This window comes from Mustelus asterias, chromosome 5, assembly GCF_964213995.1.
Source record: "Mustelus asterias chromosome 5, sMusAst1.hap1.1, whole genome shotgun sequence".
NCBI lineage: Eukaryota > Metazoa > Chordata > Chondrichthyes > Carcharhiniformes > Triakidae > Mustelus > Mustelus asterias.
Genome location: NC_135805.1, coordinates 62,720,863 through 62,865,041, shown reverse-complemented (window position 1 = coordinate 62,865,041; position 144,179 = coordinate 62,720,863). Strand labels below are relative to the sequence as shown.

Here is a 144,179-nt window from a genome sequence, read left to right as displayed (position 1 = left end):
AGGATCTAAGTGCTCATGCGGATACCCCATCTGGGTCAGTCGCTTTCTGTGGATTGACCTTCAAGAAAGCTGCTCTAACATCTGCAATGGTGACCTCGGAAACAGGTTATCCTGTGGCTTCTGGAATGGAGGACATGCTCTCGCTGACCTCTTGCTCAAAACAGGCATAGAATGCATTGAGCTCATCAGGGAGGAGTGCATTGGTGCTGGCGATTTTACATGCCTTCATCTTGAAGCCTGCCATGTCTTGCAGACCTTGCCATAGTTGGCGGGTGTCCATGTGGCTAGCCTGGGACTCTAACTTGGTCCGATATTGCCTTTTGGCATCTTTGATGGATCTCCTTAGATCCTATCTGGCTTTTTTGTATAGGTCAAGGTCGCCTGACTTGAACGCCTCAGACCTGGACTTCTTTGCAGTGGATAACGCTGTTCATCCATGGTTTCCAGTCGGGAAACATGCGGATTTGTTTCTTTGGCACACAGTCTTCTATACACTTACTAATTAAGATTATTTACTCCAGATGACCCAGGTGTCAGTTTGTCTGGATGTTAACCTGGCCCTTGTCAGCAGCTGCCTTCTACAAATAGCACCAACTCTTTCAGGAAAAATATTGTAACCTCATTGATCAGTAATAACTCTACCATGTCCTTTCATTGTCCCGTGCCAAGCCTAATGTTTACTGAGCCCCAACAATTATAGCCCTGTCTGTATAAGGCACTTGCTCTATTCACTTTGCTTCTCAAAAGTGCCATCACTGGGGTCAAATGCTGATCGTATGAATATCAATAGCTACATATGTATGCATCTTAGTTATATCCAATATTAATCCAATATGGCAGGCTTTACTGAAGTTGATTTGAAGTAAAATCAGATCATGCTGGAATTATACAATTTCAATTAGAACTCACAAAAGGATTTGTACCTTAATTTGTCTTCTCAAATGGGCAGGTTGCCAACAGCACTCTAAAGTTGCCTCCAGTAAAAGTACAAGGAGACAGGAACATTTCAGGGAGCCAGACTGATGCATTTTTTTTGCCATTTTCCCACCAACCACCCCCCCCCCCCCCCCCCCCCACCCCCCTCTCCAAACCCAACTCCATAATGCTGGAAAAATTCCTCTCCCCACATGATGGCGTCTTCATAAATCATTTCCAACTGAGGCTTATTTAGCTCTGCCTACATTTTTGATTAATGTGCTGCCAATATTATACTTATTAAAAAATAATAACTTTTGTCAATGAATTTTAGGGGAGATGTTCCAATTTAGTGCTCTTACCGTGTGCCTGGTGTATTGAAACAGAACATCTCTCCACATGTAGCTTTCTGCTTTGATCTGCTCTGCTCATTTCCAGCATTCCCATCACAAGATATTTCTGGTCAAACATACCGTAAACATTCTCAGGACCATCCTATTGTTGTCTTTCCTTGGTCAACCCAGATATAACCGTCTGACATAATTCGCCAAATGTTTCCCAACCCAATCCATCCCAAGTCATTCCTAAGCTGACCTACTCCAAGCCTCCTTGGCCCAACGCACCTGAACCATGAAGGAAAAACAGAAGATGTTGGAGACATTCAGCAGATCAGATAACATTGGAGAGAGAGGAAGGTGGACGATGGCTTTGGATCCATAGTCTTTTGTCAAACCAGAAGATGTCACAGATGAACAGTTGAATCCTTCTTCATCCAGTACAAAACATAATTGGCAATTAAATTGAGTTAAATCCACAGCACAAATTCGTAACAGGCATATAAGGGCTCATTTTATTGATGTGTACTACTGGTCAAGACAAGACTCTCCACACATTAATGTATTTGGCTTTTATAATGTTAAATTTAACTTCCACATTTGCTAGATTCAAAAAAATGGACTTTGTGAATGTAATACTAACCCTCCATAAACTATCTACTACAGAAATATCAAGCAGTTGGGCAGGTTGCACATGAGATGCATTCGGACCATAATAGGCATCAAATGGAAGGGACACAGTAACCAACATTTCAGTACATCAAAGAGCAGAAATTGAAACGCTCATCGAGAGAGCCCAGTTCAGATGGAGTGGACATGTGGTACATATCGCTACATTAAATCTCTAGGCTGTCATGTATTCACAACTTACACTTGGACACTACCTGTGAGGTCGGTCAAGATAAAGGTTCAAAGATTCCACGTGAATCTCAGGAAATGTGTCAACCAAAGACTTAGAGAAAACACACTAGAAAGAACTACCTGGGGAACAATCCCAAGTAGTGGCACTGATTCCTTCAAGCAGTATTCAAGCAGGATATACCCCAGAATATTGAGAGAGGCGAGGGAGGAAATTGCTGGGGCCTTGAGAGAAATCTTTGTATCCTCACTGGAAAGGTCCCAGAGGATTAGAGAATAGCCAGTGTTGTTCCTTTGTTTAAGAAGGGTAGCAAGAATAATCCAGGTAGTTACAGGCCAGTGAACCTGACGTCATTGGTTGGGAAATTATTGGAGAAGATTCTTCGAGACAAGATTTACTCCCACTTGGAAATAAGTGGACACATTAGCGAGAGGCAACATAGTTTTGTGAAGGGGGGGTTGTGCCTCACTAACTTGATTGAGTTTTTCGAGGAAGTGACGAAGATGATTGATGAGGGTAGGGCAGTGGATGTTGTTTACATGGACTTCAGTAAGGCCATTGACAAGGTCTCTCATGGCAGACTAGTGCAGAAGGTGAAGTCGCTTGGATTCAGAGGTGAGCTGGCAAGGTGGATACAAAACTGGCTCGATCATGGAAGTCATGATGTGGAGATACTCGATCATGGAAGACAGAGGGTAGCAGTGAAAGGGTGCGTTTCTGAATGGAGGGCTGTGACAAGTGGCATTCCTCAGGGATCAGTGCTGGGACCTTTGCTGTTTGTAATATATATGAATGATTTGGAGGAAAATGTAACTGGTTTGATTACGGATGACACAAAGGTTGGTGGATTTGCGGAAAGCGATGAGGACCATCAGAGGATACAGCAAGACATAGATCGGTTGGAGACTTAGGTGGAGAGATGGCAAATGGAGTTTAATCTGGAAAAATGTGAGGTAATGCATTTTGGAAGATCTAATACAGATAGGAAATATACAGTAAATGGCAGAACCCTTAAGAGTATTGATAGGCAGAGGGATCTGGGTGTACAGGTACACAGGTCATTGAAAGTGGCAATGCAGGTGGAGAAGATAGTCAAGAAGGCATAAGGCATGCTTGCCTTCATCGGCCAGGGCATTGAGTTTAAAAATTGGCAAGTCATATTGCAGCTTTATAGAACCTTAGTTAGGCCGCACTTGGAATATAGTGTTCAATTCTGGCCGCCACACTACCAGAAGGATGTGGAGGTTTTGGAGAGGGTACAGAAAAGATTTACCAGGATGTTGCCTGGTATGGAGGACATTAGCTTTGAGGAGAGGTTGGAGAAACTTGGTTTGTTCTCACTGGAATGACAGAGGTTGAGGGGTGACCTGAAAGAAGTCTACAAGATTATGAGGGGCATGGACAGAGTGGATAGTCAGAAGCTTTTTCCCAGGGTGGAAGAGTCAATTACTAGGGGGCATAAGTTTAAGGTGCAAGGGGCAAGGTTTGAAGGAGATATACGAGGCAAGTTTGTTATACAGAGGGTGGTGGGTGCCTGGAACTCGCTGCCGGGAGAGGCAATGGAAGCAGATACGATAGTGACATTTAAAGGGTGTCTTGACAAATACATGAATAGGATGGGAATAGAGGGATACGGTCCCCGGAAGGGTAGGGTGTTTTAGTTCAGTCGGGCAGCCTGGTCGGTGCAGGCTTGGAGGGCCGGAGGGCCTGTTCCTGTGCTGTAATTTTCTTTGTTCTTTGTTCAAAGGTTAGAAAGACCGGGCAATCCCAGTAAAATCAGACAATTCATCCTGGAAAGCCTTGCAGGTCTACATTTGGTCGCCACTGCCAATTAGAACATAGAACAGATGAGTCCACGCACACAAGAAACAGCCATCTTCAATAACGAAGGGAAACCAATGAGTGTTTGTCAAATGAATGTTTAATGTACATATGTGAATCTGATTTACACTCCAGGAGTTCAGCCATTAATTTGAAAATGTCTTGTTGGGACATAAGAGAAACCGGGAAAAAAATGTGTTTTAAAACATCAAAGGGCATCCAGCACTGATGGGGTGAAAATACAGCCGCTGTCTTTGAAGCCAGAGTGTTTTGTACAGCAGACATAATTTGTTAACAGATGGCTAGAGGTTTTAGGAGATGACACAATTTTTCCCTTTCATTTACTGTACCAGACTTCTTCTGAATTCAATCAGTGCCACTGAATTTTCCATTAAGGACATCTGCTGGGATCTAAGATTTTTCTGTCTTAATTTTAAAAATCCAAAGTCAAGGCAAGGAGAGGGAAAAGTACTTAGTACATTTTTGAAGATTGCATTGCTGATTCATCTAAGGCAGCCGATATGGCTCAGAAGTGACAGAATGGTTCTAAATTTGATGCCACAGAATTGTTCTTTAAAATTTATTTAAAAGTTTTGCTTTAGATTGGCTGTTATAATTTAGTAGTGCTCTTATTAGGCTGAATTTTACTGGCTGCTGGGTGGCAGGAAAGGAATGGGGGTGGGGTGGTTGGGGGGGGGGGGTGTGGGGAGACTACTAAAAGAGAGGGAATCTATCTTGGGATAGCTCCCCGAAGCATGGATATTAACCAGTGACAGCCTGGCTGCACGCACACTATAAGTAGGAAGCCAACCTATTTAAAAGCCAAATAAGGGCCTTTTTATGGGATAGCTGGCATTTTGTCAGGGCTGGAACAACTTCATGGAGGTAGCCTCCCTGTGGCAGCCCAGTGGGCCATTGGAGCCAGAGGCTCCATGGTCCAAAAGAGGGCCGTGGTGAGGGAAGGCCCCACCAGAAATTTCAATGGGCCACCTGTGAGGGTTTCTCTCTGTCCCACGGGCCCTATTGCCCTCAACTCCCTAAATTTTAATTTCAAGTACTTGTCCCAAGCCGCCGGCATCCTGAGGCATCATTGATGTCTTCTGTCTGCCTCAGCAGTGTTCACTTTTCCTCGTGGTGCTGCTGAGGCTTCAGGGATGCTGGGCCATGGCCAATTAGGAGGGCACTGTTCTGAGATTGGTCCTTCTACCTTGGACTCTCGGCATGATTCTTGATTAGTGGACAGACTGCAGACATAACATGGTATCTGCTTGACGCTTGTTTATGGTGTTCTAACCTCTCCTTGACAGCCTAACACAGGACTGAATAAAGTCAGTGATATATCATCGTCTACATCATGCATTAGCATATCCCATTTGTTAACCCTTTATATTACATCTCCTTCAAGTATATTATCCCATTTTCAACAACGATATGAAATTAAGCCTTTAACTATTTGCATTGCATTTCTGTAGCTCTGTTTCTACAACAACAGACAATACTTGACTCCAACTTCTATTCATTCCCCTTCCCAAGTCACAGTCCTTGGGGATTCAATCTCCCTCAGTATTCTTGGCCCTTGGAGGTGTCTTGGAGACCTGAAGGTTTTCTTCTGCATCTGGTAGGACATCATCATCTGCAAAATAGTAAAGCCCTTTAGCAGCATTGCTGGGAAGCAGGGTGCAGGTTACAGGATAACTGAACTGCAAGAACAATGAAGACATTTCAATGAAAGACTAATAGAAAAGACAGAAGAGCATCGACTTTGCAACCTCTGAAACCAGAAAACTTAGGACACACTGAGGAACTTTTTGCCCCCTCAAAGTACTGGGAAGACCTTCAGAAAAAGAATGATCTTCAACTCCAGGAAAGGCTGTTATGGTTGTAATATCCACTGCTTTATCGAAGACTGAAAAGGCATTGAATTCCAAAATTTCAATGAACTTAGATGATGAAAAAAAAAAAGAATTCCTGTAAAATTGTCAGTAAAGGTGGTAGCTATGATATGGAGATGCTGGCGTTGGACTGGGGTGGGCACAGTAAGAAAGAGAAATGTGGTTCTCTTACCATAGCCTACAGAAAGTAGACAGTCTTCCCAAAATATCACTGGGAAATTATCTCTTCCTTTACTGATAATAAGAAGTTTCACAACACCAGGTTAAGGTCCAACAGGTTTATTTGGTAGCACGAGCTTTCGGAGCGCTGCCCCTTCATCAGGTGAGTGGAGAGTTGTGTTCACAAACAGGGCATAGATAGACAAAGATTCAATTTCAAGATAATGGTTGGAATGCGAGTCTTTACAGGTAATCAAGTCTTTACAGGTACAGACAATGCGAGTGGAGAGAGGGATAATTACAGGTTAAAGAGGTGTGAACTGTCTCAAACCAGGGCAGTTAGTAGGATTTTGTAAGCCCAGGCCAAATGGTGGGGGTCACATGTAGTGCGACATGAACCCAAGATCCCGGTTGAGGCCATCCTCATGTGTGCGGAACTTGGCCATCAGCTTCTGCTCGGCAATTCTGTGTTGTCGTGTGTCTAAGAACGCTTACCTGAAGATCAGAGGCTGAATGCTCTTAATGCTGAGCAGAAACTGATAGCCAAGTTCTGCACACATGAGGACGGCCTCAACTGGAATCTTGGGTTCATGTCACACTATCCGTAACCTCCACCATTTGGCCTGGGCTTGCAAAATCCTACTAACCCGGGGCGGCACGGTGGCACAGTGGTTAGCACTGCTGCTTCACAGCACCAGGGACCAGGATTCAATTCCCGGCTTGGGTCACTGTCTGTGTGGAGTTTGCACATTCTCCCCATGTCTGCGTGGGTTTCCTCCAGGTGCTCCGGTTTCCTCCCACAGTCCAAAAGACATGTTGGTTAGGTGCATTGACCTGAACAGGCGACAGAATGTGGCGACTAGGGGAATTTCACAGTAACTTCATTGCAGTGTTAATGTAAGCCTTACTTGTGACTACTAAATAAACTTTAAAAAGACTTTAAACTGTCCTGGCTTGAGACAATTCACACCTCTTTAACTTATGATTATCCATCTCTCCATTCGCACTGTTTGTACCTGTTAAGACTTGATTACCTGTAAAGACTCACATTCCAACCATTATCTTGTAATTGAGTCTGCGTCTATATATGCCCTGTTTGTGAACACAACTCTCCACTCACCTGATGAAGAAGCAGTGCTCCGAAAGCTCATGCTACCAAATAAACCTGTTGGACCTTAACCTGGTGTTGTGAGATTCTTATTGTCAGTAAAGGAAGAGATAATTTCCCAATGATATTTTGGGAAGACTGTCTACTTTCTGTAGGCTATGGTAAGAGAACCACATTTCTCTCTGTATGAGGCTGCTCCACTATGGACAATCGGAAAAATTGCTGGGCGGCACGGTAGCACAGTGGTTAGCACCACTGCTTCACAGCTCCAGGGACCTGGGTTCGATTCCCGGCTTGGGTCACTGTCTGTGTGGAGTTTGCACATTCTCCTCGTGTCTGCGTGGGTTTCCTCCGGGTGCTCCGGTTTCCTCCCACAGTCCAAAGATGTGCGGGTCAGGTTGATTGGCCGTGCTAAAATTGCTCCTTAGTGTCCTGAGATGTGTAGGTTAGAGGGATTAATGGGTAAAATATGTAGGGATATGGGGGTAGGGCCTGGGTGGGATTGTGGTTGATGCAGACACAATGGGCCGAAGAGCCTCCTTCTGTACTGTAGGGTTTCTATGATTTCTATATGGAGACAAAACAGCCTCATCTTCTGTAATGTGATGGATTTCTTGTAGACAGGAACCAGGAGACAAGATTGCCACACGGGATTCTGTAGCTTCAGAAGCACTAAAGATTCTGTCACAACTTCTGTGCTGACATTCAGCTTTGGAGGGAGAATTTCATCTGGGACTGAAGTATGGGTATCGATTGACTTTCACCAACCAGCTCTTAAACAGTGTGATCCTCTACAGACACTGACGTGGACTCTGGCAAGGCATCCTCTCTGGAAGATTCTTCAGGGACAACAAGAGGTAAACTAAGTAAGTTCAGAGGAACAAAGATCTGAATGCTACTCAATCACTAGAAACACAGCCAACACCTGTAAAAAGGCAACAGAGACTTCACATGGTGTATCTACCGGGGCGTACAAGATTATGAGGGACATGGACAGAGTGGATAAACAGCAGCTGTTCACCTTGGTTTAAAGGTCAGTCACGAGGGGACATGGGTTCAAGGTGATGAGCAGGAGGTTTAGGGTGGCTACGAGGGAAAAACTTTTTTACCCAAAGGATGGTGGCGGTCTGGAATGTGGAGCCAGGGAGGGTGGTAGAGGAGGGTTGCCTCAAATGCTTTAAAATGTATCTGGATGAATACTTGGCACATCATAACATTTATGGCTATGGGCCAAGTGCTGGCAGATGGCATTAGGTGGGAGTTCAGGTGTTTCTAATGTGTTGGTGCAGACTCGATGGGCCGAAGGGGCTCTTCTGCGCTGTATGATTCTGATTCTATCAACTGGAAAGACACACATCCTCGACCTCTAACAGCTCACTCGGCACTGCAAGCCTTTCTTCCTCATCACTTTCTTCTAGGAAGAGCCAATTCAGGTCCAGCACGTATTCATAGGGATGGTCACCGTTTGCTGGAGAGCCTTCTGTACCCACCACCTCTGGCCTTACTTCATGAAGAACTGTGAGATGCATAACTTCCTCATCTGCCTTGGGATTAGTAGATAGCATCTCTGTGAAAAAAAAGAACTTGCTGCTGATAAACTTCCTCAGCTTCTGAAAGCTGAAGTTCCACTGGTTCCAACTGAAAGGTTGAAGATTGTTGCATGAAAGGTAGTCATTGGGGTTTTCTGGCCCGGGTGTAGCAGGTCCCGCCTTGGCGGCTGTGGCGAGACTGCCAAAGTTCCATTGACTTTGGCAGGACCGTAAGATCATACCGATGGGTGGAACTGAAAACTCCCGATCAGTGAATCATTCAAATGATGGGCATCATTTGTTTTTTTTCTAGGATTCCTAGAAGTATGCTAACATTGCCACTCTTTAATTGTAAGGAATATGGAGGGAATGAACAATCTGCCATTCCCTTGTCACTAAGAGAAGCAATAATCCTGTCTTTAGTAACAACGTTTATGCCAACTGGAACTTTTAATTTGATGTCTGATGGATGAAGGGTCATTGGCTGAAACCAGTCTAGATAATCTGCTAATGTTAACAGCAACTCCAGTATCAATTCTAAAGGTGGTATTGAAATCTTGAACTTGCCCTGTAATTGACCACTATACTGGACTGAGACTATCAACCTCCCCTGGAAAAACTCTCATTTTGTTTCTTTTCTTGACTTTCCTTTCCTTAGATGGATTTTTAAAAAAATTTGTGGCTGGCCAGCATTTAATGCCCATCTCTAGTCACCCTTGGCTTGCTGGGCCATTTCAGAGGGCAGTTAAGAATTAACCACATTGCTGTGGCTCTGGAGTCACATGTAGGCCAGACCAGGTAAGGACAGCAGATTTCCATCCCTAAAGGACATTAATGTTCAAGATGGGTTTTTCCAACAATCGACAATGGTTTCATGGTCATCAGTATATTCTTAATTCCAGATATTTTTATTGAATTCAAATTCCACAATTTGCCGTGGCAGGATTCAAACCCAGGTCCCCAGAACATTAGATGAGTTTCTGGATTAATAGTCTAGCGATAATACTACTTGGACATCATCTCACCCATAATGGAATGTGTTTCATAAATACTTCCTGGTCCTCTACTTCGAATAAAATTGTTAAGCTTGCAGAAAGGTATGGAAATGTCCAGTTTTGCTGCACTCCGAACATTTTGCACCCCCTACTGGGCAGTGCTGGTGTCTATGCTGGGTTTTTATGCCACAACGCAAGTGTAATAATCTTGCTGAGGCCAGTCTTCCGTCACCAACACCCTGTATTACAATGTGAATAAAGTACTGCTCCTGCGGCTACAGTGTACAGGTCCAGTCCTGGAGTCCTTCAGCTGCCAGCCTGAGTGAAGCCAGCTGGATTTACACCCCCCACTGTTCCCTCCCTATTGGGTGAGCCTCCACTTGCTTAATAGGAGAGCTTGTACTCTACAAGATCTATTAATAATCCCCTAAGGCCATCATAAGATCCCTCCCCCCTCAAGTCCATTTCTTCCCCAGCACTCCTGCCAAGGGAAGAGATTTTCTGTCGTTCAATGATCGGCCTGGGGTCGATTGGAGGCAGGACCAGATCAGGGAGTATGAAATGGATTGCCGACCTTTGCTTCCAAAGAGAACGCCGTAAAGCTACTGATGCCAGTTCTTCCTGAAGTCTTGCTTCAGTTGGAGCACCAGTCCCTTCCGCTTCCATCTTAGAATTTGTGTCCTCATTACCCAGAGGGCCAGGCATAGGGTCAACTTCTGGACATGGCTTGACGCTGGCAGTGGTCGGCTGCATAGCTGGTAATGGGGCCTGCACTGGCATGAGCTCCCTACTCCTGGGATGATCCAAGTGCTTCCTCACAGCTTTGCCCTGCACTTAGATCTTGTAAGACACGGGTCCTGTTTTTTTCCGTTATGATCCCAGGGACCCAACTGAGACTGACCCCAAGGTCCCTCAAGTGGACTGGGTCACCGATTTTGAATGTTCTTTCTGTCCTTGCAGAATCATTGTTCTTCTTCTGGTTTTCTTGTTGGGAATCCATCCTCCCCACTAGCTTTGGAAACAACAGGCTTAATCTTGTCCAAAGTCTCTGTTCCATTCACAGTTCTGCTGGAATGATTCCTGTTGCTGTGTGAGGGGTACTCCAATAGTCGAATAAAAATCACGCCAGTTTGGTCTCGATGGATGTTGCAGGTTGCGTCTTCATGCTGAGCTTAAAAGTCTGCACCATTCATTGAGCCAACGTATTTGATGATGGGTGATAGGGTGCTGTCCTAATGTGTTGATTCCATTGGAAAGCATGGAGCTCTGAAACTCAGTGCTAGTAAAGGCAGTGCCATTGTCAAAAACCAGGACTTCAGGTATTCCGTGTGTGCAGAAACTTTGTTGTAGTTTCTCAATGGTAGCATGGCAACTACTGGAACTCATGTGATGTATCTCCAACCATTTGGAAAGCGTGTCAACCATGATGAAGAACACGGAACCCATAAAAATCTGAGTGAAGTCCACATGCATTCACACCCAGGGCCACTCCCATGGAAGTAGGGAGATTGAGGAGGGGGAGTTTTTGATTCTCCTGGCATGACTCACACTGTCTGACCAAGTCGGTAATGTCTGCATCAAGACTGGGCCACCATATGTAGCTCCTGGCTAGCATTTTCATCTTTTGAAATCCCAGGGTGGCTATGTTGTAATTCCATAAGTATCGAACGTCACTCTGGGCTAGGGACAAGTGAAAGAGAACCCCAGTGGATAATGCCAGCCTCAACACTGAGCTCATCTTCCTTCAGCAAGCAGTATTTCATTTCAGCTGAGGACTGTCCTCTGAATTCCCCCATGAAATATTATGGGTGGGATCTTTCCACCGGCTGCACTGGCTGAGTAGCGAAGCGTTGCGGGAAATATGAGCGAGAGGCGAAAAATTGCTTCGCACCCGATTTCTTGCCTCTCATGATATTGCCAGCCCCGATCTGCCGCCATGATCAGCCTTGCGATCGGGGAGGTTGATTATGCCGGCAGTCTTAGAGTTAAGCAAACCCACAACCAAAAGGTTCAGACCTACACTCTGCAGTTCTGTGACATACAACTGCGAATAGTAGCGGGCAATTAAACCAGAGGAGAAGGCTCTACAAATATCCTCATCCTCAATGATGGGGAAGCCCAGTGCATCAATGCAAAAAATAAGGCTGAAATATTTGCAACCATCCTTAGTCAGAAGCGCTGAGTGAATAATCCATCTTACCCTGCTCCTACGCTTCACAACATCACAGATGGCTGTCTTCAGCCAACTCGATTCACTCCACTTGATATCAAGAAAAGATTGAAGGCATTGGATACTGCACAGGCTTCGGACACTGGCAAAATTCTGACAGTAGTACTGAAGACTTGTGCTTCAGAACCAGTCAAGCTGTTCCAATAGTTACATGACAGGCACCAACATTGCTCAGGTATGACTGGTCCACAAAAGTAGGAGAGATCCAATTTGGCCAATTACAGTCCCATCAGTCTACTCTCAATCATCAATAAAGTGAGGGGGTGTTGTTGATGGTGCTATCAAGCACTATCAGCAATAACTTGCTCATTGGCATTCAGTTTGGGTTCTTCCAGGGGCACTCGATTCTTGACCTCCTTACAACTTTCATCCAAACATGGATAAAATAATTCAAAACGTGAGGTGAGAGTGACTGCTCTTGACACCAAGGCCATCATTTGACCAAGTGTAACATCAAGGAGCCCTAGCAAAGTTGGGAATCATGGGGAAAACTGTCCACTGTCCATGGGGAAAAACGCCCACCATTTGAATGACTCACCAGCTCCACCCACCGGCGTAATCTTCCGGTCTCCACTGGTTGGAGTCATACCTAACACAAAGGAAGATAGGTATGGCTATTGGAGGCCTATTATCTCAGTCCCAGGACATAATTGCAGGAGTTCCTCAGGATAGTGTCCAGGTTCAATCATTTTCAGATGTTTCATCAATGAAAGACTGGGTGGAAGGACAGAGCTGGCATAGGATGTATGAGGGTGCATGAGGTGGCAAGGATGGGGCATGGTGAGTGTTTAGAAAGGGAAGGGGATGTGAGGGATGAGGACTGGAGGGGCTTTGCATTTTTTCTTAATTGAGACCCAGTCCCAAGGTGGGCCTTTTTAGCAGCCCACCTCCACAGCCAGCAAGCCTTGTGGCTGCCTCCATACTTCTTCCAGGGTCGGGCAGCCCAACTTCAACCTGCAACTGGTTCCATTTACGAGCACATTCTCCTGAGGCAGGCATGCTGACCCGGGAATTTTCCCCAACTTCCCTTACCTGTCTCAAGGATAAAATCCAGCCCATAAGTTGTTAGACTATTAAATAGTATATCTAACATGAGCAGAAAATTGGCAGAACTGTATAACTAAGATCAGTGCAACTGATGTCTGGTCCAAAGGAGACCTCCAGTAGAGCTGATTAAATTACATTTACAGAATCTAATTAACAGGAGTGAACACAAATTTGAACCGAATTACCATGGGGAGCCAGGTCTGCATTAATAAAGTCTATGATGGATTCCCCCATCTAACGCCACAAATAATATCCTGACCATAATAATAGACATATTAATAGCCAATTACTAAAAAAGTCTGCCACTGAGTGAAGTTTCTTGCCCGTGGCCATTGGATGCGATCTAGCTACGCTGGGGACCAAAGCATAAGCATAATCCTTTCCATTGCTAGAGTCTCCCTTAGGAGATGCAGCTATGTCAGTGGTGTTGGTGTTTACATTTTCTTCCATATGTTATGCACTGATGCATGGCCACCAATGCACCTTTTTATATTACATGTACCAGCTCCAAGGGGAAATCCAGCAAATGTTTGACAAGGCACCCGAGAAGACATCAGCCTGTCACGAAAGAGACAATGGAAATAACTGCACCATAGCTTCAGAATTAAAATATACAGCAGCATCATAACAGAAAATGTCAAAAGTAGATGCATTATTTATTGTGAACAATACTTTTTTTTTCTTGGAGGTTTTGATAGCTTCCCAAAACATTTTTGCATTTGGCGCTTATTTTGGTACATTTTTCCATTATTTTGGATTGCACTTTTATTTTGCATAATTGTAACTACACTGTGATGTGTATTTAATTTTATGATGTCTGTAAAACACATTGTGCAATGAACAAATGAAATACATGACCCTGATGGCAACGTGATTTTAACTAATGAAAAGCTGATCCATTCAGAACAGAATGGACTGCCAGCTCACCAGCCAAAAGGCAGCTGGTGAAACTCAGAGAGCTACTTACAGCAACTGGACTAAAAGATAGCAGAGCAGCCATTTACTGGAAACCACCCAGCAGACAACCACTATCAATAATCACCATCAAACAGTCACCAGTGGAGTCATAGAGATTTACAGCATGGAAACAGGCCCTTCGGCCCAACTTGTCCATGCCGCCCATTTTGTAAACCCCTAAACTAGTCCCAATTGCCCACATTTGGTCCATATCCTTCTATACCCATGTAACTGTCTAAACGTTTTTTAAAAGACAAAAATTGTACCCGCCTCTACTACTAACTCTGGCAGCTTATTCCAGACACTCACCACCCACTGTGTGAAAAAATTGCCCCTCTGGACCCTTTTGTATCTCTCCCCTCTTACCTTAAACCTATGCCCTCTAGTTTTAGACTCCCCTACCTTTGGGAAAAGATATTGACCATCTAGCTGATCTAGGCCCCTCATTATTTAATAGACCTCGAAAAGATCACCCCTAAGCCTCCTACGCTCTAAAGAAATAAGTCCCAATCTATCCAGCCTCTCCTTATAACTCAAACCATCAAGTCCCGGTAGCATCCTAGTAAATCTTTTCTGCACTCTTTCTAGTTTAATAATATCCTTTCTATAATAGGGTGACCAGAACTATACACAGTATTCCAAGTGTGGCCTTACCAATGTCTTGTACAGCTTCAACAAGACGTCCCAACTCCTGTGTTCAACGTTCTGACCAATGTTCTGACCAATTATGCTGAATGCCCTCTTCGCCATTCTATCCACCTGTGACTCCACTTTCAAGGAGCTATGAACATGTACCCCTAGATTGCTTTGCTCTATAACTCTCCCCAATACCCTACCATTAACTGAGTAAGTCCTGCCCTGGTTCGATCTACCAAATGCATCACCTCGCATTTATCTAAATTGAACTCCATCTGCCATTCATCAGCCCACTGGCCGAATTGTCAAGATCCTGTTGCAATCCTAGATAACCTTCTTCATTGTCAACTATGCCACCAATCTTGCTGTCATCTGCAAACTTACTAATCATGCCGACTAAATTCTCATCCAAATCATTAATATAAATGACAAATAACAGTGGACTCAGCACCGATCCCTGAGGCATACTGCTGGTCACAGGCTTCCAGTTTGAAAAACAACCTTTGATAACCACCCTCTGTCTTCTGTCATCAAGCCAATTTCTTATCCATTTGGCTACCTCACCCTGGATCCCGTGAGATTTAACCTTATGCAACAACCTACCATGTGGTACCTTGTTAAAGGCCTTGCTAAAGTCCATGTAGACAATATCAACTGCACTGCCCTCATCTACCTTCTTGGTTACCCCTTCAAAAAACTCAATCAAATTTGTGAGACATGATTTTCCACTCACAAAGTCATGCTGACTGTTCCTAATCAGCCCTTGCGTCTCTAAATGCTTGTAGATCTTGTCTCTCAAAATACCTTCTAACAACTTACCAACTACAGATGTGAAGCTCACCGGCCTGTAGTTCCCAGGCATTTCCCTGCAGCCCTTCTTAAACAAAGGCACAACATTTGCCACTCTCCAATCTTCAGGCACCTCACCTTTTTGATTTGATTCGATTTGATTTGATTTGATTTATTATTGTCACATGTATTAACATACAGTGAAAAGTGTTGTTTCTTGCGCGCTATACAGACAAAACATACCATTCATAGAGAAGGAAACAAGACAGTGCAGAATGTCGTGTTACAGTCTTAGCTAGGGTGTAGAGAAAGATAAACTTAATGCAAAGTAAGTCCATTCAAAAGTCTGACGGCAGCAGGGAAGAAGCTGTTCTTGAGTCAGTTGGTACATGACCTCAGACTTTTGTATCTTTTTCCCAACGGAAGAAGGTGGAAGAGAGAATGTCCGGGGTGCGTGGGGTCCTTAATTATGCTGGCTGTTTTGCCGAGGCAGCGGGAAGTGTAGACAGAGTCAATGGATGGGAGGCTGGTGATGGATTGAGCTACATTCACGATCTTTTGTAGTTCCTTGTGGGAACCATACCAAGCTGTGATACAACCAGAAAGAATGCTTTCTATGGTGCATCTGTAAAAGGTGATGAGAGTTGTAGCTGACATGCCAAATTCCTTTGTCTTCTGAGAAAGCAGAGGCGTTGGTGGGCTTTCTTAACTATAGTGTCAACATGGGGGGACCAGGACAGGTTGTTGGTGATCTGGGCACCTAAAAACTTGAAGCTCTCGACCCTTTCTACTTTGTTCCCGCTGATGTAGACCGATGTGAGGCACCTGTGACTATCGATGATTCAAATATCTCTGCTAGGGGACCCGTAATTTCCCCCCTAGCCTCCCACAATGTCCTGGGATACACTTCATCAGTTCCTAGGGATTTATCTACCTTGATGCGCCTTAAGACTTCCAGCACCTCCTTCTCTGTAATATGTACACTCCTCAAGATATCACTATTTATTTCCCCAAGTTCCCTAACATCCATGGCTTTTCTCAACAGTAAATACTGATGAGAAATATTCATTTAGGATCTCACCCATCCCTTGTGGATCCGCACATAGATGACCTTGTTGATCCTTAAGAGATCCTACTCTCTCCCTAATTACTCTTTTGTCCTTTATGTATTTGTAGAAGCCCTTTGGATTCTCCTTTGCCTTATCTGCCAAAACAATCTCTTGTCCCGTTTTTGCCCTCCTGATTTCTGTCTTAACTCTATTCCTACATGCTCTATACTCTTCAAGGGATCCACTTGATTCCAGCTGCCTATGCATATCATGTGACTTCTTCTTCTTCTTGACCAGGGCCTCAATATCCCGAGTCATCCAGGGTTCCCTACTTCTGCCAGCCTTTCCCTTCACTCTAAGAGGAATGTGTTTACCCTGAACCCTGGTTAACACACTTTTGAAAGCCTCCCACTTACCAGACATCCCTTTGCCTTCCCACAGACTCCACCAATTAACTTTTGAAAGTTCCTGCCTGATACCATCAAAATTGGCCTTGCCCCAATTTAGAATTTTAACTTTTGGGCCAGACCTATCATTTTCCATTGCTATCTTAAAACTAATGGAATTATGGTCACTGGTCCCAAAGTGATCCCTCACGAACACTTCTGTCACATGCCCTTCCTTATTTCCCAAGAGGAGGTCAAGTTTTGCCCCCTCTCTACTCGTGCCATCCACACACTGAATGAGAAATTCCTCCTGAATACACTCAACAAATTTCTCTCCATCCAATTCCCCACACTGTGGCTGTCCCAGTCAATGTTGGGAAAGTTAAAATCCCCTACTATTACCACCCTATTTTTCTTGGAGCTATCTGTAATCTCCTTACATATTTTCTCCTCAATTTCCCACCGACTATTTGGGGACCTATAGTTCAACCCCATCAAAGTGATTTCCCCCTTCTTATTTCTCAGTTCTACCCATATAGACTCAGTGGCCGAACCCTCGGATATATCCCCTCTCAGTACTGCCGTGATGTTTTCCTTAATCAAAAATGCAACTCCCCCTCCTCTCTTACCTCCTGTTCTATCTTTCCCATAGCATCTGTACCCTGGAACATTGAGCTGCCAGTCCTGTCCCTCCCTTAGCCATGTTTCAGTAATTGCTGTAATATGCCAGTCCCACGTACCCATCCATGCCCTGAGTTCATCTGCCTTGCCTGTCAGGCCTCTTGCATTGAAATAAATGCAGTTTAATCTGGACTTCCCTTGCTCTCTGCCTTTCTTTTGCCTGATCTGTCTAGTACTAGGATTACTGACACTGTCTTTATTATTTAATGTGCTCTCTTTCACTCTGTGCTTTCCTCAACCTTCTCTTCTGTCTCCCTACTGCTTTGGGTCCCACTCCACGGCCAAACTAGTTTAACCCTCCCGAGTGGCTCTCGCAAATCTCCCAGCCAAGATATTAGTCACCCTCCAGTTCAGGTGTAACCCGTCCCTCTTGAACAGATCAGCCCTTCCCCAGAAGAGATCCCAATGATCCAAAACTCTAATTCCCTGGTCCCTGCACCAGCTTTCAAGCCACGCATTCATCTGCCTAATCTTTGTGTCTGTGTGCATGTGTGTGCATGTGCGTGTAACTGTTGTGTAGGTCAAGGGAATGTGCAGGAAGAAGGATAGATGGGAACAAGGAGCCTGGAACTGCATTCTGCCCCTGAACTGTGAGGCAAATTCAAAAACACACTATTGAGAGTGAACTATTCCAAAATCAGCCTATCAGTATACAGGCAAAGTGAATATAGATTTCAATCTGTGTATATCTTCCAATACTCTCCGAAAAAAATGTGTACACCTCAACCTTCAGAAACCTCATAACCTCATAAAGAATCAGTAAGAATGTGGGAGCAACGGTATATTTGTCCCATCTGAATTCTCTTTTCTTTCTGAACACGTCAATGATACTGGGTGTCCAAACCCAAACTCTTGAACATTGTTTTATAATTTGTGTTCATGACATTGCCAATGCTGACCAGACCTATTAATTGCTTATCCCTAGTGGTTCTAAAAAGATATTGGTAGTCTGCTTTCTTATCTTCTTTATAGTGATGGTACTATGATGAAAATGCTAGGTAAGGATCTCCAGGGCATTGACCCTATGAAATATTGCAACATCAGTAAGATTAATCATAGTTAATCAAGTAATAAAAGGTTCTATGATGCAAAAATTGAATTCTAGATTGTTTATATCTCTGCATCTTCTCATTGATGATGAGCTGTTTTCGATTAAGAAGCTGGCAGTTCATTGAATCTATCTCTTCCTGTGTCCATTGATGCTTTCCACATCCTTGACCCTTGTGTTTCCGTTATTTTCTTCCATCCTTACTAAAACACTTGTCTATATTACAGGCCTTGGTTATGACAAAAGGTTCAGATCTAAATTGCCATAACCTGTCTTCTTTTTAAAGATGTTGATGGATTTGCTGTGTATTTCCCACATTTAATATTTTAGGTGCAGGATTCCTGTATTTGCAGCTTTTTCCTTTTCGTTTGGTGTGCCTTTAGGTCGATTTAGAAACTTTTACATGCCAATGAAATTATGATGCAAATCCCACTGAAGAAGGAATAAGTGACAGTTATGGAACATTGTTAAAACTGTTACATGACTGGAAAATGAAACTCGTCTATTTGATATTCAGTGTTTTGGTTCTGTATAAATCAGAAATAGGTCATAAAGTCATATTTTAGGAGACTTGGTGGTGACATTGTTCATTTCCCTAATCATGATGTATTCTTCCTCCTCTCCTCCCTCCCCTTTTGGAGAATTGTGCCCCTTCCCCCTTCTCTCCTCATGAATTTGCCCCCTCCTCTTCCAAACAGATTATCCTCTCTCCCTACCATGCAATTTCTTCCTTTCTGTCGACTCCTATTTCCATTTCTCTGCCCCAACTCAGGCCTGGAGGTTAATATACTGGATGGGCCCCGCTTTTCTTTGTCTCTGTGCTTCCAGTTCAATTGTCAACAAATTTTACTCCCAGCTTCTGCACTCTCGCAAGAGCTCTCATCGACAGCACACAGAAGCTGGACCATATTCATTGAAAGAAGCAGTGAGCAGCAGCATCAAATGAGTGTGCTGCACGGGACGGGGGAAGAGCAGCACTGGTGGGAACTGGGTTGTGTTGACCTATTTCAAGAAACACTGAAATGCTGACTCTGTCCCCAAACGATAATTATCAGCATATGTACTGGGAGGTCAGAAGTGTGCCTCCCAGCCTTTTAGAAGTTTCTGTAATTCTGCTGCTGTAGCCAAACGGAAGGGTTGGGGTTATTTTAAAAACAAGGTCCAATGTAGCAGTATAGGATCATAGAATCCCTACAATGCAGAAGGAGGCCATTCAGCCCATCAAGCCTGAATCGACAACAATCTCACCCAAACTCTACCTCCGTATGCCCACATATTTACCCTTCTAATCCTCCCTTACACTAAGAGGCAATTTAGCATGGGCAATCCACCTAACCCGCACATCTTTGGAGTTTGGGAGGAAACTGGAGCACCCAGAGGAAACCCACGCAGACACCAGGAGAAAGTGCAAACTCCACACAGACAGCGACCAAGACCGGAAATGAGCCCAGATTCCTGGCGCTGTGAGGCAGCAGTGCTCCGCTGTGAGGCAGCAGTGCTCCACTGTGCTATCGTGCCGCCCAGTCAGATAGATTTCAATAAGTCAAAATAAATTTTGACGGTGGCACAGTGGTTAGCACTGCTGCCTCGCCGCGCCAGGGACCCGGGTTCAATTCCCAGCTTGGGTCACTGGATGTGTGGAGTTTGCACGTTATCCTTGTGTCTGCATGGGTTTCCTCCGGGTGCTCCGGTTTCCTCCCACACTGCAAAGATGTGCAGGTTAGGTGGATTGGCCATGCTAAATTGTTCCTTAGTGTCAGGGGGACTAGTTAGGGTAAATGCATGGGGTTACGGGGATAAGGCCCGGATCGGTGCAGACTCGATGGACCAAATGGCCTCCTTCTGCACAGTAGGGATTCTATGATTCTACGATTCTATGAAATGTGTTGTTCCGACTGGCCCCCAGGTGAGGTTCCCCAAATTTGTTAACCCGGGCGAGATCCCTCAATTTGTTAGCATCTGGCTGGGATACTGCAAGTTGTTATGCCCCGGGTGAGGAGGGATCAGCTGGCTCCCTTTCTTTATTCAACCCCTCTGTTGGTCGCAGCAAGATTAATCTAAAAAGGATCCCTTTTCGCAGATACACTTCCCCAGTCCCAATATTTATGTCTTAAAGGAACCAATTTAACCAGGCTTTCTTGAATTAAAGATTGAGTGAGACCAGAAAATCCCGCCCGAGGACAACAGACTTTTCCACTGTCCACCCCGCACCCGCTCTGATTCCGTAGAGGGCGGGTTGGTAGAGTCCCGGCAAGTGTGTGCTTATTGACAACTAAAGGCAAACAAATGGTAAAGAATGTGCATATGCATTCATACAGATTATAAATGAGAATTGAGTTCAAATTAAGTAAGTTTAAATGATTATACAAAATAGTTCTTGAGTCACGAGTAGTAGATAATTAAGTGTTGCAGCCATTGTGAATGGAAATTCCAGTAATGCTGACTTCAGCAGGTGAATAGTAGGTTTCAAGATTCCAGTAGCACTGACTTCAACAGCTGAATAGTCCATTTTGAGATTCTAGTGGCACCGACTTCAGTGGGTGAATGATCAGTTTCAAGATTCCAGTTTTCTGCAAACTGGCGGAGAAGCTTTGCTGTTTCCATTTCAGCTATGGTCTTTGCTGACTAGATTTACATCAATGATCAGAGAGAGAGTTGGAGATATACCTGCAAAAGCTTTTGCAGGGGTGCTACTGCTGATGGCTGGCTCCTTCTTTGGTATCGCACACATTCTGATATCGCAGCACTCGTTCAACAAACACACATACTTGAGCAGCTTTCCAGTAGGCTTTTATCCCAGTCTTTGTATGATCCTGGAAGGCAGAATCCACATATCCATTTGGATGTTACTCACAGGATATTTCTTGAGGAGATGATTTCATTTTCCATAATGTCCCATTGTCTCCACTGGAGATTACAATTAGCTTCTGGATGCTTTTTGTCTGGAAACAGGGTGGGTCACATTGTCTCTCAGATTATCACCCACCAGAAATTCAGCCAATGTCAGATCTTACGTCCTCAGTTTTTGTTTCATTATTATGACAGTGGTAATAAAATAACAAATAGAGGAACATCAAATTAATACATTAAACAAGTATCAATCACTATAACTAACTGTGATTTCTAATATATGTTTTCTTTTGAACCTGTTAAAATGTTTTAAAATCATTGCAGTACACACTCATTTAAAAAATAAAGTACACATATATTTCCCAGAAATGTATATAATAAGCAGAACTTTCTACTTTGAGATGCACATGACTGATTGTTTCCATAATGGGGATGGTTATTATACTCTGATTGATTACAAACGCTGATTTTCATTTTCCCCTAATAGATTGGATTAGTAGACTGCTGTTTTACTTTCCTTGGTTAATTCAAACTAATGTTGAACCTTAACCATATGCTCGTGAACAAAATGAAAAAAAGAACAAAGGTATAAAACATAACCTGGTAGTGTGACCCAAACATGCTGCCCATTCACATCGCACATCAAAGTGAATCTTAAATGTAGAAATATCACTATAATAGTTTAAGTAGATCTCTTCACCATTTACCCTACTCACAAAGATGAAAATTGCACCCTCTGTTCAACCCTTGATAACTCCATCAGGGCAGTGACAAGAAGGTCCAATTAAGCCAGTTATTGTATTCACACCAAAGAACATTGTCCTTATTTGATTTGATTTTGATTTATTTTGATTTGATTTATTATTGTCACATGTATTGGGATACAGTGAAAAGTACTATTTTTTGTACGCTATACAGACAAAGCATACCATTCATAGAGAAGAAAGGAGAGGGTGCAGAATGTAATGTTACAGTCATAGCTATGGTGTAGAGAAAGATCAATTTAATATAAGGTAGGTCCATTCAAAAGCCTGATGGCAGCAGGGAAGAAGCTGTTCTTGAGTCGGTTGGTACGTGACCTCAGAGTTTTCTACCTTTTTCCCGATGGAAGAAGCAGTTGTAGGTAGTCTTGAAAAGCAAGCTTTCACATAAGGCAATAGACAGGCAAGCCCAGAAATGTGCTTTGAGTAGAATTGAATGTTTTTATGTTGAATGTATTTGAACAGCTTTTTTGTTACAAAGTTCTTTGGGTATTAAAAACTAAATTCAACAATAAAAATAAAACCCTGGGGTATTTGCAAGCCATCAGCTCAGCTTATGACTTTGTGCACAAACTTGAGGCAACAATGAACAAAGACTGAGCTGAGTGAATCATTTTGACAATTTCCAATCCCAACTGATTTTTCTCAGGAAATACTGACAAGCTGACAGTTAGTATATATGAGGATACTAGATTTATTGAGCTGTCCCCTAAGATTATCAGAGAAGACAATCGCATTTAAGACATTACATAACCCAATCACTGCAAAAGGTTGTACTCAGGATTGAAACTTGGGATTGCTACCATTTAAAATAAAACAGATCATTGTGTAAATATTATGCATCTTAGCTTGGAAAACAAAATATAATTGAAATACTTGGGGAAATAATGGCAGGCTGATTTAGCTCTGAATTAATGTGCATGAAACCATAAATTAGGACTAAATTATGAGTAACTTGGGCAAATGCAGATTAATTAAGGAAAGTCAGCACGGATCTGTTAAGGGCAATTCATGTTTAGCTAATTATTTGGCAGCGTTTGAAGAGGTAACAGAGAAGTTTGATGAGGACAATACTGTTGATGTGGTGTACATGGACTTCCAAAATGCATTTGATTCTCCGACTTGTGGGCAAGATTACAATTGCTCATGGAATAAAAGGACAGCAGCAGCATGGATACAAAATTTATTGAGTAACAGAAAATGGTGAGTAGTGGATAACAGGTTTTTTTTTGGACTGGAGAAAGGTTTATAGAGGGGAGTTCACCAAGAATCAATGTTAGAACCCTTGGTTTTCCTATTACATATTAATTACCTGGAACCCAGTGTACAGGGCACAATTTCAAAATTTGAGGATGATATAAAACTTGGAAACAGTATAGAATCTTTACAGTGCAGAAGGAGGCCATCCAGTTCATCGGGTCTGCACCGACTCTCTGGAAGAGCATCTGGATAATTTGAGTGGCATCACTGAAGCCATTGAGGATGACAGAGCCTGACCGATCTTTTCAAATTCAATCCCAATCTGTTGTGATGTACAATTTGCAGCTGTTGTAACCATATACCTTTTGTTTCCACCCCCCACCCCCAGAATCTCCTTTCCCACACCCCAACCCCAGCTTTGCATTGAAGCTGTAAAGTTGTTAGGTTACTGACAGAATGTTAAAATTTAACTCTCATTGAAGAAACTGACACCTTCTTTGTTGGGTAATATAGTGGGGAAACTTAGAAATAGCGCAGGGCCAAGGTAGTGGAATCTTGGAAAATTATGTCATGTTTTCAAAAAGCTTACCCGCAGCAAAAGTCTCAGAACCCCCAGAAAGAGTAGGTGAGGATGGGGTGCGGAGAGGGGGAGGGGGGGGGGGAGGTGAGAGGGGTGGTGCAGACATGGGGTAGGAGGTTCAGACATCAATGGGTGGTGGAAGGGGTTAGATTTGGAGGGGTGGCAGGTCTTGGATATCTGGCGGTGTGAGGGTTCTGTTGGGTCAGGGGTTTGGGGTTCGGGTCAGTTTGGCAAGGATATCAGGTTTTGCTGGGTTAAGGAAGGGGGGTCATTTTGGGTTGGGGGCATGGCGGGCGTGCAGCTGGGTCGTGGGGGGATGAAGGGCTACATAGCCAGGTTATATTTGCCACCCTCCAATCTGCGAGGACTGTTCCAGAATCTACAGAATTTTGGAAGATGACGACCGACGCATCCACTGTTTCCATGCCACCTTCTTTAGTACTAAATGGTGGAGTGTTAATGACAGTAGATACTCAGTGTGGTGAGTTGTCTCCAAGGCTGGGTCTCTGCTCCTCAGTCTCCTGTTGATGCTAAGACTCCCCCTCACCATGTCCCCCAGGCAGTGGCTCCTGTTAGAGTTGCGTGTGCCAAAGACTTTCGCTCCTTCACCTCCTACATCAAATGAGGATTCTGAGAAAAGTTCTCTGGACCACTGGATCCATTATCACTTTTGCCTCCTCTCTGAAAAGACATATTGAAGACCCAAATAGTCAAAGGAGGCTGAACAGGAAAGATGCGAACAAGAGACCTGAGGGAGGAGTTGGGCAGCTGAGCTTTGGCACCTAATATTGTATTATTCTTCATGCTGCCTTACCCCTTTAGGACACACATAGAGGTGAGCAGCATTCCATTACACTGATATGAGATCTGGAGCACTGTGGGGGTGAGAGCTTGTGAAATATATCATTGTACCAATGTGGCTCTGAACTCCACACATTGACTGGACATAACTATAAGCTTTTGGTTGCTTACTGCATTTTTGCCTTCCACAAGGAGCTTTGGAAACTTTGACGAGAGGCTATTCAGCTGTGCCTATCCCTTTTAAAGCGCAAAGTTAGAATTCTGGCTTGACCTTACTTCCTGGTAACGGAGTCTCTGTCCTGTGCAACTGACCTGGATCCTGTAGTTGTGGTGGTGGACATTCCACCCCCTCCCCCCCGCATCAAGCCCATCACATGTGGACCTATTCCTACTCCATCTGGAGGGTGCGTGCACCATACATTACAAGGATTCCACCCCCCTCCTCCCGTCAGCTTCACATTTCCCCCACTCCCCCATATGTGTTCCCTATCTACAGGCTGCAGATGCCCCGTGACCAACACCATTCCCTCTGCAACCCAGCACAGAGCCTGACACGCCCAGAGACATTGACTGTAGGACAGCCATGCACAACAAGTGTGGGAATTTCTGGCCGCGCTTGTCCCAAGGCCAAAACTTCCTGCCCGGGGGCAATGGACCTTTGCATGGTCCGCCCCCACCTACTATGACTCACATGGCAAGCGGGGTGGGTAAAGTCTGCTCCAAGCTGTGCATTTTTCCTTTGGAGCATACAGTTCTTGCCCCACCCTACAGCTGGGGTGCACCATGCTACAACGATTGCCCCTGTTGCATGCCCACTGCTCTTCCATACTGTCTCCTTTCTCTGACTTTAGACTGTGAGCCCCTGGATTGCCTATCACCCGTGACTCCTTTCCATGTCACGGCAAGAATGTCTGCATAGTCTGACTCCTGTCTGCCAGCCCCTGAACTTAAATGAGAGTCTTGACATAGTTCCCATTACAAAAAGGACTATTGGCAACAATAACATTCATAAAGCATTGTAGCCCTGACCTGTTAAGTGTTTGTGTGATCCGTACCTAACGTGCCACACTAACAGGCACCCACCTCTTAATCTGGAGACTGTGTGCCTCCCTTTCCAGTACACAATGTAATATCCCTTTGACCCCCTTTTTTGTGAGCTTTTCATGTAGCCTTGATGGGGTCCAGCTGCCTTCCTCTCGGTCTTCCCTCTGCCTTCCATTGTTCATCCTCTTCATCCACCTCCTTGTTCCTCTGCCTGCCTTCGTGAACCCTTGCCCTTCCCCCCTTGCGTAGTTGCGGTGATTGCATGAGTCCCACTGCACAGTACTGTCCAGATAGACACTGATGTGTGAACTTGGAGATGGGAGTGAGACCCCTGAACTCCCCAACCCCAGGTACATTATTGATCTGACTTGGTAGCAAAGGAAGGTACATGGGTCCAGCACCACAGTGCTGTCAATAAATACCAGTTAATCATGGGGAATTCAGCTCCAGCACAGAGGTGTACAACACAGCACTCTGGCAGGTAGACTTTGTATGTTGCACTCACCTTGAAGTCTCTTGCAAACTGAGAACCAACTTGTACATGCCTCTCTTTATTAATCAGGGTTTAGAACCATATAAAAGCAAATTACCGAAGATAGTGGAATCTGAAACAAAAACAGAAAATGCTGGAAAATCTTAACAACTCTGACAGCATCTGTAGAGAGAGAATAGAGCCAACGTTTCGAGTCAGGATGACCCTTCGTCAGAGCTTTTCTTTTGAGATTTTAAAAAAGTGGACAAATGAAATGAAAATTTAAAAATAAAAATAAATAAATAAGAGAAAATGAAATGAAGTGAAATAAATGGAAATAAATGGCGGAGAGAGTTCATGCTTAGAAGTTGTTGAACTCAATGTTCAGTCCAGAAAGCTGTAAAGTGCCTGATTGGAAGATGAGATGCTCTTCTTCCAGTTTGCGTTGGGCTTCAGTGGAACATTGCAACAGGCCAAAGACAGACATGTGGACAGGAGAGCAGGATGGTGTGTTGAAATGGCAGGCAACAGGAAGGTCTGGGTCCTGTTTGCGGTTGGACCGAAGGTTTTTTGCAAAGCAATCTCCCAGACTATGTTTAGTCTCTCCAATGTAGAGTAGACCACATTGGGAGCAGTGAATACAATAGACCAGATTAAAGGAGGCGCACCTGAAATGCTGCTTCACCTGAAAAGAGTGTTTGCACCCTGGGATGGTGAGCAGGATGGAATTCGAAGGGGCAGTTGTTGCACCTTCTGCAATTGCATGACAAGTGGATGAGGTGTTGGGGGTGATGAAGGAGTGGACCAGGGTATCCCGGAGGGAACGGGGAGTGAGAGCAGTGGCGCAGGAAATGGGTCGGACATGGTTAAGAGCCCTGTCAACCACAGTGGGTAGGAAACCACGATTAAGGAAGGACTGTGATGAAGGGTCATCCAGACTTGAAACGTTAGCTCTATTCTTTCTCCACAGATTTTAAACTGACTTCATTTTTCACTAGAATGATGCAAGATTGGGAGGCCTAACAGGATTGTGTTGTTTTGATGAACATTCATGAGATGCAAATGAATGCAAATGGTGGTCATGACCCCAACCAGTGGGAAGAACAAGCTGCCATGAACCCACCATTGGGAGAATTAATAGAACATAGAACATAGAAAGTCACAGCACAAACAGGCCCTTCGGCCCACAAGTTGCGCCGATCACATCCCCACCTCTAGGCCTATCTATAGCCCTCAATCCCATTAAATCCCATGTACTCATCCAGAAGTCTCTTAAAAGACCCCAACGAGTTTGCCTCCACCACCACCGACGTCAGCCGATTCCACTCACCCACCACCCTCTGAGTGAAAAACTTACCCCTGACATCCCCCCTGTACCTACCCCCCAGCACCTTAAACCTGTGTCCTCTCGTAGCAACCATTTCAGCCCTTGGAAATAGCCTCTGAGAGTCCACCCTATCCAGACCCCTCAACATCTTGTAAACCTCTATCAGGTCACCTCTCATCCTTCGTCTCTCCAGGGAGAAGAGACCAAGCTCCCTCAACCTATCCTCATAAGGCATGCCCCCCAATCCAGGCAACATCCTTGTAAATCTCCTCTGCACCCTTTCAATGGCTTCAACATCTTTCCTGTAATGAGGTGACCAGAACTGCGCGCAGTACTCCAAGTGGGGTCTAACCAGGGTCCTATAAAGCTGCAGCATTATCTCCCGACTCCTAAACTCAATCCCTCGATTAATGAAGGCTAGTACGCCATACGCCTTCTTGACCGCATCCTCCACCTGCGAGGCCGATTTAAGAGTCCTATGGACCCGGACCCCAAGGTCCTTCTGATCCTCTACACTGCTAAGAATGGTACCCTTCATTTTATACTGCTGCTCCATCCCATTGGATCTGCCAAAATGGATCACTACACACTTATCCGGGTTGAAGTCCATCTGCCACTTCTCCGCCCAGTCTTGCATTCTATCTATGTCTCGCTGCAACTTCTGACATCCCTCCAAACTATCCACAACACCACCTACCTTGGTGTCGTCAGCAAACTTACCAACCCATCCCTCCACTTCCTCATCCAGGTCATTTATGAAAATGACAAACAGCAAGGGTCCCAGAACAGATCCCTGGGGCACTCCACTGGTCACTGACCTCCATGCAGAGAAAGACCCCTCCACAGCCACTCTCTGCCTTCTGCAGGCAAGCCAGTTCTGGATCCACAATTGCAACATGTTTTTTCTCCAGCGAATTTCTGACTTTTTGTCTTCTACGAGAGTCTCTGCTCCTGTCCGCCCCCAAACTTGTCGAGGGTGGGATGAGAGAATTCTGCCTGTTATTTCTTCAGGAGCTATTGATCTTCTGCCATAGTTGTGGTAGAAAATTTGGGAGGATCTACAGAAATTCCAAGTGAATTGTACTCAGGAGTTTAATAAAAAGAAGAAACTGGAAATACTGGAAATCTGGAAAAGCACAGCACGTCAGTTAATCTTGGAATTGAGAAAAGTCTCCAAATGGAGCCTTTAGTTGTGTCATCCTTCTGAGGACTGTAGGCTAAGAGCCTATTTTAATAATGTTGAGAAAAATAAAAAGTGTTAAGGGACATTATTGAGCAAATATTACCCTGTAAACTAATCCAAAAAGCATAAAGGGAGATGGGCAGAGAGAGAGAATTAGCAGATATGCCAGCCATAAATTTTATTGCAAAGTACATTCACATAACATTTAAAGAAAGACACTCGGAAGGAAATTAACATACTCATATGTTACATTTTATGTTGCTTCCCCAAAGGGTACAACTGTTAAGAAGTGTACTAACTTGCTTCATTAATCAGTAAATAGCTCACACCCATTGTGTTGGGTAGCTCTACCCCAGCAGTTCACCATGGGATTCCTTCTGGTTGAATAATAACAACAGAAATGCTGGAAATACTCAGCAGGGCCAGCAGCATCTGTGAAAAGACTCATTTTAAGTTTATTTATTATTGGCACAAGTAGGCTTACATTAACACTGCAATGAAGTTACTGTGAAAATCCCCTAGTTGCCACACTCCGGCACATGTTCGGGTACACTGAGGGAGAATTTAGCATGGCCAATGCACCTAACCACCACATCTTTCGTACTCTGGGAGGAAACTGGAGCACCCGGAGGAAATCCACGCAGACACAGGGAGAACATGAAGACTCCACATAGACAGTGATCCAAGTCAGGAATTGAAGCCGGGTCCCTGGCGCTGTGAGGCAGCAGTTCTAACCACTGTGCCCCCGAGCATCTACCATTTCTGGTAGACCTTCCCTAAAGGTTGTGAACATGGGATAAGAACACAAGTCAGAGATATAGTCAGTCAGTTGGTCATTAAAATAGGAAGGTCTGAGACAGAAAAAGTGTGCAGTCAAATAGTTAGCAACTATTTTGACAAGTCAAGGAAGATGATGTGCAGCAGCAGAACATATTCCTGATACTTTTATTGTTGCAAAAAGCAAAACACTTTGCTTTAAGAATCTAACCATACAAAGTAATTCTATTTTCTGAATCCATATTTTGTGGAACAATTGTTTAAAAATACCACATATTACCCTGAGCTGCTTGTCTATAGCGACCCCCCGCCCCCTCTTTCTCACCACTTTTTGAAGCATCAACCGGCATGTGCGAGTAGACGAATACATTCTCATTGTTGTAATCCTGAGTAACTAGAATAACCCAAATACTTGATCAATGTTAATTCTGTGCTCATCCACAATCCCAGAAAGCAGTCTGCTATCTGTCACGTGTCCACCATGTGTTTTGTGAGAAAGTAGCAAGTATCCCATTTAGCATTTTTGGGTGAAGATAAAGTGTCAACCTATCTGCCTCAGCAGTCAACATATAATTGACTATTTCCCACTGCCTGGGCTCATATGGCCTCTAGATTTGCACAGTAGGATTGCCAAGAGACCAACAGAGGCCTTGTTACTCACATCATCACATTATCTTCAGAATCCTATTTGGCTGCAACTCCCCTGCACCTTAGCATTAAATATAAAACCCTTGGAGTCTGCATTGCCTTTGTCTTCCAGTCACTTATCTCCAAACTGAATAACCAATGCTTTATAAATAAATGCCCAGATACTTCATTAGTTTCTTAAAATCTGAGCTGAATTAACCTGTAAAAAGCTAGTGAGTGCTTTTCCACTGAGGTGCATTGTGCATTGGCTGGCCCATTTATTTTTCTATTCCTTGTGTCGGTTGGATAATAATTTAGATGCCCAGGTGATACTATCAACATAACCCTTCATTAAATATTCCATGTAATGGAAAATCTACGTACTAACCCAGTCAGTGGTGCAGACACATCAGCATGTTTCCGTGTCAGTCAACACCCCAGATAAATGAGGAGGTTTTGTGGCAGGAGGGGCAGGTGTAAAACCATCTGCCAAATTCCACCCCAAAAAAATGGTTGATATGAAGTGTGATCAACCAGCATGGTGGTGACCCTACGTAATGTGGACAAAGCTGAGAGGGAACGGAAAAGGCAATGCCATGTGTTATAGAACCCTTTATACTTTTATACTAATATATACAGCTCAAAGCTATTATCTTAGTTCTATTTATTGCAAACATTGACAAAATAGAGTACATAAAGCATAATAACAGAAGTATGATTGGCAAATACTTTATCATTTCGTGAAAAACACATGGAAATGCATCATTTCACCAGTGGCATGGATGGCATTGTGGAGGAAATGATCCAGTTTCTTTTCTTCTTATGAAGCTATGCCTCTCCAAACAAAGTAACGTCAAACGTTTTTTATTAAGTAATCCTGATTACCAAGGATTTTTGTTCTAGAACATAGAACATAGAAAAAAATATAGCACAAACAGGCCCTTCGGCCCACAAGTTGCGCCGGTCATGTCCCTACCTACCTAGGCTTATATATAGGCTTACCTATAACCCTCAATCCTATTAAGTCCCATGTACTCATCCAGAAGTCTCTTAAAAGACCCTATCGAGTTTGCCTCCACCACCACTGACGGCAGCCGATTCCACTCACCCACCACCCTCTGAGTGAAAAACTTACCCCTGACATCTCCTCTGTACCTACTCCCCAGCTCCTTAAACCTGTGTCCTCTCATAGCAGCCATTTCAGCCCTGGGAAAAAGCCTCCAATAATCCACCCGATCTATACCTCTCAACATCTTGTACACCTCTACCAGGTCACCTCTCATCCTTCGTCTCTCCAAGGAGAAAAGACCGAGCTCCCTCAGCCTATCCTCATAAGGCATGCCAACCAATCCAGGCAACATCCTTGTAAATCTTCTCTGCACCCTTTCAATCAATTCCACATCCCTCCTGTAATGAGGTGACCAGAACTGAGCACAGTACTCCAAGTGGGGTCTGACGAGGGTCTTATAAAGCTGCATCATTATCTCCCGACTCCTAAACTCAATCCCTCGATTGATGAAGGCCAGCACACCATACGCCTTCTTAACCACCTCCTCTACCTGCGAGGCCGATTTAAGAGTCCTATGGACCCGGACCCCAAGGTTCTGTTAACCTTTCAGGTGTCTCCAAGTACCTGTGGTATAGAATTAGTTAATAATAGAATATCTATTTAAAAAATAGCCATTTGAAAACTGTTCAGCAAATCATTTTTATTAAACTAAGAATTTTATTTACAACAAAGTATAGCACAAACTATCTTGGGCATATTCAGAAACGGCACACACAAAGCTAGATACTCTAGCATTACCTGCAAAGGTATAGTTATGTACAACATAGAGTGAGACAATGCTAAATGTGTTTAGTTAGCCCAGTACATCATGGAAATATGCTTCATAATAACAAATACCATAGGATAACGAATTGCCATTATGCAGTGCAGTTAGAGGGCATGTGCACTGGAATGCAAAAGCTCAATAAACAACAATGAACATGAGCACTGTGCATTAATTGTTGAATTTCTATAGAGCTATATAACATATTGCAGCATAGAGGATGTTCATTCATCTCATCTGTCTATGCCAGCACTTCGTTGGGGCAATCCAAAACTAACCTCACTGTCCTGCTCTGTGTTTACAACCCTGTCTTGCTGCACTTCAAGAAATGTTAACATATGTATATCAATTATTGTACAATTTGATGTTCATTATTGCTTTTATAACTTGGATGATCTCACACCCAGTTCTAAACAAAAATACGCTGTACATTTACAATGTCAAGATGTGATTTATTGTGCCTCATTACACAGATTTTCAACTGATCATGCTTCAGGGCATTTTCAGAGGCAGTACACAAGTTTAAAACACCTTTTCATGCAAAATTCATGCAAACTTTACGCCCACCTTAGTTTCTTTAGCATGAATTAATGCTTTAAATATGCAGCAGCAACTCACAGTGAAGCACTGAGAATTTGGCATTTGTGAGTTCCTGTAGTTATATTCAACTATTCAGTATTGAGTTCAATGTACAAGATGATGTTGTGTGAATCAATCTGGACATACATTATAAGGTGATATGCTGTTAACCAGCATGCTTCTTTCACAGTTGTGAGGAACATTTAACTTAATTAAGAGTGAGCCAATACTTGACTACAGAGGTACAGAGAAAGTGGTGGAATGGTCACAAGGCTGCCAGGTTAAAAATGCAGTTTCAGCACTTGCTTTACAGGGAAACCAGTGGGAAGCTTCAGCCATCTGTAGTGCAAGCCATAAATTTAGGTCTGCGCAGCCCATAATTTTCCAAAAATTCCTGTGGGTAGTGTGTAGCCAGATTTTTGCTGTGAGTAGGCAAGACCACCCATTGGCAACTCATATAACTCTCTGAAAATACAGATGTTACTTTACCAGTACATGCTGTTAACTTTAAGGACTGACTACTCCCAAAGGATCACCCAGTGGAAGCAACTGCTATTTACATTAATAGAAAACAAATACTGAACAATTACTTTATTTTTTAGCATAAATTGAGCACTTGCCTGTGATCTGCATTATTCTTCCTCAAACTCAATTCTCCTGCCCTCAATCTTTTCTTCATGTGTCAATATTCTCTCTCTCTCTCTCTATGCAGCATCCTTGTTGTCTAAGGGTTGCTATTCATGGCTTGTGCCACAATATCACAATGGGGTAAGGTAAGGAGGCAGCCCCCAAGAACCATCTCAGCCAGTATAGGGATTAAACCCATGCTCATAGAATCATAGAATCCCTACAGTGCAGAAGGAGGCCATTCGGCCCATCGAGTCTGCACCGACCACAATCCCACCCAGGCCCTACCCCCACATATTTTACCCGCTAATCCCTCTAACCTACGCATCTCAGGACTCTAAGGGGCAATTTTTAACCTGGCCAATCAACCTAACCCGCACATCTTTGGACTGTGGGAGGAAACCGGAGCACCCGGAGGAAACCCACGCAGACACGAGGAGAATGTGCAAACTCCACACAGACAGTGACCCGAGCCGGGAATCGAACCCAGGACCCTGGAGCTGTGAAGCAGCAGTGCTAACCACTGTGCTACCGTGCTGTTGACCTTATTCTGCACAACACTCTTGCCATTTGAGCTAATTGATCCCCATATTAATATTCAGTGTCTTAAAACCGAATGTAATCAAAACTGATCGGTTTACCTTGTATTCTCTTTTACAGCTAACAACCTTGCTTTCCTGCCAAAATAAAGTATTTGAAGGATGCTAAACTCTAAAGCTGGGAAATTATACAGATATACAATACCTATTTGTAACAGTTAGTGTCCTATAGGAGTACACTATACTGTACTTGCAGGAAAGACAATGGGAAAGGGGTTAGATGTAATAGATTCCAAATAAGCTGACTTCACCCGTCTGGCAAATATTTAGCATCTTAAAATGAATAGCTTCTGGCAGAAACGCTTTTCACCATTTCTCATGCCACCTTAGTCATATATTGAGAGTTCTGGACTTATCTTTGCTTTATTTTCCTCAAAAATACAATATGATCCCTGCAGATTTAATAATTTGTATTTTTGTTACCAACATCAGTTAATAAATTCATATATTTACAGTTGAAATAGAACATAGCTATTATCTCTCTTAAGGTCTTACTATCTTACATGTTCTAACTTTATAATTATATTATAAATCTTTTCACCTCAACATAGCAGGGAACATAAGATGTCTTATGTATGACATCAAAGTTGCTTAATATTGATGATGTAAACAAATAAGTAAACAAATGGTTATTTACTTAAGCAAAATAAACATAAAAAGACACAGTAGTCAAATGTGTTGATGATCACTTGATATGTAAATATATTTAAAAATTAATATACTTTGAGTGTAGATTTTTAAACTGTAAACTTATTCACATCATTTCATTTTTTATTTTATGTACATCTGAAATTTACAGTATGTGTCTAGCAGACTATTTGGAATGTAATGTATGTATTTGTATTAACTTGTATTAACATGTATTCAATACATATTGAGGTCTTTGTTGACTGAGGCTGCAACTGAGCCGGTCATCAATAATAATGCGAATAGTTCATTATGAATTTTGAATACTAGATTTAATTTACAAATTCAGAGATGTGTATGTTTCAATAACATAATCATATGTGGCTGAAGCCCTAAAATAAAATTGAAAATGTTTTGTTTTTCCTTCTCGTGTTCCTCTATGAAAATCTGTCTAGTTTTATTCCACTGAAGGCTGCAACAGTGTTGTTTCCTGAACAGTGGCAAGGTGTTTTATTTCTCAATCTTACACTGAGTTATGGAATGGAAGGTGCTATATGTGGCTGCATGCTTGCAAAGTGTTTGCTTTTACAAGCCTCAGTCCACTCTGCTGTTTACAGTGAGGCATTATGATCGAAAATATACTTTGTCCTGAATATAGCATCATCCTTGGAGCCAAAGCATTTTCAGCACTAAGGAGAGGCATGCTTTTGTGAAAATTCCATAATGCAGCATAATATCTAACAATGGAAAGTGAAAAACCAAGTGCAATGGTCATAGAGTGCAGTAGTGCACAACCTATACTTAATTATTAATAAATTATAAGTATTCAGCGTTATACATGGAATGAAAACTTAAAAAACAGATATGCTATATAATAACTGAGCAAAGGTGAACTATTTGCTTTTTGTCACCTTGATCATTTGACTTATGATAGCACAATGTATCAAAATGCTTTGGACTTCAAACACTATTTATGCCCCTTGGAGCACAAAGCAGATTTGCCCTCCGCAGTTTTAATAAACGCATTGAGTATCCGGAAATTGTTTGATTGGAAGGAAATAAATGCAATAAGTCCACCAGAGAAAAAAAAATGCAATCCCACAGAACTAAGTACATATATCTTAACTTTGCCAGATCATGCAACAATAATTGCAATTCAGTGCAAGCAGCAGACTCTTGGATGAAAACTAATTTTCTGATTTAAAACCAGGAGATTAAGAATACGATCTGGTTAGGGATGAATGACGTGCATGAATGTGATCCCGAGTTAGTTTTAGGTCAATCACTACTCATGCACATAAAAGCTTCAAACCGATGAAGGATATATTAATTCTACATTTTATTCACTGATCAGTTTTCAATATATATATTATATATATGTGTGTGTGTGTACAAAATATAGTTTTTTCCTGGTTTATATTGACAGAAAGGGCATTGTGCCCTGCTGATTCTGCTGGTGAAATTTAAAACATAGTCACACAGTGCTGCAAATCCTAGCGGCTGTAGAATTAAGATAGAAAAATCAAGAAGTCAGAAAAAGCAGAAAATGCGTTTATGATTTGACGCAAACATAAATCATGAGACGTCCCATGGATACTTAATCCACATTTTTGTGGTGGGGGGAGTAGGGTTTTGCATTAGTAGAGGGATGCATTTCTTGCTGTGTCAGCCACAAACAATTGCCAACTCCCTAGGGCATGGATTTGAGGGAACGTTGATTCTCAGAACAACCTAAATGGTTTTCTAAAATGGTTGTGGAATTGCACCACCACTTTGCCCACGTATGCACTGGCATTCATCCAAGGAAATAAAGCAGTACCAGTGAGACTGGACACCCCTGTCCTACTGTGATGCTTCCACTCCAATGGTTGCATTCTGTCAGGACATCAGTGGCCTCAACAGCAGGCCAGAAAGTCATGTGCAACCCTTGCTCGGCTGTCTTGGTGAGCCCCGAGAGGATTTTCTCTCCATCAGACAGCTCCTTCACTGCCATAAGGATTATTATTCCTTGAAGGGATGAAATTCCTCTCCAGGCCCTGTCTTTGGTTCCAGCTACTGGAAACAGTGGCCACTTCTGGGACTGCACCAAATCTGGAGATTCAGTGACAGATGCTCGGCTCGCACCAAGCTAGATATGGTCTGAGGTCACTGGGGCCAGTCAGGCAGATCCCAGTGAAGAGAAGCGTGAAGTGCTTGGTGAGAGGAGGGACAGGTGTTCTTGTGGGAATGGCCACTACCCAACTAAGAGGCTTCACCCTCACCTAGCTTGCAGGAAGACCGCGAGGGTTCCCCAGCCACATGGCGGAGGGTCTATTTTCCGTTACCAAAATGCAGGAACAGGCCCTAACTTGGCTACTTAAGTAGCATGAATGGCCACTGAGTGGGAGGGCCATCAATTACCTTGTTCGCCACTCACAAAGTACTATGGCAGTGGGAATGGGACCGGTATGCCAACCCACTCTCTCTCCCTTCTCTCGCCTCCTACTCCAGCAGGCTTCATAAAATCCAGTCCCATGTCTGCAAAGGTTTGAACCATTTTTGATATAGCCATGCTGCTGTTCTAGCCATCTATAAATGCCACATTGAGAGTGCCAGATGTGATTATCTCTTACGCATATTTCTCGTAAGCTAAACTTAAAGAAATATTTATATATGGCCTGTTTATTAGTTTTCCTGTTTCAAACTTCAATTTTTTGTTTGTAGTATTTGGTTTCTTGATATTTTTGGAACACTTTTTGATTTATGAAAAGAACAAGCTATCAAGATGCTGGAAATACACACCACTTCAATCGGTATTTGATAGAGAAAGACAGGCTTGTTTTTCAAAATTACAGAAAAGTAATCTGAACAATTTGGGATAACATGCAATTTCTCGGGATAAATTTCATGCATCACAAAGTGCAAATTAACGTGTCTACCACACAAACCTTAACCTACAGCTTAAATGTTGCCTAACAATAAATCACAGAACCAAGTGGGAAATTACCATTGACTAACGCTGTCAGGTCTCGGTGCATCTATTTTTGGAGGCATTGTGGTGGAACTCAACCTTGAGTGATCATGTAAAATGAGGTAATTGTGAGTCAGTAGCCCGCTTTACAACTCTCCCAATTTTTGTGTCAATTTAAATCTGAAGAGATGTAAAACAGACTGCTGACTCGCTATGACCCACCTTACACTATTATGCAAATTTAAGGTGCACCTTATTGGTTTCAGAACTCAATAGGTGGGAATGACAAACGCAAAGTAAGGAGCGCTGTGCATTTTCTAGGAGATTTGGATTTTATCAGTCTAAATTACTGCATCTTTAATTACAAGAAAATGAATAGTAATTTGGTGATACAGAAATTGAGCACTGCTGAAAAAAGAGACGTTGAAGCTTTTTGTCTTGCACTCATCTGGACACCACGAGGATATCAGTATAAGAGGAAAAAAAACAATTTATATCGCATGGGAAGAGAATATGGGTTGGTTGGCAAATGGATTCTGATTGGGGCGGCATGGTAGCACAGTGGTTAGCACTGCTGCTTCACAGCTCCAGGGACCCGGGCTCGATTCCCGGCTTGGGTCACTGTCTGTGTGGAGTTTGCACATTCTCCTCGTGTCTGCGTGGGTTTCCTCCGGGTGCTCCGGTTTCCTCCCACAGTCCAAAGATGTGCAGGTTAGGTTGATTGGCCATGCTAAAGAAATTGCCCTTAGTGTCCTGAGATGGTTAGAGGGATTAGTGGGTAAAATATGTAGGGATATGGGGGTAGGGCCTGGGTGGGATTGTGGTCGGTGCAGACTCGATGGGCCGAATGGCCTCTTTCTGTACTGTAGGGATTCTATGGTAGAGGTTGCCTTGGAGAATGCACCAGTTGATGGTGATTGACAGATAACTGCCAAGTATTGTTTGACATTTAAACCAGGCAGCTTGACCCTGATTGGACAAGATATTGTCTTGTGGAATGAATCAGCAAATGGCTGTAACTTATTTTGTTTAGCTGAAACAGGTACAATGTGTGTACTTGTTCTTTCTGTCTGCAAAGAACAAGGCCATTTGTATTAATATATGTAGCTTCCAGTAGATACAAATGTGTCACACTGCAAGCTCGACTGACAATCTTAAAATGGTTGTCAATGTAATTCTGAACATACTGAGGATTATTTAACAAATATTGTTCAACTGTGGAATCACATCTAATAATGTGCGTTTTCAGTTTTGCAAGTATTGGTTGGTTGGGTACAGTCTGTACCTTGCCCATTGTGAACAGTGACTGGGACAATTTATCTGATATGATCCAGCAGTCTTTGGGATGGATGACGTACATGCTTAATATCACAGTGGCACTGAAATTCACAAATGGACCTGAAAAGTGCCCAGTTTACCTCAGATTACCCTGGTAAGGCAAGGTACCTCATAAATTTGGGCAATAGGTGAATCTAGCTGTTTCACGCCATTACTATGTAGTAGCAACATGAGGGGCATTCATCACTAACAGGATGCTGCCATCAAGCCAATTAGATAAGTGACAGCCATTTGCTGATTCATTCCCCAGGGCAATGCCTTGACCAATCAAGGTCAAGCTGCCTGGTTTAGATTTCAAACAATGCTTGGCAGTTATCTACCAGTAACCATCAACTGGTGCACTCTCCATGGCAATGCCTCTGCCAGAATCCACTTACCAACCAATCAGCATTCTCATCTCATACAGTACAAATTGTTTTCCCTTTACATTGGCATTCTTGTGAGGTGTCCTGATGAGTGCATGATAAAAAAGCTTTGACACATTTCTTATTTCAGTAAAATGAAATAGAGAATTTCACAATTTTATTAGATTTTAATCTTAAAAGGCCAGTCCTTTCCACAGTTAAATTTTAACTATACCAGTAAGATACCAACCGGGGGGGGGGGGGGGGGGGGGGGAATCCTGTAACAACATGGATAAAATATGAAAAATATCAACAAGCAATTCTTCACTCTCCACACTTTGCAAACAAATATTTTAATTTCCAGCCTAACATTTTATTATCATTAGCAAAGCAGTGTATGTTAATCATGAGTTTACGCACGTTTAGAGGCTGAAAATAGTTTAAATAAATCGGCACTTACACTGCTCAGGAAGCCTCTTGGCTAATGAATGTCTGATGTAATGCCAGCAGCATGAGGTTAGAAAATTGACTCCTAACGTGTGACCATTAAGATGTACAAAATGCACAAGCATATGCAGTACAATGGTTAACAATCTGATAGAATGGTGCAGTGTACTATCACAAATAGCTTTATACTAACTATTTCAAAGTTCTGATTAAAAATACAAATGAAATCTGAAATAAAATGAGAAAATGTTGGTAATGCGCAGCAGGTCCATCCACATTTAGAAGGCCCTGGCGACAACATTAACCACTGCTTTCTCTTATTAATGGCTGAGTATTTCCAGCAATTTCTGCTTTTAGTTTTCAAAGTCCTGTTTTATTCCTATTGAGCTTACCACGCAATCGCGGATAAATTAATAATTTATTTTAGATTGCAATTTTAGTTGATCCTGTCAACCTTGACCTATTATAATGTTCACTACATTTACAAATAATGTTGAGGGTGGTGGTGTAGTGGTGTTGTCATTGTACTAGTAATCCAGAGACCCAGGATAATGCTCTGGGGACCTGGGTTCAAATCCCAACATGGCAGATGGTGAAATTTGAATTTAATAAAAATCTGGAATTAAAAATCGATTGATGACCAGGAAACCATTGCTGATTGTCATTAAAACCCAGCTGGTTCACTAATGTCCTTTAGGGGAGAAAATCTTATGTCCTTACCTGATCTGGGCTACATGTGACTTCAGACCCACAGCAATGTGATTGAGACCTAAATGCCCTCTGAAATGGCCCAGCAAGCCACTCAGTTCAAGGGCATATAGGGATGGGCAATAAATGCTGGCCCAGCCAGCGATGCCCACATCCTATGAATGAATTAAAAATAAACAAGTAGTTAAGAAATGAGCCCCGCAGGTATTAAAATATCTGTCTGGTAGTGTGCAATAAGATTTAATAATTGAATGAGGTAATCCAGTCTGCAGCAGGAAATTAATCGGACAGTAAACAGGGGAAAGTGATATTTTTGAAAAACTGCAAGAGAAAATTTTGATTTTGATTTGAACCAGCCAGTAATGAGTTATTATTCTGTTATGGTCAACGTATGTCAAATAGTAATTTTCCAAGCTAAATATTTGTTATATGTGGGCGTTTGCAAAACGTAGATTTGATTATATCACCTTGCTTCCTAAACTCAGCTGTTTACTGTTGTACATAAAATGGGGTGTACATCGTAAAAATGCAAGAAAATGGTTATTCACTGAAGTAGTAACCCTATCAACTGTTGATACTTTGATTTTTTTCTCCGAAACATTTTCCCTCCCCCTCTCTTGAACATATTGGCTGCATGATTTATGTCATAGGATGTCATAGAATTCCTACAATGCAGAAAGAGGCCATTCGGCCCATTGAGTCTGCACCAACAACAATCCCACCCAGGCCCTATCTCCGTAACCCCACATATTTACCCTGCTAATCCCCCTGATAGTAAGGGGCAATTTAGCATGGCTAATCAACCGAACCCGCACATCTTTGGACTGTGGGAGGAAACCGGAGAAATCCACACAACCAAGGTCGGAATTGAACCCAGGTCCCTGCGGCTGTGAGGTAGCAGTGCTAACCACTATGCCACCATGCCGCCCATGACCATTAGTTGTCATTAATATTTCTTCTAAATGACCATTGTTCATTATTGTCTTGATAGTATAGCTTTGCCCCATATTTATTTTTTGAAGGCCAAGGCACCCCAAATATTGGGCCTCAGCTCTCACTTCCTTGGATGTGGTGAGCCGTGCAGAGCCGCCAGTGAATTGTAACTGAAGATTGGACCAATGCAGGTGCTGCGGCCCTAGGTGAGCATACGGGCCTCCCTGTCGGTTAGTGCCATATTGTGCTGTGTGAGATCAACAAATAGTGAGCAAAGTGCTGGAGCATTAAAAAAAAGGGGTCTTGTAAGATGCGCAGTGCACCACTGCCTTATTGGGAGCTTAGTTGGGCCGGAAAGCTCCTGAAAAACATGTATGGCCAGATTTTGAGGATATAATTTCTGAACCATTAGCAGCGAACTCTGCTTCAAACTGATACACTCATGCTCTGACTCCTGCCTACAGATCTGGCTCCTGCCACTCTCCTCCTCTTTGACTCCTAGCTTTATTCAAAGCTCCCACTCTCTGGTATCAAAAGTAAATATTTTGACACCAGCTTTGGCTTTGACAGATTTGGATATCCTGAACTGCACAACAACACTACTCATTATATGCGAGCAGTATTACCATTAAGTAACATTCTAAGCAATCTGAGACCTTTAAATCTATATACTATAAGTGGTGATTCATTGAATCAGGGTATTTATTAAATGCAGTTGACTGTGTGTCAAATGTTCATCCCAGGCGGTATTTAATTAGGACAAGCTGTAGTTTTTGTTAATACCATTTCCAGAGACAGGTGTTCTTTTCAAAAAATTGTTTCCATCTCTGTCTTTGCAAGTACGTTAGGCGGCTTGTTTGTTCCTTTTCTTAAACTTATTAAGTATAAATCCCAAAGCAAACACCATAACTGATATTTTTGCATGCCACTCTTTTGAAAAAATCTCATGATATTTGCCTGGTAAGATATTAAACAAAATGGATATGGTCCAATTGACTTACTAACTTGCAGATACTGTTAATTATATACATAACATCCATCAATATCTGAATCAATCTGTCGAGTCCTTATTACACAGAACTTCGTCTTTTCATTAGTCCTCTGATGGCAGACAAGCTGTGTAGTCCCGTAGAGACAGAGCTAATTGTAGATCGGTGCAGGTTACACACGCACCCATTTGAAAAGTTTTCAGGAAGCCTATTTGGAGATGCATCACTCTGTTCAATGCAAGTGTTGGATGTCGATATATCTCTAGGGATGATCATAGGAATTGAATAATGCAACTTCTCGCGACTCTTGTACCAGAGACACGAACACATGGAGTGAAAATGAAGAACCTCCGCGTACATGTTCCGGAAGTTCCCAGAGGTCTCTGTTGTACGGATGGTACTTTGTCCGTTTCTTCTTAGCAAGGCTTTCTGCTCTGCATCACGTTTTTCATCCTCTGCGTTCATTGTCATGAACCTCAGAACGACCAGGTTGAGGAAAGCTCCAATTACCGTCAGGCCTGTCAAAATGTAGACAAAGCTAAATGCCACATAGTGAGGGTTCTTTTGAAGAGCATCGTGCTTCTGTAGAGCCACATAGTCCCCAAATCCGATGGTGGTGAGTGTGATGAAACAATAGTAATAAGCATGGAAAAAGGTCCAATCCTCATAATAGGAGAATGCAGCAGCACCGATACAAAGGGTGCTGATGCAAGAGAAAAAACCAATGATGACCATGTTTGCCATGGAGACCTCAGTTCGTTTCATCCTAAGGCACTTCTTGATCCTGTGTAAGAGATACTTGACAAATGTATTGATTCTTTCTCCCATGCTCTGAAACATGACCAAGGTGAGTGGAATTCCAAGCAGGGCATAAAACATACAGAAAATCTTCCCTCCATCGGTGCTGGGAGCAGCATGGCCATATCCTGCCAAAGAAAAATATACATTAATTTATTAACAAACAGGATCCAATAACAATAAATCTCAGTTTATTACATTAGTCAGGAAACTTTGCATTAAAGTATTCAATAAGCCTGCTGCAAAAAAAAGTAAGATGAAAGCAAATTACTGGGGATGCTGGGATATGAAACAAAAACAGAAAATGCTGGAAAAGCTCAGCAGGTCTGACAGCATCTGTGGAGAGAGAACAGAGCTAACATTCCGAGTCTGGATGACGTTTCATCAGAACTGAAGACGATTGGAAATAGGATGAGATTTATACTGTTGTGGTGTTCATGGTGGGGTCGAGGGAGGGGGAAGGGGGTGTGATTTGCAGATTAATGCTACAAATTTGCAAATTTTCAGCACTTCAATCACCAGCTGCCCACAGTGGTGTAGAATCCAGGATATGGCCAAGTACAAGTAAGAGGAAATCTGGACCAGGTGGATGCATTTGGATAGTGGCAGGGACACCTTTGAGAGAGGTAAGACGATAAAGATCGTTAAAAGTGAACATGGTTATGCACTTTTTATACACAAACACATTGGAACTGTTGAGTTGTTCAAGAGCTGTCCATAATTCAAACCTGTCAAAGCTATCCAGGAAATGTCAAACTTGTCAAGGAACTGTCCAAGGATACTAGGTGCCATAGAGGTTTACAGCATGGAAACAGGCCCTTCGGCCCAACTTGTCCATGCCGCCCTTTTTTTTAAAACCCCTAAGCTAATCCCAATTGCCCGCATTTGGCCCATATCCCTCTATACCCATCTTACCCATGTAACTGTCTAAACGCTTTTTAAAAGACAAAATTGTACCTGCCTCTACTACTACCTCTAGCAGCTTGTTCCAGACACTCGCCACCCTCTATGTGAAAAAATTGCCCCTCTGGACACTTTTGTATCTCTCCCCTCTCACCTTAAACCTATGTCCTCTAGTTTTAGACTCCCCTACCTTTGGGAAAAGATATCCCTCTAGTTTTAGACTCCCCAACCTTTGGGAAAAGATATTGACTATCTAGCTGATCTGTGCCCCTCATTATTTTATAGACCTCGAAAAGATCACCCCTCAGCCTCCTACGCACCAGAGAAAAAAGTCCCAGTCTATCCAGCCTCTCCTTATAACTCAATCCATCAAGTCTGGTAGCATCCTAGTAAATCTTTTCTGCACTCTTTCTAGTTTAATAATATCCTTTCTATAATAGGGTGACCAGAACTGTACACAGTATTCCAAGTGTGGCCTTACCAATGTCTTGTACAACTTCAACAAGACGTCCCAACTCCTGTATTCAATGTTCTGACTAATGAAACCAAACATGCTGAATGCCTTCTTCACCACTCTGTCCACCTGTGACTCCACTTTCTGGAGGGTTGGTATGGAGGGGGAAAGGGAAAAGGCTGGTGGGCTGGGTCATGGGTTGGCATGGGTTGCACTAAATTGGCACAAGCGGTATCGGGCAATGGGGGTGAGTAGAGGAGCACTAAGTTGCCATGGGTGTGTAGGGTAATGGTGTTGGCAAAAAGTTGCTATAAGGGGTATATAACAATGGAGTGAGTAGAGGGATAGTAATTTTGCATAAGGGAATGAGGCAATGGGGGTGGGTAGAGGAGCACCAATTTGACATGAGGGTATGGGACAATGGCTTTGGGTGGAGGGAACTCATTGGCCTAGGGGTTTGAGGGGCCAATGGGCAGGGGGGGGGGGGGGGGGGGAGGTGGGTGGGTGCATGGATTGACATAGATTGCAATGGATGGGGCCTGATCAGTGTGAGGGAAGGATGAAGTCTGTCCCAACTCCCATTTCAGCCTGCACCGCCTCCACTGCCCACCCACCTGCCACCCCATCACCCCTCCTGTCCAACTGAACATCCAATCTGCGGGCTGACATTTTTAAAAATCAGGTTCACCAATCCAAAAAATTCCTAACTTGGCAAACCTGACCCGGAGACAAAATTCTACATAAGAGAGGTCGAGGAAAGGAAGAGTCAGAGATTAATCATGGGAAGATGAGTTACGAAGGGTTAATGAAATTTATCAGTTCAGGGGAAGAGCAGGAAATGGCTCAGTCATAGATTAGTAGGTAAGCTAGATCAGCAGTGGCAGACATTTAAGGAGGTAATTCATGACTCCCAATAAAAATACATCCCAATGAGGAGGAAAGACTCTATGGGGAGGAAGAATAATGAATAATCAAGGAAGTTAAAGAGGGTATTAAAATGAAAGTGGAAACATATAAGCTGGCAAAGGTTAATGTTAGGCCAGAAGAGTGGGATATATTCAGAATGACGCAAAGATGGACTATAAATATAATCAGGAAGGAGAAAATAAACTGAGGGCAAACAAGTGAGAAACATAAAAATAGACAATAAGTTTTCTTTAAGTACATAAAAAGGAAGAAAGAAGCAAAAGAAAGTATTGGCCCTTTAGATAATGAAACTGGGGGAAGAAATGGCAGAGGAGTCGAATAGATATTTAGCATTGGCCTTTACTGTAGAAGGTACTATACATTTCCCAGAAATAGTAAAAATACCCGGGCCGGGGGCGGGGGGGGGGGTGCGTAGCTAGGAAGGGGAATTAGTTTTAGGAAACTAATGGGGTTAAAGGCTAACAAGTCCCCTAGATCTGATTTTCTTCACCTCAGAATCTACAGAGATTATAGATGCATTGGTAGTCATTTTCCAAAAATCCTTGGATTCTGGATCTGTGCCAAAGGATTGAAAAATTGTCAATGTGGTATCCTTGTTCAAAAAGGGAAGGAGGGCAAAATGTCAGGAAACCATAGGCCAGTTAGTAACTTCAGTGACTTCAATAACTTCTGTTACTGGAAAAATATTAGAATTGATTAGTAAGGAGAAAAATAAAAGTGCACTTAGAAGGTCATAATCTGATCGAGCACCGTTAGCATGGTTTCATGTCTGACAAACTTACTAGAGTTCTTTGAAGAGGCATCAGCCATAGTAAATAGAGGAGAACCCGTCGATGTTGTATATTTGGATTTTCAAAAGACATTTGATAAGGTGCTTCACAAAAGGCTTCAACACAAGATAGGAGCTTTTGGTGTTGGAGGTAATATTTTGAGATAGATGAACAGAAAGCAGTCAGTAGTGATTAGGGGGTCTTTTTCAGGTTGGAGGGCAGTAACCAGTGGAGTGCCACAGGGATCAGTGAAGGGACCACAGCTCTTCACAATATATATTAATGATTTGAAGGAAAGAACAGAGTGTGCACTGGCCAAATTTGTGGATGATACAAAGGTGGAGGGAAGGCAGTTTGCAAGGAGGATATAAATAGTTTACAGAGATATATTGACAAGATAAGTGAGTGGGCAGAAAATTGGCAAATGAAATTCTATGTGGGAAAAAGTAAGATTGTTAATTTTGGAAGAAAGAATGGGAAGGCGGATTATTATTTAAATTGAGAGAGACTAAAAGCTGTAGCACAAAGGGACTTCGGGGTCCTTATTCATGAAATCCAGAAAGCTAGCATAGGTGCAGAAGGTAACAGGGAAGGCAAATGGAATGTTGGTTTTTACTGCAAGGGGGCTGGGGTATAAAATTAAAGAGGTGTTGCTGCAACTGCAAAGATGCTAGTGAGGCCACATTTTGAATATTGTGTGCAGTTTTGGTCCTCCTTATTGAGGAAAGATATATTATCATTGGAGGCGACACAGAGGAGGTTTACTAGGATGATCCCAAGTATGAAGGGACTGCCATATGAAGAAAGATTAAACAAGTTAGGTCTGTATTCTTTGGAATTCAGAAGAAAGAGAGGTGATATGATTGAAACAAATAAGATTCTTAGGGGTCAGACAGGTAAATGTTGGGAGGATGTTTCCACTCTGTGGGAGAGTGTAGGACCAAAGGACATACTCGCAGAATAAGTGGGTGCTCATTTAAGGTGGATTTGAGGAAGAATGTCCTCTCCCACAGCGTGGTAAATCTTTGCAATTTTTTACCCAGGAATCTCTGGGGGCCGAGTCCTTGAACATTTTCAAGGCTGAAATTGACAGTTTTTTTAATCAATTGGGGAATTAAGAGTTATGGAGAGAAGGCAGGAAATTGGACCTAGTGAGCATTAGATCAGCCATGACCTTATTAAATGGTGGAGAAGGCTCAAAGGGCTGAATGGCCTGTTACTGTTCTTATTTGTTATGGAGTTACATTCTAACTGGTTGGGTCAGATCATGGAAGAAGCAGAGAGCTAAAGACCATCCTGGTGGGGGATGTGTAGAGAAATTGGATGTGTATCATGAAGAGGAGACATTAGGGAGAAGAAACTGGAAAGAGTTGGAGGATGACTGAGGTACCATGAAGGTAGGTGGCAAGAGACTGGATAAGGGGAGAAAAAGAGTTGAGATGAGAAGAAATCAGTTTTGTGGGGCAAGAACAGATTGAACCAATGGGTCTATCAGAGCAGCCCTGTTGTGGATTTTGGGAAGGGGATAGAGCAGGCAGTTGGGGTTTGGGGTCCATGAGTTTAGAAATTGTGGAGGGATAATATCCCAAGGAGAATAGATCACGTTTTCTATCAGATGCTGCCATATCTGTTGAGTATTTTCAAAGATTTCTGTTTACACGCTAGAATTTTCACTTGGATTATTTTATCAAATAATGAAAATTTAATTTTTTTTTTCTGGTTTACTTTATACTCTTTATTTCATGATTGCAGAAAATGCCACATCTAAAAACAAAAAGCAGTGTTTGAAACATATTACTGCAACAGGCTGAAGTTGCTGAACATATTTCCACTGGACAAAATATTGTAGAGTAATACAATGCAGGTCAATAATGTAAAGATGAAATAAATAAAGCTATTAAACTTATATAATGATCATAAGACTAACTTAGCTAATACTGGGAATTCTGCAATGAGTAACTCATGACTCCTGACTTCCTAAAGCCTATACACCATCTACAAGGCACAAGTCAGGAGTGTGATGGAAAATTCTATATTTTCCTGGATGAGTGCAGCTTCATCAACACTCAAAAAGCTTAATGCAATCCAGCACAAAGTGGTCCACTTGATTAAGATTGACAATCATCCACCACATTAAACATTCACTCTCTCCACCATTGGCACACAGTGGCAGCAGTGCATACGAGATTCATTGCATCAACTTATGAAGGCCCCTTTGACAGGATCTTCCTAACCTACGACCTCTACCATCTCGAAGGACAAGGCATCAGATGCTTGGGAACATCACCTTCTGCTTTTTCCCCTCCAAGCAACACACCATCTTGACTCGGAATTATATTGCTGTTCCTTCAATGTCGTTGGATCAAAAAGCTGGAACTCCCTTCCTAACAGCCTTGGCGGACCTACATCAGGTGGACTGCAGTGGTTCAAGAGGTAGTTGACCGCCACCTTCTCAAGGGCAATTAGGGATGAGGATGAAATGCTGCCTTGTCAGGGGTGTTGAATAAAAACAAAGATGCAAGTGCAAAACTCACAATTGAAAAGCGTTCATGATTATCAAACATTTTTGTTCCTCATGGTAGTGGCATCTGCAACAAATCCCAAAGAAGCTATTTTGGGGTAAATCAACAGTTTTGAAAAGACCTGGATCCACAGTTGCTGAGAATGGAGTTGTGGCCTACATTAATATTAGCAGTACTTGCTTTTTTCAGGTGAAATAGTGGAAGGTCCTTAAAGACTGATTCCATGATCCAGCACTTCCAACAATGAGCCTCACTCATAGGCAGTGCAACTCAGGAAATTACAGGCACACACTGACCATAAAAGTTTGCATCTAATAAAATCCATGAATGACAGGTTAGGGGCTGCAATATGTGATTTTCCCAAAATTCACTGTCAATAAATGCTGCTCTTCACCAGGAGTGTTGCATTATAGTCAACATTCTAGTGTTCTGTAAAGTAGAAGATCAATAAGTGTGTGAGTGTGTGAACAGATGTGTGGGCATGGTTGCAAATGCGTATGCATGTGTGTGCAGTAGTCATGAAAAACAGAGACAAGGGCATGTAATAGAATAGCTATGCATGGATTATATGGATTATGGTTGGAGCAAGTTTGAAGAACAGGATGTTCTGATCTTAGGTTTTTATAATGATCAATGCTGACAACACGCCTGTGGGTTACCTAATCACCTATGGTCAACTGCTTATCTGTTTGGATTTGGGGTTGTTTTGTTGTGGCTGTTATGGCGTTGTCAAGAGATTTCAGGCTTTGTTAGGAACAGGAGGTACTTATTGATAAGAGAACTTGGTACAGGAGGTTAATGCAGCACAAAGGCTACCCTGGCGCAGAGCCCAGTTCTACATGCTTACAACATGGTTCCAGAAGTAAAATGCCTGAGATAGGACACTCGAGTCCCTCGAGTCAGGTGACTCACCTGCCCTGCACTGTCTTAAAGGTCATGATGTGGAGATGCCGGCGTTGGACTGGGGTAAACACAGTAAGAAGTCTCACAACACCAGGTTAAAATCCAACAGGTTTATTTGGTATCAAAAGCCACTAGCTTTCGGAGCGCTGCTCCTTCGTCAGGTAAGTGGGAGTTCTGTTCACAAACAGGGCATATAAAGACACAAACTCAATTTACAAAATAATGGTTGGAATGCGAGTCTTTACAGGATACAAGTGTTTAAGGCTTGATTACCTGTAAAGACTCGCATTCCAACCATTTTTTGTAAATTGAGTTTGTGTTTTTATATGCCCTGTTTGTGAACAGAACTCCCACTTACCTGACGAAAGAGCAGCGCTCCGAAAGCTAGTGGCTTTTGCTACCAAATAAACCCGTTGGACTTTAACCTGTTGTTGTGAGACTTCTTACTGTCTTAAAGGGACAGACACCATCATACACAAAAGGGGTAAAGAAATAAGAAGTTTCCAAATTTCACTATTTAGTGGAAAAGTTCAGCATTCCATAAAACTAATCATCTGGGGGTTAACTAATGTCAGTTATTCAATATTTATTGAATGCTTCACTTTAAAATGTGTAACTGTAACTAGTGTACTGTCTGGCATAACTAAAAGCCATTGTAGTGAAACGTGCATACAGCAAATTCTGTGGCGAGATTCTGTGGCCTGCCAGCCGTGTGTTTCCCGTTAGCGGGAGGTGGGGAGTTGGTTGCTAGTGGTGGAATGCTCTGGTCCAATCGCTGTCAATGAGAATTCCTACTGACGTCACCCCATGCCGGTGGGAAAGCCGTGGGCGGGAAAGCTGCGGGCAGGGGTGCACTGCCCAGAGAACCAGAGAATCCCACTAACGTGAATAGCCGGAGAATTCTGGCCCTGATGTTTAGGCATCTAGAAAATATTCCAGATGTGTATTACAGCTGTAGAGTCACTGTTGATCTGAATCACACATCCCATCCCTCTCTGACAACAAAATGAAAGAGTTGGTACAGATTCAATTTCATCCCATTGAGAGGATGCACATGTGAGGGAAAAATGTATGTTAAAGATGCAGTGGCCCTGAACTTCCATAGACTGCAACCCCAGCACCTTACTCAGGATCATGTCCAACACTGAGCAGTAGGAGGACACCGCACTGGGTCAAAATCCTAGAGCTTCATTTCGAACAGCACTGCAGGTCTGCCCACACCAGAGAGCCTGCAGCAGTTCACGAAGGTGGTTCGCCACCACCTGCTCAAGATCAATTAGGGATGGGTAGTAAATGGTGGCCTTGCCAGTGACACCCATACCCTGAGAACGAATCAAAGAAAACATACAACCTCACCAGCAAGGGCAGTGGTCATACACATCATTCTGATCAGATAGCTGTTGCCCAAGCCCTAAGCAAGTATGTTTTCTTTGATTCGCTCTCAGGGTATGGGCGTCACCGGCAAGGCCAGCATTTACTACCCATCCCTAATTGATCTTGAGCAGGTGGTGGCGAACCACCTTCGTGAACTGCTGCAGGCTCTCTGGTGTGGGCAGACCTGCAGTGCTGTTCGAAATGAAGCTCTAGGATTTTGACCCAGTGACAGTGAAGGTACGTCAGGATGGTGGTGTGGTTTGGAAGGAAATTTGTAGGATGTGGTGTTTTCATGTGTCTGCTTCCCTCATCTTTCTATGTGGTAGAAGCTGCTGTTTTCAAAGGTGCTTTCAGAACATCTTGCTGCATTGCATCTTGTACATAGTACGCACTGCCGCCACTCTGTGCCAATAGTAAACAGAATTATTGGTTAAGGTGACGGATGGGGTTTTGACCAAATGGAAAGCACAGAAAATATTTGTAAAGGAATGTTTTCAAAGGCTGCTTATCAGATAAAGCATTAAATCAAAATCCCATCAGCTTATTCAGGTAGATATAAAAGATTGGATGGCAATATTCAAAGAGAATAAGGATTTCTGCCATGTCCCTGACTAACCTTCCTTTCTTAACCAATATTATCAAAGAAAGAATTTACATTCATCTCATATGCTGTTTCTATGGTGTTGCAGTGCGAAAACATGTTTGTCTACACAACAACCGTGACTGCATATCAAATATAATTCATTGGCCATGAAGCAATTTGGGGCAAGCTGATGGAAGTTGTGAAAAGTGTGATATAAATGCGAGTTTATTTGATCATTCTCTTACCCTTTGGACTACTATCAGGTGGAGTTTTCACTGTGACTATCCCTTGCATACAAATTCTCAAATGTAGCACAAACTTACATTCAATTGACCGGGATTACTGGAGGTTGCTGTCCATTCATGTAAATTGAGTCTGTGTCTTATAAGTTCTGTTTGTGAACAGAATTCCCACTCACCTGAAGAAGGGGCTCAGAGCCTCGAAAGCTTGTGTGGCTTTTGCTACCAAATAAACCTGTTGGACTTTAACCTGGTGTTGTTAAACTTCTTACTGTCCATGAAACCAACAGTTTGCCTGGAGCTATTCCAAAAGCTTCTGTGCTCTGAGTCAGGATCAAACTCCAGAGATGCCTGCCTGCGCTATAGTTATTTCTATCTATCATTGAGCCATCAGATGAAAATAATAACTTATTTGGTTATTCTTTGGGGGGAAAAAAATGAATAAATCAGAGAGTTCAAAAACTCAGCCATGGGCTGTGAAGTTTACTCCCCAAGCAGGAAGGAGCAGATACTCTAAAAATGGCATTTTTGAAGTATATACGGTTTCTTTTATCGCCATAGTACTTCACTTAGTATCCTGGTGTTTCCACAATTTGTGCAACTTATTTTATGAAGCAACAGAATTAATATCTAAATTATATTAATAATTGATAATGTTTTATTTCTCATGTGTAGATATGGCAATGCGCTGCTTAAGCGTCTCAAGAAATGAATGGTGGCTAAGAACTTACATAACCAACACAATAAATTAAATTTATGGGGCTATCTTGGATGGAACATGTTAATCAGTCATAGAGCAAAAATAAAATTCTCATTCCATGACTCAAAATGAAGATAAAAAGTGATTTATAAAATGTGCGTTGATTTGTTTCTGTACCGTGCCCAAACTTTTATATTTCTCATATACAATTAAACCTAGTTCTCAGAACATGGATAAATAGCTTCAGGATATAATATATTATGCAACTGTGTATATGGGTTTCTCTTGTACACTTAAATGATACAATCGCTATATTTTAAAGTTGCAATTTCAGGGAAACTGTTTTATGAAGGCGGCACTATTCAATAACACCAAAAAGGGATTCTGATGCACGATCAGCTCATGCCCATAGCTTCTGATGTAGGTAGCATGCAAAGTTCATACTGCCCATTCATTTAAATAACTGCAGTATAAAGCCAATGCTAAATGCAGTGTTAAGTGGCTGCAGCTCTGAGCAGGAGAACACAAAATCATGAGACACCTGAGCCTGCACTACTTAGAGCCAACCTGCCCCTCTTAAAGGGGGGATTGATTTTGGCTGTAAAAGTGCTGGTAGTCAAAGTGAGTTTGACTTAGGACAGGCACAAGAATGGCACAACATTCCAGCTAGGCCAGAATTTATTACCCATTCCTAGTTGCCCTTGAGATATGAAGATATGATCAAAGTAAATTTGGAATTATTAAATGCACTTCACGCTTAACTCAGACTAGCGACTAAAACTTGATCCAAACTCTGTTTCCAGCTCATGATGTTGGTTTTTGTTTCCACTATACACTGGATGGACAGAACATCCAATTTATCGGCACTGGAGGTCAGCTGAGGGATATTAGGAGAGATGTACTTTAAGCACAGGGAACAGGTCATCCAGACAGACAATGGGAAAGTCATGACAGTCAATGTCAGGAGTCGAGAGTCAAGGACCCAGGTGCAATAATGCAATAAATTCAATGGCCTCAAGACTGTTGAATGTTTCTTCAAATGTCATGTCCTACCAACTGCACCATTAGTCTCAGACACGGCTCAATGTAACACAACCCATCATCTACAAAAATGTCTATTGATCAGGCTTCACACATAAAATGCACAGCTTCACCTCACCTTTACGCACCTACTGCCCAAATTTGGCAGCTTATATACACTGCTACCTATTAAACTATGACAGGACTTATCACCCAAACATATTATACTACACTCACTGACATACTTCCCTCTCTCTTGCAAGACAAGATGGCTCATAAACGGAGGTAGCAGCACCTAAACAATGGGACCTGATACGCCTGCATGGAAGAGATGGTGCTTGCCATCAATGGAGCAACCGTGACTGAGGTCATGACCAGCAGCAGGCCTGAAATGGTAGATCATGGTTTACAAATACCCTGCTTGCTTTCTACCTCCCTCCCCTCACCACAAGCTTAACCTTGTGTCGTTTTCTTTTTAGACACTCAACAAATACAACCAGATCAGAGGTGGAAGAACAGAAAGACTGAAACAAAGAAGAAACACCATCATTCGCTCGCACTTTACAGCCACCAGTTCATATTCTTATGCGGTGCGCATTTTACAGGATAATTTAGATGCCTGATTTGCATGTGATGAGAGACCAGGCACGAGTTCCCCGCAGCTATAGCAGGGGACAGGGGCCAATTTGTCAGATGGCATGGTCACACACCTGTTGTGTTGCAGAGGACTCCCTGTGTCTCTGTCTTTCTCATCCTCTTCCCTTTCCTTATCTTTGTTTGTTTTTCCCTCTCTCCATCTCATACTCTTCTTTATCTCTCTTTGTCTATGCTTGTGACATCTTTTCACTACCTCTTTAATTTTTGCACCAAAATGACATAATAAAAAAAGTGCTAGGTATATATAGGAGCATTAATATCCATGACATCAGAAATCCAAAACTTTTATGTTTAACTTATCCAATTCATCCCCTAGTTTTAATCAATTGGTGGATAATGATGCATGTAACTTACATTTTTATAATCTTTTACTATTAAAATAGCTTGACAATGTAATTTTGATCTGAGGTTTCTCTTATATGTAGATTTTCTTCTATTTTCACTATGGAATTTTCAAAAATATTGGAGATAAAATAAATCTAATCATTATGTTGTGATCTCCAACACATGATTGACGAAGTATCTTCAATAGTTTTCTGGTGGTGAATGACTTACCTTGCCATGGAGCATCAAAAACAATGACAAGTCAAAATACCAATCAGAAGTTGGCTGAAATCATTTAAATCTGCTGTATCAGCAATCAAGAATGAGCTTTTTATACAGGCTAATGTATTCTAACAAAATTGCTGGTAATAGTAAAGATTGCACAATGGAGACAAATGAACAGCTCAAAATGTGGCCTTTCATATCAAGAAAAACTGCACATTCAAGCAGTTCTTAAACTTAAAGGGGTGATTCTGTAATTCAACGCTTGCGGCAGGAAGTACCGCTCACATGGGCACATCTTGGGACATCACAGCTGGTCTGCTGTGATTTTCCATTCATTAAAATTAATGAAGTGAAGATCACAGCCAGTGGCCTACCAATTCCTGAAAGTCACCTACTGCGTGGTGAGGACTCCTGCACTCTGAGACTCTGATCCTAGAATTAGCCCTTAAGTACTTTCTTTTGGATTAATTCAACACTGCCGATGGGTTGCCACTTATTTTTCACTGTGCTGTGAGCTTTTGATATGCCATTAATTAATAGATTTAATGTCAGAACAAAAATAATTTATTTTTAATGGTAACTGTTTCAAATAATAGGCAGGCACAAATTAAAAATTTAGGAATAAAGGAATAAAAGCAGATACTGAGATCGGCATGGTGGCACAGTAGTTAACACTGCTGCCTCATGGTGCCAGGGGCCTGGGTTCAATTCCAGCATTGGGTGACTCTCTGTGTGGAGTTTGCCAGTTCTCCCTGCATCTGCGTGGATTCCCTCCGGATGCTCCGGTTTCCTCCCACAGTCCAAAGATGTGCAGGTTAAGTGGATTGGTCATGCTCAGTTGCCCCTTAGTGTCCAAAGATGTGTAGATTAGGTGGATTAGCCATGGTAAATGCATGGGGTTACGGGGATAGGGTTGGGAGGGTGGGCATGGGTAAGATGCTCTTTTGGAGAGTCAGTGCAGACTTGATGGGCCAAATGGCCTCCTCCTGCGCTGTAGGAATTCTATTCTATGGTTTAGTTTTTACCAAAAGAAAAGGACTTCATCTATGTGAGTTGTGAAAACAGCTATCAAAGAAGTTAGAATAGTTAAAATTGGCTTCAGAAGACAATTAGATTTACAAGCATCTAATTTTCTGTTTTAAAAAACATTTGGACCTGCATTCCTTTATAGCTGGCTTAATCTGTGCTATACTCATGATTAGGACACACTTGGTGTTGCTATTGGGTGTAAAATGAAAATCATCTATTCCCCAATACTGACACCTCTCAGTGTAATAAATTTTTAAAATCCAAAAGTATCTTCAAATTTGAGAATGATGTAGAACCATATATTTCCTTACAATAGCAATTACAATCTTATGTTTCTTCGGGATGCATAAATACTACATTAGCCACTAATGTCTTCCAATTAATAGAATGTTGTCATGTAAGTGTACCACACGACATTTCTGAATTCAGCCTGTTTCTTTCATCACAGTGTGTGGCCAATTACAGTGATGTTTAATAATAAATTGTTAGGATAAAGGCTCATGGACATCCAGTCACTTGCTTTGCATAAATAAGTTTGATCATATAAAAACAAGCACATTAAAAAAACTCTTTTGTGAAGGTTCAAAGTATTTTAAAGTCGATTTTATTTTTAGTAGAACTTGGCTATGGTTCAATTTGGGCCATTAATATAAAAGTTTTTTTGTCCTTATGGTCCATAGGGAATGAGCCATAGTGAAGCCATACTTTAACTCCAGGTATGCCTGCAGGGCACAAAGTAATTGAAATCAAGTGATAAAACTCTATAAAACTTAAAGTAGCAGAATCTGTTCAATCGCTGCATCTTCTCCTTCTCAATCTCTTTATAGCTTTTGACATGTCTGACTGCCCTATCCTTGACTCATGCAATTCCATAGTGACTATGCCTTTGCTTGGTTGCACCCCAACCCCATCTAGTGCATCTGCAAAAATAGCCTCCTTCTTGCTCACATGCTGTTATATCTAGGGACCCTGAGCATCTAATCTTGATCCCCTCCCATTGCTCATTTTACGTGCTATTCATTGACGCTAGCCAAAGAAATAGGGTCAGGTTCCACATGTATACTGATGATACCCAGCGCTACCTCTCTTGATCCTGCAATTGCCTCTGTGCTGTTAAATTAGCCAATGAACTGAAATTTCCTTCAGTTAAACATTGGAAAGAACAATATAATTGCCCGATGCCTTCACCACAAACTCTGTCTCCTCACCACCAATTCCATCCTCTTTCCCTTCTACTGTTGCAAGTTAAACCAGACCATTCAGAACCTTGGCATCCTATTTGATCTTCAGGTGAATTTTGAACCCATGTCTGCTCCATCACAAGACCAAGAACCTTCATAACATAGTCTATTTCTGCCCCACCTCAGCTGCCAAAACCATCCTCATCTATGTCTTTGTCACTTCCAGCCTCAACTGTTACAATGATCTTCTGGCCCCCTACTCTTAACCTAGCAGAAACTTCAGTCCATCTGAAACTGATGCTGTAAACGACCCCATCCCAAATCCCACTCCACCATCACTCATTTGCTTGTTGAACTGCATTAGTTCTCTGTCACCCAATACCTTAAATTTTAACTTCTGGTCTTCATTTTTAAATGGGCAGCACAGTGGTTAGCACTGCTGCCTCACAGCGCCAGTGACCCGGGTTCGATTCCCAGCTTGGGTGACTGTCTGTGTGGAGTTTGCACATTCTCCCCGTGTCTGTGTGGGTTTCCTCCGGGTGCTCCGGTTTCCTCCCACAGTCCAAAGATGTGCGGGTTAGGTGGATTGGCCATGCTAAATTGTCCCTTTGTGTCAGGGGGACTAGCTAGGGTAAATGCATGGGGTTAAGGGGTAGGGCCTGGGTGGAATTGTGGTCGGTGCAGACTTGATGGGCTGACCCTGCACTGTAGGATTCTATGATCCTTTCATGACCTTGCCCTTCCTCAATGTAACCTTCTCCACCCTACAGATCTACAAGAATTCTGCAATCCTGGAACTGTGCTGCAGGTTCAGCCCTCATTCTCTACACGGCTTTGTCAAGGGCAGGTCGTGCCTTATGAGCCTGGTTGAGTTCTTTGAAAATGTGACCAAACACATTGACGAAGGAAGAGCGGTGGATGTGGTCTATATGGACTTCAGCAAGGCGTTCGATAAGGTCCCCCATGCAAGACTTCTTGAGAAAGTGAGAGGGCATGGGATCCAAGGGGCTGTTGCCTTGTGGATCCAGAACTGGCTTGCCTGCAGAAGGCAGAGAGTGGCTGTGGAGGGGTCTTTCTCTGCATGGAGGTCAGTGACCAGTGGAGTGCCCCAGGGATCTGTTCTGGGACCCTTGCTGTTTGTCATTTTCATAAATGACCTGGATGAGGAAGTGGAGGGATGGGTTGGTAAGTTTGCTGACGACACCAAGGTAGGTGGTGTTGTGGATAGTTTGGAGGGATGTCAGAAGTTGCAGCGAGACATAGATAGAATGCAAGACTGGGCGGAGAAGTGGCAGATGGACTTCAACCCGGATAAGTGTGTAGTGATCCATTTTGGCAGATCCAATGGGATGAAGCAGCAGTATAATATGAAGGGTACCATTCTTAGCAGTGTAGAGGATCAGAAGGACCTTGGGGTCCGGGTCCATAGGACTCTTAAATCGGCCTCGCAGGTGGAGGATGCGGTCAAGAAGGCGTACGGCGTACTAGCCTTCATTAATCGAGGGATTGAGTTTAGGAGTCGGGAGATAATGCTGCAGCTTTATAGGACCCTGGTTAGACCCCACTTGGAGTACTGCGCGCAGTTCTGGTCACCTCATTACAGGAAAGATGTTGAAGCCATTGAAAGGGTGCAGAGGAGATTTACAAGAATGTTGCCTGGATTGGGGGGCATGCCTTATGAGGATAGGTTGAGGGAGCTTGGTCTCTTCTCCCTGGAGAGACGAAGGATGAGAGGTGACCTGATAGAGGTTTACAAGATGTTGAGAGGTCTGGATAGGGTAGACTCTCAGAGGCTATTTCCAAGGGCTGAAATGGTTGCTACGAGAGGACACAGGTTTAAGGTGCTGGGGGGTAGGTACAGAGGAGATGTCAGGGGTAAGTTTTTCACTCAGAGGGTGGTGGGTGAGTGGAATCGGCTGACGTCGGTGGTGGTGGAGGCAAACTCGTTGGGGTCTTTTAAGAGACTTCTGGATGAGTACATGGGATTTAATGGGATTGAGGGCTATAGATAGGCCTAGAGGTAGGGATATGATCAGCGCAACTTGTGGGCCGAAGGGCCTGTTTGTGCTGTGGCTTTCTATGTTCTATGTTCTACATCCCACTACTGGCAGCCATGATTTCTATCTGCTAGGCTCCAAAACCTGGAATTTCCATAATAAATCTCTCTGCCTGCCTCTCCTCCTTTGAAAGTCCTTAAAACACCCCTCTTTGAAAACATCACCCCTCTTAATATCCCATTGATTCATTGTCAATCTCCCTACTGGCCATGCTTTTGTCAGGGGTGGGGTGGTGGTGGTGGTGGTGGGGTTAAGGGAAATAGGCCACTGACCCAAATAACACGCTGCCTATGCTATAAGATGGTTGTTGTCGGGAGTGGGCAAGCTGAAAAGGTGGGAACAGTTGGGCTGCTTCTTGTACTTTGGTACTAAGAAAGTACCCCCTCCCCTTCTTCCTACCTGCCTACCCTAACCACCTCACCCAACCCCTGCCTGCCTACCAAAACTGCCCAAATCCTCCAAACCCGAGACCCTGGACTCCGGAATCAATTGTCCTTCTTCGTGGGCCTGCTTGCAGACCTGGCGATGCGCACTAATGCATTCTTGACACTGCCAGGACTACTAGAGCTGACAGCCCACTGGTTTGCCTCCTTGCTTTACCCCAGAGAGTGGAAGATAATGGCAAACTAGGACTGAAAAAAACTGCCAGGAAAACAGCTCAGAATAAAGCATCAGCAGACAATGAGCCAACGATCTGCCTTTGGGCAGAGCATGAATGAATGAATGAAGGAATAACAGTTGTTTATTTTGGCTTGAGAATGTTACTGGCTTCTCTGTGAGTTGAAGTAAAGCATGTTCGTGATGAATACATATGCTGCCATTCCCCACTGAAGTGTTACATTATTCACAGACTAGACAGCTGACATTGAGTTATAAGACAGCAGTAATCCAGTCCGATCGCTCTGATGATGTCCTAAATAGACAGTTGCCGGATTTAGAAAATCCAAACAACACTAAGGAAGAAATTGATCCTAAGACTATTTGCAATTCATCTAATATATGAAGGATTTTCAAAATTATTGGGCATTTTTGATTTGCTGCACTTGGGACCATTATGCAGTGACCAAGAAAATCGTATTAGAGCTGATGGAGACATGAACTCAGCACTTTAAACAGTGTGTGCTTGATGTGACAGTATTTTGTCTTTCATATTACAGTAGTTTTTTTTGGTACAATATTATCCACAAAGTCATAAGGAGGCACAGGAAAGTGAGAAAGTCTGTTTGAGAATAATTCAAGCAGCAAATGGCTTCTGTGCAGTAGGCAAGCTTAGGTGTATAGCGCTCCCACTTCCTAAGGCGCCACCACATTTTGCGAAACCAATTTAGCAATAGGACTAAGAATAAGTAAAGATGAAACACAACGTGGAGGAGAAAAGATTAATCTAACTGAACTAGGACAGTTCATTTCAAAATAGAATCAGGGATAATCAAAATCAATGTGGCCGATTTTGCAGCCTGAATTGAGGATGAACTAAGTGCATTCTTTATTGGGGTCAAAACTCCTCAGCTCTACACCTCCAGTGCAATGAGCTGTATGACGCAACCTGACACTGACTGATGATGGGTGATCTATCGTTTTTTTTGAACAGCGAAGAGAATTCCTCTTTCCACAAGCATAAATGTTTCTGCTTTCTAGCCAACAACCTTGCATTGGCTGAATGCAAACATTTTAGGCATTATAACATTTCATTTATTAATCTGGATGGATGTTTTCCCCCATGGTAACAGAATAAAGTTATGCATTGGCAGATTAACCCCTCGAGCTCTCAAGTAGAAAACTACAATGGATTCTCATATATTGGTTACCACCACCTTCTCAAGGGTAATTAGAGTTGGGCAACAAATGCTGGCCTAAACATGAATGAATTAAAAATAAAAAAAAACAGGGGCCATGGCTTTCTGAACCACATGGATGTTATCGGCATAGAAAGAGATCCGACAGTTCAAGAACTTACAAATTTATGTGCAAACCTTGAGAAACAAGTGATTTCACACCATGGTGGGAATTTGGACTTAAGATTTTGCATTTCAAAGACCTGGGCCAGAATTGTATGCTCATCCGCAGCAGGTTATGAGGCAGCGGAGGGAGTGTGAAATTGCATGGGCGGGATTCCCTCCAGGTCCCTGCTCGCCCTGAGCTGGCAGTGATTTTACAATGATGTGGACAAGGCCTAGAACAGGAAGCCTATCCTTGCCCCAGTTGAGGTCCTTAAATGGCCAAATAATGGCCACTTAAGGGCCTTTCCCATCAAGCCTGGATTTGTAGGCTGGTGGGCAGATGACAGCTCAGGAAGAAAATGCATAAATAGAGATAGTTGTATCACAGGCAGGAAGGGGGAGAGGGTGGGGGGGGGGGGGGGGCACTCTGCGCCCTCATGGTTTCCCTGCCCTCCCAGCCCTGGGGCCTCTTCTACTTCCCCTCTCCAGTCCCCAGGACTTAGTACCAGGGAATATGATTGTCTGGCAGCTCTCAAATGTGGGACTTTCTCCCGAGTGAGGGACGATGTGTTTCAGGCTGACTCAGCCCCTACCATCCCAAAAATTCAGGCCTTAGACTTAATCTATTCAAGAGCATTTGTTATCTTTTGAGACAAAGTGTTTGAGAAGTGGAGATATGGAAGTTACCCGCAAACTAATTGCAAGCACTGCTGGTCTAATGTAAAACTAATATGATTGGGTAGGTTGGATAGAGTATGGGAAGGAACATGCTTGGATGAATCCTGCTGCAAGTTTCTGATTTTGAGTTTTAATCAGAAGACTTTTGGGGGAAATTACCCGGCTTCCCAGCCGTGTGTTCCTTGGCGGCAGGAGATGTTTGCTGGCGACAGGATTCCTAGTTTTGCCACTGTCATTGGAATTTCTCATTGCTATCACCCCATGCCATCGTGAAACCCATGGGAGAGAATCCCACTCTCGTGAACAGCTGGAGAACTCCCCCATAGATTCACTCTTAAGAACCAGCAAGCATCTCAAGGATTACAAAGGATGAATTGATGAGGAAATATAGTACAGGACATTGTATCTTCTACCCAAGGAGATCTATGCGACAATATGGAAAGACCAGAGAAACTGAGATTATTCTCCTTGGAGCAAAGAAAGTTAAGACCCATTGAGGCATTCTAAATCAAAGATGTTGATCAAGTAAACACGGACAAACTGTTTTTAGTGGCAGAAGGGTCAGTAAGCAGAGGATACAGATTTAAGATAAATGGCAAATGAACCAGAAATAACACAAGGAAAATAATGTTTCTGCTGTGAGCTGCTGCACTCCTGACCGCACTGCTTAGCAGGGTGATGGAAGCAGATTCAATAGCAAGGTTCAAAAGGCAACTGGATTAATTCATGTAGGGGACAATTTTCAGAGCTATGGATAAAGGGCAAGAGGGTGGGACTAATTGAATAGCTCTTTCAAAAAGCTGACATAGACATGATGGGCCAAAGAGCCTCCTCCAATGCTGTATGATTCCATGTTTTTCCTTTTGTTTATGCGATATAGCACCATGTTGGTTTCATTCAGGTGATTGGGTAGTTAGCAGATCAAGGCATGGAAACTTTTTCCCCCTGGCCTACTCTGAAATCATGGGCACATAAGGAAACTCTGTCCGAAAGAGGCAGCAAGCAATATTTTTAATTTCCCTTGGTTCCGCCAGAACCTTTGCTTCCACCAGGCCTCCTGTTTTGAGAAAGCAAGAATTATGCAAACGAAGACCATTATTGGTGGCAAGGTTTTATGGCCTCTATTTGTAATGAAATTATGGTATGAGATATACTGTAAGGATATCTTTGTAACATCGCCTCGCTTTGATTTTAATAATTTAAACAGGTTAACACTTTCACTAAAATTGCAACGGGTGGAATTTCAGCCTGCATATTAAGTGTTACAGTAATATTCTAAAGTGTACATTTAATGACTGGGTTCCAATTTCGATGTGATAAGGATCAGTACAAGTGCTAAAAATCCTTCACCACCTTGGCATTAATCTAGTGGGATGGATGGTGACATGCCTGTGGTAGAACCTGCTCATTTTCATTCAGTTGAAGTCAATGAGTGAAAATCAAGTAGGTTTTAGTGTCTGTGCCATCAGATTCTAAACCGGAAAGACAAAAGTTTACCCCTCAATGATTTATTTGTTTTTAGAAAGCAAGAATTATGCAAGTATTTTACTAAAATATTCTTTTTACAATCCAGGGTGCCACCAAAATATTACATAATACAATGTAGACTAAGATCTAATGAGCTCATCACATATGGTGTTTTTTTCATTTAATAGGATTTCATTCCATATTTCTGGCACATTGTGTTCTTAGTCTGAGCTCTCCATAGAAAATGATTAATCATGCATTGACTAATGATTTCTGTTGAACAACTACAGGTAAATACTAAATTATTTACACAATCCAAGGGTATTTTCTTCGTCAGAGCATGCCATTTCAACTAACTTATTTGTGGTCAAGAGCTTGGTCAACACCCAATATGTGGCTCTGGCATATTGCTCTTGCCTCTGAGTTGGAGGTTGTGGTTCACTGCCTGCTCCAGAGATTTAAGCTACAGAAGTATTAGCCCAGGACATATGGAATTAGATTCGCCATCAGAACAAACTCAACAACTGAGCTCTATGTTGGCATCAATTCATGTCTCATGACGCTCTGTCCACAAATTGCGAAGAACCAGCAGGCAATGGTCATGTGTGCCCTCAACCCCAACCCTTGATGCCAATGATGAGTCCAAAAAAGGCTTTAACTCCATCCTGGGCACCATATTCTCCAACATTCCGAAAGAAGGTATGATCATCCTCCTTGGGGGCTTCAATGTCAGGATTGGAAAGGACTCCCAACTCTTGAAAGGAACTATCGGAAAGGAATGATTTGGGAATTGCAACTCCAACGAGGTTCTCCTGCTCACCAAATGTGCAGAACACTTGCTTGTCATCATTAACACACTTTTGCACCAAAAAGGACAAGTTCAAGATTGCCTGGAGACTTCCACAATCAAAACGCTGGTGCATGATCAACGATATAATTGTCCAATGCTGAGACCAAAAGGATGCCCTCATCACCAAAGTGATGACCAGTGCAGACAACTGCTGGCCAGACCAGCAGCTGATTTGCTCCTCTATGTCCATTAAACTCTACCAGAAGCAATGGAAGATGAAGAAACAGTTCAGAAAAAAGATCAACATTGAGTGGCCAAGAGCCAAGCATGCAAACAACGGAGGGAGATCTGGAGGAGTACAAAGAAAGTAGGAAAGAACTCAAACAGGGAATTAGAAGGGCAAAAAGGGGTCACGAAATGTCGTTGGCAGACAGGATTAAGGAGAATCCCAAGGCATTTTATTCATACGTTAGGAACAAAAGGGTTGTCAGGGAAAAAATCGGACCTCTCAGGGACAAAAGTGGGGAATTATGCTTGGAGCCCAAAGAAGTAGGGGAGATCCTAAATGAATACTTTGCGTCGGTATTCACAAAGGAGAGGGATGTGTTGACTGGGAGTGTCTCGGAGGGGAGTGTTGAACCGTTGGAGAAAATCTCCATTACAAGGGAGGAAGTGTTAGGTTTGTTAGAGAATATAAAGACTGACAAATCCCCAGGGCCTGATGGAATCTATCCAAGGCTGCTCAGGGAGACGAGAGATGAAATCGCTGGGCCTCTGACGCAAATCTTTGTCTCGTCACTGGACGCAGGTGAGGTCCCAGAGGATTGGAGGATAGCTAATGTGGTCCCGTTATTTAGGAAGGGTAGGGAGGATAACCCGGGTAATTATAGGCCGGTGAGCTTGATGTCCGTGGTGGGGAAGTTGTTGGAGAGGATTCTTAGAGATAGGATGTATGCGTATTTAGAAAGGAATAAACTCATTAACGATAGTCAGCATGGTTTTGTGAGAGGGAGGTCATGCCTCACTAACCTGGTGGAGTTTTTTGAAGAAGTGACCAGAATGGTTGACGAGGGAAGGGCCATGGATGTCGTCTATATGGACTTTAGTAAAGCGTTTGACAAAGTCCCTCATGGTAGGCTGGTGAAAAAGGTTGGATCTCATGGGATAAAGGGGGAGGTAGCTAGATGGGTGGAGAACTGGCTTGGTCACAGAAGACAGAGAGTGGTAGTGGAAGGGTCTTTTTCCGGCTGGAGGTCTGTGACTAGTGGTGTTCCGCAGGGCTCTGTATTGGGACCTCTGCTGTTTGTGATTTATATAAACGATCTGGAAGAAGGTGTAACTGGGGTGATCGGTAAGTTTGCGGACGACACAAAACTGGCAGGACTTGCAGATAGTGAGGAGCATTGTCAGAAGCTACAGAAGGATATAGATAGGCTGGAAATTTGGGCAAAGAAATGGCAGATGGAGTTCAATCCTGATAAATGCGAAGTGATGCATTTTGGTAGAAATAATGTAGGGAGGAGCTACACGATAAATGGTAGAACCATAAAGAGTGTAGATACGCAGAGGGACCTGGGTGTGCAAGTCCACAGATCCTTGAAGGTGACATCACAGGTGGAGAAGGTGGTGAAGAAGGCATATGGCATGCTTGCCTTTATAGGGCGGGGCATAGAGTATAAAAGTTGGTGTCTGATGTTGCAGATGTATAGAACGTTGGTTCGGCCGCATTTGGAATACTGCGTCCAGTTCTGGTTGCCACACTACCAGAAGGACGTGGAGGCTTTGGAGAGAGTACAGAGGAGGTTTACCAGGATGTTGCCTGGTATGGAGGGGCTTAGTTATGAGGAGAGATTGGGTAAACTGGGGTTGTTCTCCCTGGAAAGACGGAGGATGAGGGGAGTCTTAATAGAGGTGTATAAAATTATGAAAGGCATAGATAGGGTGAACGGTGGGAAGCTTTTCCCCAGGTCGGTGGTGACGTTCACGAGAGGTCATAGGTTCAAGGTGAAGTGGGGGGAGGTTTAACACAGATATCAGAAGGACATATTTTACACAGAGGGTGGTGGGGGCCTGGAATGCGCTGCCAGGCAAGGTGGTGGAGGCGGACACACTGGGAACGTTTAAGACATATCTCGATAGCCATATGAACGGAGTGGGAATGGAGGGATACAAAAGAATGGTCTAGTTTGGACCAGGGAGCGGCGCGGGCTTGGAGGGCCGAAGGGCCTGTTCCTGTGCTGTGTTGTTCTTTGTTCTTTTGTTCTTTGTCTTCACCAAAATCTCCAAAGCCTTCATTGTAATGGAGTGGAGGAAAACTGGACAGAGCTGAAGATGGTAACCATCTGAAGCTGTGAAGAAACCATTGGCAACAAGACCAGGAAATACCAAGACTGGTTCAGTGAGAATTAACACACCATCCAAGATCTTCTCGACAAGAAGAGGAAAGCTCTCCATGTCTAGCGAAACAACATCTCCAGCAAACCAAAGAGGGCAACTCATCAAACAGGAAAGGCGACGAAGTTAAAAAGAACAAGGAAATCAAGAACCAATGGTGAACTGAGAAAATTAAGGAGCTGCAAATCCTCAATGACAAGCATAACATCAGGGGCTTCTTTCAACACCCTAGGCCTCAAATCGGTGCACAGTAAGGACAAACCCTTTTGAGAGAGAGAAAACTTCAGCCTTCGATGGAGAGAACATTTCAAAGGACTCCTAAACCATGATACAATCATAGATGAGGAAGTGTTTGAGGAAGTCCTCCAACTCCTCATCAAAGACGATCCTGGACTCCCGCCAAGCATGGATGAAGTCAAAACTGCCATTAAACATGTGAAGAGTGGAAAAACCACAGGATTGGACAGGATTCCAGTGGAGATTTTCAAACTTGGAGAAGAGATCACCTGGCATCTCCAGCAGCTGTTCCTGACAATCTGGGACAGAGAAGAAATCACTGCCAACAAGCCCCGGGTGTCATGCTTGTCATCGAGGATTTGCAGCTCCTTAGTTTTCTCAGTTCACCATTGGTTCTTGATTTCCTTGTTCTTTTTAACTCCTTCGCCTTTCTTGTTTGATGAGTTGTCCTCTTTGGTTTGCTGGAGATGTTGTTTCGCTAGACATGGAGAGCTTTCCTCTTCTTGTCGAGGAGACCTTGGATAGTGTGTTAATTCTCACCGAACCACTCTTGGTACTTCTTGGTCTTGTAGCCAATTGTTTCTTCCCGCATTGGAGATCTCTACTGCCTCCCAAAGATACAGAAGGCCAACACACCCGGCCGTCCCATCGTATCAGGCAATGGGACCCTGTGTGAGAACCTCTCCGGCTACGTCGAGGGCATCGTGAAACCCATTGTACAAAGAACCGCCAGCTTCTGTCGTGACACTACGGACTTCCTACAGAAACTGAGCACACATGGAGCAGTTGAACCAAGAGCACTCCTCGTCACAATGGATGTCTTGGCACTCTACACCAGCATCCCCCACGACGACGGCATGACTGCAACTGCGTCAGTACTCAACGCTGACAACTGCCAATCTCCAGATGCAATTCTACAACTCACGACTTCATCCTGGGCCACAACGTCTTCACCTTCAACAACCAGTTCTTCATCCAGACACACGGAACAGCCATGAGGACCAAATTCGCACCTCAGTATGCCAACATCTTTATGCATAGGTTTGAACAAGAGCTCTTCACCGCACAGGACCTTCAATCAATGCTATACACTAAATACATCGATGACATTTTCTTCCTTTGGACTCACGGCAAACAATGATTGAAACAACTATATGATGACATCAACAAGTTCCACCCCACCATCAGACTCACCATGGGCTACTCTCTGGAATCAGTTGCATTCTTGGACACACGCATCTCCATCAAAGACGGTCACCTCAGCACTTTACTGTACCGCAAGCCCACAGATAACCTCACGATGCTCCACTTCTCCAGCTTCCACCCTAAACATGTTAAAGAAGCCATCCCCTACAGACAAGCCTTCCTTATACACAGGATCTGCTCAGATGAGGAGGATCGCAACAGAACCTACGGACGCTGAAAGACGCCCTCATAAGAACAGGATATGGCGCTCGACTCATCGATCAACAGTTCCGACGTGCCACAGCGAAAAACCGCACCGACCTCCTCAGAAGACAAACACAGCACATGGCGGACAGGGTACAACATCTTCTCCGGAGCCTTCAACATATCATCGATGAAGATGAACATCTCACCAAGGTCATCCCCACACCCCCACTTCTTGCCTTCAAACAACCGCACAACCTCAAACAGACCATTGTCCGCAGCAAACTACCCAGCCTTCAGGAGAACAGTGACCACAACACCACATAAGCCTGCCACAACAACCTCTGCAAGATGTGCCGGATCATCGACACGGATGCCATCATCTCACATGAGAACACCATCCACCAGGTACACGGTACATACTCTTGCGACACGGCCAAGGTTGTCTACCTGATACGCTGCAGGAAAGGATGTCCCGAGGCGTGGTACATTGGGGAGACCATGCAGTCGCTATGACAATGGATGAATGAACACCGCTCGGCAATCACCAGGCAGGAGTATTCCCTTCCAGTCGGCGAACACTTCAGCAGTCATGGGCATTCAGCCTCTGATCTTCGGGTAAGGGTTCTCCAAGGCGGCCTTCACGACACATGACAACGCAGAAAAGCTGAGCAGAAACTGATTGCCAAGTTCCGCACACATGAGGACGGCCTCAATCGCGATCTTGGGTTCATGTCACACTATCTGTAACCCCCACGACTTGCCTGAGCTTGCAAAATCTCACTGTCCTGGCTGGAGACAATACACACCTCTTTAACCTGTGCTTGGCCCTTTCTCCACTCACATTGTCTGTACCTTTAAGACTTGATTATCTGTAAAGACTCGCATTCCAACCATTATCTTGTAAATTGAGTTTGTGTCTGTACATGCCCTGTTTGTGAACACAAGTCCTCACTCACCTGATGAAGGAGCCTGAGACTCCGAAAGCTAGTGCCAAATAAACCTGTTGGAATTTAACCTGGTGTTGTGAGACTTCTTACCGAACCTCATGGATGCCATCTTCATCACCATCGTCAATAATGTGTACCAGAACTTTTATAATAGGGTGTACCAGAACTGTGCACAGTTCTGGTGACCCTATTATAGAAAGGATATTATTAAACTAAAAAGAGTGCAGAAAAGATTTACTAGGATGCTACCCGGACTTGATGGTTTGAGTTATAAGGAGAGGCTGGATAGACTGGGACCTTTTCCTCTGGAGCGTAGGAGGCTTAGGGGTGATCTTATAGAGGTCTATAAAATGAGGGGCATAGATCAGCCAGATAGCCAATATCTTTTCCCAAAGGTAGGGGAGTCTAAAACTAGAGGGCATAGGTTTAAGTTGAGAGGGGAGAGATACAAAAGGGTCCAAGAGGGGCAATTTTTTCACAGAGGGTGGTGAGTGTCTGGAATAGGCTGCCAGAGGTAGTAGTAGAGGCGAGTACAATTTTGTCTTTTAAAAAGCATTTAGACAGTTACATGGGTAAAATGGGTATAGAGGGATATGGACCAAACACGGGCAATTGGGACTAACTTAGGGGTTAAAAAAGGGGCGGTATGGACAAGTTGGGCCGAAGGGCCTGTTTCCATGCTGTAAACCTCTATGACTCTATGACTGTATCACTCTAATGGATAAAAAGCAGACTGTGGGAACTACAGAGGAATTTTCTGACTTTCCATCGAAGGGAGGATCATTGTCTGAATCCACTCTAGCCACCTTCCCCCAGTCTCTGAAAAAGTCCTTCCGGAAAGCCACTGTGGAAGAGACCTACTCGGAGGAACCTCCTGATTGAATGGGCACAATACTTCAAGAAGCCTGGAAAAGGACCTTGAGGAAGGATTACCAGCAATCTAGAGTCCAAGGACCAATCCTGCCTCTTGGAAACACCTGCCAGGTGTAAGGTTGGGGATGCGGCCTTAGAATTGGGCTCATCAGCCACGCAAGGATCCACAGAACCCATGACCAATAACACAGAGTTTCTTAGGTGGACAATCATACTGATTGTAAGTGATCGCCGAAGGAGTTCTTAGTCTGAGCTATCTATAGAAAATGATTAAAATGATTAGTGGCTTATGTTGAACAGCTAGAGGTGGATAATAAATTATTTACAGAACCTAAGGGTCTGTTTTTCTTTGGAGCACGCTATTTCAGACTATTCATTTGTGACCGGGAGTTTGGTCGACACCCAAATGTGGCTTAGCAGTAGCGCTCTTGCCTCTGAGTCAGATGATTGCGTCCCATGGTCTGTTCCAGAGATTTAAGCAACAAAAAGTCGGCTAATAGTCTAATGCAATATTGAGGGAGTTCTGCACTGTTGGAGATGATGAACTGGATGTTTGCTGGTGAGGTCAGTAGCTTGAGTCAGACGCGGCAGGTACAGTTCGGCTTAAAGGACCCAGCGCAGAGTGATTTACACACTGGGGAGGGGGTGGGTGTGGGATGGAATGGGGCCCAATGACCCTGAAATCAATTCCTAGGCCACCACGGTGGCAGATGAGTATTAAGGCGGGCTGATTAGAAGGCTCACCTTGCTTCTAGGACTTTGTTCCAGTTCCAATTAAAGCAGTTTGGCCTCTAGCACTCACCCTTCACTCCACTCCACCCAACAGTCATGTAGTGGGGTGGGTGTTGGGGGTAGGGGGATGTCAGCAGGAGGTTTGGGGGTCTATAAATGATATTGGGAGCTGGACTGCTCTGGAGAACTGAGGTGGGATTTCTAAGCGGCTTGCCTTTGCATCCACACTCGTCACGCACTCTATTTGCAGATCACAAAACGCACTGCAGCCCAACCCTTGTGTGAAATGACAAAAGTCCTGGGCAAAGCCGCAAATGGGTGAGGTGCACATTTCAGAAGGCACAAAACCATGCAGGTTGGGCTTTCCTGAGCAAACACGAAAATTCAAGTCCAGGTATGATCCTGGTAAGCATAAGTTACACTCTCTTCAGCACCAATATACCCTTATAAAGAACTGTTCACAGTACTCCAGGTCTGGCCTAATGCAAGGCTTTAGCTGGAGCATGACTTCTACCCCCTTGCATTCTAATCCATTTTTTATAAAGGCCAGCATTTCATTATCTTTTTAAATACTTTCTTCCATTGTTTATGACATTCTATTGATCTATTCTTGGACCCAAAAGTTTCTTTGGACTGCCATTCTTTCTACATTTTCACCATTTGGAATGCACTGTTCTAATCTTTTATAATGTGGAGATGCCGGCGTTGGACTGGGCTGAACACAGTAAGAAGTCTCACAACACCAGGTTAAAGTCCAACAGGCTACCAAATAAACCTGTTGGACTTTAACCTGGTGTTGTGAGACTTCTTACTAATCTTTTATAGCCATGATATGGAGATGCCGGCTTTGGATTGGGGTGGGCACAGTAAGAAGTCTCACAACACCAGGTTAAAGTCGAACACGAGCTTTTGGAGCGCTGCTCCTTCATTAGGTGAGTGAATCTAATGAAGGAGCAGCGCTCCAAAAGCTCATGATTCCAAATAACCTGTTGGACTTTAACCTGGTGTTGTGAGACTTCTTACTTTAATCTTTTATAGGTCCAATGCGGATGACCACACATTTACCGACATTGAGATCCATTTGCCACGGTGTTTCCCATTTGCTTCATCTGGAAAATGGGTATTGTGGACATTCTTTGTCCCCCTCCAGCCCAGATGTCGCTAAGGACACCTGCAGCACCGTTACCCTCACCCCAGCTGAGATCATCCTTCAACGTGCAGCACTAAAAAATCAGCTACATTCTACTGGCAGCTCGTAGCCATTTCAAAGACCTGACAAAAAATACAAACTGGTGACAGCCCTGTTCTGAACGCTGTCGATCTGCACACGGTGCCGCAACTGACTGTGAGCAGCAGAAACAGCTAAATGGCCAAAAGTCATCCATCATTTCAGCACACTCTGAAGACTGGCAACAAAACTGCTGATCAAATTACACTCAACAGAAAAAGTGAGCACTTACATTTTTTCCTTTCTTCTTCAAAATTGTTTTACCCACCAAATATTTGACAAATTAGTTCACCAACAATGCATCAATGGAAACAAATAATTGACAGCGTGATGTGATGTGAATGCAAGGCCGACTGAATATAATGACTCCCATCATTCACTGAGTCAGGATGATGCAAGAGCCCTTCAAAAATGGCGGGCAACTCTGGGATTCCTGACGCCATTGCTGATCTGTTTCACTCTCCTCCCAGTCTCTTCACAGTGACACTGACCTGTTTCACTCTCCTCCCAGTCTCTTCACAGTGACACTGACCTGTTTCACTCTCCTCCCAGTCTCTTCACAGTGACACTGACCTGTTTCACTCTCCTCCCGAAAGGCACGCTACTCTTCCAAGGTAAGATGGTGGATATAGAATAGAAAATGGATGCTCAGTCATTAGCCCTGACCCTCATTTTCTTTTAAGAAATTTATTAGTGAGGACAGTGGTTATGGATTGAAAATGATGTGTTATTGCATTTGTGACCACTCTCAAATTCATTTTCTCCAAATGAAGCACCCAGCATGTGCAGAAGCCACTTTGAACAGAAACATTTAAGCGCAGTCACCTTGGACACTGCTTTTGAATGGCATGATGACTGCTTCCTGGATAACAAAATTAAACATTCTGATATTTTTATGGCCAGATACCATCGGAACATTAATGCAAGCCCTTTCGTTGATTCTAGATACTCTGATGCTCACATGGGAATCACGGTGACTTCAAATGGGAGGATGATGATGGTATTGTCCTTGTAAACATTTACATTGCTGCACACAACAGATTGCCTGATGAGGCACAGGACCATGAGGTGGCTCAGAAGGAACCAATGGGAAGAAAGCTTCATGCTGTGGAACATTCACTGCTATGAGAAGATCTGTCCCGGTTCCAATGCTTTTTGAAGGTCACCCTGCAGCAGATGGTCATGTGGAGGATAAATACTAACACAGACTGCTTTGGCCAAATAGCCTGCTTCAACATTGTCATTTCCATATAATTCCAGGCACAAAGCTGCATATTAGCCTTTCTTGTGAAGCTGGAGCGCTACATTTAGATTTCCTCTGACGTGCCCAGCTACTTGTGGGATCTATGAGTACGGTCACTGGAGGATTGGTAGATATGTACCTTTGGAGTAACCCTGGTTTCAGGTGATAGTGTAAATCGAATAATATCAATTCAGCCGTGTGCTATTTGTCTCCACTGACTGACTTCAGTGAAAATATAAAAAAGAATCGGGGGTGGCCTAGAAACAGGTGACTGAATCATTATCACCCAAATTGAAAATGATGTGTTATTGTTTTTGTGATCATTCATTTTTTTCAAATGAAGCACCCAGCATGTGCAGAAGCCACTTTGAGCAGAAACATTTAAGCTTAGGCAGCAATTAACTTTAATGGAGAGCTACTGCTGGAGACTGCAATGACAGATCACACAATCTAATGAGACCAGGCCTCCCTGTTCAGGCCAAAATTGCCTACTGAGAAACTGGGCACAACGTGAATTACAATCCTAATTTTCCAACCCTTCTCCACTGCTTGAAAGACTCCATTCCACTAGTGTAACCTCAAACTAAATCAGGTGGGAAGGTGGCAAATGGAGACCCTGTCACCTTCCCGCCTCCACTCTGATCAAGTCCATCGCAGCCAGGCCTATGGACAGCCTTCCCAACCCACTGTCAACTAAGATCCTTGAGTGGTCAATTAATACCCACTTAAGTGCCTCCTCCTTCTGTCACTGATATTAACCAAGTGGTGCATGGGGGGGCTCACCACGCGGGGAGCATAACAAACAAACTCATAGGGGATTTGTGGGCTTCTGTGTAAGGATGTTCTTTTCCTCCAAGGCACTCAGTGCTCGATCAAAAGACCCGGAATCAAATTCCCATCTCATCCCACAATGCCCGTCCAAGCATCATTCACCTATGGCTTGTGATCCAACGACAATAAGCGGCCTCAGGTGGGTGTCATACCAGCAGCAGCCACTGCTTCCCTGGTGATGCTGGTGTTCAATGGAGCCACTGGCCTCTATTGGCTGGCAGCTGTCACTGGTTGGGACTTCAAACCATAGGGTCCTTAACTACCAAGTGCCTGAGTGAAACATGGTGCTGCGAGCCTTCCCAAAAAGAGGCAATATGATGTTCTCACCGGCTTGGCAGTCAGCACCCAGGACCCCCATGTTGCCCCCACATTTGATTTGATTTCACATGTTTCCACCCCGGATGCAATGGGCCAACCAACCTGCTTCTCTACTGAAATTTTTTATAGTCTATTATGTTCGATAGATGGTATAATTAAAAAGTATTGAGTAAATGCGTGCTGTTGAACACTCAATAATTAAAGCAAAACTGACTCTAGGCTATATTTTGCTTTATTTGTAAATGTGCTTTTCCATTTCTAAGGTAATAGAGGTGGCAATCAAGTAATTCTTAGAAGAATAAAAAGTCCATTCAAATGATTAAAATAATGCATATTACAGGAGTGAAGCGCCTACTTAATTGAGGTAAAACTTTTTCTATCATGTGTTACACAATCTCAATAAATAAAACATTCGAGACAGTAATGGTTGACAGGGTTTGAAAATAAAGTGGAACAGCAAAGCATCCTGGGGTGACTTCACTGTAGATGAATACTTTCCAAATCTGTGTTGCTGAGGAACCGAAGTCAGTTAGTCTAATTATTTTAGTTTTGCAGCTGGCTAGAAATTTATCATTTCTGACTCCAGGGTACTTTAGAACATTAGTCGAAACCTGAGTACTTCCTCTAGAAGCTCTCTATCTCAACAATAGTGTGCTTTTGATGTGCTTTCTGAATTCCCATTTTAATTACTTTAATCCAACAATGATTCATCAATCAGTGCTGTTGGTTATGTTAAAACTAAGACAAGTTTGTTTGCACTTGCAGCCATTTTTTTATCGAGTGTTTCAGCCTGCCAGCATGAAAATGTCAACATTTGAAAATTAATTTAAATCCTTAACTCTCAGACGTGCATTCATACCATGGTTTAAGTTACTTGTTTTGGATAATCTCAATTTGACATGATTTTCCCTATCCCTACATTATTCATGCATATTGGCACGCAATCACAACTCCAATTTAAACAGATGTGATAAAGGTCCTGTAAATCAATCCAGCCGAGGGTGCCAAATGTTACAATTCCTCACTGTCATGACAACACTGCATATGTGCAGCGAACACTGGAAGGTAGTTGGAACATCGCAGATGTTTGTCACAGTTTCTCTGTAATTCAAGCACAACTTGCAACTTTAGTAGACAGGACCATAAAGCGATAACAATTTACAGCGCAGAGGGAGAACATTTGGTTCGTTGTGTCTGTGCCAGCTCTTTGCTAGTGCAATCCAAAATAGTGCCATTGTCCCACCCTTCCTATTGAATTGCATCTTCAAATGTTTGTCCACTTTTCTCTGTGTCTAACTTAAAAATATAGATACTATTAGGATGAACTGTCAAACTCTTGCAAGATCAATCTGTTTACTTGCTTCTAGCATGTACTAATTATAAAAATTCATGGTCGACTGCATCCCAAAGCTGAACTCCCACTGAAACTAGACACCATACTCTCTTGGCTGTTCACACACTTCTAGCTTCCCACAGCTCCAGATTCAACCAAGATCACATCTAACGTAAAAAATATCTGTGGTCAACAGAAAGTCATGGAATCATAGATGAGTGCAGCAAAGAGAGACCATTCGGCCCGCTGAGTCTGTGCCAGCTGTTCAAAAAGCAATCTAGTTACTCCCATACCCCCACTCCACCCCCATATCCCTGCAATATTTTTCACTGTCAAGTATTTATCCAATTCCCTCTTGAAAGTGCTTTGAATCCAGACCCGATACCCGATTGGCAGTGCATTCCCAATCGTAACCACTTGTTATATAAAAACATTTCTCCTCGTGTCGCTTTGGGTTCTTTTGCCAATGATCTCAATCCATTATCAGCCCATTAGTCACTGGAAACAGTTGCTCTGCAATTATTCTATCTCAAACCTTCATGGTTTTGAACACCTCTATCAAATCCCCATCTCGCCTTTTCTTGTTTTAGGAGAACAACGCCTGTTTTTCAGGTCTATCCACATAAGTGTAGTCCTTTACACCTGAAACCACTCCAGTGAATTTCTTCGGTACTCTATCTAGAAGACTCATGTCCTTTCTAAAGTTTGGTGTCCATAACTGGACTCAACTCCAGCTAAGGCTGATCTAGTGATTTCTATAGATTTAGCATAATTTCCTGTTTTTTGTACTCTTTACTTCTATTAATAAAGCACAGAACTCCACATCCCAAATGGTGAATATCTGATGAATATATTTACCTTTCATACAGATCATATTTCACTCATATCACTCATTCATATCATCATTCACGATATTGCTGCAAAAGTTTCTCAGGGTAGTGACCTAGCCAACTATTTTCAGTTGCTTCATCAATGATCTTCCCTCTACCATGAGGTCAGAAATGAGGATGATCAGTGATGATTGCAAAGTATTCACTAACATTTGCAACTCTTCAGATAGAGTCTGCATGTAATCTGTGCTGACATGCAGCAAGACCCGGACAACATTCAGGCTTGGGCTGATACATGGCAAGTAACATTCACACCACACAACTGCCAGGAAATGGCCAACTCGAATAAAAGAGAATCTAACCATGCTGTGGTTACAAGCTGGTCTGAGGTTGGGAATTCTGCAGCAAGTAGTTCACCTAGTGTGTGATGACTTTTGTCCAGAAGCAGTACTGTGAGGACAATTTTGTAATATCTTTAAAATGTCTGTGGAATCTGCTTTTAAAAATGTTTGAAAAGTAACTTTCAAAAGTTTGCATCAGTTGTAAAGGGATCAACTGTAAAGGGGTAAACTCCAATTCTCTTGGACAATTATCTTGGTGGCACGGTGGCACAGTAGTTAGCAATGTTGCTTCACAGCACCATAGACCCAGGTTCAATTCCGGCCTTGGGTCACTGGCTGTGTGGCGTTTGCACATTCTCCTCACGTCTACGTGGGTTTCCTTCGGGTGCTCTGATTTCGTCCCATTCTCCAAAGTTGCGTGGGTTAGGTTGATTGGTCATGCTAAATTGTCCCTTAGTATCAGGGGGATTAGCAGGGTGAATATGTGGGGTTCCGAGGATAGGGAAAGGGTGGAATTGTTGTCGGTGCAAACTCGATGGGCCGAATGGTCTCTTTTTGCACGGTACGGATTCTATGATTTATGAATAAGATATATACTTTCATGCGACATGGCAACTCTTGACTTGGAAGTGCTTCCAACAGGAAATAAGTTAAGCCCAGAAGCTGTGTGGCTGACAGACAGAGAGCTGCAGACACAAATGAGAACCACAACCAAAGGAGACGGAGGATAAAGACACAGATGCAGCCTCATGGAGAATGCAGGCAGAGACAGAAAGAGGAACACAAAATTCTTGTGAGGCGAAGAAGCAAATAACTGTCAAGAAGTAGTCAGTTTTTCTACTTGGCAGAAAGGAGCTCTTGGCAGCAATGTGTGAGCTGGCTAAAAAAGGTCTAAAACCTAGAAAGCAGTGTGAATATCTCTGTTTTTGCCAATTTTTAATGAACTAACCACAAGAGACTCAGGACAGGTTATGATTGCTTTATTCAAGCATTGGCAGGGAAAGCACTACATCAGAGAAAGGCCTCTGGATAAGACTCTGATGTTTACAAGAAAATTGCACATATTTATACCATGCATTGCACGTACACAGATGTTGTTTAATTTTCGATCTAACAATACATATAGATTTTATCAAAAACAGGCACATCTTGTACTAGTCACATATTTACCTTTGCATCCTCGCAGAGTCTTCTAGCTTATCTTGGTATGACTACCCCTTCTATCTCTAACTTCTTGCTGTCTGACTTCAAAATCTTGTTATTGCTAAAAAGGTCAACTTGTACAGTTCTTGCAAAGTGCTGGGCGCAGCTGGAAACACTGCTGACTTTAAGTTGTATGAAGGTCAGTTGCTAGTGGAATCCTGTTCCACGCTAACCTTTGTAACAGACTGGAAAAGCTGACTTTCTGGAGCAAAGAAATCTGTAACTATTTTCTATTATTTTCTTATCAATTAGTAATTCTTAAACCTCACTATGTAATTATATTAAAACCTCAACCTTTATCATTTTTTATCTCCCAACACCTCAGAGATGCTAGTGAGCTGGGTGCTTTCTCAAGAGACCAAACCATGAATCGGGGTGTCATTGGTTAAAAGGGAACTCTTGGAAGCTGTTGCAACCTGAGAGAGAGAGGGTTCATGGAGGTGTTAACAACTGATGGTAATCGTACCTGTGAAGGCTGTTATTAGATAGAGCTCCTGACCTACCACTGCATGAATAAAGAACAGGATACTGTACAGCTACATAAAGCCACAATTATGCAGCACGTAATAGGAGTTCTTGTGGATTCGTAAAATGTGCCTTCGTCATACTGGTGATTTAAAGTGAAATTTACCTTTTTACTTGAAGTATAATTTGCCTCTTCATCTATGTTTAATTTCCATTTCCATATTAAAGTCAAAGCTGCAAAAAGTGGAATCTTATTGGTAATTTCTTCATTTGAGGTCATTCAGTAAATTTAGTTATTTTGGTTATCCGCACAGGGTGTGTAACAACTGACTCTACAAGACCTATCCACCATCTACAAGGAACAAGTCAGCAGTGTGATGGAGTGCTCTGCAATTGCCTGGATGAGTGCAGTTCCAACAATACTTAATATCATTCAGCGTTAAGCAGCCCACTCAATCAGCACTTTGTTCTCCAGCTTTAACATTCAATTCATCCACCAGCAGTGCACAATGGCAGGAGTGTGTACAATATACAATGTGCACTGCAGTAAATTGCCAAGGCTCCTTCAACAGTATCTTCTGAAGTATGACATCTTCCATCTAGAAGGACAATTACAGCAGATGTATGGGAACATCACCACCTGGAAATTCCCCTCCAATCACATCCTAACTTGGAATATATCGTCAATCTTTCACTGCCACTGCGTCAAAATCCCGAAACTTCTTTCCTAACAGCACTGTGAGTGTACTTGTACCAGATGGACTGCAATGGTTCAAGAAGGCCACTCACTGCCACCTGCTCAAGGGCAATAAGGAATGAGCAACAATTGCTGGCCTAGCTAGTGACGCCCACATACCAGGAATGAATAACAGAAAAATCAGAGAAATATAGTGGGCCCAACATCACTCTCATATTCTTTGTTTATTGTCACATCATTCCATAATTGCAAATTAGATGATAAGTCTGTGGAATGCCTGGGTTACAAACATTGAAGCCACAACATAAGGCTTCACAGCTTGTTGATGCATTCCAGAAACATCAGACAGTAATTAACTCAAATGTGTCTCTGGCTCCAGCCTTTTAGAAATTAGAAAACAAACTCTTACAATCCATGGATACTTTGATATTTTAAAGAAGTGTCATGTTTTGAATGACTTACAACTTTCATAATAGTACCTAGAGTATTGTTGCATGTTGCATTCAGTATTACCCTCACCTGTGCGTCTAAAGATCATGCATTCAGGCCCCATTGTTACTACCTGATCTTAGCTGAGATTCCAGTGTAATACTGCACTGATAGAGAGGCAGCTTTTCAGATGAGGTGGTTAATAAACTACAGGGGGATAGAAAAGAACCAAATGTGCTATTCAAAAACATAAAGGAATTTTTCCAGCCAACATTCTTCTCTCAAGCAAACTTTCCAAAGATATTGTTTATGGAAGTTTGCTTTGAGAAAATTGGTTGCTGTGTTTGTCTACATAACAATAGTACATATAAAATGATATGGGACATCTGAAAGATGCATTACAATATAATGTAAATAAAATTTCTCTCCTTTTTACATTGTGCAGAAAGCTAATGTAGGTCTCTGTCATACCTATAGTGCTCTCTGTATAATAATGCAAATGATATTCCAGAACAAAACAGGAATTGTTTCCATTGAAGAAGCTGGTGGTTTGTCTTTGCCTGGCACAGACGTGATGGACCAAATGACCTTTTTCTGTGTTGTAGACCTCTATGACTCTAAGTTAGAAATCATGTGTCCAGATTTTTAAATAAATACAGCAATTGTATGACAACAAGCTGGAAGATGAGATTCCACAAATATCCCCATCCTCCTTTGCAACAATCTACAGTTGGAAGTGCCTAGTGGAAGATCCACATGGACCTCCTCCTGAGGTCCCCCAACATCATAGATGCCAATTTTCAGCCAATTCAACTTATTCCATATGATATCAAAAAATGGCTGAAGACACTGGATACTACAAGGGTTATGGACCCTGACAACATTCCAGCAATCGTATTGAAGACTTGCCGCAGAACTTGCCGCGCCCCTAGCCATGCTGTTCCAGCACAGCTACAAGACTGGCATCTATACCCAGCAATGTGAAAATTGTCCAGGTATGTCACGTCCACAAAAAGCAGGACAAATCCAACCCAGCCAATTACTGCCCCATCAGTCTGTCTTGATCATCAGCAAAGTGAAGGAAGGTGTCGTCAACAGTGCCATCAAGTAGCACTTACTCAGCAATAACCTGCTCACTGATGCTCAGTTTGGGTTCTGCTTGGTCTACTCAGTTCCTGACCACATTACAACCTTGATTTAGACATGGACAAAAGAGTTGATCTCAAAAGTGAGATGAGAGGGACCGCCCTTGATATCAAGGCAGCATTTGACCAAATGTGACAAGAAGAAGCCCCAGCAAAATTGAAGTCAATGGGAATCAAGGGGAAACTCTCCACTGTTTGGAGTCATACCTGGAACAATGTAATTTGGCTGTGGTTGTTGGAGGTCAATCATCTCAGTCGCTGGATATCACTGCAGGAGTTCCTCAGGGGAGTGTCCTCGGCCCAACTATCCTCAGCTGTTTCATCAATGACCTTCCCTCCATTATAAGGTCAGAATTAGGGATGTTTGCAGATGATTGCACAATGTTCAATACTATTCTTGACTCCTCGGATACAGCTCCTTCCCAACCCACGAACCCTACCAACTAGAAGGATAAGGGCAGCGGATACATTGGAACACCACCACCTACAAACTCCCCTCCAAGCCATTGGAACTATATCGCCATTTCTTCACTGTCACTGGGTAAATTCCTGTAACCCTCCCTAACCACACTGTCGGTGTACCTACTGCAGTGGTTCAAGAAGGCAGCTTACCGCCACTTTCTCAAGGACAATGGCATTGGACATTAAATACTGGCCTAGCCAATGATGCCCACAATCCCAGGAACAAATATAAAAGTTCCATCAGCCATTGCTTACTGCCTATGTTAATGACAATTGTTTTTTATATATATATGTTTGTGCGGTACATATGTCCATCAGTGACAGATTTTACACAGCACATACTGCATACATTTTTAATGAGTTTTTCTATAGTTCTCAGCTTCCTGTATAATTATGTTTTTGTAACAGACACAAAACTAATTTTAAGAAGCTCTTCCTTCATCAATAGAACAAGATGTGGTCCTGAAAAATGTTGAAATCATCAATGAATCTTTAAAACATTAGAATTTTTTTACCATAAACTGAAATATTTCTTTTGATCCCAGTGATACATTATCACCAGAACAAAGTGATGGGTAATAAAAGTAAACTGTGAAATTTCTGTCCTAAATGTTTTTAGAATGGTACACACAACATAACAAATAAATGTAGATTGGAAATTAGTTATAAAAAAGGTTTTTCTTTAAAATCAAGAAACCTAAATATAGTAAAAAAGTTAAAAGAACTTTGCTTTGATTTGTGAACATATTTTTTCCCTGCATGGTTTCTGAGCTGCAGATTAGAGAAACTTAATCTTGTGTATAATCTGCAAAGGAAATGAGGAGGGAATTGATTTTTTTATTAAAAACAGTGGGCTGCATACTTTTAACCATTGCAGCAAAATAAATGAAAACTCCATTAAGAGCAGAGATGTCCATTATAAAGCTCACAGTCCAAGTGAGGCCTGATTACTTGGCCCACAGATCTCCAGTACTTATGCAGCATGATGTTCACTCATTTCCATGTGAACTTTGTTACCAGCATTGCTTGTCTGTAGCATCTTAAAACGTACAGCACAGAACGAAGCCATTCACTAACCCGCATCTGTGCTTTTGCTAGCTCTTAATTTGGTGTGAAATACTCTTCGCTGTTTACCCTGAAAACCCACATGCACCAGTGTGGGAGCAGTTCATGAATTTGCGTTTGTGGCCCTCCACTCAACAGATGCAGTGCAACTAAAGTGTATGAAGAGTGCCTTTCAACTCACAAGGCTAGTTGTAGCTCACCGATTGGATTTAATATTAACTCCAACAGAATTTATTTAGAGACTGCAGCAATTGGGTACCAGCGTAGCTGTGTACTTATTGAAAAGGTGGTGGTACAGTGGTAATGTCACTGGGCTAGTAATCCAGAGGCCCATACTAATGGTTTTAGGGACATGGTTCACAGCAGCTGGTGGAATTTACATTCTACTAACAAATCTGGAATGTTCTCAATAATGATGACCATGAAACTAGCATCAACCGTCATTAAAAACCCATCTGGTTAACTGATGTCCCTTTAGGGAAGGAAATCTGCCATCCTCACCCAGTCTGGCCGATGTGTGACTCCAGAGCCACAGCAATGTGGTTGACTTGTAACTGCCCTTCTTGGAAATAGCCCAGCATGTCACTCAGTTCTAGGGCAAGTAGGGATGGGTAATAAATGCTGGCCTTTCATGCAATGTCCACATCCTATGAAAAAATAAATAAATAAATATGCACAGAACTGCTTGGTCTTGCTGGAAAAAAACATTTGAAAATTTCAATCACAAATGCACAGGCCCCTTAAGGGCTGATAATTGAGAATGACTGTGTTTCCCACTCCCCATGCCCCCCCCCCCCCCCCCCGCCCCCTCCCCCCAACACCACCACCACCCTCAACACCCACTCCCAAGCCCCGCCGATCCTTTGGAAATATAAAACTGTTCTGGAGCCACTGGAATCCTGAGACAGCCTCCAGCACCACGATTTTTAATTCCCACACCAGTCCCTGCAGCCTTTGAAAGTCAGGACACAGATTTGTTTTGGAACCTACCTGTTTTGATGCCCAATGGTCATCAAAACACCTGGAACACCTGGATAACATGGACACTTATGTCAGACTCCTATTTAGTGACCACAGCTCAGACTTCAACACAATTATCCCAACAAAACGCATCTCCAAACTCTGTGACCTCAGGCTCGGCTCCTCCCTCTGCGACTGGATCGTAGACTTTCTAACCCACAGACCCCAACCAGTAAGGATAGGCAACAACGCCTCCTCCACGATTATCTTCAACACCGGTGCCCCTTCTATACTCCTTATACACTATGACTGTGTGGCCAAATTTCACTCCAACTCGATTTTCGACAAGCTGTAGTACAGGAAAGATGTAGAGAATGTGGTGAAATGGTGCGATTATAATAATGTCTCCCTCAATGTCAGTAAAATGAAGGAGATAGTCATTGACTTCAGGAAGCATAGCGGAGGACATGCCACTGTCTACATCAATGGGGATGAAGTGGAAATGGTCAAGAGCACCAAGCCTCTAGGTGTCTAGATCACCAACAATCTGCCCTGATCCCACCACTCTGATACTATAGTTAAGAAAACCCACTAACGCCTCTACTTTCTCAGGAGGCTAAGGAAATTCAGCATGTCGGCTATGACTCTCACCAATTTTTACAGATGTACCATAGAAAGCATCCTTTCCAGATGTATCACAGCTTGGTATGGCTTCTCTCTGACCAAGACCACAAGAAACTACAATGTGAATGTAGCCCAGTCCATCACACAAACCAGTCTCCCATCCATTGACTCTGTCTACACTTCCATCTGCCTCACAAAAGCAGCCAGCATAATCAAGGACCCTGTGCACCCCGGACATACTCTCTTCCACCTTCTCCTGTCAGGAAAAAGATACAAAAGTCTGAGAACACATACCAACCGACTCAAGAACAGCTTGTTCCCTGCTGCCATCAGACCTTTGAATGGATCTCCATATATTAAACTGATCTTTCCCTACATCTAGCAATGACTGTAACACTATATTCTGCACCCTCACCTTTCCTTCTCCTCTATATACTCTATGAACAATGTGGTTTTGTCTGTACTACACACGAGAAACAATACTTTTCACTGTATCCAGTACATGTGACAGTAATAAATTAAATCAAATCAAAGTCAGGCAGACATAAACTGAGGAGGTAAGTTGGAAAAGCACCTGCCAGCCTCATTGTGATATCAATACTGAACCTGTACCTACTTCAGCGAAGTACTGTTCGTTTGGAAATGCTCAAGTTGTTCCAAAGCGGTGTTGTGGGTTTGCAGAGCTGACATAATGGGCAGGATTTTACGGCCTCGCTCAGGCAAGACCGGAAATTCCCGCCCGAGGTCAACGAAGATTTCCAGGGTCGGACCTTCGCCCGCGCCGATTCCATGGCGGGTGAGGTGGTAGAGTTCTGGCCAATGGCTCATTCCCGTTTCTCCCTGTTTGTTCCAGCTAGGAACGGAGCCAGGAAGAGGAAAATTACCCTTTGGATCTTTCCAAACTATATGTCACACTAGATTCGAGGGAATTTAAAACATGTAACTGAAAATAGGTGCAAAGTAACAAACTGACTCACAAACTGGATGTGTTTAAATCAATACAGTACTAAGTAGTTTCAAATGACCTTTTATGATTATCACCTTTTTGCTCCCTTTGCTTTGACTATTGTGATTTCGCTCGGGCACCATCTCTCTCTGCTTATATGCATTTATTGTGATCCTTCACAAAAAGACCACTTTGGTCAATCCGTCTTCTTCAACTACAGTGCCACACTTGCCAAAGTAAAAAATGTGACACAGTACATGAACCCTCTTTGTTCGCCTGACACTGTCACAGTATTCAACCCTCATTCAACAACTCCATCCTTCACTATCAACTCCTGCTTGGTGTCCACTTTCCTTCTCTCTCCCATGTTTCCCAATGATGGCTGAGCCCTCAGTTAATTTTGGCTTCACCCTTTGGAACTCGCTCCCTCAAATTCTCTCCCACTCATCTCTCCACCATAAGAAGCTTTCTTCACAACTTTATTTCAATAAAGTTTGTCGTTCACTGCCATGACCAAGAATCATGAAGTGTTACAGCACAGAGGGAAGCTAATCATCCTATCAACCTGGGGTAGTTCTCTGAAAGAACTGTCCAGTTTAGTCCCCGATCCGAGATTTTTCCTTGCAACTTAGTCCTCTCCAAGAGAAATTGATCCACAATTTTCCCTCCATAAAGTGTATTGAGATGCTTTCCTACAGTAAAGGTGTGATGGAGCAAGAATCAGAGGATAGGTGATGGTCTACTGGTATTATCGCTAGACTATTAATCTAGAAACTCAGCTCATGTTTCGAGGACCTAGGTTCGAATCCTGCCACTGCAGATGGTGAAATTTGAACTCAATAAAAAATATCTGGAGTTAAGAATCTACTGATGACCATGAAACCATTGTCAATTGTCGGAAAACCCATCTGGTTCACTAGTGTCCTTTAGGGAAGGAAATCTGCCCTCCTTACCCTGTCTGGCCTACATGTGACTCCAGAGCTATATCAATGTGGTTGACTCTCAAATGCCCTCTGAAAAAGGGCAACGAGGGATGGGCAATAGATACTGGCCATCCAGCGACGCCCATGTCCAAAAATAAATTTTTTAAAAAGGTGAGGAAGAACTTACTTTTAAGCAATAAATTCAAAGATGTGCGGGTTAGGTGGATTGGCCATGCTAAATTGTCCCTTAGTGTCAGGAGCACTAGCTAGGGTAATTGCACGGGGTTATGGGGATAGGGCCAGGGTGGGATTGTAGTCGGTGCAGACACGATGGGCTGAATGGCTTCCTTCTGCACTGTAGGATTCTATGATTCTAAGCTGTCATGATTTAGATTGCACTGCCTGAAAAGGTAGTGGATGCAAAATCAATATTAGCTTTTAAAAGGAAATTGGACATATACTTGAAAAGGGAAAAAAATGCAGGATTACAAGGAAAGAGCAGAGGAGTGGGGCAAGTTTTCAAAGAAAGGGTTTGTTAAAATTATTATCTTATTATCCTGTGCTGTGAGATTATATTTTGTTGGATGAATGCATTTCTTGTTTGCAATAACGGTCTCACTTTCTTTTCAAGCTCAAGGCTAAAATGTTTGCTGTGCATGATGTGATGTGCCCCAGAATTTTTGTGTCAGTAAAGTGAGCGAAAATACATTAAGTAGGTGGCACGGTGGCACAGTGGTTAGCACTGCTGCCTCACAGCTCCAGGGACTCTGGTTCAATTCCAGACTTGGACGATTGTGTGGAGTTTGCACATTCTCCCTGTGTCTGCATGGATTTCCTCCGGGTGCTCCAGTTTCCTCCCACAGTCCAAAGATGTGTAGGTTAGGTGGATTGGCCGTGCTAAATTGTCCCTTAGTATCCAAAAATATGTAAGTGGGGGGGATTGGCCATGCTAAATTGCCCTTTCGTGTCCAAAGATGTGCAGGTTAGGTGGATTGGCCAAGTTAAATTATCCCTTACTGTCCAAAGATATATAGGTCGGGGGGATTGGCCATGCTAAATTGCTCTTTAGTGTCCAAAGATTTGTAGGTTAGGGGATTGGAAGGGTAAATATGTGGGGTTACAGGGTTAGGGTCTTGGTGGGATGCTCTGTTGGAGAATTGGTGCAGGCACAATGGGCCAAATGGCCTGCTTCAGCACTGTCGGAATTCTATAATTCTATCCTATTCTATGATTCTCAATGACTGTTCTTCATTGCTGTTTTTGCATTAAGAAAAACATTTAGTTTAAGCCATGATTTGCAATCATCAAGCAAAAACCACTGGAAAAGCTTCGGAAATCATTAGAACCCTTCTAGATTTTAGTTAGAATTAATTTTTAATTTAAGTCTGTAACTTAGCTTGAGGGAAGTGGTTTTATGTGTTTTTAATTACATATAATTAAAATTTAATCTAAATCTGTAATGTAGCTCGGAAGGAATGTTTTAATGTGTTCTACAGGATGCTGGAAAGCTCACTTAAAGCAGTCAGGCGCCTTAAGAATATTTTCAAATTGGGGTCCTGTTATGTCAATAGGACCACAATCGCGTTTGAACCTGTCACATGAAAGCAATCGATATCTGTCAGGAAAGAATAAAAGGCTCAAAGAGTAAGTCTGAAATTTTCCTTTGTGACAGAAGGAATTTTTTTGTGGTTAGGAAGATGAGAAAAAACTAATGCAATCCTGAGATAGCTGGCAGTCCAATCAAAGTGACCGAAGCAACATCCACAATGACTTATATCTCATTTGAGAGTTAACCCCTTGTAAACCAAGTCTGTTACACATCAATAAATTAATATAAATTTGACCAAAAGCTCTTTTGGGCATCCTCTAAAATAAGCAAAATACTGTCGATGCTGGAGTCTGAAACAAAAACAGAGAATGCGGAAAAACTCAGCAGGTCTGGCAGCATCTCTGGGGAGAGAAAACAAAGTTTGTTCAATGATGAAGAGTCAAACAAACTCGAAAAGTTAACTCTGTTTGCTCTCCTTACAGCTGCTGCCAGATTGGCTGGGTTTTTCACCTTCACTGTTTTTGCTTGTCTTGCTTTATTTTGTAAACTTTAACTTACTCCTTGGGGGCTATTTTACCAGCTCACCCCACCCATCAGTGGGCAGGGCATACTGGTAATATCATGAGAGAGCCGAGAAATCAGGTTCGTGCCCAATTTCTCCCCTCTCGTGATCTTACCGGCACCGGATATCCGGCGCATTCAGCCCATTTCCGGCAAGAGGCTGAATAAATTATTTAAATATATGTTAAAACTAATTAAAATGAAATTAGCGAGCCGAGGATGAAATCGTCCGGGCTCACATGCCTCGCCAGGAGAGGTTCTCTCAGGCGTGGAAAACACCTGCTCCCCATGAACAGAGAACAGTCGTGTTGGCCTTGCCAGTAGAACCAAAGGACATTGAGACCTCCTGGGGAGGTCGAGGACAAGGGGGGGTGTCCCTTGGGCAGTGCCAGCCTGGCACCCTGGCACTGCCTATTGAACACCCTGAAAGAGGCAGGACCTGAAGGGGGCAGGGCCTGAGGAGGTGGGGCCTGAAAGCGGTCGGCACTGAATCGGAGGCCATTGAGACCCCCATGGGATGTCGGAGGTTTGATCCTGCCTAGTAGTGCCCACTGGGCACCCTGGCAATCCCCGCCAGGCACCCAGGTACTGCCTACCGGACACCAAGGGAGTGGGTCCTGAGGGGGAGGAGCAGAGCTACAGGGGGGCAGAGTCAGACCAAGGTGGGCCGATTGGTGGTGTGGGGGAGGGACCACTGCAGCTTCGATCGGTGGTGGAGGGCACGCTGCCACTCTGCAGTTGTGACAGCACACTTTAGTAACTGCACCTTGTGGTTGGGAAGGTAAGGGGGGAAACAGTCTGGGTAGGGTGGGGGTGGTCATGGGTCGATCGGTCTGGCCTCGGGTGTCATGATAGGCTGCAGGCCCCTGCGGTAGCTGGGGGCTGTAGGCGGGGAGGGGGGGGGGGTGGGGGGGGAAGTGGGGGGGTGCCTTCTTTAGGCCATGGAGGCAGGCTGAGAACAGCAGAGGCTGAGGGACAGGTCTCTGTGCTCTCAGAGCAGAGGGATCCGCGCTTGTCTTGGAATTAGAATTTTTTTCACAAGATCACAACCCCAGGAGTGGCAAGGGCATAAGAAACACAATACAAAATAAGCAGGGTATTCTGCACCAGGGTCCCCAGTCGATTATAACAAAGAGCAACAGCATAACATGAATCAGGTTTGGTAGGGGTGCAATCACTAAAGTGTGCTGTCTGGCCCGGGAATACCTTCAAGCGTGATTGCATTAATAATGAAGCTGAAGCCCACTCACTTTTTATGGGGCTTACTACATATCTGCAGTAGTAGTAAAAAAAAGAAAGGCTTGAATTTATATAGCACCTTCCATAACCTCAGGATAGCATAAAGCACTCTATAGTCAATGAAATACTTTTGAAATGTAGTCATTGTTGTAATGTAGGAAATGTGGCAGTCAATTTTTATACAGCAAGGTCCTAGAAACTGTAATTAAATAAATAATCACAATCTGTATTCAGCAACTGTTTCACTGGGCAAGTATTTGGCACTTTGCTTTGTTTATACATGTACATTTATGCATGCTATGGGGCATCACTCACTGCAAGCAATCATTATCCTAACACGTCAATAACAAATCTTAAGAGGAAAATCTATTATTCATTCAAAAACATGTAACTGGGCAACCTCCACCAGAAAACAATGCATCTTTCCTGGGGAATATACATAATGGCCTGAATCTTCCATGGAGTGACAATCTGAGTCAGATCGACATGGGCCATTATGTATATTTCCCCAAGAAATATGCATTGTTTTCTGGTGGCAGGTTGCATACCTATTATCCTAGTTACTTGCCTGGAAATGAAACCATTTCTTCCTCGTCTGACCTTCCGACACAATCCAACTTTAAAAATTCTATCATCTTCTCAGAGTTACAAAGCCAATGCACGGAGTGGATGGAGCAAGCCCCAAATCTATGTTCTTGCTTGCTCCAAAAACGAATTCAAATTCTAATTGAATCCATTTCATGGTCCCCACAAAAGGATCCTAGTAGTTCCAAGCTGACAAGAACAAGCATTACACCTGATCTCAGGCTTGAATCTGAGCCAAAAGGCCAAGATCTTCCAACTCAATCATTTTTTTTTGCAAAAATATACTTTATTCATAACATATCTAAAAGAACATTACAAATATTCCAGAATGGCCATCACACAAAGTGCAATAATTTTACATAGATCAAGTTGCTTCAATACAGTCAAAGAAACATTACAGGCATTTCAAAATAATCCTTACAAATGGTGCAAAGGTATTTCAAAGTTATCGACATAGATCAAGTTGCACTCTAAGGTGCTTCAATACAACTGAGATACATGTAATATTCAGTGAGTCATTCAGCCCGAGGGGGTTTTGCTCCCCCACCCCACCCCGGTTCACAGTGGCCCTGGCGAATCTTTGGGATACCCCTCAGACTAATGCCCCACAGCTTGAAAGCTTTGGGCCAGTGCTGACAATCTGAGTTCATCAAACATGCTAGAGCTCTTTGAAGGAACAGGTATGTTCAAGGATTAACTCTTCAGATGGAAGTTGCGTAACTGTAATTAATGACACCTTTGTGCAATCCTCATGTGCTGATAGGTAGCAGACAACACCCAGGCTGATAGGTAAACCAGGGAACTAACATTCAGAATGCTTAAAGCAATGGTGCAGCTGGTTGAACTGCGCAGAAAAGGTTAGAAACATACATCAGCCTGCTGCAGACTCTAATATTCTTGATGCTCTGGCTGTACCTGGCTCCAATTAGAATCACCCTTCACAGAATGACCTCCTGAAAAATGCCCTCCAGATCTCAATTATTTTATAAAGCTGCTCTGCCCCATTCATCATGTTTGCATCCTAAAAAGGTGTGAGTATTGAAGGGCAAGAAATTCCATTTAGCCCTCTCCCCCAGAACACGATGCAGTCCCACTTTGTCAGGGTAATGCTAGTAAATTCTATTAACGACCTGACCACACTTTATCAAGCAGATCAGCTTCTCAGGGCACAAGCACCATTCCGCTGTGGCAGGACTGCATTATTGGTCCATACTATTGGGACAAATGCTCAAGTGAAAAGTCCACATTTGCAAACTACAACCTTTTCCCCAAAAGCTTATGAACCAATTTTATTTTTCTACCAATTTTCTATGTAGTTTTTCCCTCCCCTGCTGAAGGAATTTTCTTTTGTGGTTCCACAGATGCTGCCGACCTTCCAGTTTCTTATCTAAATGTGATACAATCAGAGAATAGTAAAACACAGAAGGAAACTATTTGGCCCATTGATTCTGCATCAGCTTGTTCAAAGAGCAATCAAGTTAATCCCACCTTCCCTCTTTTACCACATAACTCTGCATTTTTGTCCTCTTTCAAGCTACTGCTGAGTTGCACCTTCCACCTCACCAGACACTGCATTCCAAATCCTAACCACTCACTGAATAAAAAGCTTTGCCTTATGTTGCCTCTGTTGATCACCTGAAAACTGTGCTCTCTGGTTAGTGATGTCTTCCGCCACTGAAAGGTTTTGCTTTATTTACCCTATCTTTCATGATTTTTAATTATAGCTTCAAAATCTTTGTCTTCTTCACTCAAAGGAGAACACCTAGATTCACCTAGATTTTTTTTATTCATTCGTGGGAAATGGGCGTCGCTGGCTGACCAGCATTTATTACCGATCCCTACTTGCCCTTGTTCAGAGGATAGTTGAGAGTTAACCACATTGTTGTGACTCTGGAGTCACATGTAGTGCCCAAACCGGGTAAGGATGGCAGATTTTCCATTCTAGAAGGACATTAGTGAACCAGATGGGTTTTTCCAACAATCAACAATGGTTTCATGGTCATCATTAGATTTTTAATTCCAGATGTATTTTTATTGAATTCAAATTCCACCATCAGCTGTGGTGGGACTCAAACCTGGGTCCCTAGAACATTAGATGAATTTCTGGAATAATAACTTAGCGATAAAACCACTAGGCCATCGCCTCCACTGTAATCGCTGATCTCTGGAACAACCCTCATAAATTTCCCCTAAACCCTCAAGTCCTTCCTAAAGGGTGTTGCCCAGAATTGGATGCCATTTTCCACCTGTGGCCATACAATTACTTTATACAGGTTTATTATCACTTCCTGGGATTTGTACTCTATGCACTTATCAAGAAAGCTCAGGATCGTACATGCTTTAATAGCTGCTTGTTAACAATTCCTGCCACTTTCTAATTTTTGTGCACAAGCGTCTCTTTAAAATTATATCACTTAGCATGAATGGTCTTCCTTCATTCTTCTTAAAAAATAAATCACCTCAATTCTGCATTGAATTTCAACTGTCCATTTCACCATCCTAGCAATGTCCTCTTGAAATCTACTACATTCCTCAAGTGTGAACTCACCCCAAGCCTAAGTCATTTACGTTTATCAGAAAAAGCAATTGTTCTTGTCCTGAATCTTAGAGAACTCCATTGTATACCTCGCCTCAGTCAGATAAAAAGCCATTCGTCACAACTTGGTGGCCCAAACCTAACTAGGCAGCTGGCACAGATGGGTTGTAAGTTGGGAGATGCATGTTAGGACCCTGGGCAGGTCCTGACGATGTGGAGATGCCGGCGTTGGACTGAGGTAAACACAGTAAGAGTTTTAACAACACCAGGTTAAAGTCCAACAGGTTTATTTGGTAGCAAATGCCATTAGCTTTCGGAGCGCTGCTCCTCCACTTGGAACCGGCAGTTTGCGGTGTCGATGGTAGTCATGATGTGGAGATGCCGGTGTTGGACTGGGGTAAACACAGTAAGAGTTTTAACAACACCAGGTTAAAGTCCAACAAATGCCATTAGCTTTCGGAGCGCTGCTGTTGGACTTTAACTTGGTGTTGTTAAAACTCTTACCAGGTCCTGACACACAGACATATGCTGAAATTGCCCGGGAAGTTTAAACTGTGGTTGGGCTGATTTGCTCTGTCCAGGACCCTCCACTATCACTCCGACCCAGATCTCATGGCAGATACCTGGGTGGGCACACAGAATCTACCTGCATATTTCTTCATAGAAATAATAGAATCATAGAAATCATACAGTGCAGAAGGAGGCCATTTGGCCCATCGAGTCTGCACCGACCACAATCCCACCCAGGCCCTGTCCCCACATATTTACCCACTAATCCCTCTAACCTACTGATGCACGTCAATTGAACTCAAGACACGAGGCTTCGGTAACTGAAGGCTTTTATTGCCTAACAATGGAACTACTAGAACGTAAGTACACCACCCCAGACTGGTGAGGTCCCGCCCGAGCAGGGGGTCTTATACCTCTCCCAGGAGGCGGAGCCCGACTGGGATGTGCCACAACAGTAACAACCACAGGTGTATTAATCCCACCCTAGCCCAACAACAACATTAGAACAACCCCACAGTGGGAACCAACGATGGTTCACCACATTCACCACCCCTCCTTTGAGAACAAAGGCCGGCGGGGTGCGAAAACAGACTAAAAAAAAAAGTCAACAGATTATAAGTCCAGACGGTCTGGAGGACCGCACCGTCGTTGTGACCTCCTCAATACCGGCGGTGACACCGGAGTAGGTGCTTGCGGTGGCGTTCTCTCCAAAACAGCGTCCGGCTGTCCTCTCGCGGACTCACGGGCCGGTTGACCCTGATGAAGCGGTAGTGCAGGGGATCCCGGTACATTCTGCGATGGCGCCAATCTCCGGGTCTCAGGCAAGCTGTACAGTGGAGTATAACTGTTATGCACTGGTCCCGGTGCTGACCGCGCCACGTCCGGGGGAGAAATAAGGGATAAGGGATTCGTCACTGGGGGTATGGGAGCGACAGGAGTTGCTACGTCCCCTGCGGGCGCCAGGTCTCGGATCGAGACTGTGTCCTCTCGCCCGTCAGGATATGCCACATAGGCATACTGAGGGTTGGCGTGGAGGAGGTGGACCTGTTCGACCAAGGGGTCGGACTTGCGGGCCCTTACATGTCGCCGCAGAAGGACGGGTCCTGGGTACGTCAACCAGGCTGGTAAAGATATCCCCGAGGACGACTTCCGAGGGAATGAGAACATCCTCTCGTGGGGAGTAGCATTGGTTGCCGTACACAGGAGGGAGCGAGTGGAGTGAAGCGCATTTGGGAGGACCTCCTGCCAATGGGAGACTGGAAGGCCTTTGGACTTCAGCGCCAATAGGACAGCCTTCCAGACTGTAGCATTCTCTCTCTCCACCTGTCCATTGCCCCTAGGGTTGTAACTCGTGGTCCTACTAGAGGCAATCCCGTATGAGAGCAGGAATTGCCTCAAGTCATTACTCATGAACGACGAGCCCCTGTCGCTATGTATAAAAAGATCACGGAATGCCTTGATCACCGTGACAGTCGACGTGTCCGCGCAGGGGACAACAAACGGGAACCGGGAGTACTCGTCTATGATGTTAAGAAAGTACACGTTCCGATCTGTTGAGGGAAGGGGGCCCTTAAAATCCACACTCAGCCTCTCGAAGGGGCGAGTGGCCTTGACCAAATGTGCCCGGTCAGGTCGGTAAAAGTGCGGTTTGCATTCCGCGCAAATCCGACAGCTCCTTGTCACTGACCTGACGTCCTCCACCGAGTAAGGCAGGTTGCGGGCTTTGATAAAGTGGTAGAGCCGAGTGACCCCAGGATGGCACAGGTCATTATGGAGGGCGTTCAAGCGATCCTCCTGCATAGTAGCGCATGTTCCGCGCGAGAGGGCATCCGAGGGCTCATTGAGTTTCCCTGGACGATACATAATATCGTAATTATAGGTGGAGAGCTCAATTCTCCACCGCAAGATCTTGTCATTCTTGATCTTGCCCCTCTGCGTGTTATTGAACATGAACGCCACGGACCGCTGGTCCGTGATCAGGGTGAACTGCTTCCCCGCCAGGTAATGGCGCCAGTGTCTGACGGCCTCCACAATGGCCTGGGCCTCCTTTTCCACCGCTGAATGCCGAATTTCGGAGGGTGCGGGAAAAAAACGCGACGGGCCTGCCTGCCTGGTTTAGTGTGGCGGCCAGGGCGAAATCAGATGCATCGCTTTCCACCTGAAAAGGGATGGATTCGTCTACCGCGTGCATCGTGGCTTTCGCAATGTCGTGTTTCAATGCCTTGAAGGCCAATTGGGCCTCTGGCGTGAGTGGAAAAGTCGTGGACTTAATAAGCGGACGGGCTTTGTCCGCGTAGTTGGGGACCCACTGCGCATAATAGGAGAAGAAGCCTAGGCATCTCCTCAGTGCTTTTGCGCTAGCGGGCAAAGGAAGTTCAGCAAGGGGGCGCATACGGTCGGGATCAGGGCCAATGACCCCGTTTTCCACTACGTATCCCAGGATGGCTAACCGGCGCGTACGGAATACACACTTCTCCCTGTTGTAGGTCAAATTCAGGCGAGATGCAGTGCGTAAAAAGTTCTGGAGATTTGTGTCATGGTCCTGCTGATCACGGCCGCAGATGGTGACATTATCCAGGTACGGGAAGGTAGCCCGCAGCCCGTTCTGGTCCACCATTCGGTCCATAGCACGCTGGAAGACCGAGACCCCATTGGTGACACCAAATGGAACCCTAAGAAACAGATACAGACGACCATCCGCCTCAAAAGCCGTGTAGTGTCGGTCCTCTGGGCGGATGGGGAGTTGGTGGTAGGCGGACTTAAGGTCTATGGTGGAGAACACCCGGTACTGCGCAATCTGATTGACCATATCAGATATGCGCGGGAGAGGATACGCATCCAGCTGCGTATATCGATTAATGGTCTGACTGTAATCAATGACCATCCGGGGTTTGTTCCCGCTCTTAACCACCACAACCTGTGCTCTCCACGGACTAACACTGGGCTGTATGATCCCTTCTTTGAGGAGCCGCTGAACCTCAGATCTGATGAAGATCCGATCTTCAGCGCTGTAACGCCTACTTTCAGTAGCAATGGGCTTGCAGCCTGGTACCAGATTCTTGAATAAAGAGGGTGTGGTGATCTTTAATGTAGAAAGATTGCATGCAGGGCGCTTTGGACAATTTGGAGACTGCAGCTGGTCCCCTACTGTCAGCGAAGGGAGTGGCCCACCGTACTGTAGGATCACACTCTTCATGTGGACCATAAAGTTTAGTCCGAGGAGAATTGGTGCGCAAAGATGCGGCAACACAAGGAGCCTGAATCGCTCGTAAATTGTGCCCTGCACTTTCAGAGTTACCACACAACGTCCTTGAACAGGGACAGACCGGGACCGTGATGCCATAGAGATTGTCTGTTTGGCAGGTTGAACCTGGAGTCCACACCTCTTTACAGTGTCAGGGTGAATAAAGCTCTCAGTGCTCCCGCTGTCAAACAGACAATAAATTGCACGACCATTTACCTTTATGTCCATCATTGAACAGTCAAGCCTGTGGTGCTTAGCCTGGTTCAGGGTGATCGACGCCACCGTTGGCCCTTGAACGTCACTGCAGGCAGCTGAGGTCGATGCTGAGGACCCCTGCTGGTCGCTCCTGGTCGTCGTCGACCAAAATGGCCGCCCCCATGAATTGCACATGGTTGAGGGCGCCAAGCGTAGTGACTCCCGGTGGTCATCCTCCTCCGACTCCGTCGACCACAATGGCGTCGTCCTGGACTCGCACATGGACGAACCCCGTGGGTACTTCGACGTCGATGGTGATGATCCCCGTTCTGAAGGGTCACAGGCTGCACTGCCGTTCTTGGGCTTTGATCTGCACACCTTCGCGTAGTGCCCCTTTTTACCGCATTGATTACAGACCACTGCTTTAGCAGGACACTTTTGTCGTGGATGCTTGGCTCCTCCGCAGAAGTAGCACCGCGGGCCGCATGGGGCTGCCGCCGTCGTCGGGTCTACATGGGAGCACGCCATAACACTGCACTTCGAGCCCGTGGGGCGAGGAGGGATTTGTGACTGCTCCTGCCACGTTGTCTCCACGTGGTCCTCCGGATACAGGACCAAGCTCTTCGACGCCGCCTCAAGCATTTCAGCCGTTTCCATAGCTTGGGTCAGGTTGAGATTCCCCTTTTCTAGCAGCTTGAGACGGATGTACGAAGACCCTACCCCTGCCACAAACGCATCTCGGGCGAGGTCATACATGTACTGCTCAGCCGACACAGCTTTGCAGTCGCAGCCCCTGGCAAGCTGCAAGAGCTCATTGGCGTAATCCTCCATGGTTTCGCCCGACTGCCGACGTCGTGTAGCGAGGAGGTAACGAGCGTGGATCTCATTGGGAGGTTTCGTGTAGCGCTTTTTCAAAAGCTCGAGGGCCCTCGGGTAAGTGGTGGCCGCACGGATCGCGAGGTAGACTGTGTCGCTTACCCTCGCATGGAGGACCCGGAGTCTGTCGTCATCTGTGATGACCGCTGCGGAGGCTGCCAGGTAGTCCTCAAAACACTTCAGCCAGTGGTCGAAGGTGTTAGAGGCGCCCACCGCACGTGGATCCAGCGTCAGACGCTCTGGCTTTAAGATTTGTTCCATACTCTCCTTTCCGTCGAGAGCTTAGTGTTAGGCAATAAAATTGATGCACGTCAATTGAACTCAAGACACGAGGCTTCGGTAACTGAAGGCTTTTATTGCCTAACAATGGAACTACTAGAACGTAAGTACACCACCCCAGACTGGCGAGGTCCCGCCCGAGCAGGGGGTCTTATACCTCTCCCAGGAAGCGGAGCCCGACTGGGATGTGCCACAACAGTAACAACCACAGGTGTATTAATCCCACCCTAGCCCAACAACAACATTAGAACAATCCCACAGTGTGAACACCCTAGCCCAACAACAACATTAGAACAACCCCACAGTGGGAACCAACGATGGTTCACCACACCTACGCATCCCAGGACTCTAAGGGGCAATTTTTAACCTGGCCAATCAACCTAACCCGCACATCTTTGGACTGGAAATCTCAGGAAATGGTACACAGATTTATACCCAATCTGACTCAGTGATCAGCCAGCATAATTTAAATGATCATGATCACTGACCCCAATCATCAACCCGACTACCCTCAAACCACCCGACTACCTCCCTGAGCAACCGACTAGGCCCCAACGACATAACAACTCCTCTGATCACCCAACACTGCCCACACTGAACTCACTACCTCCCTGACCATACAATTAGCCCTCAACCAGCCAACTTCATTTCTGGGCTTGCTTTACTTCTTGCAGCTGTTCTTCTACAGTAGCTGGTCAGTGCGAAGTGATTAAGGGTTTATATGCTTCAACCTGCTCAATGAAGTGTGAATCCCCTCATCTTTATTTTCTTCTGATGGTATTTGTGACAACGGGCGGGATTTTATGGCCTCGTTCGTCCCAAAACCGTGAAATCCCAGCTGAGGTCAATGGACTTTCCCGTTGTCCGCCCCTCACCCACTCCGATTCCCGTGGGGGGCAGGGTGGAAAAATTTCGACCAATGAGTCTGCTGTTTGATACTTTCCTTGTACGCACTCTCTGTGGGGGTGATTCTTCCACCCGCTGCGCTGCTTTTGTAGCACAGTGGGCTGGGAGACTCGAGCGCAAGCCATTTCATGGGCTCCCCACTGGGTGTCATGGCCTCTGCATGTCTCCAGCAGCCGGATTTTGGTGCCGTCAGTTCTGCGCCAGAAATCAGCACAGAGCTGCATAATTTATTTAAAATCTAATTTAAATAGCATTAGTGGGCTCAGGACTGAAATCTCCGTGCCTGCTAGCCTCTCACCACCAACCACCCCTCCCCTCCGCCAGAGTGGTTCACTCCAGCGGGGTTTACTATAGCTCCCCACATGCGGGGAGCTGGCGGCCCGGCCCCACTGGAGTGAAGAGGGGGCTACCGAGGTCCCCCAGAGGGTCTGGTGCCGGAAGGGTGTCCCTTGGCATTGGCAGTGCCAGCCTGGACCCCCCTGGCACTGCCTCAGGGGCAAAGTGCAAATGCCCAGGGGCACCTTGGTAATTCCCACTGCTCATTGGGCAGTGCCAAAGGTGTAAGGCCTAATGGGGGAAGCTATTGGGGCACAGTCGATGGGGGTGGGGGGTCCCGCTGCCACTCTGCACTCGGCGGTGACAGAGGGAGCAGAGGGAGGGAGGCCAGCGATCGATGCTGGCCTTCAGGGTGGGGAAGGTGGGAGGGGTGCCGATGGGGGTTGGGGGGGAAATCGGGAGATTGGGACTGACGGGGATGGGGGGTGATCGAGGTGGTTTGGGGCTGGCCCAAACACGTCCGGGCAGCCAGTGATCCAGCCGTGGGGGGATTGGTGGGGCCAGTGGCGCAGGGGTCATGGGGCTGGCCAGCGATCGGGAGGCTGGCAGTGCAGGGCGACTGCACATGCGCCGATCTCCGCTCTGACAGATCAGCGCAGCGCAGTGGCCCACTCAACACTATGCTGCCGGCCGCTCCAACAGGAATAGGTCCCTGATTTTTAATGAGATTCGTGCTAGTGCACTCTGCAGTGCACAGAGTGTGGGAAATTCATTTTGAAATTCCCACTGAAAAAAAACAGCGGGATTTACTCCAGCTTTTACATGAATTCGGCACTTAAGAATTTTTTTGAGAGAATACAATTTTGTCTCCTCCTCCTCTCTCCCATTCTGTCAGAGTCTCACCACCCCCTTGGGATATTATAAATGCTTCTTACAGAAATATATTACCGATTAAACAAACAAATGCATCTGTATACAAGGTGTTTTAGTTCATCCCGACATATTGTTTAATTCTGCTGTCATCTGATGTCTCTAAATCATATCTAGATGTTTTGAAACTCAATGCTTCAGACATTGCAGTACACCCGGGAGGCTCAGCAGGTTATAAAGGAGGCAGTGAGAAAGGCTCAAGTGGGATGAAAGCTGGTTGTTTAGCCTGGGGACATATTCCATAGACACAAAAAAAAATTGCATCACCAATAATATCACACTTAGTTGTCTGCTTAACTCTTAAATATCTTAACTGAAGGAAAACCTATCACCAAAGAATGAAACACAATTAAAAGATCAGAAATGCCTGATAAGGCTTTTAGAATAAGATCTGCATCTGTTTTGGGGACAAAAAGGAACAATGTTAGAGGGTTATGTGCTTTAACCCTCAGGCAAAAGGCCAAAGTCTGACGCTATTTTCAGTTGAGAGATTTTTCAGGCAGCTCAGGCTACCAACTCTGACCATACATATTTCTAGGGAGAGATGCCTTCCTCCCTCCAACAACCTTACCCAGTCAAACTGGTTCCCCCCTCCCCCCCCCCCGCCCCCCCGCACCCCCCCCTCCCACCTCCTCCCTCCCCCCCCCTCCCCGTTTTCAATCTTTTTAGAACAAAGAAAATGAAAATAAAAGATGCCTGAAGTCTTTGGCAGGTAGGATCAATAAAACCCTAAAACTTTCGATAGGTATGTCATGAATAAAAGAATGAAAGAATAAAAGAAGGGTAAGATTAGGGCCAGTCAAGGACAGTAGTGGGAAGTTGTGCGTGGAGCCTGAAGAGATAGGAGAGGCGCTAAATGAATATTTTTCATCAGTATTCACACAGGAAAAAGACAATGTTGTCGAAGAGAATACTGAGATACAGGCTATTGGACTAGACGGAATTGAGGTTCATAAGGAGGAGGTGTTAGCAATTCTGGAAAGTGTGAAAATAGATAAGTCCCCTGGGCCGGATGGGATTTATCCTAGGATTCTCTGGGAAGCTAGGGAGGAGATTGCAGAGCCTTTGGCTTTGATCTTTATGTCGTCATTGTCTACAGGAATAGTGCCAGAAGACTGGAGGATAGCAAATGTTGTCCCCTTGTTCAAGAAGGGGAGTAGAGACAACCCTGGTAATTATAGACCAGTGAGCCTTACTTCTGTTGTGGGCAAAGTATTGGAAAGGATTATAAGAGATAGGATTTATAATCATCTAGAAAGGAACAATTTGATTAGGGATAGTCAATACGGTTTTGTGAAGGGTAGGTCGTGCCTCACAAACCTTATTGAGTTCTTTGAGAAGGTGATCAAAGAGGTGGATGAGGGTAAAGCAGTTGATGTGGTGTATATGGATTTCAGTAAAGCGTTTGATAAGGTTCCCCATGGTAGGCTATTGCAGAAAATAGGGAGGCATGGGATTGAGGGTGACTTAGCGGTTTGGATCAGGAATTGGCTAGCTGTAAGAAGACAGGGGGTGGTGGTTGATGGGAAATGTTCATCCTGGAGTTCAGTTACTAGTGGTGTACCGCAAGGATCTGTTTTGGGGCCACTGCTGTTTGTCATTTTTATAAATGACCTGGATGAGGGTGTAGAAGGATGGGTTATTAAATTTGCGGATGACACTAATGTCGGTGGAGTTGTGGACAGTGCGGAAGGATGTTGCAGGTTACAGAGGGACATAGATAAGCTGCAGATCTGGGCTGAGAGGTGTCAAATGGAGTTTAATGCGGAAAAGTGTGAGGTGATTCACTTTGGAAGGAGTAACAAGAATACAGAGTACTGGTAAGATACTTGGTAGTGTGGATGAGCAGAGAGATCTCGGTGTCCATGTGCATAGATCCCTGAAAGTTGGCACCCAGGTTGATAGGGTTGTTAAGAAGGTGTACAGTGTGTTAGCTTTTATTGATAGAGGGATTGAATTTCGGAGCCATGATGTCATGTTGCAGCTGTACAAAACTCTGGTGCGGCCGCACTTGGAATATTGCGTACAGTTCTGGTCGCCGCATTATAGGAAGGATGTGGAAGCATTGGAAAGGGTGCAGAGGAGATTTACCAGGATGTTGCCTGGTATGGTGGGAAGGTCTTATGAGGAAAGGCTGAGTGATTTGAGGCTGTTTTCGTTAGAGTGAAGAAGGTTAAGAGGTGACTTAATAGAGGCATACAAGATGATCAGAGGATTAGATAGGGTGGATAGTGAGAGCCTTTTTCCTCGGATGGTGATGACTAGCACGAGGGGACATAGCTTTAAATTGAGGGGTGAGAGATATAGGACAGATGTTAGAGGTAGGTTCTTTACTCAGAGAGTAGTAAGGGCGTGGAATTCCCTGCCTGCAGCAGTAGCGGACTCGTCAACATTAAGGGCATTTAAAGGGTCATTGGATAAACATATGGATGATATTGGAATAGTGTAGATTAGATGGGCTTTCGATTGGTTTCACAGGTCGGCGCAACATCGAGGGCCGAAGGGCCTGTACTGCGCTGTAATGTTCTATGTTCTATGTTCTATAAATTCTTCTCCTGCTTTCTTTTCAGTAATAACCAGAAAATAATTCTTTAGTTTCCAAAAACTTCAGAGCAACTCTGCAAGGTTAGCAACTCTACTGGGTGGTCATCTGAAACACTCGTTAGGTCCTTGCAAATATTCCTGAGTGTCCTCCTGCTTTTAAAAGTATTGATATCTTGCTGCTATTTTCGCGTTCCTGCTCCCGTGAAGGTTATAATTCTTAGCATTCTAAGACTTCTATTATGCAAAACTGTTCACATTGCAGCAAGCAAATTATCTTGGAGGTTCCAATACTTGGAATATCAAGTACACACGTAAAGATACCTGCAGCATCATGTCCGCACTGACCTTTACTCCAGCAAATGTATGGACAAGCCGAGACATTTCCACCTGGGCTTAGCAGAAGAGATTACACACACGATTCCACGTGGAACATGACCTCTTCAACAAAGTTCAAGAATTTAGCGGCTTATCTAATAAGAATTCACATGTGTGTATATGATGTTGTGTTCTGTACCTCCATTTCAAAATGGATGTACCTTTTCTGCTGCACGTTAATCTGCAGACCAACTTGTGCCACAGATAAGGTTGTTCCTGTAGTTATGAAGATCAACACTTTGAGGAAAGTGGCATCAGGTTGACAGCACAGCTGACTCGAGTTCAAGACACAGTAGATGACAATCACGCCTGTATCCCTCTTATGTGATTGCATTCCATTAGAACATGCATTATCACAGAATCCCTATCGTGCAGAAGGAGGCCATTCAGCCCATCGAGCCTGCACCGGCAACAATCCCACCCAGGCCCTATCCTGTTAACCCCATGTATTTACCGTGGCTAATCTCCCTGACACTGAAGGGCAATTTACCATGGCTAATCCACTTAGCCCGCACATCTTTGGAGTGTGGGAGCAAACTGGAGCACCCAGAGGAAACCCACGCAGACACGGGGAGAACATGCAAACTCCAATCAGACAGTGACCCAAGGCAGAATTGAACCTGGGTCCCTGGTGCCGTGAGGCAGCAGTGCTAACCACTGTGCCACCGTGCCGCCCTTATGTTCCTAATGGCAGTGCTGAGTCGGGGCAGATACCTCAATGTTTCTGTGCCATGGTGTAAATTACTTCTCTACCCCACAAAAAAAGACTGCTTCCAGTTTTTCGCAATTAAAAAATGAGGTGAAGATTTTCAGCATGTTTTGAGTGCTACTTCCCTGATGATGTTGCAGCTCAGTTTAGTTATGTGCTTTAAATCTATAATAACGCAGGTAAAGTGTTTCAAATCTGACTCTGAAAACCAGTGGTGTCTGAAATTCAGTGGTTTCCAAAAATCAGACTATTTTCATGATGCCATGCATGAATTTTTACTCTTAGCCGAAAACCGGCAAGATCCAAAATCCGGCACTGCCTCAGTTCAGAATACGATGCACAGTTACAGTATCATGAACTTCAGAAAAACTGTTCTGACAGTCACGTTTTTAAAGAAAGCCTCGGGCTGAGTTCAAAGCCCGTTTTCAAAATGGCTCCAGGCTACCAGACAGATTTCAATCATCTTTCTCATACCTCCCGAGGAGACCAGGATGCATTCTTCAGACATATACGTTAAAAATGCAATGAGTGTTCCAAAGGAATGAACAGAAACTTGTTGATTTGATAGACTGATAAAGCCTCTGCAAGATATGAGCAACCTTGACCATTTTGTTCACTACAGGGGGCTAAGGACTTTGGATAACTGCAACGGAATTACCACTTGCCTTATGTGGAAAGAAACCTGGCATTGTTGCACAGGTCATATGATAATGGCCTCACCTACAAAAAGCATTGAAATGGGCAGGAAGAACGCAGATCCACAGAAAACAAACCTGAAAAGGCTTCAGCCCAGGGAGAGGCAGAGAAAGCCATTTAAAAAGCTCTGCCGTAAAGTATCTAGGCAGTTAAACGTGCCATAGCTGTGGAACAGAACTCAGGAACCATCTCTATTCCCTGATTCCACCGACAAAGCTCACCTAAAGCAAAAGAAATTCGACTGGGGAAGCCATCGCAGTTGCAGAGACAATTCGAAAAGCTCAAAACCTTCATGTCTGACATTGCAACATCTTGACCTCAAAATGTATCAGGCCTGCATTAAACAGGATGTGGAGATGCCGGCGTTGGACTGGGGTAAACACAGTAAGAAGTTTAACAACACCAGGTTAAAGTCCAACAGGTTTATTTGGTAGCAAAAGCCACACAAGCTTTCGAGGCTCTGAGCCCCTTCTTCAGGTGAGTGGGAATTCTGTTCACAAACAGAACTTATAAGACACAGACTCAATTTACATGAATAATGGTTGGAATGCGAATACTTACAACTAATCCAGTCTTTAAGAAACAAAACAATGGGAGTGGAGAGAGCATCAAGACAGGCTAAAAAGATGTGTATTGTCTCCAGACAAGACAGCCAGTGAAACTCTGCAGGTCCACGCAACTGTGGGAGTTACAAATAGTGTGACATAAATTCTGATTCTAGGATCGCATGATAAAGACTCAGGAGGAAAAAAGCAGAAATATTTATGTGAAATAGTGTGACATAAACCCAATATCCCGGTTGAGGCCGTCCTTGTGTGTGCGGAACCTGGCTATCAGTTTCTGCTCCGCGACTCTGCGCTGTCGTGTGTCGCGAAGGCCGCCTTGGAGAACGCTTGATATGGCGCTAGACTCATTGATCAACAGTTCCAACGCGCCACAGCGAAAAACCGCACCGACCTCCTCAGAAGACAAACACGGGACACAGTGGACAGAGTACCCTTCGTTGTCCAGTACTTCCCCGGAGCGGAGAAGCTACGGCATCTCCTCCGGAGCCTTCAACATGTCATTGATGAAGACGAACATCTCGCCAAGGCCATCCCCACACCCCCACTTCTTGCCTTCAAACAACCGCACAACCTCAAACAGACCATTGTCCGCAGCAAACTACCCAGCCTTCAGGAGAACAGTGACCAAGACACCACACAACCCTGCCACAGCAACCTCTGCAAGACGTGCCGGATCATCGACACAGATGCCATCATCTCACGTGAGAACACCATCCACCAGGTACACGGTACATACTCTTGCAACTCGGCCAACGTTGTCTACCTGATACGCTGCAAGAAAGGATGTCCCGAGGCATGGTACATTGGGGAAACTATGCAGACGCTGCGACAACGGATGAATGAACACCGCTCGACAATCACCAGGCAAGACTGTTCTCTTCCTGTTGGGGAGCACTTCAGCGGTCACGGGCATTCGGCCTCTGATATTCGGGTAAGCGTTCTCCAAGGCGGCCTTCGCGACACACGACAGCGCAGAGTCGCGGAGCAGAAACTGATAGCCAGGTTCCGCACACACAAGGACGGCCTCAACCGGGATATTGGGTTTATGTCACACTATTTCACATAAATATTTCTGCTTTTTTCCTCCTGAGTCTTTATCATGCGATCCTAGAATCAGAATTTATGTCACACTATTTGTAACTCCCACAGTTGCGTGGACCTGCAGAGTTTCACTGGCTGTCTTGTCTGGAGACAATACACATCTTTTTAGCCTGTCTTGATGCTCTCTCCACTCCCATTGTTTTGTTTCTTAAAGACTGGATTAGTTGTAAGTATTCGCATTCCAACCATTATTCATGTAAATTGAGTCTGTGTCTTATAAGTTCTGTTTGTGAACAGAATTCCCACTCACCTGAAGAAGGGGCTCAGAGCCTCGAAAGCTTGTGTGGCTTTTGCTACCAAATAAACCTGTTGGACTTTAACCTGGTGTTGTTAAACTTCTTACTGCATTAAACAGTACAGATTGATTCATAAGTATCAACATTTTCCACATCTGAAATTAATCTTTGTGCACGTGTCTGTGTCCGTAACTCTGGCAGAACTTTCCATTTTGGGATTAAGTCCAATGTCAGCGGTTAGAATGGGGAATCTTTCCCACTGTAGAGGCTGGTAGGAATTTGTGCCATTTTGCATGACACTAGCTTAATTAATTAATTATGCATTTGGGGTTTCCCCAACTTTTTGCACAGTGGGGCAGGCTGGTGGACGCTCGCCCTATCGTCATATCTGGGCACCACTTTTAAAAGGCACCCAGACAACCTACCGACTGCTGAAGGGGAAGATGGCCCTCTGATCCCAGGAACCTCCAGGTCCCCAGATTCAGTGACACCTCCCTCTTAAGTCCTTCTGAATGAAGTGGAGGCCAGGAGGGGTGTCCTTTATCCAAAGGATGTGAGGAGGAGGCTGAGCTAACAGCCCAACCCAGCATGGGAGGACATCTCAAAGGTGGTCAGTGCCCAGCTCTCCACCAGAGGACTGCCCTGCAGTACTAAAGCAAGAACAATCTCATCCACTCCACCAGGGTAAGTGACACCTTAACTGCTGACACTCACCTCACTGAATGGTGCAGGGAACATGGGCCTCAATGGAACTGGATAAGGTAATGCCTCATAGTTCCTCTACAGCTCAACTAGTCTGCAGGTGGAGAAGCCACTGTGAGTCCCTGACCCTCTGATTCTTCCACACAGAGAATTGACGTGCTATCAGGGAGAGCAAGTGGGGAGGAAGTGCTCAGGCATTGAAGGCACCAGCAAGCACTGCTAATGACATGTTTCTGTGAGCCTTGTCGTTCTATCTGCAGGGGCTCATTGCTCTGGAGGGTGTTGTCCCAGACCCTAGTGGACAAGCTGCAGTGCATCAATCACATGGCACTCAATTTAGTGAGTTATTTGTAAGACTGGAAACATAAAAAAGATACTAGCAACCCAATTGCTCTTAACACCATTTTCTCTCTTTGCACAGGAAAAGTTAAGGCACAACAGGAGAGGGAAAGAGAAGATCAGAGGGGGCTGGCCTGACCTCAAGGACCTCATGGGCTTTGAGAAGCGGCCAGCTCGGCTGACAGGGTAAGAACCTAACCGAGCCTGCAGAGATGGAGAGATTGACTTGCGGCCTCCATCCAGTAAGCATCCACGCAGATCATAGAAACCTAAGGATCACATGTTCCTCCATATTGGAGGCTGCACATTTAGTGACTCACTCTTTCCTCTCACTTACAGATGCCAGCAGGAAGTGGGCAAGGCAAGAGGAAGAAACCTTGTCCAGCAGCTCGTCAGAGGACCAAGGACATTGGATAGAAGAAAGAAAGTACACTTGTAGAGGAAGTGCACCCATCACAAACCCAGAGACATCCACCTCAGTGGATAGTAGATCTGGTTCAGTAAAAGTCTCACTCTGGTGGTCACTGCATGGACATATGTTCGCAGCAGGAGAAAGCAAAGTCAGCTAAGCTCAGTAGCACTCATAGGATGATTGGAGAAGAGGCACCTGCGAGCTTCAAGTCTGATGATAGGCCTCTGTAATTGGCCTTGCATGAGATGCTGGAGAGGCAGCAAGACATGGGAGAAAGATCAGGCAGAAGTGGCGGAGACCTTTAACAGAGTGGCATATAAAGCAGAGGAGTCCGACTGCCTGCTCTCTGATGAAGTCTCATGGGGAGGGTGGCGGAAGCCAAGGTAAACCTGTTGCAATAGTTTCTACCAGAAATGCGTGAAGACCTGCACACCATCACTGCACTCATGGGTGAACTTTTGCAGTGGCTATGCAAGAGGGGGATGGGGCAACTTGACCTCCTTCCAAGTGCCCCTTCCCCTCAAAGAATCAGGGAGGGCTGCTTGTGATCCCAAAGGGAGAAGGAGCGACTGTTGCTCTAAGGTATCCAGCCCTTCTGAACCCCTTTGCCTGTGACCCCTTCAGCTTTGTCCACTATGATTGTAGAGCGAGCAGCAGGAAAGCCAAAGTAAGCCAGGGCACTCCAGGCCTCAGAGATGGATGCCAAGGTCACCCAAGGCCACAGGACAACGTGGTCAGCAGTCTGTCTGCACCCCCACTGCAGATGTCGGTGGAGCACCTGGAACAAGTGACAAGGATTAAAAGATTAAAACGTTCTGATTTCACATGTGGTTGCAGGGATGCACTTTGATTATTAATCTTATAATTCTTTTGTAAATATAGTCAATGTTAATGAGCTCTACTATGGCTGATTTTCTTTGAAGTCCTTAAGCCTGTTCCCGTCCCCCCGCCTCCACCTCACAGCATTTCCTAAAGGACACCCCAGACTGGGTCGATGTCCTCTGGAAAGACGGAGGATGAGGGGTGACCTAATAGAGGTGTATAAAATTATGAAAGGCATAGATAGGGTGAACGGTGGGAAGCTTTTTCCCAGATCGGTGGTGACGTTCACGAGGGGGTCATAGGTTCAAGGTGAGGGGGGGATGGTTTAACACGGATATCAGAAGGACGTATTTTACACAGAGGGTGGTGGGGGCCTGGAATGCGCTGCCGGGCAAGGTGGTGGAGGCAGACACACTGGGAACATTTAAGACTTATCTAGATAGCCATATGAATGGAGTGGGAATGGAGGGATACAAAAGAATGGTCTAGTTTGGACCAGGGAGCAGTGTGGACTTGGAGGGCCGAAGGGCTTGTTCCTGTGCTGCATTGTTCTTTGTTCTTTGTTCTTTGTTGTTGACCATGCATGTGGAATAAGGCAAAGGTGTTTGCTAGGGCCCTTACCAGCCATGTTCCCAAAGCCTTCTGCACCCAGTGAGCCTTTTCCCTTCAAACATCCATCTGCCCCAATGCCTTAGCATTGTAAATGCTACATGTTGAGGTTCCCCTTCTCTTTCACAGTTGAGATGACCTGCAGCTCCCAAATAGCCAACTCCCATTCAGCATCTCGCGATCTCAACCATGAGGCTCTGTGTTGTTTGGAACACAGTAAGAGTTTTAACAACACCAGGTTAAAGTCCAACAGGTTTATTTGGTAGCAAATGCCATTAGCTTTCGGAGCGCTGCTCCTTCGTCAGATGGAGTGGATATCTGCTCTCAAACAGGGCATACAGAGACACAAAATCAAGTTACAGAATACTGATTAGAATGCGAATCTCTACAGCCAATCAGGTCTTAAAGATACAGACAATGTGAGTGGAGGGAGCATTAAGCACAGGTTAAAGAGATGTGTATTGTCTCCAGACAGGACAGCCAGTGAGATTCTGCAAGTCCAGGAGGCAAGCTGTGGGAGTTACTGATAGTGTGACATAAACCCAAGATCCCAGTTTAGGCCGTCCTCATGTGTGTGGAACTTGGCTATCAGTTTCTGCTCAGCGACTCTGCGCTGTCGTGTGTCGTGAAGGCCGCCTTGGAGAACGCTTACCCAAAGATCAGAGGCTGAATCCCCGTGACTGCTGAAGTGCTCCCCCACAGGAAGAGAACAGTCTTGCCTGGTGATTGTCGAGCGGTGTTCATTCATCCGTTGTCGTAGCGTCTGCATGGTTTCCCCAATGTACCATGCCTCGGGACATCCTTTCCTGCAGCGTATCAGGCAGAAAACGTTGGCCGGGCAATGAGACCCTGTGCGAGAACCTCTCCGGCTATGTCGAGGGCATCCTGAAACCCATTGTACAAAGAACCCCCAGCTTTTGTCGCGACACTACGGACTTCCTACTCCTCCTGTCTGGAGACAATACACATCTCTTTAACCTGTGCTTAATGCTCCCTCCACTCACATTGTCTGTATCTTTAAGACCTGGTTGGCTGTAGAGATTCGCATTCTAATCAGTATTCTGTAACTTGATTTTGTGTCTCTGTATGCCCTGTTTGAGAGCAGATATCCACTCCATCTGACGAAAGAGCAGCGCTCCGAAAGCTAATGGCATTTGCTACCAAATAAACCTATTTAACCTGGTGTTGTTAAAACTCTTACTGTGTTTACCCCAGTCCAACGCCGGCATCTCCACATCATGACTACCATTGTTTGGAACAGCCATGTGACCTTCAGCATTGAATCAAATATCTTTATCCCTTCCCCTGTTACGCATCCCCTCTAACCATTCAACCCTCCCAGGTGTAACACTTAATATCTACATTGTTACCCTTTAACCCTCCCCATCACCCTTTGTCCCTTGCAGGTGAATGTCAAAGTCCCCTACCTTCCCGAAGAGCCCACCCCAATTATTTTAGACATGCCCCCTCATCCTGCTGACCCCCAGGATCCACCTCTCGTCCACATCTCCAACATTCCTCAGTGCTCCCTCAGCTGCCAAACAGTCACCCTCCCACAGTGTCACCCTCTACTGCATCCTCTTCCCACAGTGTCACCCTCTACTGCATCCTCTTCCCACAGTGTCACCCTCTACTGCATCCTTTATTCATCACCATGATATCCTATTACCAGTACTCTGAATATGCCCTCTTGGTTCCTCAATTGACTCTACAGACTCCTCCCTCTGGAGCCCTTTTCCCTTACCTCCCCCCCCCCCACCCCCCACACACACATGCCTATTAACCCCTGCACACACCCTCACCTGCACACACCCCCATGACTGTTTACACCTGCACATACCTCTTACCCCAACCATACTCAAACATGGCCCTCCCCACCTCCCATTCTATACCAGCCCACATATTCCACAACTCCCATAGCATCTCTCCCTTTCCCTACCACCTCTAACCTCCCGTGCCCCCTCTAGGTCCTCCACCCACCACATCTCTTCACTCCTCTCCTCCCTGCCTAATCCTCCTCCCAGTGTAAACCATTACCGCTCAACAATACCTCCTGCAGGTGGACACCAGCTGCTTGAATATCCACCTCCTGGAAGAATCTGCTGCTTGAACATCCAAACCCTGGAAGAAGCTGTTCTGAGGATACTCACCTCATGGAAGCTACTGTGCCAAGAAAGGTCAAGATGGTTGATGCTCCAGGCATGTTCTGCACTGGCGTGAAAACCTGCTGGCAGCACAGGTAAGGGTGAGGGGATTGAGATCAATGCCAGTTAGGCCTTCACATGCATCCCATTAATGGGATGCAAATTGGTTACATGCTGTCCACTAGTGGGAATGGCAGCCCACTAGGCAGGCGGGAGCGCACATTCCCACTGTCATTTGACACTAGCGGGAAACCAACTCTTGTCGCATTGCCCGCATGCTCTTCCTGTCTGCGTGTTGGAGGAGATGTGAAAGGAGAGGCGCTTCCCGCCACGGGGAGTGGGGGAGGGAGTGGGTAAGGACAAGAGCAATACTGAAAAGTAAACTTTTGCTTTAAAGTAAAAAAGCTTTGCTGGTGGATTATCTCAAATTGAATTTCTGACTCCACAGAAAAGAAAACAATCACACAAATACAAATAATTACGGGTGACTTTAAAGAAAGAACTTTTTCGATTTGATTTGATTCATTACTGTCATACCTATTAGTATGCAGTGAAAAATATTGTTTCTTGCACGCTATACAAAGCATACCATTCATAGAGAAGGAAATGAGAGAGTGCAGAATATAGTGTTACAGTCATAGCTAGAGTATAGAGAAAGATCAACTTAATACAAGGTAAGTCCATTCAAAAGTCTGACAACAGCAGGGAAGAAGCTGTTCTTGAATCAATTGGTCCATGACCTCAGACTTTTGTATCCTTTTCCCGACGGAAGAAGGTGGAAGAGAGAATGTGCACAGTGCGTGGGGTCCTTAATTATGCTGGCTACTTTGCCGAGGCAGCGGGAAGTGTAGGCAGAGTTAGTGGATGAGAGGCTGGTTTGTGTGATGGATTGGGCTACATTCATGACCTTTTGTAGTTCCTTGCGGTCTTGAGCAGAGCAGGAGCCATACCAAGTTGTGATACAATCAGAAAGAATGCTTTCTATGGTGCATCTGTAAAAGTTGGTGAGAGTCGTAGCTGACATGCCAAATTTCCTTAATCTTCTAAGAAAGTAGAAGCATTGGTGGGCTTTCTTAACTGTAGTGTCGACATGGGGAGACCAGGACCGGTTGTTGGTGATCTGGACACCTAAAAACTTGAAGCTCTCAACCCTTTTAAAGTGTCCAGAACACAAGGTTATCAGTTTTGAGACACCCAACCTGGGCAGAAATGGATACACATACTTAGGCATTTCACTGGACAGAAGTAAACTTCTTCCTGATTCCTCTTACTAAATTAACATTCATCATGCCACCTTCATTCTGCTGGTTTACACCTCAGCATTCACAGCAGGGTGTCCTATTGCCCCAAAAAAGTGTGCTTTTTTGGACACACAACAGATCTTCCAGAAAATGCTCGGTAAATAGATGAGATAAATAAAGGGATAAAGGGGGAGGTGGCTAGATGGGTGGAGAACTGGCTTGGTCATAGAAGACAGAGGGTGGTAGTGGAAGGGTCTTTTTCCGGCTGGAGGCCTGTGACTAGTGGTGTACCGCAGGGATCTGTATTGGGACCTCTGCTGTTTGTGATTTATATAAATGATCTGGAAGAAGGAGTAACTGGGGTGATCAGTAAGTTTGCGGACGACACAAAACTGGCAGGACTTGCAGATAGTGAGGAACATTGTCAGAGGCTACAGAAGGATATAGATAGGCTGGAAATTTGGGCAAGGAAATGGCAGATGGAGTTCAATCCTGATAAATGCGAAGTGATGCATTTTGGTGGGAATAATGTAGGGAGGAGCTACACGATAAATGGAAGAACCATAAAGGGTGTAGAGACGCAGAGGGACCTGGGTGTGCAAGTCCACAGATCTTTGAAGGTGACGTCACAGGTGGAGAAGGTGGTGAAGAAGGCATATGGCATGCTTGCCTTTATAGAGCGGGGCATAGAGTATAAAAGTTGGGGTCTGATGTTGCAGATGTATAGAATGTTGGTTCGGCCGCATTTGGAATACTGCATCCAGTTCTGGTCGCCACACTACCAGAAGGACGTGGAGGCTTTGGAGAGAGTACAGAGGAGGTTTACCAGGATGTTGCCTGGTATGGAGGGGCTTGGTTATGAGGAGAGATTGGGGAAACTGGGGTTGTTCTCCTTGGAAAGACGGAGGATGAGGGGAGACTTAATAGAGGTGTATAAAATTATGAAAGGCATAGATAGGGTGAACGGTGGGAAGCTTTTCCCCGGGTCGGTGGTGACGTTCACGAGGGGTCATAGGCTCAAGGTGAAGGGGGGGAGGTTTAACACAGATATCAGAAGGACATATTTTACACAGAGGGTCGTGGGGGCCTGGAATGTGTTGCCGGGCAAGGTGGTGGAGGCGGACACGCTGGGAACGTTTAAGACTTATCTAGACAGCTATATGAACGGAGTGGGAATGGAGGGATACAAAAGAGTGGTTTAGTTTGGACCAGGGAGCGGCGCGGGCTAATTGTTCTTTGTTTCTCGTTTCAAGGCTTCATTCTATGATCAACTTGCTGGTGCCAGTACAGAGCGAGACTGCGGATAGTTGGGAACCTGTCTCGGGGGCAGGGAATTCATATGGTGTTCGTGGAAGTGGAAATGAATAGGGTTGGGAAGCATTTTCCGATCAGGGCCAGTGTGATCTCCTGGACTCGTTTCGATCGCCTCAGGGGGTCGGAGAGGAATTTCCCAGATTTTTTTTCCCCATATTGGCCCTGGGGTTTTCACTCTGGGTTTTCGCCTCTCCCTGGAGATCACATGGTCTGGAATGGGGGGGTGGGGGTGAGCTAATAGGTTGTGATGAACAAAGCATCGTAGCTGTGAGGGACAGCTCGGTGGATAGGATATTGGTATGTTGATAGGCTGGAAAATTGGGCGGGAATCCTGGATTCAGGATTCAATCCTGGACCGGGGAGCAGCGTGGGCTTGGAGGGCTGAAGGGCCTGTTCCTGTGCTGTATTGTTCTTTGTTCTTTGTTGTTCTTTGTCTTTAGAATAGAATCATAGAATCCCTACAGTGCAGAAGGAGCCATTCCATCTGGGCCACTTCCATCTAGAAGAACAAGGGCAACAGATACATGGGAACACCATCAACTGCAAGTTCCCCTCCAAGCCATTCACCATCCTGACTTGGAAATGTATTACCATTCCTTCGCTGTTGCTGGGTCAAAATCCTGGAATTCCCTCCCTAATGGCATTGTGGGTCAATCCACAACACATGGACTACAGTGTTTCAAGAAGGCAGCTCACCACCACCTTCTCAAGGGCAACTAGGGATGAGCAATAAATGCTTGCGTAGCCAGCAACGTCCATGTCCCACGAATGAATTTTTAAAAAAATTCGGCCCATCGAGTGTGCACCAACAACAGTCTACCCAGGCCCTATCCTCTTAACCTACCAGTCATCCGAACAGTAAGCCGAAATTTAATATGGCCAATTAACCTAATCCGCACATCTTCAGACTGTGGGAGGAAAGCAGAGCACCCGGAGGAAACCCACGCAGACACGGGGAGAACATGCAAACTCCACACAGATAGTGGCCAGAATTGAACCCGGATCCCTGGCATTGTGAGGCAGCAATGCTAACCACAGTGCCACCGTGCCACCCTTTCCAACAGTGTATATGTTCACACTTTCCCAATGGCACAATAGCCTCAAATTCCCATGGGATTTAGAGGAACAACCCCAGAGTAAGTGGAACAGGAGGTCATGCTAACCTCACAAAACCAGCAGGATGGGCCTGAGTACAGATGTCTCGAGCCAGGCTGAAAATTTCTAATGGGGCCTCCAATTGTATAAACATGACCCATGATTATTGGAGAGGGTAGGGGCAAGGGATTGAATCTACTCACCTGCAATTTATTGGCTGGAACTTCTCTGCTGTAAAATGGCATATCTTCTGCAAACCTGGCAGCTGTGCAAATTTGAGATTTATCTAGGGATCCCAACATAATTTCTGGCCTGGAGCTCAAATCAAAATACAGCTCCACTTGTGATATTGGTCCATCACAAGGAGGGCCTATTGGGCTGATGAAATATGTTTTAGCCAGCTGTGCCAGCTGTGGAAAATGTGACTTGTTAAAGCCATTGTTCCAAAGCACATTTCTCCTCACCTTTGGCAGGTGTGTGAGATGTGTCCACGGTGGCACAACTGTCTGTCACTTGCATGCTAGAAGATGACCTCCTTCTGCTTCTATACACTCTCATGGGTTCAGAAGCAAGTGTCTCCAGCATCAGCTCAACAGAACCTGGATAACAGTTTAAAGTTTATTTATTAGTGTCACAAGTAGGCTTACATTAACCCTGCAATGAAGTTACTGTGAAAATCCCCTAGTTGCCATACTCCGGCGCCTGTTCTGGTTAACTGTGGGAGAATCTAGCATGGCCAATGTGCCTAACCAGCACGTCTTTTAGATTGTGGAAGGAAACTGGAGGAAACCCATGCAGGCATGGGGAGAACATGCAGACTCCACACAGACAGTGACCAAGCTGGGAATTGAACCTGGGTCCCTAGCCATGTGAGGCAGTAATGCTAACCATTGTGCCACAGTGCCATCTGAGGTTAGGAGATTTGGCCCCACTTATGTAGGCTGTGGAAACAACAATTACCAGTTGTTATAGAGACACAATATGTTTTCCACAGGAGAGACCAGGAGGAGGCATAAAACAATCTGGAACTTGACAATAGGAGGTGCATGGCTGGTAGGTACCATCAGGGAAAATGCCTACTTTTTAAATATAACTAATTCATGTGAACTATACTGAGCCTTTAGGCAGGAGGGAAGAGAGGCTGGAGGATCAAAGTTCCCCCTCTGAGCTCACTGGCATGCTGCCCATATTAGAAACCCCCAAAAGTCTTTGGCAGCGTAAGGTGGTGGGTGGCTTGACTCCATGGGTCTCCTTTCTCACTTCATCTTCATCGTGCCTGGGAACTGAATATGGCAATGAAAAGGAAAATCTACCCTTTATAATCTAAATAAAAGGAAATACTTTTCAGCTATTGACTTCCTGTTACATTACAATACTGCCCTCTCAAGAAATATGAAACATCAGTGCGTTTCTGAAGTGTTCATTGTATATTGTGTTATTTGTATGCAATTGATGGCCACTGACCGGGAGTGGGGTGAGGGGGGGGGGGGAGGGGCGGGGGGGAATGCATAGGTGCTCCAATAATAGAAACTAACTTAAAATTGTGGATCTAGGTGAGGAGGTGCAAGTCTGTAAAAATTGGGTTTCTCTGTAAATAAAAGCTTGTAGAGTGTGTAACAATTGATTCCAGTTTTATCCTTTACCACCTGGCTTTCTGAATTACAACAGCAAGCTTCTGACTTCAGTTTTTGTTGCCCTTGATTCAATTACAGACTTTGACAACGTACTCCAGCCCCCGGATTGCTCTGTATAGTCGCTACTTACTAAGTGGAGGCTGGAAACTAGCAACAGGAGAGTTAAAGTAACTGACATCTGCGAACTCCGAGGCCAGAACACAGTGTACGTTGCTCAGGGTGAGGCGGGGGGGGTTAACACAGTTCAGAGCTGGACAGTAACAAGGAGGCTGCACCTCAAATAATTTAAAAAGTAGAGAAGTCAACTAAAAATAAATAACTATTAGAAAGCTAAAAGGATAAAAAGTGGTAATCCTATGCAGGACTGATATAATATGGTCAATGTGGATTCTGATCGGTCCATGTTGAAAACATAACACCTGGGAACAATCAGCAATGTACTGACTTCAAGGCTGAAATGCATTCCAGCCTCACAGATACAAGGGAGCACATCTTACAAGACAAGGCTCCTAAAGGAAGATAGTCCTGACTTCTGATTCCCATGAATTACAATTTTACAGAAATTTAAAAAACAGATAATTGGAAGGGTCTCAAAATGTATGCATTAATCTTGTCAATTGTCTGGGCAACCTTCCCAATGAATGAGGCTCTATACCAGCAGCACCAGCTCCTAAAACTTGCCTCATAGTCTGGGAGTTTGCAAAGGCGACAGGCATCCCACTGTTGGGGTCTATAGTGGGGTCGGGGATGGGGGTTGGGTTGGGCAGAGATAAACCTCACCTGACTGGGTATTGGCACCTGAGGCTACATTTTTTCAGCAAATGCCAATTGATTGTTGCCACCGTGCCTGCCATCCAATTAAGGATGGACGCTTACCCGGAGATCAGTCGATCCAGTCAGAGGCTGGCGGCTCAGCAGTGCCATCAGGAGTGGTGATCACTGCTGTGACCAGTGGTGTTCCGCAGGCTCTGTACTGGGACCTCTGCTATTTGTGATATATATAAATGATTTGGAAGAAGGTGTAACTGGTGTAATCAGCAAGTTTGCGGATGACACGAAGATGGCTGGACTTGCGGATAGCGAAGAGCATTGTCGGGCAATACAGCAGGATATAAATAGGCTGGAAAATTGGGCGGAGAGGTGGCAGATGGAGTTTAATCCGGATAAATGCGAAGTGATGCATTTTGGAAGAAATAATGTAGGGAGGAGTTATACAATAAATGGCAGAGTCATCAGGAGTATAGAAACACAGAGGGACCTAGGTGTGCAAGTCCACAAATCCTTGAAGGTGGCAACACAGGTGGAGAAGGTGGTGAAGAAGGCATATGGTATGCTTGACTTTATAGGACGGGGTATAGAGTATAAAAGCTGGAGTCTGATGATGCAGCTGTATAGAACGCTGGTTAGCCCACATTTGGAGTACTGCGTCCAGTTCTGGTCGCCGCACTACCAGAAGGACGTGGAGGCGTTAGAGAGAGTGCAGAGAAGGTTTACCAGGATGTTGCCTGGTATGGAGGGTCTTAGCTATGAGGAGAGATTAGGTAGACTGGGGTTGTTCTCCTTGGAAAGACGGAGAATGAGAGGAGATCTAATAGAGGTGTATAAGATTATGAAGGGTATAGATAGGGTGAACAGTGGGAAGCTTTTTCCCAGGTCGGAGGTGACGATCACGAGGGGTCACGGGCTCAAGCTGAGAGGGGCGAAGTATAACTCAGATATCAGAGGGACGTTTTTTACACAGAGGGTGGTGGGGGCCTGGAATGCGCTGCCACGTAGGGTGGTGGAGGCAGGCACGCTGACATCGTTTAAGACTTACCTGGATAGTCACATGAGCAGCCTGGGAACGGAGAGATACAAACGATTGGTCTAGTTGGACCAAGGGGCGGCACAGGCTTGGAGGGCCGAAGGGCCTGTTTCCTGTGCTGTACTGTTCTTTGTTCACTGCTGGAGCTGCACCTGCAGGAGGATGGATGGATGCCCTCACAACTGGGTAAATGGGGTAAGGGTGTGCTGAGGACTGTCAGGCAGACCCTGACTGGGGGGAACCCTGCCTGGGCCAAAAGTGCCCAAAAAAGGACTCCCCACCCATTTTTTATATTCATTCGTCAGACATGGGCGTCGCTGGCTGGCCAGCATTTACTGTCCATCCCTAGTTTCCCTTGAGAAGGTGGTGGTTAGTTGCCTTCTTGAATCGCTGAAATCCATGTGCTGTGGGTTGACCCACAATGCCGTTAGGGAGGGAATTCCAGGATTTTGACCCAGCAACTGTGAAGGAACGGCAATACATTTCCAAGTCAGGACGGTGAGTGGTTTGGAAGGGAACTTGTAGGTGGTGTTCCCATGTATCTGCTGCCCTTGTCCTTCTAGATGGAAGTGGTCATAGGTTTGGAAGGTGCTGTCTAAGGATCTTTGGTGAATTGCTGCAGTGCATCTTGTAGATAGTACACACTGCTGCTACTGAGCGTCGGTGGTGGAGGGATTGAATATTTGTAGATGTGGTGCCGATCAAGCAGGCTGCTTTGTCCTGGATGGTGTAAAGCTTCTTCAGTGTTGTTGGAGCTGCACCCATCCAGGCAAGTGGGGAGTATTCCATCACAATCCTGACTTCTGCCTTGTAGATAGTGGACAGGATTTGGGGAGTCAGGTGAGTTACTCATCGCAGTATTCCTAGTCTCTGACCTGCTCTTGTAGCCATTGTGTTTATGTGGCGAGTCCAGTTGAGTTTCCGGTCAATGGCAATCCCAAGGATGTTGACAGTGGGAGATTCAGTGTTGGTAACACTATTGAATGTCAAAGGATGGGAGTTAGAGTGTCTTGTATTGGTGATGGTCATTGCTGGCATTTGTGTGGCGTGAATATTACTTGCCACAGTTCAAGCCTGGATACTGTCCAGATATTGTTGCATTTGAACATGGACTGCTTCAGTATCTGAGGAGTCACGAATAGTGCTGAACATTGTGCAATCATTGGTGAACATTCACACTTCTGACCTTATCAAGGAGGGAAGGTCATTGATGAAACAGCTCAAGATTAGATGTCCTGGAGCTGAGATGACTGATCCTCCACAACCACAACCATCTTCCTATGTACCAGGTATGACTCCAACCAGCAGAGAGTCTGCCCCCTGACAGCTATTGATTCCATTTTTATTAGGGCTCTTTGATGCCATACTCGGTCAAATGCGGCCTTGATGTCAAGGTCTGTCACTCTCACCTCACCTCTGGAATTCAGCTCTTTCATCCATGTTTGAACCAAGACTGTAAAGAGATCAGGAGCTGAATGACCCTGGCAAAGCCCAAACTGGGCGTCACTGAGCATGTTATTGCTGAGTAGGTGCTGCTTGATAGCACTGTTGATGGTCCCTTCCATCACTTTACTGATGATCGAGAGTAGACTGATTGGCCGGGTTGGATTTGTCTTGCTTTTTGTGTACTTGACATACCTGGGCAATTTTCCACATTGTCGGATAGATGCCAGTGTTGTGACTGTACTGGAACAGCTTGGCTAGGGAAGCAGCAAGTTCTGGAGCACAAGTCTTCAGCACTATTGCCGGAATGTTATCAAGGTCCATTGCCTTTGCAGTATCCAGTGTCTCCAACTGTTTCTTGATATCATGTGGAGTGAATTGAGTTGGCTGGAGACTGACATCTGAGATGCTGGGGACACTGGAGGAGGCCGAGATGGATCATCTGTCACTTCTGGCTGAAGATTGCTGCAAATGCTCATCTTTTGCATTGATGTGCTGGGCTCATTGAGGATGGGGATATTTGTTTAACCTCCTCCTCCAGTGAGTTGTTTAATTGTCCACCACCATTCATTACTAGAAATGGCAGGATTTCAGAGCTTAGATCTGATCCGTTGGTTGTAGGATCGCTTAGCTCTGTCTATCATTGGCTATTTATGCTGTTTGACTTGCAAGTAGTAGTCCTGATTGGTAGTTTCACCAGGTTGATACCTCATTTTTAGGTATGCCTGGTGCTGCCCTCCTGCATTCTCCATTGACCAGGGTTGATCCCCTGGCTTGATGGTAATGGTTGAGTGGGGGGTATGCCAGACCATGAGGTTGCAGATTGTACTGGAGCACAGTTCTGCTGCTGTTGATGGCCCACTGCGCCTCATGGATGCCCAGTCTTGATTTGCTAGATCTGTTCGAAGTCTGTCCCATTTAGCATGGTGATAGTGCCACACAACATGATAGAAGTTATTCTCAATGTGAAGGCGGGGCATCGTCCCCACGAGGACTCTTACCGATACTGTCATGGACAGATGCATCTGAAGCTGGCAGATTGGTAAGGATGAGGTCAAGTATTTTTTTCCTCTTTTGTTTCCTTCACCACCTGCTGCAGACCCAGTCTAGCAGTTATATCCTTTAGGACCCAGCCAGCTCGATCAGTAGTGCTGCTGCTGAGCCACTCTTGGAAATCTCCTACCCAGAGTACATTTTGCGCTCTTGCCATCCTCAGTGCTTCCTTCAAGTGTGATTCAACATGGGGGAGTACAGGGTAGGTCATCTGGCCCCTTTCCAACCACTGGGGAAATAGCATGACAGCACCAAGGTGTTGGCCAGTCTTCCTAACTCCAACCCGGTCCTCAAAGAGTCCAGAACAACAAAGTCTTTTAATAACACTGATAAATGTTTACATAATTTGAAGACTATGATTAATTTATCGGTTTTAGAATCACATACTGAATTTATCGAGGTAGAAATTTCCTCTCAATAACTGATCACAAACAAAGTGTGCTGTAGCTTTGCTGCTACCTCTGTATAGCAGTGGCCACCACCTTACCCATTGGTAATTGCATTGTAATGAGTTTCTAAAGATTTCTCTCCCCAATGTCCCTGATCCAGTCTAAAAACACTTGCATACAAGAGGCATTACTGGTGGCTAGGCAACAGTTGTCAAAGTAGAAGTAATGCGAAAAGCCATCAGATTCAAAAGGACTTTTGTCCATTCCTAAGTATTTATGAATATTAAGTGTGTTTTTCTACTTTGTGCACTTTTACCAATCTAGTTCCATTCTTTTGTTTTGTTTGCCTCGGCGTCCATTCTCTTCAAAGGACAGTGAACTTTTCATTGACCGCTGCAGATCATCTCTGTTGCCAAAGCTTAAAAAGGTGACTTCAGGATAGATGGTTCAGAAGGCAACAAAAACAAGGCCAACCTTTGCCTGATGCCACACTGTGAACAGAATCCATGACCTTAAGCTAAATAATTGCTCTGCCAACTACACCAATCCTGTGCTTCTGAACATGCATCCAATCAATCATTTCAGTCAACTGACCCACTGCCACTGCGAGTCATTCTGACCCATTCTGTACTTCTCGCTCTGAGGCTTTCCTTTGCTCGGCTACATATTCAAACTGCAGATCAAACATTTTTGGTATGTCCTCTTGATGGAACGTTATCCTAGAATTTAATTTACACCTGTTTTCAAGCACCAAATGGGAGCAGGCATCCAAAAATGGAGGCCTGAAGATACAAGTAATTGTTTATGAGGCTTAATATGTATATATAATCTCAGTTTAACTATTGATATTGGCCAGATTTCACTAAAATGATTCTCAGTCTCTCTTCATATATATTGGGACAGTCTGCATGGAAATATGTGAAAGATAAAATATCCAGTTCAGATTGCAAACAGGTTCTGCTGTTACAACATCGCACTGTGCGATCTAGACGCACATTGCATCCAGATGCTGGGGAAGACAGGCAAAATTGCTCAAAAATCTTACGGAGTGACCAGCCCTGCTGCAGCTGAAAGAATATGGGAGGCTGACCCAAAAGCTGCAAGAAAGATGCACAAATGCCACTGGCCTGAGAGATATAATCCTTTACATGTACACTGGCCAGACCACTCGCACTGAACTGTGAATCTGTTTAGCCACTGATTGGTAAACATCCAGAACAAATGATTCCAAACAGATCTTGGCAGCTCTGAGAAATAGCCTCATCTTTTCGTTGCTCAAAACAATTAGCTACAATGCTTTGGCTATAAGTAACCTTTAATTGGTTTTTGGGGAAGCATGTGCGACAGGGCGGGCTGGAGGTGCCAGACACTAGAGCATTGGTGACACTGTTATATATACAAGCATCGTGGTGGTGCAGATGCAACTAACTGCTTCCTCCAATTGTCCCATCATTTACCATTAATTCTGGCACCCTGGCTAAACTGCCTACATACGTGCTTGATACTCTGTAAGCATTCTTTATTTAAATAGTGGATCCTGAAATCTGTGTCCTGAGATTCCTCAATCAAGGGTAGACTCCCTTCAGATAGCCATAATACCTCCTCAACTACCATATCCTCATCTTCTCACCTTACTTTGTGCATCTGCATGTAATGTGCCCCCCATCTGTCAAAGCAGTGTGTGCTCATCTTCAAGTTACTGCCTGTGAGGGTGCAAACAGAATGACAGAATGAGTGCTGCTGCGTGATGCTAAAGTTGAGAACCCTGATTCTCCAAGCTGCTTCTCGGGCTGGAGTTATTAGGAGGGAAAAAAAAGAAAGGTTAGCGGGAGTAACAGAGCTGTGAAATACTAGTGTCCTTTTGGAAGAAGATGTAAACTTAAGCATTGTGAGGAGAGAACTCACTTAAATAGCAAGAACTGAGAATCAGAAACCTAGCTGTAGTTGGCAATACCTTTCCCATTTTGTCAAGTCATAATGCTGTCTCCTTGTGTTGGTTATTTCCAAGTCATCCTTCTCAAGACAGGTAAAAGCATGAAGACTTGGGATCTTCTTCATTGGCATCTTTCTGTCTGGTGTTATATGTAGTTATCTCCTTTAAAGCAGAAAGCAGAGTCTGAAGGAACTTTAATAGAATATTTGTGAGCAAGCATTCATTAATAGGTGTGAGAACAGGCGCAGGAAATAAGATACAGAAGTGATCCATTACTTTAGGCTGTGAATGAATAACAATTGCAGGAAAAGTGGATGTGAAGGTCTCAACCTTCCTTGTGGGCATTTCAGGACATTAGTGCAGGTTGTGGATTACAGAATAGAAAAAATAGACAGGTGAAGTCATAAGCCTGAGTAGCTCAAATTTGTATAGTTAGGTATGTTTTTGGACAAACCTTGAATGAAAAGTTTGTCGCTTTTATTGTAGGATTTGGCCACAGGGGTGTTGTGATGGGGTGTCTCAGATGGATGCTACAGTGGGGAAAGGTGGAGCGAAGGTGAGCAAGGGTTGGAAGTTTAAAATACGCTTTTAACTGTATTTGGGTTCAACTTATTCTCATCTAAATATATTTCTGTCAGTCTCCATTTTCCATTGGACAACTTCCCTTTATCACCTTCGCTCCACCTTTCCCCACTGTAGCATCCATCTGAGACACCCCATCACAACACCCCTGTGGCCAAATCCTACAATAAAAGCGACAAACTTTTCATTCAAGGTTTGTCCAAAAACATACCTAACTATACAAATTTGAACTACTCAGGCTTATGACTTCATCTGTCTATTTTTTCTATTCTTCTTTGGGATATGGGTGACACTGGCAAGGCCAGCAGTTTACGTCCATTCCCAATTACTAGGCCGTTTCAAAGGGGGGTTGAGAGTCAACCACATTACTGTGGATCTGGAGTCACATGTGGACCAGTTCAGATAAGGATGCAGATTTCCTTCCCTGGAGCACAAATGGGTTTTTACATTTTAAAAAATAAATATTTCATGGTAATAATTAGTGCAATTAGCCTTTTATTAAAGATTTAGTAGTTGAATTTATTTTTTATTCAGTCGTAGGACATGGGCATCGCTGGCTGGCCAGCATTTATTGCCCATTCCTGGTTGCCCTTGAGAAGGTGGTGGTGAGCTGCCTTCTTGAATCGCTGCAAGTCCATGTGCTGTGGGTTGACCCACAATGCCGTTAGGGAGAGAATTCCAGGATTTTGACCCAGCGACCGCGAAGGAACAGCGATATATGGTTTGGAAGGTGCTGTCTAAGGATCTTTGGTGAATTACTGCAGTGCATCTTATAGATAGTACACACTGTTGCTACTGACCATCGGTGGTGGAGGGCATGGATGTTTCTAGATGTGGTGCCAATCAAGTGGGCTGCTTTGTCCTGGATGGTATCAAGCTTCTTGAGTGTTGTTGGAGTTGCATCCATCACACTCCACCACCACCAACACTCAGTAGCAGCACTGTGTACCATCTACAAGATGCACTGCAGCAATTCACCAAAGATCCTAAAGCAGCACCTTCTAAACCCACGACCACTTCCATCTAGAAGGACAAGGATTGTAGATACACGGGAACACCACCACCTGCAAGTTCCCCTTCAAGCCACTCACCATCCTAACTTGGAAATCTATCGCCGTTCCTTCGCAATCGCTGGATCAAGATCCTTGTAGATGGTGGATAGGCTTTGAGGAATCAGGAGGTGAGATACTTGCCGCAGTATTCCTAGCCTCTGACCTGCTCTTGCAGCCACTGTGTTTGTGTGACGAGTTCAGTTGAGTTTCTGGTCAATGGTAACCCCAAGGATGTTGACAATGGGGGATTCAATGATGGTAACACTATTGAATGTCAAGGGGTGGTGGTTAGAGTGTCTCTTATTGATGATGGTCATTGCCTGGCATTTGTGTGGCACAAATGTTACTTGCCACCTGTCAGCCCAAGTCTGGATACTGTCCAGATCTTGTTGCATTTGAACATGGACTGTTTCAGTATCAGGAGTCACGAATAGTGCTGAACATTGTGCAATCATCGGCGAACATCCCAACTCCTGACCTTATGATGGAGTGAAGGTCATTGATGAATCAGCTGAAGATGGTTGGGTCTTAGACGCTACACTGAGGGACTCCTGCAGAGATGTCCTGGAGCTGAGATGACTGATCTTTCACAACAACAACCATCTTCCTATGTGCCAGGTATGACTCCAACCAACGGAGAGTTTGCCCCCTGATATCCATTGATTCCATTTTTGCTAGGGGCCCTTGATGCTACATTTGGTCAAATGCAGCCTTGATGTCAAGAGCATTCACTCTCACCTCACCTCTGGAATACAGCCCTTTTGTCCATGTTTGAACATGTTTAAGGTCAGGAGCTGGTGAAACCCAAATTGGACGTCACTGAGCAGGTTATTGCTGAGGAGCTGTTGCTTTATAGCACTGTTGATGCCCCCTTCCATCACATTACTGATGATCGAGAGTAGACTGATTGGGTGATAATTGGCTGGGTTGGATTTGTCCTGCTTTTTGTGTACAGGACATACCAGGGAATTTTTCCCAGGTATGTCCTGTCCTGTATTCTACCAGATACCATTGCAGGATTTGAACCCATGTCATCAAATCATTAATGAGGGCCTGCTGGATTACTAGTGCAGTGACATCACCATTACACTAACATCTGGGCATCTTTGCCTGTCCTATTACACCCATGCTGTACTACCTCAGTAGCTGGTGAAAGGCTGCTGATTTTTAGTGAGAAAGACTAGCTGGTGCTGCAGATGACCGTTCTTTTGGTATCTGGAAACAGAATATCTGAGGGGAGGTTGGAATAGACGCTGGGATATAAAGCAAGTCCATGACTACACCATTGGCAGCTTGCACACGAAGCAGGATGAAGGCAAGATTAGAATTGAGAAGGGACATAAGTCACACTGTCATCCTGAATGCTCGCCGCTACGGCAGATGTTAGAGGCTTGAGAAAAGCTGGCCCCATAATGCAAATCACCTCCTCTGTGGGGCTCAGGGATGTCCCGCACTCGTTTTGCTTTGCCCCCTTCTATTGTGGACAAACAACCTTTCCATGCAAGAGGGGAGACATTTGACCCCCTCTCCACTTGATCATGACAGAAATTTGGGGATTTGATATCCGATAAAACGCACAGACAAATGAGAAATTAGAAGCAGGAAACTAAATTGAGCCCTAGAAATAATTTAAATCTTCAATGCAGATTTTTTTGTAATTTGCTGTGTTAGTATGTGTTATTTGTATTTAGTGAATTATTGTGCAAGAAGAACCACAAAGTAGGCCTCGTTAACTTAAATACTGGGAAACTCTATTACAGATGTGCATTATTCCACAGTCAAATCTGAGACTGCTTTACGAGATTCCACAATGGGAGGAGCTAACTAACCCCCCCAGGTCACATGACCCATACTCTTAAAGGGGCGGTACGCACTTCAAATCCCCAACATACATATATTACAGTGTAGTAAAAATGCCTACATCCAAAACCAGTACCTTCCTAGAACAGATTGAGGTAACTTGGGACAGTTTAAACACATCGTCTATTGATCGAAGCATAGCCAAGCAATTAACGATAGATATCCATCCAAAAGCTAGGAAATCCAAAATCCTACCATAGATGTCAGTGATCACCAAGACTCTCCTAGACAATACCTAACAGGAATCTAAAAGGAAAAAAGGCATCAGGTTTTGAAACAACTCCTTGCTTAAGCCAGACCCCAACTCTTCAAAACCCATAATGCAATGTTACTTTGATGGAGCCTGTTTTGCAACTTTGTCGTCTAAAGATTACCCACATTGCAGAAAAATAACAATGATGCTGATACTTTATCCAGAGTTAACTCAGCACAGATTTGTCCTGGACAGAAACTTAAACAGAACATAGCTGAAATAGTGTCAGGTTAAGATTTGAGTCTGCAGGGATGAATGTGTGTAAGAATGTAATTAAAATAAACAACCTTATGATGAAATGTTCTTTTGATAGTGCCAAATTTCTTGTATATTTTTGGAGCTGCTGTCATCCAGACAAGTGCAGAATATTCCATCATCCTCCTGACTTGTGCTTTGGAAGTGATGGGAAAATGTCAGCGATGCAGGAACGAATTACTCGCGGCAGAATTCCCAGCCTCTGGCCTGCTCTTGCAGCCACAATATTTATTTGGTGAGAGCAGTTAAATTTCTGGTCAGTGGTAACTCTCAGGATGTTGATGGTGATTTATTTGGGATGCTTAAGATGTTCAAATGATATTAGAGTAAATGGAGAGAAACAATTTCCTCTGTGGAGCGTCTGTCTACTTTATATTTTGGACAATGTTAGGAAGCCCTTCTTTATGTAAATAGTGTCATGAAGACATGCTTATTCAAAAAAGACTTTAATCCTCCACCTGGAAACTTAAATTCAACTTATAAAAAACAGACTTTTAAAAACAGACTAAAGGTGACCTGAGATCATAGCCAAAGATGGCTACTCCAATTTACATTACTGTACACCTCACATTCCAATCCTTTGGAATGGAGACAGCAAGTCTGCTCCGTCTTTCTCCAACCCACCTGGCAATTTTCAAGCCCTGTTTGTTATCTGTGACCAATCAGAGATGCTCCTGCTGCAAACAGACTTCTTAACCGAAATTCAGTCCATCACTAACATCTCCAGAAAAATAACCAAATCAGCAGGTTATGCCTTTAAATTGGATGCAATGGCACCAGCGAAGGAAAGTCTGAAGCCAGTTGAGTCAAACTAAATATATTCTTTTTTTAACCACTCTAATTTGGTTAAGTTATCCATCTCCACTCTGTAATTTTCATTTGTGTGTGAACTTCGAATAGTGTGTGCAAAAACGAAGTTTTATTACTTTACTTAAATTGGCCCAAGTATAATAAAAGTAACCTCTTTTTTTACTAAACTCCAGAAAGCCTGTCCAATTGGATCTTTTATGATCACAGCACATAAAGAGTTAAGTACTCACTGAATTGGCAATTATATCATCTTCAAACACAACAAAAAACTGTTGTGGTCAAACAAGGAGAGGAAAAAGAGGGGAGACATTCTACTCCTCCTCACTTGGTCGTAACAGTAGTGAAAAATATTTTCATTCCAAATCAATCGAAAGTTTCAAAACTGAGACTGATAGATAATGCTATTAAGGGATATAGAACTAAAGTCGAGATAAGCCACAGATCAGCCATGATCTAATTGAATGGCAGAGCAGGCAAAAGAGGATGAATGGACTACTCCTGTTACTATGTTCCAATGCTTTCTGCTGAAATAAAGCACAAGCTTTAGATCAATAACACAAATGGCATAATGAACAGTGTACATTTTTCATAGTGAAAGCATAAATTCTCCTACACTCCTTGGTTATGAAAACAATAAAACTCAACTCCTTTCTTTCTAAATATAGGTGCTAAGATGGAAGGTTTCCTTATCTAGATTAATCCTTCAACTGATACATACTTTAAAAGACAGATAGCTTTTTCTTGCTGGTTGCCTAGATTAGAGACATTCTGTGATTGGACAGAAAAAACTGCCCCTCTGTGAACTGCTCTCCTTTAAATCTTGGAGAAGCAAACTCAGCCCATTAAACTGTCAATACAAATTATTACCTTGAGGTGAGAACTTACCTTTTGATGAGGCTTCAAAATGTCTACCTTTAAGCTCCCTCTCTGTGAATGGATAAGAACAATGTTCTGGACCATCAGGTGTCACATGAGTAATCACAAAGGCACAAACTGCTTGAAATTATAGGTGGCAATCCGCCCTCTGAAGAACCAATTATCACTTCAAATCAATATTGCAAACAGATTGGTTGTGCAGGATTACACCGATCGACATAGGTGCCAACAATGACATGAACTTTGATTCTTTGTAAAAATCAATGAGCTCACTCCTATCGTTCTCTTTTGCCTATGTCACCTACGGTGGCACGGTAGCACAGTGGTTAGCACTGCTGCTTCACAGCTCCAGGGACCTGGGTTCGATTCCCAGCTTGGGTCACTGTCTGTGTGGAGTTTGCACATTCTCCCTATGTCTGCATGGGTTTCCTCCGGGTGCTCCGGTTTCCTCCCACAGTCCAAAGATGTGCGGGTTAGGCTGATTGGCCATGCTAAAATTGCCCTTAGTGTCCTGAGATGCGTAGGTTAGAGGGATTAGTGGGTAAATATGTAAGGATATGGGGGTAGGGCCTGGGTGGGATTGTGGTCGGTGCAGACTCGATGGGCCAAATGGCCCCTTTCTGTGTTGTAGGGATTCTATGATTATGCATTGCATCAGTTTCCACATTTCATAGACTCCCTACAGTGCAGAAGGAGGCCATTCAGCCCTTTGTGTCAGCACTGACTCTCCAACAGAGCATCCTACCCAGGCCCTAGCCGCATAACCCCACATATTTACCCCACTAATCCCTCTAAACTACACATCTTGGGACACTAAGGGGCTATTTACTATGGTCAATCCACCTAACCTGCACATCCTTGGACTGTGGGAGGAAACCAGAGCACCTGGAGGAAACCCAAATTGACACAGGGGGAATGTGCAAACTCCACACAGACAATCACCCAAGGCTGGAATCAAACTCGGGTCGCTGTTGCTGTGATGGGACAGTGCTAACCACTGTGCCACCGATTTATGCTGACAGTACCAGCTCAACCTCACAACCAACTTTCCTAATCTCCCCTCTGTATCTATAACGTCAGACTGCTTGCCCAACATCCAGTACTGAAGGGCAAATTCCTCCAATTAAATTTTGGGATGACAAACTGTATTCCCTAGCAATTGATCCTTTCACACTCACTACTGTTTGAAGCTGAACTAGACTGCAATGTTGCTGCCGCATTTGACCTCAAGGTGAACTGACCACATAGCCACATCATCACTAAGATTGACTGTTTCCAATTATCAATCATTCCAATCAATTGCTGCCTTAACTCATTTGCTGCTAAAACCCTCATCCATATCTTTGTTAACTCTTGACTATTCTAATGTACTAACGTGTATTCCAGATGATAATTCATCCATCACGTTTTCAGTTGCCAAACTCTGGAATTATTTCACCAAACCTCTACCTCTTTTTCCTTCCTTAAAATGTTACTTAAATGTACCCCTTCAGCCAAATTTTTGGTCATTAACCCAAATGTGACTGTGTCATATTTTGCTTTATGACACCCTTTTGATGTATCTTGGGATATTTTAGGTTAAAGTGAGCAATGGTAGGCCATGAAAATTTTCAACTGAACTGCGAGCCTGTGCAAGGACAGCATCTTCCTCCACCCTACTCGACACCACCTAACCCCACCTTGCTCCCTGCTACACACCTCTGCTCCCAACCCCCTGCTCCCAGCTGACTTCGCCTCCCCTTCCCCCAATCCAAGTGAATCAGATAAGAATGAGAAGGGATCTAATTGAATCATACATGATCTGAAGTTATTTGGCAGGGTAGATACTGAGAGATTGTTTCACCTAGCTGGGGAATCTGGAACAGGAGGGGCACCATCTCAGAATAAGGAGCCAATCATTTAGAATTGAGATGAGGAGAAATTTCTTCATTCGCAGAGCTGTGAGTCTTTGGAATTCCACAGCATTGTGGATGCTCCCTTGTGAGTTATATTCAAGCATGGGCTGGGTAGATGTTTGATCTCTCAGGGAATCAACATAAATGGAGAGCCAGTGGGAAGGTAGAGTTGGGGCTGAAGATTATCCGTGATTGTACTGAATGGCAGAGTAGGCTCAAGTGGCCATATTATTTACTCCTGCTCTTATTTCCTATGTTCCTTTGTGACCTGTTAGCCAGCTCAGCTTAGGAGCATACAGATTTTCTGCCCTCTCACAGCCTGCGAGCTGCGATAGAGCACCCATTTGGTGCATTCTTCTAGTTCACTGGCAGCATTTGAATGAGGACCAAATCTGAAAATGGTTCAAACCTCCCGATGCCAGCTATAAGCATAGCTGCTAGAATGCGTCTGTGTCCATGTCAGAGGAAAGTTGATGATTGTCCCCTCTACCTTCATTATTAATTAATTACATGATTGGATTCCACAGTTATGAAGAAAATCTAATTTTATCACCCTTTGCACCTTTCATTCATAGTCGCTTTGGAGGAATATCCAAATAATTGCAGGCACATCTAAATAAAACAGTTCAAAGGAGTTACAATAGCTGCATAATAAAGCAGTTAAAAATAGACCATCTGATCATTTATAACAGATAGGAGCTCTCTAAACAACATAGCCATTTTTTCACAAAGCTGACAGCTTTCCAATTTAACATGACACATACTTGGATTAAGCAGTTGCTAAAATGGGTAGAGCTGCTGAAAATATTGCAGAGGAATGCTACAAGCAAAGTGAACCTGCACCTAATTTAAGTATCCCTATAAATGTGGATCATCATTAAATAACAACAGCAACAATAAATTGCACTCTATATTTAATGTCGAAACATGCCAAGGCTACTATACAAATAAGTATTACGAGGTAGATGTCAATCCAGGAAGGGAAAAAAACTGGAGTGGGTGTTGGTGGGAGGTGAAAATGTTGGTTGGAAAGATGGATTTGGAGAGATTTTGACAAGTAAACATAGTGATAGAAAGGTTTAGGGCAATAGTGATATGGACCAGCAGCCAGACCTCCAAAGACAGTGCACTAAGTCAAGGTCTTGCATGGACTTGTATACAGTTTATAATACAGAAAACAGCTCATTCAGAGAAGCTCATCTATATTGATGTTTATGCTTCACATGAGTTTCCTCACATCCTACTTCTTCTAACCCTATCTGCAAAGCCTTTTATTCCTATCTTCCTCATGTATTCCTTTCAAAAAGCTTCCCTTTAATGCATCAATGCTATTTTCCTCACTCTCTGGGCAACAAAGTTTCTCCTTGTACTCTTGATTGGATTTATTGTTGACTACTTTATATTTGTGAACCCTAGTTCTGGAGTCCTCAATGTGGAAACACCTTCTCTGCATCTCCCCTATCATAACCCTGCATAATCTTAAAGACCTCCACCAAATTGCCCCCAGTCTAGATAAAAGAATTGTAGCTTTTCAATCTTTCCTGTCGTTTCTAATCTCTCAGTTCTGGTATTGTCCTTGTAATTTTTTTAAATTCCCCAATGTCCCTTTCCTCTTTAGCGAATATGGAGACCAGAACTGTATATATGGTACTGTGGGACCAAGGTCCGATATGAGTTTAGCATAGCTTCTCTGCTTTTCAATTCCATTTCTCTGGAAATGAGCCCCAGTGCTTTGTTTGAATTGTTATGGCTTTGCTAACCTGCAATGCCACTTTTATTGATTTGTGAATCCCTACCCTAAGTCCCTTTGTCCCGCTACCCTTATCTAGGCTCCTACAAATTCGCCAGTGTTTAAGAAATAATCACAGTTATAATGCTTCAACGGTTGGAATTATCTAATACCCACAGACTGAATGACAACAATATTTCATAAAGAAAAAGTCTTTGTTAATAAGTGGATTTTTTTTAGCCATTTCCATGATTTCCTTTCTCCTGGAAGAAAGCATTTCATGGGCTTTAACACTACTCGGTTAGACGGCCAGGATTGTTCATAAAGGCTTACAACAAGTAAATGACTCCAATGTTAGAAATTCCTAAATTGATTAGACAGAAGCAGTTACTCTGAACTATAATCCATCCCATAACTTAAAAAACAAAGAGAGATGTCACTGAAACTGTCTTGCCGTGGACTGCGAATATTTAGTCCATGGGATTATGTAACACGCTTCCATCCTTGAAACTTTACTTCAATCACTCTGCCTTTAACAAACTACAGAAAAAAAAATCTTTATTATCTTGATGTACAAAATAAATAAATATTGTAAACTGCCACAGGTATTAACTTTGAGTAAAACGGCGCCCAAACGCGGTCTGATAAATCAGAGGCTGTTTTCTATTTACTAATGAATTACATAAATGCAGAAAGTGTAAATCTGTAACAGAGAGGAGGGAAGTACTTACCGATAGTTGTGATCACAGTGATGGCGAAATAGAAAGATCCAGCGAATTTCCACTGGACCCCAGCTTTGTGCGGCTTGAGTTTCAAAACAACCAGCTCCAGTTCCTCGTAGTTCTTCTCGCTCAGGTTGTATTTGCTCATGAGCTCCAACCTCCTTTCCTCCAGGTTCTTCTTCTCCGAGGTCTCCTGCTTGGACTCCAGGGCATCGAAGACGGCGGCTCCGACCAGCAGGTAGGTGAAGGTGCAGACAATGAGGGCGAGAGTCCGCACGTTCTGGCGCTTCATGGCGCCGCTCGGGGAGCCGCTGGACTCATGATGCACAAGGAGAGAAGACTTGAGACCGCGGCGGAGCGACAGCCCACACTCCCGAACGCTGGGAGCTGTCTTTCAGCACTGCCGAGCACTGCTCGCCACGCCTACATGCTGCTGCTGCCGCTTGCTGCCTCTGGCCATATTAGGGGAAGGGGGGTGGGGGTGTTGGGGGGCAGAGAGAGAGAGCTTACTGACTCACACCAGGGCAATTGCAGGAAAGGCACACGGACCCCAATTGGTACTGGGAAATCTAGCTGTATTAAAAGGCAAATTGGTCTGTTACAATGGCAGCGGTAAGCAGTTGCAAAGTGGATCTCCATATCCCACACACACACACACCGGGAGCGTTAAATACGAATGCGCACACAATGCCGCATGGGTTTTCACACATTTGAAAGAAAAGAACAAAAAATAAATAAACGCAAACTTGTGTTGGTGACTGCTCCAGGCAGATGTTATATTCCAAACCCGTAATCTGAGTTAGTGCATGTAATTGACCGATAAACATTGATGTCAATCATTAGTCAGAGGTAATAAAAAATGCATTGGTGTAATTATTGTTTCCACTCGCACTTCCTCATACATCTAAAACTGGTGGACAGAGGGTCTGTAATTGCATACTGCACGCTTCCAACTATCCTTCAGCACCACTTCCTCAGTGCTCCTTAAACAAGAGCACTGTTGGCTCTGTGTGTGTGTGTGAATCTTGTTTAGCGTTGAGTATTTTTAACCTCAAGTCGACTAAGAATAGAAAATAAAAGGTTACTAGATAATAAACTGTACCGTGAGCTTTCATATCTTATGCCAGTGCCCTACCAGGCGTGATTAGTGTTATTTGCTATGGATGGATCCTCGAGACTAAATCTTATGCATGAGACTAATATTCATTTTTATGTGAACTGACAGAGGATTAATTAACAGTTGTCATTTAAAATTACTGGCGGTTATTTTGAATTTATGAACTAATTCGATTATAAATTTACGCACGTATCTTGTGAAGCTTTATTCAGCATTTTAGGAGCATGCATTGCTCTATCTATTGGAGGCGGAGTGGGTCGGGGGGGGGGAGCTTGTGTTTTGCACCAGTCTGTGAATTTGCATCGTGCAAGAAGCTTTGATTTCATCGTTTTGTTTTGTTTCCTCCCTCGTCATGTCATTCAGCTTCATGCACTTTCTTTTAACTGGGCTTTCGACTTTTCCTGACACTAATTCGACCTCCCCTTCCACAACATACACACTACACACCAGCCGTTGACAGCATTTTTGCCATGCTGCTTCATTGTTTCTCATTTATTTTACCTGAAAATCCATTCAATTGAATTAATCTGCAAAATGTTCTCATTTAGAGCGTGTAAAAGTTGAAAGAAATCCCGATAATGCTTGTCCTAAAATATTATTTGGTGAACCAGTGAAGCAACATGGCATATTGTCATTTTGATTTGATTTATTGTCACATGTATTGGGATACAGTGAAAAGTTTTGTTTCTTGCGCGCTATACAGACATTTTATGGGATAACCCCATTTAAAAGCAATTATCTCAACCAAACTCGCCAGTTACTTTTCCTCAAGCCCTGAATGTGTCAGTGAGTTGACTCTGTAGAAGATTCAGGGAAGTCTACTGCAGAGGACCCTAATGTGCAGTGAGATTCTGAACATGTTCTCTGGTATGTGTGTGACATTACACAGAATTTGCCTCGATGAAGCGTATTGCAACATTACTGTCATCCTTTATAAAGCTGGGGCTGATATGACCCACTAAAGTCAGAGTGCAAAGGAATGGCGTTCGTAAGACATGTTGTTTGGGAAATTGCAAGCACAGACTCGGATTCGTCATCAGTCTCTGCCACTTGCAAGTTTTCGTGCTAGAAGTGACAGGGCGGTGGTATACATCTGCCCTCAGTGGGATTTTGCTGCATGAGATAAATCTGCTGTCTACTTAATTTCCCATCTGTTACAGTTGATTGCATTGGCTAAGACAGGAATTGAGCCAAAAAATGTTTGAAACAAAAATGGGCATTCCCACTAGCTTCCAGCCATGTTTTCCTGCAACATAAATGCCCCAAACTTAGCACAACTATTGTCCGTCCTCTCCTTCCCACTGCAGAGTGGAGCTGGGAATCCTTTTTATGCCCCACCTAAAATATGCAACAGAACCAGTTTTAATATTATAAAAGCTGGATGGTTTTAAATGGGTGAATGCACTTGCAAAAGTAACTGAGAGAAGAATAATATATGAACATATTAAAACATTTATCTGGTATTACCAACTATAATTCCTAGACTTAAATTATATACAATATTGTTAAAATATAGTAATATACATTTTTCAGTTGTCATCACTTTTCCTAGCTCAGACGTAAGGGTACACTTTCTGATTCAGTCCAACTTCAGTAACTCATTTTAATGTGCTTATATTTCAATCTCAACAAAATTTAACTCATAGGCTAAGATTTCAACCAAAATCTACCAACAATATCACGTAGAACCAATCTAATCAATCAATAAATTCATTTCATTTCAGCTTCAACCATTCAGCTCTCCTAGCTGAACAAAACCTACCAGAAGCTAAATGTTAAGTGTTGTCTGTGCAGCTTCACATGTCCAACCCAAATTACTACACAAAGTTCCCAGCCCACAGGACCACATTTATCATCCACGTTGAGCTGTTCCACCAACACAAGATCTGATTTTTCTTTTGGAAGCAGGAAGAAGGTAGGAGTTTATATGATGATTCTTAATATGAACAGTATAGGGGCTCACCTTCACCAGTGCCGCAAGTCCCTTTATTGCCCCATCGCCTCAAAATTCCACCGAACGACAACAGAATATGAAAATTTTCCCTACTGCCAGACTCTAGAATGACATTCTTCCCCGTGCTGCAAGGGCCTGATGGTGGGAATACCCCCTCAATTCTGCTGGACCCCAGTCCTGTAAAATTCAGTAAGGCATGAAAATGGGCATTGGTGTTGTGATGTGCAATTATCCTGTGCCTGATGCAGGCAACCTGATAATAGTATGCAGCCAGTGTCAAGTGTGCTGCTGAGTGGTGGTGAGGAGGCAGAAAAAAATCATGAGGGGCTAGGATGAGTTCAAGTTGGTCTGCACTACATAAAACCAACCTGCACCTCCATAAGGTGAGGTACATTTTGACTGGAGCAACTGCTGGAAGTAGCTGGGGAAGAGTGTTCAAGCAGGAAAAATACAAAAAAATTATGCAACAGGGCAGAATGCATTTCCATGGTTCTCTGATTAAGCACTAGAGGTCTTGATAGAGAAGTTGAACAGGAGGTGAGAGATCTTCCTTGATGATCCAGGAGTTCCTCCAGACAGAAACCAGTAAGACAATGGCAGCAGATAGCCATCGTGGTCAATGCCAAAATCCTGGAACTTCCTCCAAACAGCACAGCGGGTGAACCTACATCACATAGACTACAGTGGTTCAAGACACAGCTCACCAAACCTTCACAAGGGAAATTAGGGATGGGCAATAAAACCAGCAATGGCCACATCCCACAAATGAACAGTAAAAAAAAACACCAGCATCTAACTCCAAGGGCCTGGATACCAGTGCTACAAGAAATTCAATGACTTTACACAAGTGGTCAAAGGCAATCAATGGATCTTCAAATGTTATATCCTTACAAATGAACAACTAACCTCACAAACTTCTAAATTTACTAACACCCTTTCATTCATCTACCAATCATCATTATCAATTATGAATCACACCTTACATTCATAACTCATTCACACGCTTAGCTTCAAGCACTGCACTCATATCTCACAGCTTGTTCCCACAGCTATTCAACCATAGCAGACACATTATCCAAACACATTACACCGTACTCACTGGCACACCTCCCACTATGTTGCAAAGTAAGTTGGCTCAGCACCCCAGGTGGCAGCACATAACTGGCAGAGGAGACCATAGCTGCATACTCTAAGCTTGATGGTGACGGTCAACATTGAGGCAGCAATAACTGAGATCAAGGGCAGCAGCAGAGATGAAGGGATCAAAGGTGACCCTATAGCTCACTCCTAATGCATCTTCTCACATCCCATTTCCCCCTCAGCCCAGAGTCTTCTCTGAGTTACAAGCTGCAGATGATCTAAGCATGTACCTCTTTCTTCCCCCAAAACCTCCCTTCACCACAACTCCACTTCAATTACAATCCCATCTTTTTCACGAATTAGAACCTGGTTGGGTAGTGATGCAGCAACTAACCTGATCCCTTGACTTAGCACTGCAGAGGTTTTCCTTCCTAATGATGAATGCATATTTAGCTCTGTGAAATTAAGAGAGGGTATTCGCCAGTTGGTACTGCAGGCATGAAATCAGACTTACGTACAGATTGACAGCATGATACCCTGGCAGATGTTCCCAGCTCCAGAAATGCACCAGATGTGTTTGTACATGCTGCAGACACCATTTTGTATCTGAGCACAAGACTCACTCCATGCTATTAATTCCTTGTATTGCAAATGGGCAGAATTTGCCATAGACAAAGCCAAGCATCCACTCCTAACTTAGATGCACCATCACTACAATAACTGCTGTAGTTCAAGAAGATCCACCACCTCCAACTAACACAACTAAGGATGGGTAATACGTGCGATCTTGGCAGCAATGACCACATTTTAAAAACAGAATTCAAGATCATCCATCCTCAAATCGAACACAGTCCAAGACCCAGAGTGCTGCTAAACTCCTTGATTTCCCCCACCCACCCCCGCTTCTCTACATCACCACCCACTCCCTCCCCGCCTCCCCCAGTCTTGTTAACTTTATCCTGGCCTTTTAAAAAGGTAAAAGGAAATAAATAAATACACAGATAAAATAACATGCAATAATAATGGGTAGTAGTTCATGGCTATCATAATTCACGGGCTATAGAATTTCATCACTGAACAATCGTCAAAATCCCAAACTACCATATAAAGAAATTACAATTTGACTTATTCAGTCACTGTGAATCATTGTTAATACGTTATACATTACATTCATGTGGTTGTTCTGACTCATTGTCAGCATTGCCACTAGATCCAACAGTTGGACATAAAAAGAAAATGATCTTTTAGACAAATTCTGTTTCAACAGCTGTAGAAAACCCTAAAGGTATTCTCTTGACACAGTTAATATTTGTTTTCATTATTAAATAGAGCAATATATAATGGTTATTTGTACATTCAAAGACACTTGTCCATCAACTCAGAACATAAATTTTCAATGAGGACAAAAGGCTGTCCTGTCATCATGTTGAAACAAGATAGTCACCTTGCAACTGACACTTGTGCCAAAAGTATTGGTTTCAAATGATAAAGTTAAAGTTAATTGTCACAGATTTGAAGTGAGATCATTAAGCGGGAACAGGATTGAAAAACAGTTAACCTATAAAGGCACTAAAATTAAGCTGAATTATATAAGTCCACCCTCTGTTGAAATAGAGAGGAAATCATCTTCAAAATAAGAATTTCGGCACCACTATTCTATGGCAACATTTAATGACAGAAGTATATAAACTGTAAAGCATATTAAAGAATAATGTGCTAGGCTCTACTATGATTGCCCGCACCACCTCCCCCCCCCCCCCCCCCCCCCCGGCTCCCCCACTCCCTTGGACCTTGCCATTTTGAGGCATTACTCCTCCCACATTCTCATCATTGACATGGGCGGCACCTGGTACAATGGGTGGAACAGTGGTTCGCACCGCTGCCTCACAGAGCCACAGACCTATGTTCTAATCCAACCTTGAGTGACTGTGTGGAATTTGTACGTTCTCCCCATGTCTGAGTGCATTTCGTCTGGGTGCTCCGCTTTCCTTCCACAGTCTAAAGGTGCGCAGTTTAGGTGGATTAGTCATGCAAAATTGCCCCTTAGTGCCCCAAGATGTGTAGTTTAGATGGATTAGCCATGGTAAATATGTGGGCTTCTGGGGAAAGGGCGGAGAAAGGGACTGGGTAAGGTACTCTGTCAGAGGGTCAGTGCAAACTTGATGGGCCAAATGGCCTCCCTCTGCACTGTAGGGATTCTATGATTCTCTGTCTTTTTAGCATCTCCTCTCATACCCTCTCCACATGATCTCACACAGGAAATGCACCTCCTTACCCCATGAGCCCAATTAAATGCTAACTGTCCAACTTTCTTTCGTGGCTCCCAAGCTAACTGGAATTATTATTGGTGCTCCCTCTTCAGATATTGTCTTCCTGCCTTTCAAAATTACTGTTCTTTCCGCCCTCTTCAAAAGACCTTATCCACAACCTCCCGTCCTTGTAAACTGCTACTCCATCCCCAGTTCCTCGGCTTACTCTCTGATGTTTTTGAATATGTTGCCATCCCCCGAATCCATACCAAGCTTTCTCTTAACTTAATGTTCAAAACTTTCTGGTTTGGTATCTGGCCTTGCTACAGCACCAAAACAGGCCTAACCAACAAATGATAACTTCTGTGACTGTGACCATGGTTCAGTAATCCCTCCTCATTTTTCTTGACCATCCTGCAACATTTGACATAGTTGACCACACCATCTTCTCTTGGCACTGCTCTTTCAGTGTTCAACATAGTAAGATTACATTTGCTTGCTTCCACTTACATATCTGATTGCAGCAAGAGGCTCTCCAACAATCGCCTTCTGTTTTGAATCATTATAAATTAACATTTTTAATCCCAATTGTGAGTTGCTGTTCAGTTTGCTAAGATGCAGATGAAGCAAATTTTGAGCCCATTGGGCATAAACAGTTGAGGGACTACAGGGAAAGTAAGATGTAGATAGGATTGTGCTGAAAATATATATATTTTTAAATGTATAAAGATTACTTGAATCAGAAGGTCATTTATGATTCTTTCATTATCTACATCTCGTGGTCTTGCCACATTGATGTGGCAGATACAGTGGGTGTCAGCTGTCCATCTGTCAGTTACAGTGTGACAAGTATGCTAATAGTCCTTCTGTAAAAGGGCAGCAGCATAATTCAATAAATTATCTCCAGATGAAACTTCACTGTTTTAGAGTGTGGCCAGCAGGGTTAAACTTAGTAGTATAACATGCATTAAAATAGCATTTTGGCGTAATGATGTGATGCCAAAGGCTCAGATTATATTTTTCCATTATGTTCTCCATTCCTGTTAAATACATAACTTGCTTGACACAACTCTTCATTGTTTGTCTGGAATGTACATGCAAAATACGAATATTTTATATTGTGCACGTTAATTGTACTGAAATAATTTGCAAAATGAAAAATTGTATAAATTATTAGATTGAATACTTTATATTTTGGTGCATTGTAATATAACGATGGAAGAAACAGTTTATGTAGGGGATGACATTGTTATTTGAGTTATAATCGTAATGACATATGTAAAATTGGCAAGAAAGGCATTCACAATAACAGGTATAAATGCTGACAGAATATGCTTTGGAAATGTTAGATTTTAAATCAGCTATCAGATATTAATTTTCATGTCATTCACTGCCTAATACATATTATAGTTAGGTAATTAATGGTTTGAACTCTATTCTCTGAGTTTTGTAATTTAGTGCCCTGCACCTTTTCAATTATAAGGGAAAGTTTGTTTTGGAATCTGTCTTATTTGCTTATGTGAATCAATTATAATTAATCATAATATCATCTCTTATTACATAATGTTACATCAAATTTCATGGATGGAATATTTTTGAGTTGTGGAGACTCTACTTTCTAACTAATATAATTTAGATATTCAATTTATGTCCAATTAGCAATATTCATACTTACACAATTTGGAATCTTGTAATTCTGAAGGTGTTTCTCAGACTAGCAGTCCTATAAATCTTCAATTATAGACCTTAAAACTGTGCTCCTTCTAAATCTCAATCACAGCTCCCAATCATTCCCTAGTCTGCTAAAAGGCAGAAAAGATTGGGCATCCTCGACTGCCAAGTGTAAAAGGTGGATGCAGCAATCAGTCTCAGAGCTATTGTGGACTTTAATCTCCTGCACTCTACATTATAAGAATAAGCTTGTTGATGTTGAGTTCCTCCAAGGTAATAATAAGGGCATTGTGCCAAATTTCTTAATACACAACAGATTGGAATAAATTGTTCTGCATCTCAAAAAAGCACTCAACCAAAACATTCTCCACCATCAATCTGTTAAACTTTTCATGGACAACTTACAACAGCATGAAATATGCTTTTAGATAGGATCTTTAACATCATGAAATGCATAAAGGTGCTTCATAGGAGCATTATGAAATAACATTTGGTACCAATCCACATAAGGATATATGAGGACAGCTGGCCAAAAGCTTGTGAAATGAGATAGGTTTTATGGAACACCCTAAAAGAAGAGATAAGGTTAGCAAGGTGGAAAGATTTAGGCAGGAAACTTGACTTTTGAGAAATTGTGGTCAAATTGTTCAAAGTGATTTGATTACATTTGAGCGTTGTTATGACAATGGAGAAAAGCCCTGGAATTGTACATTATATTGGACTTTTAAAAATACTTAAGTTGTATTTTTAAAAAAATAGACACCAAAGATGGTTGAGAATGTACAACTAGCCACTAATCTGAATGGCTGCAGGTGGTTCCTCTAAGGAACAATGGAACTCCTTCCTGTACTTCCAGACAAAGTACTTGTACAACCATCCAAAGACTGGTGAGTATGTGTGTGCGTGCGTGCGAGAGTGCACACACAGAGGAGGATACAGTAACCAACAGCAGTTGCAAGTATAGCCAACTTTTGCAGGAACATCTAAACCTTTATCTCTTTCCGTGTAAGTCGATAAGCCAACAGAAGGGTTGCAGTTGGAAAATAACTGAAATCTCTGATGCGCGATTGATTCACACGGGAGACTAGGACGTACCCGGGAATAAAGGCTTTTATTCACAACAAGATTGGAGCACACTACTTAACAATATAATCCCAGACTAAGGGCTACTAGGAAGTAGCAGTGACCTTTATACTCCTGTAAGAAGGTGGAGCCGAACGGAGTGTACCACATAAACAATAATAACAGGTGGAACACCCAAACCCTAACCCCAACAGTAACAAGAGTAACATATGTACAAGTACCCAGAGTGGTAACCATCTATGGTTCACCACAAACTCTACCAAAATACAGGATACCTGAACTGAAGAATTAACTGTTCGCCAGCAAAAGCCAATTATACTGAAAATAATCGTGACGGCCGCAACACATAATCATCCTACTCCTCACAACCCAAGGACCATTCTGTATGACTTTTTATTTATATTTACTTACTATTGGACTCAATTCTTATCTTTAATCCTTATGAATGTAGATGCAAGTGTTTTACCATTTCTCCTTTCCTCTTAGTTAACAAACTTACTCTATCTTAACTCAAGAAAGCCTGGTTGAATTGGCTTCTTTTTAAACCATAACTATTGGGTCTGGAAAAGGTATCCAAGGGAAAGGGAACTTTGTTAGATTAAACCTTTGCTGCTACCGGCAGAGGGTGGGTTGAATAATGATAAAGAGCTAGTCGTTCCTCCTCACCCAGATTTGTGACACTTAGGGGGTATCCCAGCTGGAAGGTGACAAATTGAAGGGACTCTCCCTGTTCAATTACTTTTGGGAAACCCCACCTGGGGCTAATGGTAACAGTGTGATGTATAAAACTAATTATACTTTAATTTGCATCTATGAGAGATTTTCAGCCACCATCTGACTTCCTCATATGTGGCTTTTTATATAGTGCCCCCATGTGGTTTGTCCTCAATTCTTTTAACCAGGAATTTAAGGAGCATAAAAACTCATAAGAAAACTCAGGGCAGAAATGTCTCATTTTAGAGTTCAGAACAAACTTGTTGAGGATGCTATCCTATTACTTTTCACACAATGTAACTATTATCCACTGGCTATCTTTCTGGTCCCTTAAAAGGCAGCAGTTGTTGTTTTTAATGTTAGCATTATAGCAAAATTGTTTGGTCCAGAAAGTACCATGAGCTGAGTTTCTTTCTGCCAAAATACACATGGATTAGAAGTTATTTTAACTGAAAGAAAATAGTCCAAAACTTTGGGTGGAATTTTACCGGCTCACCCCGTCCATCAATGGGCGGAGCAAGCCGGTAAAATCATGCAAGAGCCAAAAAATTAGGATTACATCCAAATGCAATTGCAAACATTTATTTTTACATAGATTTGGCTAGTAAATCTTGGAGTCAAAACACATATATCTATGTTTTCTTGTTAAATTGAGCAGTCCATCTGAAACCATCACCTGAAGGTTAATACTAGGGAATCTGCATCTAGTCAACAGCACATTTTAAAATACTCTGTGCTTCCAATTGCTGTTTTCTATCTGTCGAAGGAAGATGGTTAGGATTATATTTTGTGTGGGTTCACAACTGCTTAATATGACAGCCTATGGAGGCAGACAATGTAATAGAGATCAAAGTAGGTGGTCTTTAGCATGGAGATATCATGGGTTAGGAGCTCAGCTCACCAACAAACGGAATGCCAAGGCTGTAAACTGTCTAGTTCAGCTCAGGCAATGGCTGGAAAGGGAAGAGTCAATGGCAAGGGAGCAGAGTTTGTGCCAAGGGCTGAACATGATCCCAGTTAACACAGTTATTTCTTAACAATTTCTCCATTTCCCAACTATAATACTAGCATTAAGCTGGCAATGTGAAAATTGTCCAAATAAGTCCTATCCACTAAAAACAGGCCAAATCAAATCCAGCCAATTCCACTCCTTCAGTCTACTCTTGATCATCAGTAAAGTGATGGAAGATGTCACTGACAGTGCCATCAAGCAGCACTTACTCAGTAATAACCTGCTCACTGATGCTCAGTTTGAGTTCCACCAGGACACCTCAGATCCTGACCTCATTACAGCCTTGATCCACACATGGACAAAAGAGCTGAACCCAAGTGGTGAGGTGAGAGTGGCTGCCATTGACATCAATGCAGTATTGACCAAATGTGGCATCAATGAGCCCCAGTAAAACTGAAGTCAATGGGAGTCGGGGGAAAGCTCTCTGCTGATTGGAGTCATACCTCGCACAAAGGAAGATAGTAATCGTTATTGGAGGTTAATCATCTCAGTTCCAGGAGATCATTGCAGGAGTTCCCCAGGGTAGTGTCTTAGGCCCAACCACCTTCGGCTACTTCATCAATGACCTTCCCTTCATCATAAAGCTAGATGTTTGCACAATGTTCTGAACCATTCATGACTCCTCAGATACTGAAACTATCCATGTCCATATGCAATAAGGCCCGGTCAGCATTCAGGCTCGAGCTGATAAGTACCAAGTAACATTTGTGTACACAAGTGCCAGGCAATGTTCATCTCCAACAAGACAGAATCTAACCACTGCCCCTTAACATTCAATGGCATTATCATCACAGAACCCCCACTATCAACATCCAGGAAATTACTGTTGACCAGTAACTCAATTATACCAGCCATATATATATATATATATATGTGTGGCTACAAGATCAAGTCAGGGGTCAGGAATTCCTTGATTTGATTTGATTTACTATTGTCACATGTATTAACATACAGTGAAAAGTACTGTTTCTTGTGTGCTAGACAGACAAAACATACTGTTCATAGAAAAGGAAACAAGAGAGTGCAGAATTTAGCGTTACAGTCATAGCTAGGGTGTAGAGAAAGATCAACTTAATACAAGGTAAGTCCATTCAAAAGTCTGACAGCAGCAGGGAAGAAGCTGTTCTTGAATCGATTGGTATGTGACCTCAGACTTTTGTATCTTTTTCCCAACGGAAGAATTTGGAAGAGAGAATGTCCGGGGTGTGTGGGGTCCTTAATTATGCTG

At 43.8% G+C, this 144,179-nt stretch overlaps 1 protein-coding gene across 1 annotated transcript; it reads right to left on the bottom strand.

Annotated features, from left to right (window-relative positions):
* Positions 1-42,112: 42,112 nt before the first annotated feature.
* kcnk3a (potassium channel, subfamily K, member 3a) lies at positions 42,113-132,363 on the bottom strand. Its single transcript, XM_078212666.1, has 2 exons — positions 132,081-132,363; positions 42,113-42,957 (listed from the first exon to the last, which is right to left on the bottom strand). Exons 1-2 carry the CDS (start codon positions 132,361-132,363, stop codon positions 42,113-42,115), a joined length of 1,128 nt encoding a protein of 375 aa, XP_078068792.1.
* Positions 132,364-144,179: the final 11,816 nt, after the last annotated feature.

Excerpts from the sequence above, each read along its gene's own strand:
- kcnk3a (XM_078212666.1), bottom strand. The coding sequence starts at position 132,363 with ATGAAGCGCCAGAACGTGCGGACTCTCGCCCTCATTGTCTGCACCTTC. Across the intron at positions 42,958-132,080 it reads CACTGTGATCACAACTATCG|GATATGGCCATGCTGCTCCC; the intron begins GTAAGTACTTCC and ends TTTCTTTGGCAG.